Source organism: Papio anubis, chromosome 9 (genome assembly GCF_008728515.1).
Source record: "Papio anubis isolate 15944 chromosome 9, Panubis1.0, whole genome shotgun sequence".
In the NCBI taxonomy this organism is placed as follows: domain Eukaryota; kingdom Metazoa; phylum Chordata; class Mammalia; order Primates; family Cercopithecidae; genus Papio; species Papio anubis.
Window position 1 is genome coordinate 5,430,463 of NC_044984.1, and position 144,179 is coordinate 5,574,641.

Sequence of the window (144,179 nt, forward strand, 5' to 3'; positions counted from 1 at the left end):
GAGAATCCTTGTTTTCGATTCCACAGAGTATGATACAAATTCTGAGAATTTAACTTACTTTTTTTCCAATTGGATCACTATCTGAGACAATTCTGCCACCTCAAAAGCCACAAAGAGGGTGTGGTTCACACCCATTAGATGACCCATTAGGGATGAGGGTCATGTCGGGATATTCCTTTATTTTGTTGTGTCTGTAAACGTTCTCTTGCCTTCATCCAACTGAATATGCTCTGGGTCTCAATGAGGCAGCTCCCCACCGGAAGGTTCTGGTCACTCTCATTGGCCTTAGGAGAAGGGATGGGAAGCAGAGATCATTTTCCAACAGTCATCATTCCAGACCAATGATTGTACACCCAGGATAGTTTGCAGAAAGCTATTAAACTGATCATCATTCAGCCATTTTCTAACCATCTATTAGCCCCTGGCCTTGCTACCTGCTCCTCTAGGCACCTTCTGAAGAGGTGAGGCATCCCATGCACAGTTCCTCTTTTCTCTTCTCTCCAACTTGCTGCGGCTCTCTCCCTTTAAAGCCTTTTCCCTTTGGTGTCTCATCTCCCTTTTCTCGCCTAGGATGTGCCATCTTCCCAGTGGTGAACCCCCATCCTTTAAGGCTTCTTATGCCTGAAACATCCACTTAAAATCCCAATGACTTTGTCTAATTCCTCCACTTCTGTTGCTTCAGTAAAAAGGAGGAACACGTTCTAATCTCAGTGCTGACTAACTCAAAAGGGTGAGATGGCTGAGGTGGGGATGGAGTTCTGGACTCCATCCATAGTATGGGGGGCAGAGGAAGAAAAATTGGGCCAAAGCAGGCTTTACTCTGGACTGTGTCCATTTTTCTCCAGAAATAATCTGAAACCAGCACATTATATTTTCATGAGAATTAATATCATTCTGAAGACCTTTGTCTGGTCTTCATGAGAAATTTGTATTCCTTTTATTTAATTTCAACTCTTGCAAGATAATAATCATCATCTTATTATGTTAAAGGAGTATTTGCCCCTTCCCTGTCCTGTGCTTTATTCCACAGTTGCATCACATTTGCTGGCAGGCAATGGTGCCTTGCCTAAATCAATTTTATTGAACACTTCATGGTCCTTCCCCAGTTGGGGTAGGGGAAGGGGGGCATTCCCTCAACTATTCACATGTAAAACATGCTCTGAGCTCCAGGGAGCTGATGGATTTTAAACCTATAATGCATCCATCAGCATTGTTAGTGAGCACCCAGATAATGGTCAGGTTGCCCACAGGTGCACTGTGCTGTGAGTACGGATGGGACAGGCTTTCCCGTCATCATCACCAAGACTCAACCCCTGAGTCTCAGAGGGGATGGAGGAGAGTGCAGAGGCTTGCTGCCATGCTACATTTCATGAAGAATGTGTTTTCCAACCGTCACCATTTCGGGCCAATGATTGTACACCCAAGATAGCTTGTGGGAAGCTATTAAACTGATCATCATTCAGTCATTTTCTAAGCATCTATTAAGACTTATCATGTGCCAGAAGGCATGAAAGTGCCTTCATGGGCAGTGCAGGCAGGGTGAGGCACTGGGAAGCCTTCCTGTCACAGAGGGATATGTTTCAAAGTAGGAGCAAACTTTATTTCCTCGAAGTTATCAAGAGCCTCAGCACTGACGGTTCAGTTACGTTTATCTTTCCTTGGCTCTTTGTCCTAAGACACCTTGTTGGATGCTTTCTGGGCTTTAGACTGTGAAGAGGCAGCCAGGCTGGAATGATGAGAGCACTGGCTCTCATCATTTGGATCAGGGCTGTGGCCCTGGCCCTGCCACTAGCATGTGACTCTTAGGCCACATCTCTTTACCTTTCTGGACCTCTGCTGTAACCAAGGTGCTTACATTCCTTCAATACATATCAAGCATCAAACCCAAGGACCAAATAATTCCACTCCCAAGACTTTATTCTATGGCAGATTTTTCTCAACCTCATCGTTACTGATTGACATTTTGAACCAGACAGTTCTCTGTTGTGGGAGAGGTCTTGTGCCTTGTAGAATGCTTAAAAGCATCCCTGGCCTCTACCTATTAGATGCCAATAGTAACATCTCCTCCAAACTTATGACAATCAAATTCCCCAGACATTGCCAAATGTACCCTGCAGGACTACATCATCCACAGTGGAGAACCATTCTCCTAGGATATCAAAGGAAAGATGGTTGTATCTGCAATTAGGGCTGTGGCAGCATTGCATGAAAACAATTTGCATTACTAGTAGGAAAAGAGTTAATAGAATTATGATACCTTCATTTGATGGCATATCCTAGAGTCATTAAAGATAAAAATAAGAAATTACATATGAAAGAAATTACATATGAACAAAATTCATATATTAAGTTTTATATATATATATATGCAGAACATTACAACAGTGCAGCTGTGTAAAAATACTCTATGTTATAAAATCTGAGGATTGCAAAGAACCTTAAAGATTAACTTACCAAACAACCTATTTTCTGATCCCCAGGTCCCTTAGGAGAGGTCTTCACTAAGGGGACATATACCTCCTGCCTAAACCCCTCTGTATTCATTGCCTGTGGCTGCCACAAGAAATCACCACCAATTTGACAGTTTAAAACAACATAATTGTTTTTCCTCCCATAATTCTGGAGGCTAGAATTCTTCAGAAGCCATGCTCCCTCTGAAGGCTCTAAGGGAGAATTCTTCCTGGACACCTTCTAGGGGCTCCTGGAATTCCTTGGCTTATGGCATCACACCAGTTTCTTCCTCTGTTTTCACATGGCTTCCTTTTCTGTTTCTGTGTCTCACATATTCCTCTCCTCATTCTTATAAGGTCATCAGTCATTGGATTTAGGGCCCTCCTTAAATCAGGATTATGTCATCTCCATATCCTGAACTTAACCACATCTGCAAACACCGTGTTTCCAAATAAGGTCACATTCACAGGTACAAGGGAGTTAGGATGTGGACATACCTTTTGGATAAGGGAGTCTCAGTTCAATCCACAACATCAATTTGATTAACAAAGTTCCGGAGGCTACATCTTCTAATCTTGGGCAGCCTTGAAGCAGAATGGTCTTCACATTGCATAGACATCCTTCCATATGCATAATTATTAGACATCTGAAGAAATGTCAGTAATTGGAGCGGTCGGGGAGAGAGAGTGAAATAGTTTGTTTTTATTTAGATATATATTTTTCCAGCTTAAAGTAAAAACCTGCTTTATCTTTCCTCACAGGATTAAGTCACACAGTTCATGTGAAAGAGCTTTGTAAATTTTGGACCGCAAACCCAGCATAGGGAATCTCATTGATGATGGCATTTTCATTTTGCAGATGTGTATCTGTTTGGTGTATGATATCTGAGAAGCCTCTCTTTAAGCCCATGCTTGGAGCATCTGTAAAGGAGGATCATCAAAATATATGTTTTTTGGAAGATAAGATTTGCTATTTAAAAAATATTATTGAATAATATTTTCTACTTTTAAAAAAGTCATCATAAAAATCAAAATTGGTGAATTTACTTTTAACTATAATAATAATAATTATTATTAATTATTATTAGAATGAAGACTTTCCAGCAAGCATCTTTCCATGTTTTCATCAAACCCTTTTCACTGCTTAAGGCTTCAAAGAGCCCTCCCCCAGTCAGTGAGATGCAATGATCAAAGCTATCTGTTCTTAAGAACAAATCAATCAAGAGTCACCCCAATTTCCCATCACACAGGGACCAATAACTTTTTTCCTCTCCATTAATTCTTCTTTCCTTTTCTTTTATTTGTCTTTATCTGCCTTTCCCCCAGTTCTATTCCCTCATCAATTTCTTTTTCACTTTCTTTCTCCTATTCTCCCTTCCCCTCCTCTTCTCCCCATTCCCCTTCTCTGCTCCAATTTCTGTCCTGCTCTTCTCCCACTTCCCAGAAAACAGGTGTCAGACATCTGAGTCAAGCACAGAAAAGCAGCTCCTCAAAGTTATAACAGGTAGGGCTGGTTCAACATCTCACTTGGAACCTTCAGGGCCTCGGAAATACTCCCAGATCCCTCTCATGACACATAAAGCACATTCATGCTAATGCGTCCCTCCTTCTCCACCCCTCAGACCCACCCAGTGACTACTTCCTAGGGGTCTCGGGGTGCCTCCTCCCTTGTGACTATATGGAGGGCAGCACTGGAACCTTGGCTTCAGGGCCTGTGTGGGTGGTTCACTTATGGAAGACATCAGCCACCCTGAGAGAGAACTGGTGAGCCCTGAAGGTGGCTGGCAAGGCCAAGCTTCAGGCCTCACTAGCTCAGCATTCACAACTGTTGCATCAGCCAGCCAGGGACACCTGGAATAAGAGAGAGTTGCCCCGTTCACTCTCTTAAGGCCGGTAACCAAAGTTTTCTTATTGGCCAAGGTTATTCTTCTTCTTCCCTTGCAAACATGTGACTGTGGACATTTGCTAAAGGTCTTTTAAGTTAAAGATCTCTTACCACTGGGTGCAGGGTCAAAATGTGGATAACAGGAAATTGGTCTTGGCAGTCCGGAGAAAAGATGCTATGACTCTTTTAGATAGTCTGGGACCAGGAGCTGTTTCAGATGTTAAGGAAATCACCAACCTCCCTCATCTGCACTTCCCCAACACACACACCACTGGAACCTCTGGACCACCAGCTGAAAGTCGAGTTCCAATATTACTGTGAACCTCTGGAAGTCTAGCTCCACACCCCTGGAACCTCTGAATCACCAATTAGAAGTCCAATTCCAATATTACTGTGAATCCACAGGATAACTCTTCAGATGTGGGATCTCATTTCCCCATTATAGAGGACAAGCATCATCCCTTCTATCTCCTTCCCTTGAAAATAAGCCCATGAGAAGACAGCAAGGTACAAGAAGCCAATAGAATCATGGATGGTGGAGTACTAGAGGATGCCTTGGCCACACAGCATAAGAACTCTGTGAGTGACAGGAGGGAGCATGGCTCAGAGCCTCCGGTTTCCATGTAATTTTCACCAAGCTCTCTATAGCTGAATGGTGGCCCCTATAAGATACGTAAACTCAGTCTCTGTGAATGTGACTTTACTTGCCAAAAGAGTCTTTATAGACACATTAAGGTTAAGGATTTGAGTGTGAGACCATCCTGGATTAGGATGGGCCTCAATTCCATTGGCAGGTGTCCTTACGAGAGAAGAAAGGGGCAGGGTCACAGGGTATGGTCATGTGAAGACAGGGGCAGAGACTGGTGTTATGCTGACACAAATCAAGGCGTTCCCGAAGCCACCAGAAGTTGGAAAAAGCAGAAGGAGGAAACCTTGATTTCAAACTTCTGGCTTCTAGAATTGTAAGAGAATACATTTCAGTCATTTTGAACCACTGAGTTTGTGGTCATTCATTATAGAAGCCATGGTACACTAACACACTCATTAAGAAAATATGACCTATTGGCACACAATTTCTCTATTACTAAAACATTCCAACTGTTGTCACAGAAAAACACACGTTTTGGAATCAGAGAGACCTGGTTTTGAATCTCACCTCTACCACCTTTCAACAGAATGTCCTTGGGCAAGCTGTATAGCCTCATGACTCTTCTTGCTTAAAGAAAAGAGAGTGTAAGACCATCCTTCACAGTGTGTTCTGGAGTGCAGATGTGGTAAGGCCCAGAGTCTGGTTTACGGCAGACTTTGATGAAACGCTGGTATACAGCAGGCACTGAAGAAATGCTGGCTTTCTTCACCCTCCCTCTCAACTTCCTCTTCTCTTCCCCCTGCACAAAATGCTCTGCTGGTTCTTCCTGGAGATCTATAAAATCACATCCAAACTTCAGAGCAAACATGGAAGACCCTTCACATTTTGCCCACCACTCACCCATTTTCCTTTTGAATCAAATTTCCATCAATTATCCTCTAAAAACCTGTACTTTAGATACTTCGTTATCCCAGAACCAGCCTTCTACATACTTGATCTCAAGTCTTTAGCCCTGCGCCTCACCCATGCCCATTCGACCCCACCCTCCACCCACCTCGAGAATCCTTCCTGCATCACGTCTGTTTCTGTTAGGGGAACTGAGCCGTCCAGATTCAGCCACAGAGCACCAGGATAAAATGATCTGTTTTCAGGGTCCTTGATCCCACTCACTCCTTCTTACGCCTCCCCTTCCTATCCCCTGACTTGCTTTTCCCCCGTATGAACTAGCTCCCAACACCCTCCCTCTCCACTCCCACAGCTTATTCACACTGTGGTATAAAACAATGGCAACAGCCTAAAATACTGCCTTCCACAGGGGACTCAAAATCCTAAACCTAAATAATGAATTGAATGCATCATCAAATATGGAAACACAGGGCCTTTCCAATGGCACCCAGCCACCCTGCCATCCAGGTGTGTCTGCTGTTAGGCAGGTGAGGCAGCCCTCCCCGCCACAACCAATCAGCCCCACTGTTGCTGCCTGTCTCATTGGCTTGACTCTGAGATTTGAGCACCACTGGGTCTTGTCTCCCTGACTCCTGGTCTCCTTCTCCACCCAGCCTTCTTCCTCTTGCTTCTTCCTGCTACTTCATGTTCTAATTGCTCTCAGGGGTGGGGGGGCCGGGGGTCATCCATCTTGCTCACTGGGTATTCAATTAGAGCCGACTCAGCTCCCATCTTCTTCCCGCCTCCCTCCCTCCCTCCCCCAGACGTCGCCCTTCAGGAAGCAATATATAACACCCTCCTTCTAAGGCAGCCTGCTGGCCACCCGCCATTTCCAACCTGAGTTCCCATTAACTACGCCAAGGCAAATGAATAAATAAATCTCTAAGGAGGGAAAGAAAGAGGAAGAAGTGCCGGTTCAGAGCTAATGAAGGTCACCTCCCAGCCAGGCCTCCCATTCCCCATTCTACAAATTGGAGCCCAGGACTGAGGAGGCAGCTTCCTCCTCAGACAAGAATCCTGCACGTGTCAGTTTTTCTGTGCATGTGTGTCCTGGGTCAGTTCCAGGAACACAGCATATTATCACAGCTTTGCTGTTAACTGCTTAGCTTAATTTGGTCTGCACACATAATGACAGCTTAGGAGCAGAAAGGTACCGTGGTTCCTGTTGAGACAGACAATGCCTACTCAGATGACCGTATTGCGCCATATTGGTGGGGCACCCAATCAGTGGTCACTGTGGGCTTGATAGATCCGGCAGTATTACCATCACGTCAGGGATGGGAGAACTGTCTCACCCAAGATCTGAGGTGATGGTGGAGCTCGATCTACTCATTCCTATTTGAATTTTCATTTCTTGACAATATTTCCCAGGAAAGGGGACATACACCTCTGGGAATGTTTGGCTTTGTGCCAGGAGGTGCATGAAACCATAGTTTACATGAGATACTTCTTCTTGGAGGGTCAATTTTACTTGCTTTTAAGTAATTTGAGATAATTTCATATTAACAATGATAGTATTATTAAGTTAGATTCATATATGACATAATATAATTATATACATACATATATTATGAAATAGAAGAAATGCTCATGTTAGCTTTCATGATTAAGCAGATGACATCAAAGTAATCTCTAGCTTGTTTTCTCTTTAACAGTTGTCCCCAGGGGCACACTATAACTCTCCCCTGATTTAGCGACGTCTCTTAATAGGTGCAGTTTGAGACGCTCTGTCCACAGCATCCCTGGGTTGATATGGGGAACTGACTCTAACACCCAAGGATCAGCCACCTCATGTAGGATTTGCCACTGAGCCCTTGCAACATGCGAGTAGAATGTTCACCCAGAGCAGGCCCAGCCTAAATCTATTGTCTCTTAGCCACTGTACTTGTTGAAATCTTCACTAAGCCCCTTGCTTAACACCTTGGTTCATTACTTTATTTTTTTATTAATTTGTTTTTAATTTTTGGAGGACAGAGTTTCGCTCTGTCACCCAGGCTGGAGTGCAGTGGCACGATCTTGGCTCACTGCAACCTCGGCCTCCCAGGTTCAAGCCATTCTCCTGCCTCAGCCTCCCAAGTAGCTGGAATTACAGGCATGCACAACCAAACCCAGCTAAATGTTGCATTTTTAGTAGAGATGGGGTTTCACCATGTTGGCCAGGCTGGTCTCAAACTCCTAACCTCAAGTGATCTGCCTGCCTTGGCCTCCCAAAGTGCTGGGATTACAGGCATGAGCCACTGCACCCGGCCCAATCCATCACTTTAAACTGGTCCTTTTCCCTACTTCAAGCCACCATCATTTCTTCTTGAACTATTGCCAACAGATCCCTAACTTTTATTTTCTTTTCATCTCCGCATTTCCCCTATCTCCTCTCCATGCACTGACGAGAGAGATCCTACTAAAATATAAATGAATGGTTTCACGCCTGAAAATGTCCCATTGCTCTGAGATAAAAATGAAACTCTTTCATACTGCCTCCGAGGCCCTAGGCGACCTGTGCCATGCCTTCCAAACCATCCTCAGCTCCTCCTGGCTTCCTCTACCCATTAAGCTCCAGCTAGTCTGCTCTCTTTATGATGCCTTGAACATGCCAAGTCCCTCCTGCCCCAAGGCCTTTGCAGAGGCTGTGCCCTCTACGTGGAGACCCCCTTCCATACTCTTTTCATGCCTCTTTTTCATATTTTATAGCACAGCTAAGATGTTACTTCTTTTATAAAATATTTTTAACATCATTTTAATAGCACTATTTTCAACTCACTGAGAAGAAATACAATCTGTACTAGTTATGACCTCTAAATTATATACAAATTTTAATAAAGGCACATTTAAAAATATTTAGTGTACAAAAATAACTCAAAAACAGTTGTTGTGAAACTTTGCTCCCTGGAGCCCTACTTCTTCTGAAAAGTCTTCCCAGATCACTTGATTTAAAAGAAGTGCCTTTTTCAGTTGTTTTCTGAGATGGATTTTTCCATATAGCAATTACCATAACCTGTAGTTGTGGGATTATTATTAGTATTAGCAGCAGTAGTTGTTGTTAGATATTTAATGTCCAACTTCCTCAGTAGTTTATAAGCTCCTGGAGGACAAAGAACACGTCTCTTCTGCTCAGCACTGAATACACAATGATTAGCCTAGGACCTGCCACCTAGAAGGTGCCAAATATTGTTTTGCTTTATGAATGAATGAGCAAATGAATGAATTGTCTATAAATGCCACTTTGGATCGCATGGGTTTAGTCAGTGGGACAGCAATTCTAATTCCTTTTCTATATTAAGTCTATTTAACCGTGGAAGAACAGCAGTCAATGGATATTTTCTTTGGGTTTTTTTGGTTACCCAAGCCATCCTGTTAAACAGGAATTATTAGTTTTAAATTCAGATTTTAAAATTAAGATGAAAATTAAGACTGTGGGCTTTGGAGTTCACTAGATTGGAATACCAGTCCTGATTCTGTCACTTACTAGCTGTGTGAGCCAAGCCTCAGTTTTCCTATGCATAAAGCAGGACTAATAATAGTACGCCAGTTACAGGGTTATTTTGAGCATTAAATAAAACGGTATTCATAAACTACTTAGCACAGCATTTGGCCTTCAGTATGTGGTCAATGAAGATACACTACTCTTATTTTTCTTATTAGGCTCAGAGCAGGACCTGTTTTTTCAACCATTGTGCTAGAGACGGCTAACTGCTCCCTAGGATTCACATTCTTTCTTTCTTTTAGTTGTATCATCAACACCACTATCCCACCACCCCCTCTCAGCACACACACAAAATTAACTAGACACATTCCCACATAGTTACAGACTATATTTCTCAGGATTTTGCACATAGACATAACCCACCACTCGAAGTTCTTGCCAGTGGAATGTAAGAACAAGAGAGGTGCAGTTTCCATGTCACTTGGATTTTGCAGACAGACATGGCCTATGACTCAAAGTCCCTGCCAGTGGAATGTAAGAACAAGACCAAGTTTCTGTCATGCAGAGGAGGACAACACCTGAGGGAACGAGGGAGACACAACATGAAAGAAACCTGGGCCCCTGTACGACCTCAAGGAGCAAAGCTGCCCTGTTCTTCTGAGTTGCTCGCCTCTGAACTGCTATAAAGTAGAGAAAACACTTTATCTTATACAAAAGACTATATTTCAGGTTGTCTTGTTATTGTGAACGCTGCAATTTATATGGCCTCTTCTTGAGAGTCTTAGGAAAAAAACTGATTGCATCAGTATTAGAATCACAATTCTGTAACTCGAACTCTCTCACACACTATGGCGCTAAGGAATGTGACGTGAAAAGTAGTGGTTGTTCTCTGTGATGTCAGCTTTGGAAACTGAAGATACGCATCCACCTTAATACTTCACCCTAAACCCATCAGTCAGACACCGGTCCCCACTCTATTGCAGTAACTACGAGACTTTGGCCAAGTCACTCTAATTTCTGAGTCTCTGTTTCCACATCTTTAAGAATGGGTCATGTATTACCCTGCCAACCTTACAGACTTATGAGTATCATGTAAAGGAACAGTAAACTGGAATGTGCCATGCACTGAGGAATGCTGCTGATGCTTTTCACCTCATTCCTTGGCTCCAGTCCTCAGCAACTCTGAGGGAGTCTACTCACCATGTGTCCCAGCTGGACTGGAGTGGCCCTTCTGGTTAAAGGAATAGGCCGATGTTTGTCTCTCAGTAAAGGAGATCATCTGTGCTTTGCACACTTGCCTTTCTTCTAGTTATTTAAGATTTTTCTGTTAAAGATACGACCCTGGAGCATACCTTGCTGTGAGCTTGTGAAGTGGCTCCTAGAACATTTTTTCCAGCTAAGGCAGAAGATGTTTCCTTGGGAGGACACCAGAACAGGAGACATAAAGTCAGAGAAAAAACAGTTCCTAGACCAGGAACCCAGCCCCAGCCCTGACACTGAGTCTCTCTACTCCCATGGACCAGGCACTTGCTCTCTCTAAACCTGTAATCTAGAAAGTTTGTTTTCTAGCTCTAAATATCTGTGATTCTAGGTACTGTGAAAAAAAAAATGAGGAAGTAAGGGTAAAGCAAATGGAGTGGAACTCTAATAGATGGGAATTCATTCATTCACTTACTCATTTATTCCTTCATTCTTCCTTTGTATCTTTTAGCAAGATGTCATGGAGCCCCTACTCAATGAGAGGCACGGACTGCTCACTCTCCCAGACACAGGAGTGAGGAAAAAGGATCACTATTTGCTAGCACCAAGTAAAGCCCACAGTTGTCCCCTGTGCAGTTAATTCAGGCCAGTGCAGGTAGCCAGATGACAGACTGAGAGCTGGATTCCCAGGTTCATTCACTCATCCCTATCTTTCAATGTGACCCTGAAGCAACAGTGGCTAAAATAGCATAATAAATAAATAAAATAAGAGTAATAGGAAAAATCACACCTGTTTAAAAATAAATGATGAATACAAACCTCATGCCATATTGGATTCCAAAGACCACAGAACTGCCATGTCAAAACCAAAAAGGCAGCAACATGTACAGGACAGAGCTTGAGCTCGAAATCTGGGTTGTTGCCCATGATCCGTCACCAACTACAACATCGGTGTAGCTCTGATCAAGGCACCTTCCGTCTCCGAGTCTTAGTTTCCTGTTCTTTAAAGTCTGGTCTGAGCTTAAACTGGATTTTCTCCAAGGCCTCTTCCAGGTCTGATGTTACATGATCGGGCCCTGATATTATTCCATAAGGTAGTATTCCCTTCTAAAAACAGCAAAACACAAATTCTCCAAAGCCAAATGCAACACCTTTGTTTCCTTTGCAAGGCTGATTAAATTATTGAAAACCAAACAGGCTTTCACCGGAGAGCCTGGGAAATTGCCGGATCTTTGGGGAAGATTACTGTGGTTAGTGCACAGTTGTCCTTGGCTAGGATGTGCAGGCCTTCAGAGTTTTCTTTGAGTTTTGATTAAGCATGAAATAGAGAAGCTCAAGCTGTGTAGACAACAGGCCTGAGTCTTTCCTTAACCCACAATGCTTCTCAAGGAGGACTCTTTTATCACTTGCTATAAGGGAGGTATATTTATTCTTTGACTCATTTTTTGTATCTCCATTCCATTCTTTGTGGTTGCATAAAGCATGCACATCTATTTACAACCCTTCAAGGTGAGTGCAATTATCCCCATTTTATAGATGAGGAAAACAGGACTAACAGACATGAGCTAACTGGCCCAAACTAGAAAATTGAAATCCAGGTCTTACTGATTCAAAAGTCTGAGCTTTTCCACAAAATCAATGGTTCCTGAGTAATCCATTCTAAAACGAATGCTTGAGACACATATGAATTTGGAGGAAGCTTAGGAATCCTTGTATTAGCCACACAAAAGAATAGCAGGACTTCCTGGGCCCATGGAGGAAGGTGACAAAAAATAAAGATGGAATCTAATGTCCGTGCTACATCACATATGACATGCTCTTCTGACCAAGCAACTTAAAATTGGGAGCCTAATTTTTAGTCTTGCTTCTCCAGCCCATTATTTCTGAAAATAACACATTTTTACTTTTCTATATTTCATAGGGTATGGCAGAGTCTCCTTGAGAAAAACAAAGCAAAGATGCTTTGCAAGTAAGTATATGTTGAATGAATGAATTACCACAAGTTGTTCCTTCTGTATTCATTAATTAATGTTGCTTCATTCATCAGCTTCATTGTCCAATTTACTTTAGCAAACCGGCTGCCATTAACTCCAGAGAGCTTATGAAGGGTTGAGATAATTAGTCTCAGTACCCTTAAGGAGAAGTGGAGGTACAGTCTTGCTCTCTTGAAGAATTGCACACTAAGAAACCATAAAGCAGAATCTAAATGAGTTATTGACTGAATATGAAATGATCAGATTGATGCATACTTAAATGTTGCAACTGCATAGATCTAGAAGAGAATGTGTTTTCCAAAGTAGATGGGATGTTCCTTTTGCCATGCTAAAGATGTAGGTCTAATCAGTCTTCTCTCTGACTCTTAGCAAGCTAGAAATTCTGCAGCAGGCTGCTTACCGCCCAATGTGCCCAGCATAGCCAGCTTAAAATACAGGAAACGCCTGTGGTATATTCTAAGAGGGCCCCTTTCCCTTAAAATAATCTCTTCCCCATTAGCCTCTGGCAATACTTGGCATGCTGCCATTCATTTCTTGTGCTGATATTTTTTTTTTTTTTTCTGGAATAGGAGCAATTGACAAGACAAGAACTGAGAGGGGGCAGTTCTGATACAACTGACAAAGAATTAGCTGTGCAGTGCATGAGACCCTGCATAAAGACAAATGTAAGTGAAGACACCCTGTCAGACAAGTGAAAGTTTGGCAGCCCATTGAGCCTGGTGTGCTATCAAGGAAAGAGTAAAGATTGGAGAATTACATGTGTGCACACATGCATGTATGTGCACAGGGAAGGAAGCTATTTGAGAGAAGTTCCCCAGCCAGGCTGCCCAACAGAGCTTGTAGGAAGGCCAGTTAGTGTTACCATCTTCCCTCTGGTTTACTCTACCTCTATATTTCCTCTTCCCCCAACCCTTTGTAGAATTTAATGAAAGCATATTAAATAGATCTCAGAATGACCAAGCAAGCTAGCAAATCAACCTTCCAAAGCAGGCAGCCTCAAATGATAGCTGGGCTGCCAGTGCTTAAACAGAACTGAAGTCAAGAGGCCTTGATTTCATTCTGACTCTGCCAGTATTGGAGAATGGCCTTAATTCCTCTCCAGTTCTATCATTCAGTGTTTGACCCTCTAAGTTCCCTGGGAGCATCACAATTCACTGTTTTCCCGTGTGTCTTAAAGTTGTAGACTGAACCGGGTTGGCAGGCTCTTCAGCCACAGTCAACCAAGGATGTGTACAGAGAGCTAGTCAAGGAGTATGTGTGTGCATGTGCATGTATGAACGGGGTGGGGGTAGGGAAGAGAAGCTTAATCTCCATCTTTCATTCATATACTACACAAACATTTGTAGAACACCTACTGGGCATCAGATACTAAGCTAGACAGTGATACCTTAAAACAAAACTCCGTGAATATATTTTAAAAATACTCCGGAGTATAAATTAGAGGAGCTCACAAGAGTATGCACATGAAAATGGGATAAGGATGTAGGTGAAGGAACATTACAACAAGTAGTATGAAATGGGGAAGTTAACCCCAGAAGACAATCTGAAAATGTTGAGGTTTGAGGAGAAAGAGAGGGAAAAGGTCACCCTGGGCATAATTTGGCTCCAAGATAAATTTTCCCTCTAGTAGAAATTGGCCAAGGAAAAAGCAGCAGAGTCCTCACTCTTCCCCTAAAAATTGGCTGGGATCTTTACCCAAAGCACTATTATGCATTTGAACATTCTATGACTATATTTATATGGGAAAGAGAGAAAACAATTCACAGCCACCATCCGCCCCCCAACCCAGTTCTTTTTCTTGCTGCTCTCCATTTGTCTTTGTTGCTGGCATGTTATTTCACTAGAGAAGAATGTCCTATTTTAAGGGACAGAAGACAGTATGTGGGGTGGAGGTTATACTAATAAATTTGACATGAAATGAAAGGAGACCACCTCTAACTTCTTCATGATAAAGGAAAACCAAGCCCAAACTCCTGAAACTTGCTGTCATCTCAACGTGATAGGGAGAACTTCAGGAGAGAAGAGAGATCTTCAGAGGGTAGCTGAGCATGTGCCAGGTTGGTGGGGATGTACAGCAATGCCTTGAACCCCCTACGATTTTATTAGTGCCTGACCCTCTCGGGAATTTCCTAGATCTCCTCTATGGCTAGATGCCTCCTTTTACTCAGAATGTGGTACCTACATCCAGCTCCCCTTGGATGATGCCAGTCCCAGACACCCTGTGTCATTGGATACACATTTATTGATTATCTTCTGTTCCAAGAAACTCCAAGTGCTAAGAACTTAAAGATGCATAAAATTTTCCCTCCTGCAAGAGTATTCATTTGCTAGGGTAGCCGTAACAACACACCGTAGACCGTGTGACTTAGACAGTAGAAATTTATTTCTCACAACTCTGCAGGAGAGAAACCGAAGTACACGGTGTCAGCAGGTTTCGTCTCTTCTGAGCCTCTCTCCTTGGCTTGCAGATGGCTTCCTTCTCACTGTGTCCTCATGTGGCCTTTTTTCCCCATGTGCACACGTCCCTCGTGAGTTCAAATTTCCTCTTCTTATGAAGACACTAGTTAGACTGGATTAAGGACCATTCTAAGGGCTCATTTTAATTTAGTCACCTCTTTAAAGGCACTTTCTCCAAATGCAGTCACTTTCTGAACTACTATGGGTTAGGACTTCAACATATAAATTTGGGGAAGACACTATTCAGCCCAGAACAGCAAGTCACCTCCCTTTACTGATGATAAAACAGGTGTCTTAATACAACACGCATGAAAAAAAAAAAAGCCTCAATTTGTGTAAAGGTCCAACAAACTGTATCACAGTTGAAGCACTTTTGGTCACACTAGGTACTTCCTACAAGTCTGATGACATGACCTTCTCTCGGGTGTATGTGGAAACCTCTACAATTTCAGGTTCTGTAGAGGTTTAACATGCAAAGAGAATTCTAGGCAGAGGGAACAGATGAAGCAAAAGCACAGGCATGGGAAGATCTTAGTGAAAACTTTGTGTGTGTAAGGTGTTGTCTTATGGGGGAGGGTTAGGAGAGGAGAGAAAAGGTAGGTTGGACCCAGAGGCTAAAAGGCTGGACACACGTGCTAAGGATCTGGATTTCATCCTACAGGCCTCCAGTGGCAAGTGGACCTTATTTTAAAGGCATATGATTGTAGGTGGCTGTGTGAAGAATGGACCAGAGAAGGCAGAGCCTCAGCCAGGGATTCCACTTAGGAAATGACTGCAGAGGTTTGGGCCCTTGTGGAACAGTGAGGAAGCCACAGGGTCGGGGGTAGAGGTTGCCCTCATTGCAAAGGCATGGGGCATCGCAAAAAGACTCCCAACGCCCTTTTAATCACTCAGAACAGACAAATGCCAGTCAAGTCAGACTCAAGGGAAGGCCATTGGCCAGAGCTTTTTAGTAAATGCTGGCACAATGCCATTGGTTTCCCTTGTACTTGAACTGAGACCACACTGAGGGAAAAAAGGAATGAAATCAGAAACTCCTGGAAGATACGTGGGGAATCTTGGTCACCATGTCAGCTGTTGGATAATTTAATTAATTCTTAGAAAAGTGAGCTATAGCTTCTCTTTCTCATTACAGTATTCTTGAAAGAAAAACATGTGCCTTCTGCTAACTGTCTGGCAATTCTGAATGTCAAGGCCAAGTCCTGAAAATGGGTGCTGGGGACTGCTTAAGAGGTGAGTCAAGGTGGGTCTCATCCACTGGATCAGAGGGGGCTTCTTCACTACTGGATGCAAATCCTGTCTTCTACAGATGCCAGAGCAGAGATTGTGCCTATTTCAAGAGGGCCCACTTGACTTGATTTCTTTTTCTTAGAACTTTTTGTTCCCTCACTCAGCATTTGTCAAGCACCTCGTATGTGTCAAGCTGATGATAGGCATTGATGCTACAAAGGTGGTTGTCACCCGGTCCAGCAAAATCTCTTGCTGTCTGGTAGGGACCAGGCAAATATAAATGGATAAGTTAAAGTACTGTCTAATAGATACCTCATTGGAACGATGAACCAAGGACTCCAGAGAAAGAGCCACACCTGACTGCCTGTTGTCCTCTGACAGAGGGTATCATGTTGTATGCAGTGTGATCATCTACTGAGACCATAGGACCAATTATATGGCTCATTGACCTGCACGGGTACCTGGGACTTCAGCTCACACATTTAGGATAACCAAGCATCCAAAAGGTATGAAAACACAGAACTGACAGCCAATCCATTAAACCACTCAAACATCTATTAACTAGCAATTGTGTAAAATTTTCTGAATTTGAGCACTGTAGGGGTATAGAAGGGCACATGAAGATCAACAACGGGAGAGGAAAGAGAAGAGTAAGAGAGTTAGCATCTGTTGACCGTCAGGCATCACGTTAAGTATTTCATATATACTATTTAATTCTGAAAGGGTCTTTTGTGCAAGTTAAGAAGCTGAGGTGACATGAGTTGCTCAAGTTCACACAGACAGCATGGAGTGAGCCATTGCAACGCAAAACCCATGTCCAATTCCTCACTCCTTGCTACTCTAGCAAGAGTTCTGGGGGTAAGTTTTGTAAGGAGAGAAAGAGAAGAGGGAAAAGCCCTGACAGCAAGTGAAGCAAAAGCCTGGATATCTGAGTGGGAGGAGACACCCATCGCAGAGCCCACTCATCCTGATTTTCCCAGAGGCGCTGGAGCAGAGCATGCCCCCACTGCACCTAAGCACATGGAAAGGTGTCCGTAGACTGCTGTATTTATATTTTTACTGGGCCAGCATTGAGGAATTCCACAGACACGTATGTTGTGTTCATACGTGGGCTATCACTTTTTAGGTGGATATACATGTTAGGATTATCAAAATAAGCATCCCTTTGAAAGAATGATTTGAATTTGCACCTTTTTGTCATCATGAAAATTCTCAGTTAATGGATGTCAGAAAGTCAGTCACTATTCTGTGTAAAGCATGATGACATTTTGGATCTTGGTACCAAATCAAGAAACTCATTTTGGAATAGCATATATAGGCCAAAAGACTACAGAAATCTTATGGTTTCCTCTGGCTAATCTTTATCAAGTTCATACAAAGTGCCAAGACACTATGGGAAGAACTTTGTACATGATTTTACTTCAGCTTCACAGCAAACTCTAAAAGTAGGTAACATGGATCATCCTGATTTTACAGACAAGAAAATCAAAGATCAGAAAGATTAAGTGACTAGATCAAGGCCAGCTGTTTCTATGCACTTTAGCATATTAGCTCATTTAATACTCACAACACCTTTATGAGGTAGGTACTATTATTGTCAGCATGCTTTGCATTTTACAGACAAGGAAACAGAAACAAAGAGAAGCCCAAGAGCACCCAGCTGGTAAGACCTTGAGCTACTCTTTGTCGCTGTGCTGGATTTGACCTGTAGAGCCCAGCTCTTAACTACCAGCCTCTCTCATCTCTTTGATAAGCTACAATTCTCCCCTCCTTGATGCTACCTTACAGAAAGAGATGACTTCCCTGCAGAATCCAGCTTCATCCTGTGAGTGTAAAAAGACCCTTGAGTATGTCCCCTGGGTAATAAAGCAGCTTGCATCCACAGCTTTTTTTCAGCTGCTGCTAAAATGCTTTTAAAGGAACTACTCAATAAATTGGGCTAATTTCAGTAGTGTTTATTTATCATTCTAATGGGCTGGTGCTCTGGGTATAATTATGTACAAGATAAACTGTCCAGTGGAGAGAAAAGGAAACTCCTTGCACTCAGAGGCGAGACAGGAAGATGAAACTCTGCCCTGAGACTCATGGGGACCCTTTCATTCATGGGTTATGAGAGACTGCAGGCTTTAAGGACCTCTGCCAATTCCATCTCTCTCTACCTCCAACACATCTGACCAGCGCAGTTCCCCGGGATTCACTTTCTCCACATAGAATCCGGAGTTCTTCCAGTGCGGTCTCAGGTTGCACTTGCTTCTGCACAGAAGCCTCTCCGTCTTTGCCTCTGTCTGCATTCCACTGAACCTCTGCTCACTCCTGTAGAACTGCTCACTCTTAAGCCACATCGCTGCATTCTTAGTCTGGCCTCATGGTCTTTTCAATCTAAACACAAGACTTGAAGTTTTTGTCTTTTTCTTTCATTTTTAATTTGATATTGCTAACTTTTACCCAGCTTTACAAATCTCCAACTCCTTCTGAATGTCATTTCCATCATTCACTATATGAACAAACATTTCCAAGAAGGGAGTAATCTGCAAGTCTGGAAAGCATGAACGCTTGTCTTCTTCCAAGTCATTGATGAAAAGTGTGGAACGTGGATACAGCTCTCTGTAGATTTCCCTTGTGACCTGACTACAGGTTGACTTCAACCCATTGAGACAGTCAAATTCCCTATTGGCCAGTCCAGCTTCTGTGACATGTTTTCAGTGAATGCTGCCTAGACCCTAGAGACCGTTACTTTCCAGTCTAAAAATTCAGAATCACTAATTCAATGATCTGTTCTAAAATATAGACATAAATTAGTAGTATTTGTATCTTTTTCTCTTTATAAATAGCCTCAGCATATTTAATATTTTATAGATACTAGATATTCTAATATTTAAATGTTTTATAATATTCTAGAATATTAAATAACATTTAATATTACATTCTAGAATATTCCGTGTAATCCATAGTATCCCAAAGTCATCTTTCTGTCCTGTTTTGAAAACTAAAACATTTGACCGTATCCAATATTTGATCCATTTTTTTTCATGATATTTCAAAAGTTATAAACAATTGTCTAAGATCATAAATGATAATTCACTTAGTGGTTTAGTAGAGCCAGAAGGTTTGAATTTAGAAAGTGCATCCTATTCTCTTGACTCTGCCTATTCTCCCATGAAGGCCACAAGTAGAAAATTTGGAATCTATTTATTGCACCATAGACACACCCGTGAAAACCCCCCTCCTTATCTGTTTGTCAAGAGATCAGAAAGTTCTAGTTATTCACTTAAGGTCACAAGGCAAAGAACAGGAAAGATGTCTCCTGAGGTCAGCTGGCAATATTATGTAGTAACAGCATGTCTCCAATACACTCTTCATCTCAGAACCTGAAGCCGACTGGCAAATTAAAAAGGACTGTAAGATTTGAGAACCTGAAGGAATTTGGAGATTATCTAGTATAGCACCCTCATCTTGCTGATAAAAAAATGAATCTCACACGAGGAAAGTGGCTTAATGAGTATTAACTGCTGTATCCGTGATGGAGACAAGTTTAAAACCTCTGTTTTCTGACCCCTAGTCCTGGGCTCTTTCCATTTTACTGGGTTACTTTTCTAAACCCTGAGTGGCATATCAGACGAAACAGTTATCAGTGGTGCAATGGATTGGGGCTAAACAGTAACACAATTTTGAACAATTTTATTCAAGAGCACTATTTAAGTAAGGAGCCAGAAATAGAAGAAAACACAATTCTCATAGATACTGCTTAGAATGGTCCCTATACCCTCCTACCTGACATTCCCTTCACCCATCCTAGTTCATCAACATAGTGATAACTGCAATTCGTGAAACACTCATTTTACGGCAGGTGCTGTTTCTAAGTACTTTAACATACTAATTCATTCAATATTCACAAAACCTTATGAAACAGGTGCTAGTATTATCATCATCATATTTATTTTATAGATGTGGAAACTGAGTCACAGAAAAATTCAGTAATTCCTCTAAATCTGCGTAGCTGCTAAAGGGATTTGAATCCAACAGGTATCACTCCAGAATTTGTGTTCTTCACTGTTAGGCAAAACTCTCTCCTGCTCACATACGGCTCTTGGGGCACATCGTCCAGACAGGCATCTCTTAATCAGGATAACCACCTCTTTTCAACAACCCGTGCCTTCGTTTCCTGCCCTAGTCAATCTGATAAACTGATATATGTCAATGAGCACAAATGAGCTACCCGTATGAGTTGATATCTTTTTAACAGGGGACTTCTGGAGACAATGCCTTTGCATGAACTTAATTCAACAAACATTTTTCAACTACAGGCTCCATAAAGGATATATTAAAGACGTCCTCAAGAAAGTCAACTTTGCCCTTCCCATCACATGATGATGTCATCTGCCTGGTGTGTGGTGAATAATTACACTGTTGTTGAGACACACAATACACCCTGAGATCACCTCTTCCCTCCTAATCCTTCTGCTGAAGCAATTAAATATTAAGACATTGCAGAGCTCACAGTTTTGTGGTGCCTACACTGTAGGTACACTACCAAGGGCCTCACAACTTTTATCCTATTTAATCATCACAGCAATTTATTTTACAGATGAGGAAACATCGGCTCAGAGAAGCAATTACCTGCTATTAAAGATCTTGCCCAAGTTCTCCAGCTGGAAACTGGCTTAAAAATGTTGAGATTCTAAACAAGTTTGTTTGGTTCTACAACCCTTGTTTTCCCTTTTTTTTTTTCCTCTTTCTTTTTTTAAATCATCCTATGTTCTCTCACATCTATTAGCCCATTTCCTTTTTTTTTTTTCCTCTTTTTTTTTTTTTTATCATCCTATGTTCTCTCACATCTATTAGACTGTTTCAGGATAGAGGTCATCCAAGAGGGAGTGTGAGAGGTATTTTGTGGGAGCAGGATGGGGGTACATGCTGAAGTCACCAAGCATTATTGGAAGTCAACTGGAATGAAGGCTAGACTTAGAGATGGGAGACATGTAACATCATGTGATACTTCCCCTGCTTGTGAAGTTAGAGGGTTTGGACAAGATGCTTTCTAAACTGTGATATGGCCCTAAGGCAACAACATGTGAGGAGTAGGAGATAACTAGAGTCAGGAAAGGCTCTCTTTGTCCCCAGCCTAACTGGACACCAAAAAGATGCAGAAGAAAACATGGGCTATGTAGAACATAAGTTGCTAGAAGTTCAATATTTCCCAAACTTTTATGTCTTTTGCAAACCACATAGTGATTTTCCCAAATATGCATATCTCTGGGAAAATAGGCATCTTTCTGGACTACGCAGAACATAACTTGCTAGAAGTTCAATATTTCCCAAACTTTTATGTCTTTTGCAAACCACATAGTGATTTTCCCAGATATACATATCGCTGGTTTTACTTAATTAAAGGAACATTTTCTTTTTATTAACAAATTATTGAAGTATAATAGTCATGCAAAGAAGTGCCCCAATCATAAATATATAACTTGGTAGAGTTTCAAAAAGTAAACATTCCTATGTAACTATCACGCAGATCAAGAAATGAATACCAATACCCCAGAAGTCCTTATTCTACCTCCCTCTAAACACCTCTTTTCTCCTCTTCAAAGGTAATCACTGTCATAACTTCAAAAACCACAGACTAGTTTGGCTTCTTATAGAAATTTATTAAAAATGAAATTTTATATGTGTATATCTTAGCATGCATATATATACACACATACATATATGTATACATATTTCTGTTTTTAATATGTGTATATATATGTGTGCATATGTACAGGTATATATATGTGTATGTGTACATACACACACATATGTACACACACATATACATACATATGTATATATGTATTAGAGATAGGGTCTCACTATGTGGTGCAGGCTGGAGTGCAGTGGCTACCGTGATCATAGTGCACCCTGGCCTCAAAAGATCGACCTACCTCAGCTTCCTGAGTAGCTAGGACTACAGGCATGTGCCACCACACCTGGCTTTTTGAAGTTAGATATTATGTAATCTTTTATGCCTGGCTTTTTGTTTCAACACATTGGTAGTCAGATTTATCTAAGTTTGTTGCATGTAGCAGTAATTCATTAACTTTCATTTGCTGTAGAATATTCCATTGTATGAATACACTATAATTTATTTATTCATTCTACAGTTGAAAGTAGTTAGACTGTTTCTAAAATATTGCTACTACAAACAGTTTTTGCATTTTTTTGTGTGGAAGTATAACATATTTCTGTTGAGTATATATTTTGGAAGGGATTGCTGTGTCTAAGATAAGTGTATGTTCAGCTTTAATAAATACTGACAAAATAGTTTTCTAAAATGCAATGCCAATTTATATTCACACCAGTAGTGCATGACAGTTCCAGTTGCTCCACATCTTTACCAACACTTGCTATTGTCAGTCCTTTTATTTTTAGCCATTCTGATTTGGGTGCAAGAGTATTGCATTGCAGTTTCAATTTGAATTCCCATTTTGACTACTGAGGTAGAGCACCTTTATATTTAGATAATTCTATGTAGTGAAGTGCTGGTTCAAGTATTTTCCCACCTCCCCCCCCCCTTTTTTTTTTTTTTTTTTGGCTGGGTCATCTTACTTTTTTCTAATTTATTTGTGGTAATTATTTACATGCTCTGGACAGAAGCCCTTGGTTTATAACATATATTGCAAACAGCTTCTCTCACTTTGGGAATTACTCTTTCACTTACTTAAGGGTAGGTACTTTTATATAAACATTTTTAAGTTAATACAGTCCAGTTTGTCAATCTTTTTTATGACTAGTGCTTTCCTTTTATCTTAAGAAATATTTTCCTATCTCAGGGTCATAAGTAAATTTTCCCAATATGTTATATATGCTTTATTATTTTACCTCTTACATTTGGGTTTACCATTCACCTGTAGTTAGTTTCTGTATATAGGGTGAGGTAGGAGCAAGATTCATATTTTTCATGTGGGATATATACTTTACTGAATCCAATTTAGTTTAAAAATGTATCCTTTCCCCTTTCTCTGCAGAGTCATAAGTGCCCACATACTATGCATTTGCTCTGGATTCCTTACACTGGTCCATTAGTCTATTAGCCAATTCTTGTGTGAATGCCACGGTCTCAACCAGTGTAGCTTCACATTGATTCAGAATATCAGGTAGTCTAAGTCACATAACTTTGCTGTTTTACAAGATCAACTTGGCTTAACTTGGTGGTTTTCAGAATAAATTTAAGAATATAAATTTTAGAATCAGCTTATCAATTTCATACCTCAATGCACACACACATACAAAAATCTTCCTGTGATTTTGTTTGGCATTATAATGAATGAATAAATCGGTTTGGGAAGAACTGACATATTTAAGACATTGAATCTTCCAATTTATGAACATGTTGTATCTCTTATTTATTTGATTTCTTTAAATAATACTTTGTACTCTTTCAGGTAGAGGTGCTGTACTTCCTTTATTAAAATTATTCTTAGATACAAAATGTTTTTATTCTGTTGAAATGGCATGTTTTTATTTGTATTTTTCTAATCATTTGCTGCTAATAAATAAAATTGATTTTTGTGTGATTACTTTGTATGCAGTGATCTTACTAAATTTACTCTCTAACTACATTATCAGGAGATTCTTTCGACAGCTTTATATCCATTAATAGTGGCCAGTTTATTTCTTCCTTTTCAACCAATTTATCATATAGGTTGGTGCAAAAGTAATTGCAGTTTTTGCCATTATTTTTAATTACTTTTGCACCAACCTAATATTTCATTTATTTTGCCTTTTCATCCTGACTAGTATCTCTAGGTCAGCAGATGTCCTTGTCTTGTTACTGTTCTCAAGACAAAAGCTCCCAATACTTCATCTTTAAGTAAGATGTTTGCTGTAGGTTTGTAGGTGTTGTGTGTGTGGGGGGGGGTGGGGGGGTTGTGTGTGTGTGTGTGTGTGTGTGTGTGTGTGGATACACTTTATCAGACTTGGGAGATTTTTTTCTGTTTTTAATTTGATAAGTATGCAAGTTTTATCATAAATGAGAATTCAATTTCATCAAATAATTTTTCTGCATCTATTAAGATGATCATATGCTTGCTTTCTTTTGTGCTCTTCATGTGCTGAATTAAACTGATTTTTTCAACATTCAATCAATCTTTCATTACTGGAATAAACACAAATTGAACATTATTTTATTCTTTCTTGTATCTTGGATTTTGCCTACTAATAATTAAAAATTTTGCAACTACATTTATAAGAGAGACTGGTATGTAATTTTCTCTTCTTGTAGTATATTTTATAGGTTTTAGCCTCATAAATAATTTGGAATGTATTCCCTCATTTTATTCCCTAATAGACTGTGTGCAAGGCTGATGTTATTTCTTCATTAAATACTTATAAGAATTCATTGGGGAAGTTATCTGGGCTAGGGAATTTATTTCAAGAGGATTTTAATTACAGACCCAATTTCTTTAAAAGCAATTTATGTCATTTTTAAGAATTAGTGGTTGTTTTCTAGGAATTTGTACACTTTATATACATTTTTAAATATAATGATATAATTTCGTTCCCAGTATCCTTTTATATATCTTTATTTAAAGTCTTTAGAATATGTGATTCCCCTTTTTTATTCCTGATATGGTTAATTTGTGCCTTCTATATTTTTATTGATTAGCTTTGCCAAGATCAATTACATTTAATATCAATTATATTAGTCATTTATAAAGACATTTGAAAAATGTTAAAATTTGTGAATTCCTCTATGCTAAGTTTGTTTTCTCTTTCTGCTCTTCTGTGCAGTGTTTTCTTACTTTCGTTTTCTTTGCATTTAATAAGTTCTTTATTTGCTAACTTTTTGTGTGTGATGAGGAGAACAGAATCTGACTCTATTGCCCAGACTGGAATGCTACGATGTGATCATCGCTCACTGCAACCTTGAACTCCTGAGTCCAAGCAATCCTCCCACCTCGGCCTCCCAAAGTGCTTGGATTACACTGTACCTGGTTAATTTGCTAACTTCTTGAGATGGTATTTAGTTAAATAATTTTTAGCTTTTATTTTTTTCTAATATATACATTCAAGGACATACAGTTTTCTTTAATCATGGCTTTAGTTGTATGTCACAAGTTTTTTTATATCATATTTCATTATCATCTGGTTTGAAGTGTTATTTACCTTGTAATTCTTTAACTTACGCATCATGTAGAAGGGTATTGCTTAATATCCAAACATTTAGGAATCTGATTTCTTAGCTTAGCTCAACTGTAGTCAAATTAAATATTTTGTATGATTTTAAACTGTAGAAAAGTTTTGATGCCTGCCTTATGAACCAGTGCACGATCTGTTCTATTAATTGTCACTTGTGCACTTGAAAATTATTGTTAGGTTCTATATTAGTCAGCTTGAGCTGCCATAACAAAGTACCATAGACTGGGTGGCTTAAGCAACAGAAGTATATTTTCTCACAGTTCTGGAGACTCAAAGTCTCAGATCAGGGTGCCAGCATGGTCAGGTTTTGGTGAGAGAGTTCTTGTTTGCTCACGTAGCCGAGAGAGAGAGCGACAGTGAGAGAGCAAGAGAGACAGACAGCTACAGTGAGAGAGCGAGCGAGCGAGAGAGAGAGAGAGAGAGAGAGAGAGGGAGAGAGAGGAGTGCAAGGTCTCTGTTGTCTCTTCCTACAAGGGCACTAATCCCATTTCAAGGCCCCCCCCCCCCCATCAGGTCATCTAAATATAATGTCTCCATCAGTCCACTTTTTGCTGCTAGAACAAAATATCACAGACTTGGTAATTTATGTAGACAAAAAGTTAATTTGGTTTATGATTCTGGAAGCTGGGAAATCTAAGAGCAGGCACCAGTATCTGGTGAGGATCATTTCATGGCAGAAGGGCAACACCTAGTAACCAAGCCCAACTTATCTTTTCATCAGAAACCCATTCCTGTGATAACTACTCCCCTCCCAGGATAACAACATTAATCCATCCCTGAGGGAGGAGCTCTCAGGACCTAATCACCTTTTAACGGATCCACCTCCCAATACTATTACAATGGCAATTAAATTTCAGCATGAGTTTTGGTGAGAAAATTCAAACCATAGCACCTAATTAACTCCCAAAGGCCTCATCTCCAAACACCATCACACTGGGTGTTAGGGGTTCAACATATGAATTTAAGGGCACCTCAGGTTAGTCCACAGAAGTTGCAGTATTTTAAATACTGGTCATCAATAAGTTCAACTTCATTTTTCATGTTGTACAAATATTTTATAATGTTATTAATTTTTTTCTACTTGATCTATTAGTTACAGAGAAGTGTATATTAAAATCCCCAACTGTGATTTAGAATTTGTCTATTCTTGAATGTGTGTCTATTATATCATATATGTAAAATATGTGCACGTTACTAGGTAGATGCATATTTAGATTTTGAGTGTATTGAAACTCATTGTTATTAAATAGTCTTCATTTCTTCATTTCTAGTAATGAGACTTGTCTATTGATTTTATCTGTTATTAGGATAGTTGTACCACCTTTTTAAATTTATGTTTTAATGGTATGCGTTTAACAAACCTCTTACCTTCAACCTTTCTTTATGTAATTACCATGTAGTGGCTTTTTTAATAATCTGGTTTGTATGCTTTAATTGAGTTATTTGATTACTTTATTTCTTTATATTTATTTATTAATATATAAATAACAAATATATTTGGGTTTAATTCTCTACTACTTTACTATTGGCTGTACCATGTTCCCTTCTCACTCTTTTCTGGCCTTATGTGGAATTAACTAATATTTTCTCATCTCCCACATTAGCATCTTAAAAAACATTCTTTTACCATTCATTTTGTGATTATCATAGAGACTACAACATGCTACTTTGAATTTTTTAAGTCTACTATACATTAGTATTTTTATTACTTCCCAAAGAATGAAAGGTCCTTAGACTTCTTTACCTATTTACAAATTACTGCCTTTTGTGCTATTTCTGTCATTAATTCTATAATATATTTTGTGATTTTGTAAAGTTAATATTCATGTATATTTGCCACATATTTAACCTTTACGTTGCTTTCTGTTCCTTTCTTTCCCATTTCCATACTTTTATATTAAATCATTTTTCTTATGCAGGAATAACTCTTTGTAATATTCCTTTAGTGCACATCTTCCAATAAAAGTTACCTCAAATTTTATTTTATTTTATTTTTTTTTTTTTTGAGACAGAGTCTCGCGCTGTGTCACCCAGGCTGGAGTGCAGTGGCGCGATCTCGGCTCACTGCAAGCTCCGCCTCCCGGGTTCACGCCATTCTCCTGCCTCAGCCTCCGAGTAGCTGGGACTACAGGCGCCCGCCACCACGCCCGGCTAGTTTTTTGTATTTTTAGTAGAGACGGGGTTTCACCATGTTAGCCAGGATGGTCTCGATCTCCTGACCTCATGATCCACCCGCCTCGGCCTCCCAAAGTGCTGGGATTACAGGCTTGAGCCACCGCGCCCGGCCACCTCAAATTTTAATGATCTGGAAATAACTTTACTTCAGACATTTTTAAAGGACATTTTACTGGATAAAGAAATTGAAATTGACAGTTATTTTCTTTTGCACTTTGATATTCTCTTGTCTTTTGACTTCCACAATTTCGGTTAAAAAGTCATTAGTCTTGTTGCAATTGAAAGTAATGTGTCTTTTTTACTCTGGCACTTTTTTTGTTTTTGTCTTTATTTTCAGCAGATTTATTGTGATTCAACAGATTTAGTGTGTTTTCTTCCTATTTATCCTGTTTCAGGCATGCTGAGCTTCTTAAATATGTGGGTTAGTATCTTTCATCAATTTTCAAAAATTCTTCACATTATCTCTTCACTGATTGCTACTCATTATTCTCTCCCTTTTTTCCTGGAATGCTAATTATATATGTAATATAACTTTTTAGGTATCATATATCTCACATTCTTTTATGCATTTTCCATTATTTTTTCACTCCACATTTCTGCCTAGACATTTTCTACTAATCTATCTTCTGGCCTACTAATCTCTTCAGTTGCATTTAATCTGAATTCTTAAGTTTGTTGTAGGTTTTTAGTTCTAACATTTACTTTTGACTCTTTTAAGTATACTGTTAGTCTTTCATGAAATTATTCCTTTTGTTACGTATATATTGAACATAGTAATTAGTTATTTAAAAATCTGTGTCTAATAACTTCAATATATGGATATTCTCGGGTTTTATTTCTATTGTCTGATTTTTTTCATTTGTTTCTGAATCATTTGGACATATTTCCTCATAATTTATTATTGAATGATGGAGATACTGTATGGAGCATTGTACAAATAACTTGAAGCATGGTGTACTCTTTCTTCATTTTTCCTTTGCTTCTGTCAGTTAGTCTAAGAAAAAATCATCTTAAACCTATTGATTGAGCTGATTGAAAAATGGGTTTTTTTAATGCAAAAGTGATTCTATTTTTGGTTCTCTCTTACTCCTAAGAAGTTGTAGGGAGACCCCCTGAAACTATTGCTATGGAATAAAAGATGAAATGCTCCTGATTATGGTAAATACGAAGTTGCATGCAGGATTATGTAAAGACAATGCCAGGTTGGACTGCCAGAATGAGCCAACAGTGTGTGATGTGCTTCCCCCTGCAGAGAGCTTGTGAACAGATGTGCAGTCAGGGAGGTTTCACATCACCAAGATTCCTATCCCAGAAAAGTAGATGTTCATAGCTCTGAGAATGGAATGCGACCCTTGTGAAGAGCCTATAAAAGGACGCATGATGGGGGGGTGCTGTCCATATGGATAAGATAGGGCTATAAATGTCCTCATCTTGCCGTGGCTCTTCTAGGCCTCTTTAGGGTTAAGGCATACTCCCTTCTGAGAAATTCTGGTCTAACCGGTTGTCTAACTTCACATCCCATTTCTATGAATTGTTTGTGACCAGCTTTTGCTGCAACTGTTACTGCTGATTAATATCTTGCTAATCATAGGTTATGGAAAGACTGTGTTCCTGTTTTAAGGCTCTGTTAGAAATTACTGATGCACACACTATATTGTAAATTCTTACCTCTGTATACTGTACTTCTGCATACAGATGTTATGTTAAAGAACTACTTCATCCCCATGTGACCATCTCACCTCATAATCAAATAACCCTAAATCCCTCACTAACCTACCCCTACCCTCACTAAACTTAATAATAAATGCTGGCATATCCAGGGCATTGTTGGCACCATGGACCAGAAGGCGGTGATCCCCCCGGACCCAGCTTTCACTATCTCATGTGTGTCTATTACTTCTCGACCTGCTGATCCACCTGGGAGCAAAGAGAGAGCCCCGTTGCATTGTGGGCTGCTGGCCAGATCCTGCAATAAGAAGTAGCCATTTGATTGTTTGCAACCAAACAATCCAAATCAAAAGCCCTTCTTCCTCAGTGAATCTTGAGATCCAATTTTTTGTGTCTGAAGCCTGGAAAGATAACTAAAAGTTCATCTCCATTTTTTATCCTCTCAGCTTCCACTTAAAAATCAACATATGCCTGAAAAGGAACATGGAGCTGAATATCAGTCTCATTCCTCTGTACTTCCCTTTTCTCTGGGATCTTATTCTCGCTTATTTATGCTGCCATGGATGAATTAGTTCAAAAGTATGTTTTCCTTTTTACTCACCATTTTATTATGGGAACTTTCAGATATAAAAAATAGGTTAAAGTGTGTTACAGTGAACAGCCTTATACCCACAGATCAGATTCTATAATTTAAATTTCATCCTGATTGACTTATTATATGTCTCTCCCTGTATCTATCCGTGTGTCCATCTGTCAATTAATCTTATTTTTGATGAATTTCAAAATACATTAAGGACATGAGGACATTCCCCTTTAAATCTTTCAGCCTGCATTTCATTAACTAGTGTTTTATATTATTTTATAAATATTTTTCATTAGACACAAAATTTACATAAACTATTTGCATAAATCTTAAATGAACATAGACTGACAAGGGTATACACTGTATAATCCAAGCCTCTATCATTCCAGAAAGTCCCCTAGTGCTTCTTTCCCATCGTTCCTCACTGCTGCCCCATCCCCACAGAGGCAACTGTTATTATAATTTTTTGTACAATAGGTTAGTTTTGCTTGTTGTAAAACTTCACAAAATGGAATCATATAAAACGTATAATTTTTTGTAAGCCTTCTTTAACTCAATGTAACATTTCTGAAGTTCATCCATAGTACTCTGTGTATCCATAGTTTATTCCAATTTCATTCTAAGTAATATTCTGTTATACAAATACACGACAGCTTGTTTACTCATTCTCCTTTGAGGGATACCTGAGATATTTGTATCCTTTGCCCTGTTTCTGATCTTAGGGACAATGAATTCAACATTTCACTAGTAAATATTATGTCAGTTTTATGGATACTTTTTATCAGATTGCACCTTTTATCAGATTGTGGAAGTTCCCTTTGCATTCTACTTTGCTGTGTGTGTGTGTGTGTGTGTGTGTGTTTATCATGAATAGGTACTGAATATTATCAAATGCTTTTCCTGAATCTATTGAAAAGATCCTATGATTTTTCACGCTTATCCTATCAATAGGGTGAACTACATTGATTGATTTTCAATGTTAACTGACTGCATTGCTGGGATAAACCCAACTTGGTCTGTCTATCTTTCTATCTATCTATCTATCTATCTATCTATCTATCTATCTATTCTATTCATGATATTCATGAATATTTTGTGATACGGTTCGGTTGTGTCCCCTCCCAAATCTCATCTTGAATTGTAGCTTCCATAATCCCCATGTGTGGTGGGAGGCACCCAGTGGGAGGTAATCGAATCATGGAGGTGGGATTTTCTCATGCTGTTCCCCTGAAAGTGAATAAGTCTCATGAGATCTGATGGTTTTATAAGTGGGAGTTCCCCTGCACATACTCTCATGCCTGTTGCCATGTAAGATGTGACTATGCTCCTCATATGACTTCCACCATGATTGTGAGGCCTCCCCAGCCATGTGGAACTGTGAGTCAATTAAACCCCTTTCCTTTATAAATTACCCAGTCAGTCTCAGGTGTGTCTTTATTAGTATTGTGAGAACAGACAAATATAGAGTTTCAGCATTTGTTTATAAAAGATGTTGGTCTGCAACTTGATTTTTTATTTATTTTTAAGGAGAGTAATGTCTTTGTCTCTTTGTCAGGTTTTGGTATTAGGATTATACTCGCCACATATAACAACATGGGAGTTGTTTCAAGACTAATGCTGTTACTTCCTTAAATTTTTGGCAGAATGCAACAGTGAAAACATCTTTTTCTACTGTTTAATTGATGGGAAAGTTTTTGATGATAAATTAATTTTTGCTAATAGATAAAGGCTATTCAGATTTTCTACTTGATCATGCATAAGTGTTAGTAAGTTGTATTTTTCAAATTATGTTTCCATTTCACCATAATTTGTCAAATTTATTGCCTGAAATTTTTCATGAAAGTCCCATTTTCCTTTTAATCTCTGTAGGATCTGAGGTTTTAGATCTTCTATTGCTAAGTTTTTTCTCTTTCATATTTGTAGACCAGTCTAGCTGGGAGACTATCAATCTTGTTGATCCATCTAAGGAATAAATTTTAGTTCTTATTTTCTATTTCATTGATTTCTTATCTTTGTTATTTCTTTGCTCTACTTACTTTTGGTTTGCTCTATTTTTTTCTACTTATAAGCATTGAAAGCTAAAACTTTTCCTCTAAGCACTGCTTCAGCTGGATCATATAGATTTTTCTTTTCTTTTTTATGGAGACAGGATCTCACTACATGGCCCAGGATGGTCTTGAACTCTGACCTCAAGCAGTCATCCCACCTCAATCTCTCAAAGTTCTAGGATTACAGGCATGAGCTACCATGCTTTATCTGAATCCCATAGATTTAGATATATTGTATTTTCATTATCATAAAGGTCAGGATACTTTCTAATTTCCTATGTGAATTCTTCTTTCACCTATGTAATGCCTAAATGTGTTGTTTAATTTTCAATTATGTTGGGATTTCCAGATCTCTTGTTGTCATTGATATATAATTTAACTCCATTGTAGTCAGAGAATATACTCTGTGTGGTTTCATTTGTTCAATGTACTGGGGCTTGTTTTGTGGCCCAGCATATGGTCTGTCTTGGTAAATATAAATCAGGGGTCCTTGATAATAAAGTGTATGCCACATTTTATTACTATTCTACAAATAGTAATTAAGTCAAAGTGGTAAATAGTGTTGTCTTTATCTTAACTGATATTCTGATTATTTTTTCTACTAACTTCCTAAAGAGAGCTATTAAAATGTCAAATTTTATTGTAAATTGTCTATTTCTCCTTCTACATCTGTAAGTTTTTGTTCTCTCATGTGGTACTAGCTGTAGTCTTCCCTCAAACTAAAAAATATTTTTAAAACAACAAAATCATCTCTATACCCCTCCCGGTTTTGAAAAGTCAACTCCCCTCCAGAATCTGCCTGCATTTGTTCACTTTCGGTCCCCAATATATAGTTTTTGTCTGAAAGAGAATTGGTCTAGAAGAGCTCATTCAGCTGTACTATAGAGGAACCTTCACATGATTTTTTAAAATATTGTTTCCAGGCTGAGCATGATGACTCACGCCTGTAATCCCAGCACTTTGGGAGGCTGAGGGGCATATTACTTGAGCTCAGGAGTTAAAGGTAAGCCTGAAAAACATGGAAATACAAAAAAAAAAAAAATAGCTGGATGTGGTGGCACACACCTGGGGTCCCAGCTACTTGGGAGGCTGAGGTGGAAGGATCACTTGAGCCCAGGAGGTTGAGGCTACAGAGAGCCGTGATCGCACCACTGCACTCCAGCCGGGGTGACACAGGGAGATCCTGTCTCAAAAGAAATATTTTCCAGCTTTTTAAGGAGTTTCTGATGGAAGAATTGATATATTACAAATTGGCCTGTATAACCATAAGTAAGAATCCCTAATAAATGTATTTTAAAGGAATTTTTGTATTTCCATAAATAGATTTGATAAAGTAAAACAAATTAAATGCAACTAGTAAAATGTAAAATGTTTATCCATGTACCACCAAAAATAATTTTCCATGTCAGTGGCAAATTATATATGGGAAAGTACCTACTTGCTAAAGTGACCAGATCACTGATATGTGCGATCTCATGTTTGGAAGGAATCTTGACTACCACCTATCCAAATCTGAAACCCCTACACAACAATGTTTCAGAGTGGTCTCATGCCTAAGCTCATCCAGTGACAGAGAACAACTCCTCAGCTGTGGAGGCAACGGATTCTATTTTTGGAAATTCTGTATGTCAGAACCATCAACTCTGTCTTGACTTGAAATCTGCACCCCTGTAAATTCTACCCATCAATCCTAGCTTTACTCCTCGGAATCTTGCAGATTAGTCACACTTTCCATTTACTTCATGACCCTATAGATACCAGGATCTTTACTACTCCTATTTATTGGATGTTCCTAGGCTCCTGGGATCCACAATGCTAATGCTAGATATGGGTGTCTGTTGTTCATGAAAAAGTAATTAGCAGGTAGATGCAAGAGCTAAGAATTTATCCTAGGACTTACTGATAGCTTCATCACAGGAAAAATAAAATTAAAAGTTCTAGGGAACAGGCGCGGTGACTCACGCCTATAATCCCAGCACTTTGGGAGGCCGAGGCAGCCAGATCACTTGAGGCCAGGAGTTTGAGACTAGCCTGGCCAACATGGCAAAACCTCATCTCTACAAAAAAAAAAAAAAAAAGATACAAAAAATTAGTCAGGCATGGTGGTGCATACCTGTAATCCCAGCTACTCGGGAGCCTAAGGCACGAGAATATCTTTAACCTAGGAGGTGGAGGTTGTAGTGAGCCAGGATCACGCCACTGCACTCCAATGTGGACCACAGAGTGAGACGAATCCGTCTCAAAAAAAAAAAAAAAAAAAAAAAAGTTATATCAAAGAAGCATTTCCTCAGCAAAATAGATCCTTTCATTATCTTTAATACAAAGCAAAGAAGATAAAAAAAGCAAGAAAGATATGGAGAAAAAAGATTTCCTCAGTTGGGAACCTTATAAGGTCATCTATAATAACATTATTGAAAAGAGCGTTCATCTATTTAATCCTGTTTCTTCAGAAAAGACCAACCTTATGCCATCAAAAATAAGAAAGTAGTAATCACACTTTTAAAGCTGTTTTTAACCTCACCTGTGCATAAAATTCTTTTCTGGCTCTTACTAAAACCTTGTCTTCTGCATGTTAATGTTCCCTTGTGTGACCAGTAGTTCACAACAGGAACAAAATAAAGGAAATATTAAAATACACTGAAATAAGAAAGAGAGGAAAGAAGAAATGGAAGGGAGGAATTGGAGGGAAATGAAACGCTTCCAGAAGGAAAGCAGATGTGCCTATTTCTCAGGGGCCGTATGAACAGAGTAGACAAACAGCAGCATCCTGGGAATCGGGCACGTGGGTTCCACACCCTCACTGATGACTGATTATCTGTGTGGTCTCTAGCAGGTGTGTTCATTTTCCTGGGTTGTAATTACTTCCTCTGTAAAATGAGGGGCTTGACTAGGGGAATCTGAGTTACCTCCCAATGAATGCATATCGTTCATTCATTGCATCTACCTGGCACCTAGTCTGTTTTCCAACTTGAGATATGAGATACGGACCAGAGTTCACAATGGGCGTCTCCTACGAGTTGTGATTTCATTTTCAACTTAACCACAGACTCCCTGCTAACCATGGGCAAAATACATTGTTTTTAGTTCATTAATTTCTTATTTCTAGAAGGTTATCTCCAACTTTCTTGTGCACTTCTTATCTCCAGCTTTCTTGTGCACTTCTTTTATTTGCTTTATTTTTAAGGTATCCATACAGTCAGTTAGGGGAGATGACTAACTTATAGGTGGAAAGATAATAGTTGTCATCATTTGTAAAGTTATTCTCTCTACTCACTCCAATGGAACTAATTTCTAGCTTTTGGACTCATTGTTGAAAACTTCTGATGAAAATTATTTTATGTCGTGGGAAAAGGACCAGTGGAATTTCCTCATCTTTGTTTGGGGGCAAAGAGGTAGATATGCTGAAGTAGTAAAATGCAAATCCGATGCCCATGGATACTATCTTGACAGCAGCTCCAGATTTTAAAACTCATTCAAAGGCAGGTTTTGAACGCTGGGTTGCCTTTGGAGTCTGAGCTCTAAGTGACATTTAAGTCTATGTCTGTGCAAATGGAAGAGACATTTGCATGAGTAGACATTTGTGCCTGGATGGGATTCAAATGAAACATAGGTAACAGAACATCAATTGCCCATAATGTTCTAATCCAACATCCTCTAGCTTCTGAGCAGGCATTTACAGAGTTAATACTTACTGAAGACTCGAGGCTCAACTTTTTTCCTGTATATTTTGATATTGCAAACCCTGGTAGTTTTAATTAGTGGCCTTTTAATCTCTGGAACAAAGCCAATGGCCTGTTCCCTTGGACAAATTTCTTAACAACCTGGCACTGAGTGGCTTTGTCTGCTTGTGGGAGCTCTTGTACCCAAGGCTGTCATAAAGAGTTACATAGGTTATGTCTGCATGAAGGAACCAGCTGAAGAGATGGGCGGGCGCTGAAATCAGTTCTTCTTCCATGTGCCAAGTAAGTGTCCTGGCGTGAGCTACATTCACCTAGAAAGGTGTGCATACCTAGCGCACACAAAGGCCTATGGTTTCACCTGATCCTATCCTACTTTGTCTCCATTTCCTTCCTTGTCTCATGCCCTAGGACAACCTGGGGTCCAGGAGGGCTGGCTCTGTGGATATTGCAACCTTCCTACTGCAGGTCTTGACACTGGACTAAGGGACAAGAGACCTGCCTCATGTCTGAGATCCTCTGTGTAATCTTAGGCAAGTTGCTTATCTCCTCCTATGACTCAGTTTCTTCATAGGTATAAAGAGAAAAATGTCACTCTATCAAGGTTAGATGGTGCAGAGGGACAGACAGCTGGGGTTCAAACCTCTGTTTGCCCCTCATTCACTACCTATGTATCCTTGACCAAGTTATATAAACTCTTTATACCTCAATTTTCTCAATCTGCAAAGTGGAGCTAATCACAGTACCTACCTATATATCATGAGTCCTTACAAAACAGCCTACAAAGTAGGTGCCATTATTATTTCCACTTGACATATTTAATAAATTGAAGCCTAGGAGAAGACACGTAACTTGCCTAAGATCACACAGAGGAGCTCAGACATGAACCAGGTTTCTGTCTCTTAGTCTAGTGCTAAAACCAGAGCATGTGTGCATGTGTGCATGCTTGTATAGATACAGATATAGATATGTATGCTGGCATGCATAATACAGATATAGATATATCCATATGTACGTGTGTGTGCTGGTTTATGTGTATATATATGTATACGTATCTGTATGCACACACATATGTGTTTGCATGTGTGTGTATATATACCTTTACATATACATATACACACATGCACACAGTGCTTAAAACAGTGCCTGGCCTATAATGCTAAGATTATTAAGTACCCAGTGCTCAGTAAGTACTCAATAAATGTTACCTATTGCTATTATTTGTAGAGAAAGTTTCTACCTGCTAACATTTCCTCTTGTGCTGGGAGGTTGTGGTTTGAACAGACGAGAGCCCAGCATGGGCACCCTTGGCTTCTTGAGCATTATTTGCATTCTGAACTGGGACCTGACGACAGCCTGGTCTCAGGGTGGGGACAGGAGCAGAACTGTCAGCGCATTGACTGGTAAATATAGCAAATCATCCGATGGGTCGGCTGCATGGGGTGTGTCTGTCTGTATATGTTTGTGTGTGTTGGAGATAATAGTGGTATGTAAGCTTATTTTAACTGGAACTCATATTTTCTAGCCCCTCCAAGAACTAATACCTCTTTTTAATGTTTCATGGGAACACTGGACAGAGGGTCTTTAAAGTAAAAAACTCAGCGGCTAATTCTCTTTCTTCAGTTTTTCTGAACGCGGCTGAGTAGAGAGAGGAATATTTTCAAGGAAACATGGAGCTTAGGATGAACCTTCTTTGCCCCGCACCCCACCTCACCCGCTTTGTACCTATCAGCGGAAGGTGAAGGCTGGTCTTGGGGGCAGGAAGATGAATGAAGTGACATTTGCAGGATCCCTGGCCTCGGATTCTGAGGGCAGGTGTGTAGGAGGTGAGTCCTCAAGGGGCATTTCATCACGTGTTGCTCTTAGGCATGGCTAGCCTGGATGGGTCTCAATTAGGAGTAAGGAGACCTAGGTTCCCATCCTGCCTCATCTCAAATCCCTGGAAAGGCTGCACCTTCAGTTGCCAGGCATTTACTTCCCAGACATTCCCTGCCCCTTACTACCAGTAAAAGTGGTACATGGAGGGTGTGGCCAGAACGCTTTTCTAATCCCTAGTGCCACTCCAAGTCCCCTAACAGAGTTAAAGCCTAAAATGACTTCAAACCCAATGGAAGACATTGTGTGATGGAAACAGTTCTAGTTTTCCAGTTGACTTTCTAGTCATGAACTTGAGTCCTGTGTCCTTTCTCCAGCAGGTCAGAGAAAGCGCAAAAGGCAGGCTTTCCTCTCTGTTGACTGCCCAGTGCTGATGGGTAGGAGCTCGTCAGCCACGGGACTCACAGGCAAACCTGCCACACTTGGAATATAGGGGTCACCTGGCTGCGTCTTGTAACCAGTTGGAGACTTCACTCCCAGATATCACTCTGGGACTACTGAAAAGAGAAGAAATCAGATAATACAAAATTTCTAACTGTATTCACATTAGTGTGCTATTTGTTTTCTTACGTATATTCACAGTAATGAAAGAAAATGAGGTTAAGTACCTTTACGTATGGTAAAAACCAAGGAACTGAAAAGTTGGTTTACTTCCCTGAGCTCACAAAACAGTGACAAGACTCTAGATCTCCTTTCCCCATCTCCCTGTCTCTAACCCAGGGAAAATTCTTTGGATTGCATTGCATGTCAGAATTTTTCTGTTCTGACAGTGTAAATTTCAGCCTTAAGCTCCACCTACAACTTGCCATTTTTGTCCAAAGCATCCAAGATGTTCTTTTGCATCCAGACCCTCCCCCAAATAAAGAAAACCACAGTGAAAATGCCACTGAGTTGAGGGATTGCAAACCAAGCCTCAATTCCCATAATTCCATTCTCAGGCCCGAGCCTTCTGCTAAGGCTAATAGATTCATTCCAAAGTTTTAAGAGTCCACAGTGATCAAAAGCATCTGTATATTCTGAAACATGCAAATCAACCCTGTTTTTCACTTTCATCTCAACATTTGGTGGAGGGCACAAGAGTCAGCTGGTTGGTGAGTGGACATAGCTTAGTAGATGAATGGAAGGGTCGAAGCTCTCTCAAGATTTGTAGAACTGGATCTGAAATATGAAATGCCAGCATATGTGATGACAGGGATAGCCCATCGAGTGTTTTATCATCCAAAGATGGAATTAATGGCTATGTCATATCTATGTCAGACCAAGGTAATAAAACTTTATGGGTTCCTCCCCGTGAAATATTTTGTTTATGTCACATGGGTCTCATTGAATTTTTTTTCTCTTTTCTTCACTTCCCCTCCCCACCCTTTTCCCTGCCCTCTTTGTCTCCTGAGACCTATTCCCTTTGGAAATGCATTAGTTACCTAGGAAACCTTAATGTCATTTTTTTATGAGTGGAGTTTGGTGCAGCATAAAGTTAATTTATAGGGTGGTTAGGAATTCATGTCATGACTGATGAAATAGGAGACTGTATTATGATTTCTATATCCACCTGTGTGGTAGGAATACATACCTTCCCTCTATCATTACGGGTAATTTCTTGAAACATAATTATGAATATGTATGCCATGTCACAAAATGAGTTGATTCACCGTTGTTCATTGCAATTCATTATATTGTTCAATGTAAGCCCTAGAACATAATTAGCAATAACAACAAACCAATAATATACCAGGCAATCTGTTAAGAGTTGAAGGATATGGTAGAATTTCCTTTTAAATGATGAAGTGGTTCTGGGTGAAAGGCAGATAATGAATAAGACAAGATTTTGAAATCCTTCAATGCTGCCTTTAGTGCACATTGAGGTCCACGTTAGGAAGCTATATAAATTCTGAATATGTCCACTACTTCATTCTGCTAATTTATTGCTGTATTTGTCCAAAGGGGAAAATATACATCCATAAAATTACATTAATGAAATGTGTATGTGTGGCACACAAATAATAATACACAGGCCATTCCAGAGCCAAGCTTCTTTTAAAGACAGTTCATTCCCCCAGTGCTGCGACAGTGTTTTCAGTGTAAGGACTAGCAGATTGGGATTGGCACTCACATTGTGCCAGGCACTGTGTTGAGTGTTTTATATGAATTAGTTCCTTTGGTCCTCATATTACTTCTGTGAGATTGGTGTTGTTTTCACCAATTCCAGATGGGTTCTGAGAAGTTAAGAAACCTGTCCAAAATCACATGTACTGAGTGGAGAAGGCAGAGGGCAACCTGCTTTTCTCAGGCACCAAAATCTATTCTGGCAGTAAATTCTAGGTCATGGTCTGTTACTATGTTTTTGTTTTTGTTATTTGTTGTTCTGAGTTTCCTCAGTTATTAAATGCAGAGTGGGGACATAGGGCTGATAGAAGTTGACCTCTGATGTCTGTATTCTGTGTAGAGAGATCAATGCTGGTCCTTGGAGCAAAGCTGTGCTTTCTTAAGACAATAGAAATTTGGGGGAAGACCTAGGCTTGTTGAATAAACATAAACAAGCCACTCAGTTTCTGTGGACAACTGCATGCAACTTGAAAGAAAAGAATAACGTCTCACAGATGACTCCAGGGCATCTGAGGGGAATTGCTATGTGGATTGACAGCCTGTAGCTGTTGGTTAATAATGCTGTTGCCAGTATTTAGTGATGGGTGGGCAGCCAGGAATCTTTCAAGCGCTGAGGCACAAAGGTAGCATGAAGCTGCCTTTCCTGAACCTTAAGCTCCCAGTCCCTGTGCAAACACCTTTGCATTCACTTTAATTGTTTGAAAAACGAAGACTTCCAGACTCCATCAGCTCTAGCAGCTGTCTGGGTGGATGGGGGTGGAGATGGAGGGGGTAGGGCAAGACCTCCCCACAGCGCCCTCCAGCAGCAGAAGATGCAACTTGCAAATACTTTAGGATCAGTGAAAAGTGTGGCGTTTATTTCAGTAACCTCAAAAGAGAGAAAAAGAAAAGCAATGGAAGAGGACAAACATTCAAGTCTAGCTGTGTGATCATGGAGTTAAAAAAAAAAAAAAAAAAAAAAAAAAACAAGCTTGTTTTTGACACGGAAAGGGTCCTTGGAGGCCATTCGGTCCAATTCTCTCATTTCCTGGGTCAACATGTCACAATGAATTAACCACCTACTGCCACTGCACAAGACCCCCTCCCTCACCACATGCTGAGTCCCCACCACCAGCACTCAGTCCACTGAGCTCAAACATAGAGGAGATAAGTGCTGTTTTTCACAAGGTAAAGGCAAAATTCAATCCCACATTCCCGTTTTGTTTCTGTTCAGTGTTCCAACCACAGAGTGGTGCTATTGCAAAAGATAAGGGGAACCAGAAGGCACGCTCTGGAAATTTGCTTTAGGAGAGAGTTTTAAAGGGGGTTTTCAAAAACAAGATCTGGTTCCTGTTCTCAGAAATCACTTTCAGGAGTCAGGGCCTTACTCTCAGATGCAGCAGGGAGAAAAAGAAAGTTCAGCAACCTAAAAATATAGTCGACAGATGGACAGCCAAAGTCACGGCCACTAAGTCAACTTGGAGAGGGGCAATTACCTAGTGAATCCTAAAAGATCTCATCCTGGATGCTTCCTTAACCAGGGCTATCTCCAGGGCACAAGCTCGCAGCCAGCTTACTTTCCAGTCCTGATCTTTGCTTTTGCTATCCATACCACTACGGTCTTTCTGTAGAAAAGAAAAATCTCTATTTAGAAACACGGATTTACTTAGAAGTCACAATATTCTACAGTTTAAAAATGGCTCTACATTGTATATAATAATCTTTTTATTCTGTCTTCTTAAAAACACACCTTTCTAATTCTTTTTTTCTGCCCAGCCTCTTCATTCAGCACCGTGCCACTCTCTTGGAAGCCACAACAGAGACCTGGGGGGGGTCAGTCCCTAGTCTGAGAAGGAAGAAATCTTTAGCTCTGAAGCCTAAAGAAAAACAGTAAAGGAAAAGGCAGTTGGAGGTGCTCAAGGGAGATTGTCTGAAAAAGGTCTTCTGCTCAGAAAAGAGCTAAGGCTCTCCCTTTGGGAAACCAGTCCTTCTGAGCAAAAGTGCATGTTTCACCCTCTGCTCCGGTCTGGGTCTCTCCCTCTTCCTCTCTCCTTCCCTCAGTCCCTCCTCCCCTCTCTCCACAAAGGCACAGCACATATTTGGCAAGATTAAGGTGTCACCTCTCATATTACAAGGCCTGATGATTGCAAGCAAAGACAGACCCACCAGCTCAGGACAAAACCCCCTGGAGCTGGAAACAATACAAACTCTTCCTGGGATCCCCGAAAGTCCTGGCAAAGTGAGGCGGCCAACCAGTGCAAGGCATCTGCAGAACAAATCCAAGTCCTAAACGCACTGCTTGCTGCCTTTTCTTCTTCTTCGTTTCTTCTGATTTTTCAAGTTTGTTTGCCCCCCTTCCCCTCGTCCCTCCAGACTGCCAGGGACCCGGGAGCTGCCTGCAGATCAGCCCGCACATGTATTTAACCCCTTCTCTGCTGCAGCAGGAGCCAACCACCTCTTTCCTTGTAATCTTCAGGTTCCCGGAGGACCTGGAGCTTGAGGAAAGAACTCTGCCAGTGGATCTGAAACTGGGGCCTGAATCCCTCCTTTGACCACGGCGAGAAGCTGGAGGAGGGGGGCAAGTGCGGGAAGTGGGGGAGGGCAGGGAGGCGGGCCAGATGAGAGGGAGAAAAGCAGAACCCGACAGAGCACGCCCAATCCAAACCTTCATGGTGCTGTGTGGCGGGGTGGAGGGAACGACTCGGCAGCCTCTTCTGGCCCTGAGGAAGACGTCGATATTTTGGCAAGAGGGGAGCCACTGAAGGACGACCCTACCCTTGCGAGGGACCGCAGAAGGTGACGCCTCTGGGCCTCGGTGGGCGCTTCTGGCCGTTTTCGATGTGGCAACCCCCATCAGCCAGGATAATGATGAGGCAGGTACAATCTATCTAGTACGCAGCCCCCAGACTCCCCCTCCCTTCCCACCTCCCCCTCCAAGCCCCCAGCTACTCTCTGCGGCAGGTTGGTCCTGAACTGGTGGGTGCAGTTCCGGGGTTCAACCAAATTCTCAGACAATTCTAAGGTATTTGGATTTTTTGAACCTGGGCCCTAACCGAAACATAGAACGGCTTGCTTATTAGACACCTCGAACGACAGGGCAGGGATGGAAACGGGATACTCGCTTCCCTCCCCAGTCGCTCGTGAGTCAAGAGGTCCTGGAAGGAGATGATGAGAGGAGCGGCTGAAGTGGCAGAGGGAGGAAGGGATGAGGGGCTTGGAGCGGAGGTCCACCACTCAAGGACTCGGGAAGGGGACAAGAGGGCAAACCTCTGCTCCCGGACTCTCCATTTCTCGTTGATCCCTAGGTGGTATTTTCCCCCCTTCTCTCGATGGCAAATGGGCGAAATCAAGATGACTTAACTTGGTAAATTTAGAGAGAACGGCTCGGAGCAAGTGGGGTCTAACGGGCAGCTAAAATTATCTCCAAATAAGAGATTTTGCCCCCCTCCCCCTATCCTTTCCTCGAATGAATCCACCGGTGGGGAAGTGAGCGTCATTACTTTCGGGGCGCCACGAAGACGCTTGCTTGTCGCTCGCCTTTCCTGCTTCTCGCGCTGTCCCCGCGTGCAGACTGGTGGGTGCTGGGCGAGTGATGAGCTGCAGGGCCCCATCCTAGTTTGGAAGGAAGGGGTTTAGAAGTTGGAGGATGGGTGAAACGGGAGGCTGCGATCCATCTCCCTCTCCCTTCCACACTCAAGCTCCCGCAAACGCGCGCGTGCACAGCCCCTCCCTAGTCCCTGGGACCACCCGCCCCCACGCCCCTCTACCTTGACCTCCCTTGACCGCCGGCACAGCGTCCTGGGTGCGGGTGCCCGGGAGCGGCGAGTTCGCCGGGGAGCGATTGTCCTTGGGCGTGTTCGTGTTGTGGGGTGGGGGGAGGAGTGGCGGGTGGGCTTGGTAGGGGTGGGGAGAGATCTGGAGCTGGAAGGGTCTAAGGTTTGGAGGAGGAGTTTACGCCTCAGACCTGATCCGCCTGAGGAAAGGGGCAGGAAAAGGCCCTAATGCCTGGTCAAGAAAATCTTAAAAGAAAAGAGATGAACAAGAAAAATTTCAAGAAAAAGAACAACTAAAAAAGGCTGAAGACACTAACATGTAACCTGTTACGATACATTTAATGTTTCGTTTTTTCCTGGATCTCTAAAAGGGAACTCAAGGGTGGGGGTTACCGAAGACTACTACTAATTTGGAAGTTTTTGTTGCTGTTGTTGTTTTGTTTCGTTTTGTTTTTCAAGAGGGGCTAGGAGAAATGACTCCTTCCCCGCTGCGGGTCCCGAAGCGAGGTCCGAGGGGCTCTGGGGCGCGGGCGTGCGCGGCGCGGCGCGGGCCGGGCGGGGGAGGGCGGCGCGGCGCGGAAGGGGTTAAGGCGCTGAGCGCGGAGCCATCTGGCCGGGTTGGCTGGTTATAACCGCGCAGATTATGTTCACGGGACTCAGAGTTGAAGCTCCTCTCCCTACCGAACAGCTCCGCGCACCGCCCCGCGACACAGCCCGGCGCAACTACTTTCTTCTCTCTCCTTTCTTTCTTCCTCTCCTTTTTCCCCTGCTGGGTAGTGGCTGCGGCGGGGTGGGGGAGACTTTGAATGACCGAGCTCGCGTCCACCTTTCTCTTCATGTCGACGTCCCTGGAAACGGCCACACGGATGCCATGGTTACTTTTGCCACGGTAAGGGGAGGCGGCGGGCACGTTGGGTGGGCAGGTTTGGGGATGGGGGTCCACGTGGGGAGGGATTTTCCAGTGAACCGGCGCGGGGGGCCCCAACTCCGCATCCCGCCCCACCCCCATTGCGCCGCGCTCACTCACTTTCCCGGGCTTGTGCCTTCCCCGAAGTTTGCGCTGGGATCTGCTTAGGCGGGCGCAACCGCAACCCCGCCGCTACACACACACACACACACACACACACACACACACGGACACCCTTCTCCACCTCCTCCCCTCTTGTCCCTCGGCTGCCCAAGAAGCTTCCCTCAATCTGGGAAAGTGATCAGGTTTAAGGGACCTGGATTGGAAAGGGTGGGGGCAGGCGAGGGGAAATGGGGACGACGAAAGAGCAGGAAAGGGATTCAACAGAATCAACCACCCACCACCTCCAACCGACCCGTCTGCTCCTCCGGGAAAGCTCCTAGCGCATCCTATAACAAAAGAGGGTGGCAGACAGAACCCCGGGCGGGGAGGTGCTGCCGCAGCTCCCCTGCACACGCCCTGCACCCTGCCGGCCACTGAGCCTGATTCTGAGCTTGCCCCAGCGCCACTCCGGCCGGGGCGTGGGCTGGGGGAGGGGACGCGCAGCTCAGGACCCGGAACGTCGCGTTCCAGTTCTGGGAGTTGAGACTCACCGCCCCGCGCCGCGTACCTGCGTTGGAGTCCCCCGAAAGGTTTTTTTCAGAAAAGACCTCGTGCCCCGGGCTCCTCTTGGCCAGCGCCCACCCGGTGACCACCCCACCCTGGGCCTTTGCGCAGATGCTGGAGCTCCGTACGCAGCCCGCACATCTGGGACCCCGCCGGGCAGCGGCGGGCACCCGGGCCCGGTCATCGCTGGGGATCTCCTCGCGGTATGGTCCAGCCTGTTCTCGGACTTTGAAGCGGTGGCGTGGGAGGCTGGGAGATCTGGGCACCCGCGCAGCCAGCCAGGTCGAAGTTTGAAGGTCCTACGACGGACCGAACCGCCCCATTACCCCAGAGTTTTACTCAGTGGTGGATGCTCCTGATGAAATTTGGGACGCTTGGGAGTTGAAGGGTAGGGAAAGGAGGGGCGAGGGCCGAGGGCATGGGGTGGGGGAGCAGGATTCTGCTTGTTGCTCTCCGCGGGAGTGGGTGCGCGTCCAGGAGGCGCTGCTTCTTTGCGGGAGTTTGGCTGCTGCGTTCGTTCGTCGTCTGCGCTTCAGATGCATAGCAGTGAGACCCCTGCGTCGAACGGTGTCGGGGCTGTGGACTAGAAAGGATCCCTTTTGCTGGAATCGAGGCTCGGGTGGGATTCCCGGTGGGGGAAACACCACAAATATCGTCTGGCCTCGGCCTCTGGCGGCGGGCGGCAGGTTCTGAGTCCGAATGGAGGCTGCTCCCGGGAGCGCCGGGCTCAGAGCTGGAGAGCTCGGGAGACTGTGCGCCTGTGGACTTGTTTATGTGTGTGAAGAGGTGGGGGCGGGGGCCTGCTGAGAGGGGAGGGGAGCCTGCCAGGGGGTGGGTGTTTCTCCTGGAGCCTGATGTTAGTAACTCAGCTGATTCTGGAGTGTACTGAGCGACCTGCTTTTTAAATAAAGAGATGCCCGCTCCTACCCCGCAAAACCGCGAGCGAGGAAAACATGGAAGCGCTCTGTCCTGAACGTCAGGATGGGAGAAAGTTGTAACACAGAGGAGACTTTTCCAGCGGTCCTGTTTTCACAACGCTCAAGTTCTCCAGCAGACTCAGCCTGCCTCCCGCCTGCCCTCAATTCCTTTCTGACATGTCACACAAAGAAAGCTGAGAGGTAGCATGTAGAGGATAAAATGCAACCGCCTCTGCCTTGGGCGCAAACACACAGACTTGGGTATCGCGTTAGGAGTTAAGGGGGTTGGAAAATAATGCTCCTGTAAATGGTGTTGAAGGGAGGTAGAAAGTCTGGGGTATTTCCCCTAGGGAGAGTGTGTGGGATTTTGTGTTGGTGAGGACTGGAGTGTAGCTGGACTTAGAGGGTTTGGTCGTGTGTGAATGGGATCTGCTTATCTGTGGAATGAGATTGTGACCATTGAGTGCGTGGTCAGGGAGGGATGGGGATGTTTTTTCAGAGAGAGAAAGAGAGAGAGTGTGTGTGTGTGTAGGGGGAGGTGGCAAAAGAGCTGAAGTCCCATCCCTCTCTGGTGCCTGGGAGGTGTGTGCTTCTGGGGAGTCTGTTGGATGGGCATCTGTGTGCTTAGCGGGAGACCAGAGCTTGCAGGAACATAGGTGTAGCTAATGCGAAATCTGTGCCTATGAAGGGTGTCAGAGCAGGAGGAGAGGTGCAGCCTGTTGAAGACAGATGGCTTGTGCATGCCTGCGCAAACACATGGAGTGGGTGTGGTGTAGGAGGGCGGCTGTGTGTGTGAGCGAAAGGTGGATGCATGTGGAAGGTTGGGCGCCTGAGGATTACCAAAGGGATGTGTGTGGGGGGTGGGGGAAGATTATCTGGGGAGCACGGAGTGTGAACTTTATGAGAGTGCGCTGGGAAATTTGGCTGGAGTGGCATTGGGGCATGTAGGGGGTAGAAAAGTGTGAGCTCAGATCCTCTTTATGGAGAGACAAAGCATTTGAAGGAAAGGACACCGGGTTGGGGTTGGTGTTTGCCTCCCCCCTCCTTCCTCCCCAGAGAGGAGAGAATTGGAGGAGGCTTAGAATGAGGGATGTACATTTAAGGGGAAAAGTCCTTGTGCACTGGCACTGGGTGGGAACAGGAAGAGATGTATGCGTAAGACTGAAGTAAGTAGAGGAATACACTATTCGTGCCTAGTGTCAGGGGTGCATGTTGTATAATGTTTTGTAATGAGTTTCTTATGTAATAGAGGAATTCACTATCACCAGTTCATATTGATAATCAATTAAAGCTAATGGAGTGCCTACTGGATGCTCAGCCCATTGCTGGGTACTGGAGCATGGCACACTGCCCTGGAAAAATTCCTTCTCCAGGCTCAGCTAACTGATGCAATTTTGCCAGAAATAGACAGAGCTCGATGCTTGTTGAGGTTTCTTCAAGGTCTATAATTCGGTTTCTAGAGATGTTTATGGATCTTGGGAGCCAAAGGGAAGCTGACTTGAAATACATCTCTGGTTTTGTAAAAAGTGGGGCATAAAGATAGGGATGATGTAGACTTTTGTGTATTGGGAAGGGAGCTGGATGGTGGTGTTTCTTGTGTGGAGTGTGGGTTGGGAACTGGAGGGTGTTGCACTTCAGGTCAGAATGCAGGTCCAGATCCCTTTGAAGATTGAGTTTCTAAGAGTACACAGAGCCTTCTTCATAGCTGGAATGAGACTTGTTATGTGGAGCTGGAGAATGGTGAAGTCATGATCAGGGAAGAGATGGACTGGGGACGTTTGTCATCTTTGGTGTTTTCTGGACTATGAGTGTAAAGCTAATCTGAGTGTGTGTTTGAGGGGTGGTGTGTGTGCACGTGTGTGCATATGCACTTTGGCCTGGAGTAATGTAACTGGGAGAAAACTAGCCAGGTGGATAGGAGGGGTGGATATTCTGGCTCTGGTGAAGGGGGTGCCAGTATGTGTTTTTACAGGAATTCTGTGTGTCTGAGGAAGGATAAAAATGGTCTTGGATACTCAGATGTGCATCTCTAGCGAAAAAAGGTGTACACAAAAGAAGGGCCATAGACTTTGGGGAATGAGAGAAAGGTGTAGTTGATCGAGTCCATACCCTGAGATGACTAGTGAGGCAACTGGATAGGAACAGAGTGAAGGCTGTGCTTTCGTGATGCACATGTCTATCTGTCTGGACCAGATGATGGGGAGCCCCATTTGACTAGGTTCTGACCATGGTTGGGCGTATGTTTGGGAGGACTTTATTTGACTCATGACATTTTTGAATTCATGAAGTTACAGCTGTGCCATTTTAAGGGTCTACCTTAGTTTTTAGGGGGAAACTCATCTGTATAAGAGATAGTTTAGTAGGGCTTGACTATTGGTCAGAAGATGGGGGACAGATATTTCTGAGGGCAGGGTGGTGAAGTGGAAGACTTTGGATTGGGAATGCCTTAGTTCTAGTTCAGTTCTATCATTTGGGAAAAGTGTGACTTTGGGGACCTTTTTAATCTCTTTAACTCTGTTTCTCTTTTTGTAAAGTGGCAATATAATGATTCAAGGAGGAGGAAAGTTCATTCTTCTTTTCTCCCATCAAAACTTGGTGTGTTTAGTTGTATACAGCTGTACAAAGATGAAATGTAATTAAATACCGGTGCTAGCATGTACGTAGGTCATTGCGAAAATAGGATCTGGACCTCTTTCTCTTCACAGTGCAACTTAATCAGTAGTCATGATGCTCATCGCATCTCTACTGCTCACTCGCTGTGTAAATAAAACTTTTTATAACTGCCTCAGTTTACTCATCCAGAAGCTGGAGGCAACCAAGCCTAGATTATAGATGATGGAAATCTTTAAGATCTTTGAGCTATTCGGAGGAAAGGTAGTCTAAGAATCAATGTTATTAATGATCAGAGACTGACATTTCTTTATTTTTAACATCAGCTATGCAGACCACAGCACCAAAACAAATGTGACTTGGAGAACAGCAAAAATAATAATTGTCCTTGACATAGGCACCATTTGAATAAAAGAGGAGCAAAGTCCAGCCTGCCTGGTAAGAGGAAAGCCTGGGCTTTGGGTCTTTGCAATTCTTTGTGCCCAGTGCAGCAAGTTGGTTACAGCCGCTTTCCCCAGAGATGAAGATGGAGGCGCAGGGGGGCACGGAAACCCACTGAAACCTCCAATTCCTCCCAGAAGTTAGCACATGCTGTCAACTCCTGGCTCAGAGTCAGGCTCCCATCCTTGAGTTCAGTGGCCATAAATAGGAGCTAAGCTATTTCCAAGAGACACTAAACTAATTCTGTTGCTTTTCTTGGCGAGATTGGGCCAATTAAGTTGATTGGAAGAGGTCACTGCTGATGGGTCTCACATTCCCCAGGCGGGACAGGCCAGCAAAGTTTAATTACATAACATTTCCCATCTCTGCAGCTCTACTCCCAGATGTATCAGATGTTCAGGCCTCTCCTCTTCCCCTACATTCAGGATGCCTGATGGAGCAGGCGGCTTCTGCTGCAAGCTTCTCCAACCTTTTCCCAAGCAGTTACAGCACTCCCACCCCAGCTGGAGGGAATGTAAATCTGTGCATTGCCTGGAAGCCAGAGAGGACATGGGGGCTGACACAGAAGATCTTCAAAACCCACCACCCTGCCTCAAGCCTCAGCCGCTGCTATTTTACTCTTTAACAAGGCAGGCAGTTTCTGGCATTGGGGATGTTGAACTAATGACCGTTGCTAGGGTTTTAGATTTAGTTTTATTTAAAATTGAGTTTGTTGGAAAAGGGCCAAATCTTCTACTGGAGACAAGCCTAAGCCCTGTGTGTTGCTGCTGATAAAGTCTGTGGATGTACTTTGTGCATGGACAGGTGTGTGTGGAGTAAGAGGAGACCACGGGATGTGCATGCGTGCGTGCTGGGGGACACATGAGCACAGGAACTGCCCTGGGTAGACAGGGAGCATTTGTAGAGCTTATGTTATGGGTGGCAGGTATCTGGATGCTTGGCTCAGATTGGATTGTCATTGGATTGCTTCTTACAGGTGGGCCAACCTGAGAAAAAAGTTGGGGACACCTTCTTTCAGATCTTTTTTATATGGGCATGTTGAACTTTGAAGTATGAGGCCATTGTAGATATTACCTCATTCTTGCCTGGATGGATTTCTAACAAGACTGAGGCTGGACAAAAAAAAAAAAAAAAGTCATTCAGAGGACTCATTTTAGAACCTGTGAGTACACATGTAGATGGCCTCAGAGTGTTAAAGTATTTTTGTTGTTGTTGTTAATAGTTTTCCATAACTCAGTCTTTTATTTTACCTACAAATACCGAGAGGCTAGAGGTTGCACACCCCCCCACATGGTCAGAATGCATTTGCTCTTCATGTCCCCATCTGTGCCGTAGTCCTTCTCAAATAGTATTAATTGGGAACCACTGAGGGCTTGCTGCGGCTCTGGGTGTCCTCACAGGACAAACCTATGACTGACTATGGTCTCATTGAAACAGAACAGATTTTGACATGAAATTTGGTGTGGTCTGTTGTGATTGCTCACTCTTTAGTAACATCTCCAGAGAAGATATTTGTTGAGCCCCATTTTTTTTGTGTGTGTGGGTTTGTTCAGTCAGATATTTTTGGAAGATTTAAGGTTCTCAAACATTCAAGGCCGGAGATGTTGGAGGAAACAGTAGCTTATAATCTCAAGAGCCCAGGCCAGGGTAACCTTCAGTAGCTTGAGGCAGCAGGTAGCTGCCTGACTTGGAGGTGGAGGACCAGGTTCAATGACTGGGCTCTGTTACTAATTACCTGCTGTTGTGTGACCCTGGACATTCTCTCTAGGACATGACTTTGCCATCTGTAAACGAAGGGCTTGAATTAGAAGATATCCCCGTCCCATTCCAGCTCTGTCACTGTAGGATTCCACAGTAGCCACATCCTCCTACCTAATCAGTGCTAATTACCTCACTTGGAGTGCACCCTGGCACGCCCTTAATGAGCTCCTGTTTTTATCTTTGGGGAATGGCTGAGTCAAAGGCAGAAAGGCATGCAAAGAATTTGCCAGAGTGTTTCCTTTTGGCCAAGAATGCTCCTGACGTTGGCTTAGCCTACACAGGGTGTCCAGAGCTGAAAGGGGTGGGATTTGGCCTTCTGATAGGTCTGGTGCTAATCATTCAGCTTCCACGTGAATGTCTTTCAGTGGCAATGTCTCTGACTAAGGTAAGCATCCATCTTTAAGATGATGGATGATGATGATGATGACAGTTAATATTTGAGTACTTACTGGGTGCCAGGCATTATTACAGCCATTACATGGCATTACCTCAGTACTCAAAATAATCTCAATTACAAATGGGGCTACTGAGGTTATGTGAGGTTAAGGGGTATGCTGATGTTCTTGGCTTTCTAGCCTGAAGCCTGTGGCATCACAAGCCCATCACCTGCCGGTCAGATTCTGTTTTTTAATGTTCTGTGATGTCATCCAGATGGGAGCTGGGTCCATCTTCTTCTGCAAAGATGGTCACCCCATAGGGTAACCTGCTCCCCGCCCCCGGAAGCTTCCTTTTCATGTGCAAGACAAATGTTTAAGTTTTTTAGACACCTGCTGGCAAGCATGTGTCAGATCTGTCTCAGCTTCCATTGGCCCTCCCCCTTTACTTCTTGTCCTGTTGACAAGGGAATCTGCCCTTACAGAACACGGGTATTGATTTAAGCCACAATTGCCTCCTTGTAAATTCTATAAAATTGGAGCTGGACATCTGGTTTTGATCCACACGCCCATGAGAGGTGGTAGGCCCCAGCATGCTTGAGTCCTGGAATTGCACAGAATCAAAGTGAAAAAGAATATGAATGGAGAGCATGAGGTCTCTTTAGAATTTGGAAGACAACTTTCTTTGATAGGCTAGGGAACTCCCACCACTTAGACTGGGGCCAAAGTAGTGAAGGTAGGTTTCTTGCTGGGAGGTTGGGGGGCAGGGGTCGCTGCTAAAGATTGAGGTTCCCTGGCTGTGTTTGATGCAGAGCAGAGCAGCTGTAGAGACCTCCAGCCGAGGATTTGCCACTGCGTGTCATTCTCTGGGCAGTACCGGAAGGTAGAGAAGCCAAACACGTTCTTGGGGTGGATGCTGCACTTTTTGAAGGTTGTGACTAAAAGCTCATTCCTTCTTCCTCCACTGATTTCCCCACCATCACTACCATGTATACGTCATCAAGACAGTTAAGAAGAGGTGACTTTGTTCTGTTGCTTAAAGATATTTGCATGTACAAATAAGTGTTGAACACTAACCTAATGCCTGTTAAACCCTAGGTACTCAAAAATTATGTATTTACTTTGCTTGAAATAGCTTTTCATGTGTAGAGTGATAATTATTTCCTTTATATGGAGTATATAGCCTTTTAAAGACTGAGAGCCAGGTTCTTGCAATTTACTTCCCTCTTCCCTCTGGTTCTAGATCTAAGACCCCAGCATTTAAAAATATCCTTCTCTGGCTCTAAGGGATCCCTTAGGGAGTTTGTTTCATGTTCTCAGTCTGAGATTAGCTCCATCTCATGTCTAGAGGACCTGCTTCTAATGGTTCATAAGGTACTTCCTTATGAACTGGGTTCAAGAGGAAGATGCAGCCCTAGAAATCACCTGCTTTCCCAATAGGTGTGTCCCATGGTGTGGAGAAGCCCAGTCCTCCTAACACCCACCTGGCTACCTTAAATAGCTTGCCACATTCTCCCTGCAGAGAGCCCAGACTAGCTGTGTGACTTTAAGCAAATCACTTTCCCTCCATGGGCCTCTCTTTTCCCGGAGAAGGGAGGAGTTGGACTCACTAGAGGGTCACAAGGACACTACCAGTGTGACAGATCACATCTTCCACGATTCTGCTGCTCCCTCGGCCTCATACTGTGGCCCATGCCTGTGATTTTCAGGTATCTCTGCTGGCCCGGAGGACTTACGTAGAGAGATTTGGAGGGGGTGGAGGAGGAAATTAAGTTATGTGATGCCAGATAAGTCATTGAACATATGGATGAGTTCATGTTTATGAAGCACTGAAGAAACAAGCTTGCCAGATTTGTGGCGGATCTTGGATTGGAAGTTGGGAGTATGGGAGAGGTTTATGTGGGATTAAAATTGTCTGTGGGTAGCTGAATTCAATAAGCTAAATCAGAGAGATCCCAAACTCTGAGCAGAGAGATCAGACCCCACCTCTAACTCCAACAGAGACTAACTACATTTTTGGGAAGTCCCCGAACCACACTAGGTCTCACTTCCTCATCTATGAAGAGCTACTGGCTTTGATTATCTCTAAGGTCTTTCTTGACTTATCATTAATTAAATTGTGAGAACTGGGGGCTAGTAGAAAAATCTGGACAAATGCATGGATGGAGAAGGGGATACCTCAAATGGCCTAAATATAGAGGGAAGTGTTCTGTGCGAGTGATAGGCCTATTCTTGAATTGGAGATAGCACTGGAGGATATATTCTGTACGTGTATTGTGTGTCAAATACTTACCCCTCCATCATCACCAATGATATTGAAATCATCCTTCACATATTTGCTTAACCTGAGAAGCCTCCCTGCATTTCCCTGGAGAGCCCGGGGCTCCCTTCCCAGCCTCCCGATGTTATACCACTTAGCAGCCTGTGTTTAATTTGCATTCCTAGAATATGAACTTCACAGAGAAAGGTATCTGTTGTTTTCATTTTTGTGTCCCCCAACACCTTGAATAGTGACAGCCACAGGAATGTGTTGAGTGAACGAATGTGTGACCGATCATTGTGAGCTCCGAATGTGCAGTAGCGATGTGACATGCCAGGAACTGGGCTCAGAGAGGTAGTGTACCTTGCCAGGGCTTCAAAACAGTGTTACCTTTTTGGCCTGTCCCAAGGCTAAGGTCATGAATGCTCAGTGCTTGCTGGCCAGAAAAGGCTGTTCTTACTCCCTTTTAGAGGCCCTTCTTCCCCATGTCTTAGCCTGCATAGTTCTCCTGCAAATTGGGACTCTTGGTCATGGGGAATTGGGTGTCATTCCACATGCATTAGGGTAATTCCTCCTTAGACACTCGGAAAGCAGCTCAAAACACATGTTTACAGATTAGTCATTAAGCATCCTGTTGGTGGTCATGTGCTAGATGTTGGGGAAGATGCAGAGATTAATGTAGTGCTGCTGGCCTTGGGGTCTGGAAACTGGTGAAGGAGGCAGACAGGTTATGATCATAGTGCTCCAGGGAGAGCAAGGGAAGCAAGGAAGATGGAGTGCAGGGTTCCCACTTCAGGTGTTGTTTTTCAGTACGAACCATGATTGAGAATCCTCTTGGCTCAGGAGCAAGCTGGAGGGTCCAGGAATGGTCTCCACGTCCGCATGACAGTGGTTTTCTTGTCGCTGAATTCTCAGGGCTAGGGTGATGGATACTCAGAGACCATTGTGACGTGAGCCCTTGGTTCTTGTGGGGAGAGTCGGGGGAACATGCATGTTGTACAGGTGTTGGGGCTTGCGGGGGGCGTAGGTGTGCGTGCTCATGGGAGTACTTCTCAGAAGTATCCCTGCTCATGGCATGGTGGGGGTGAGTCCACCTCAGGCCCCTAAGCTGTACTTCTACCTCCTGCTTAATTACACAGAGTATGTTGTCTCTGTGACCACTTCTGACACAGGAACAGACTGCCATCTACTGTCCACTTCTGTCCTCTGAGTCCCTCCTGCTCAAGGAGGCATTTATTTTTTTCTCATCCTGTTTTTAATAGGTCTAGACACCAGGAGAAACAGACATGGAGTCCTATTTCGTAATTTTTTTTAGAATTTAGAAGGAAGCCTTTAAAAAACATAACACGTCTGTGAGGTGGTTTTCTTATCTGTTTACAAAGGGGCCACTCTGCTGCCACTGAGTCTTCCTAGCCGCTGTGTGAGGTGCCATGTGGGATACCAAGAGACACAAAGCAAGGTCTTACCTTCAACAGCCTTGCAGTCTACTTGGGAATACAGGGTAGATTTGCAGAGAAGCAGACTACAGGATGTGGCAGTAGGTATTTGGTAAGTGGCATCTGGGTGGTAGGGACTACAGAGGTTTTGGGGGTTTGGAGGAAGGAGGAACCCTTGTAGGCTGGGGGATTTGGGAAAGACCAATATGGGTCTCCTTTTAGCAACCCCAGTGTTTGGAAAGAGTCTTCTAAGAGCTGCGTGATGTTTTGGGACAGGCTGTGAACTGGAAACTCAGGAACCTGGAGGGCCTGAGGTCTAGTCCAGCTCCTGTCAGTCCTGCCCTGTGACCCAGGGGCTTGGGTTCCCCATCCGCAAAGCAAGGCTGTTGGTCTTCTTGTCATGTAAGGGCCCTCACATCCCCAACCCTGCATCATGTCCCACTCTTGCATGCAGTGGGAGGTGCTTTCCTGGTTTTCAGCTTGTCAAGAGCAATAGAGTCCATTGGATCCCGTGTGGGAAGGATACCTGGATGCAGGGCCCTTTGGTGATGACCCCACACACAGTGGGAGAGGGAGAATTTCCACAGGGGAGTTTTGGGTGCTGTTAAAATACAAAGGGGGGAAATCTTCTATGCAGCCTCTGCATGCTACTCCTCTCCAGAGCTTTCCTGGACTTTCTTTCCAAAAATATATGTGCATGGCGCTTTGAGTCCAAGATAGCTCCCCCAAAAGAAATTGTTTTAGTATTCCAGCATTGTTCATAGCTCAAATCTAAGATTCCTTCACATGAGAATTCATTCCATGATTGTTTTTATGGAGGTTTTCTTTGAGTGTTTGAGACTTTTGGTGGCTGTGGATTAAAATGCAGAAAACTCATGTAACTCATTCTCCATAACTCTATAATTCATTCACTCCTTGTCTCTTTTTCTCTGTCTGTCTTAGCATTTAAACCACCAGCAAGGAAACCTCCAGGGTGTTTATTGCGTATTCTTGCCTTTTGATGTGTGTGTGTGCATGAGAGAGAGAGAAAAAAAAAAGAGAGGGAGAGAGGAGAGGCGAGAGAGAGAGAGTACAAGAGAGAAAGATATTTTAGACTGTGGTCTATTAGCAAGTCTAGGAAATCAAGTTGAATTTGGATTGGGTTACAGGTTGAGAGACCTCAGCTCGTCACTGTAATCCTCTGACATTTCCCTTTTACTTGTTGGCTCTTGTGTGAATCAAGAATACATCTTCCCATTCCCCCTTCCATGTTTACATCTCCTTTTGGGGCAGCTATATAAAGTTACTATCTGTCTGCAGCAAGTCTCCTTAGTTCTTTTGGGGACAGCTCGACAGAGGCACAGTCAAGGATAGAGCTATTAGAGACGGTCAGCTTTTGGACAAAGAGAAAAAAGTATGTTGGGGAATTGGAGAAAGGTTCCAATTGTCGATCATGTGTTTTCTTGTGGTATACTGACGTCTGTGACTATTGTCCACAGAAAGAGAGCGTGAGCAGGGGCTGGGACAGAGACAAAAGGGAGATTCTCCCCAAACCAACCAATGTGTAGACAGAGCAGGAGTCCCCAGCAATAGACATGGAGCCAAACAAGCCTGGGAAGTAACTGGGAAACTTCCTGGTGACCTGAGATGTGTTTTGTCATCACTGGTGAAAGGAGGAGGAGATGGGAGTAGAGGAGAGTTATAGGTAGAGTAAGTGCCATGGGAGGAGACCCCAAGGTGAGGGAAAGCAGAGACTTAAAGAACTGAAAGAAGCCCAGGGAGGGGATGAACAGAGAGCATCTCACATATCCCACATTGGATAATGTTGACCGTATGGTGGAGAGGTGAGTGGGAGCCAACCAGGAGGTTACTTTTTTTTCCCAGAGGCATGGGAGCTATGGAAGACTCTGAGAGCACAATTAAGCTTTTGTTTTTAAAAAGATCCCTCCGGCTGCAATGTGGCTCTTAATAAAGAGTTGTTCAGTGAAGGAAGGAATAGCTGATGGTTGGATCGATGGAAGAATTAATGAATGGGCAAATGAGTGAATGAGATGCAGAGGGAACACAGCAAGCCTGATTTGATCTCTGGTTACTTTGACCAGTACTGGCTCCAGGGGCGATTATCTCAGCCTGGGAGGCCAGAGAGAAACGCATTGATTGGAATGGCTCTGGCTGTGAGGACGCATGGATTAAAATATCTGATATTTTAGGGTGGTTGATAGTGGGGAGGACTTCTGAAACTTTTTCCTTCTTCTATGCATTTCCATCCTAATTTGATTTCATTCAGGAGCAAAAACGAAGATGGCTTTTGAAATTATATCCCAGAAAATTTGAAACTATGGCAATGACGCGCTCCAAAGAGGGAGACCTTTTCATAGGCTCATCATGGAACGGGGATGATAAGGTTTCTTGGGCATACAGAGGGGTCCCAGATTTCTGGACATCAGATTCACCCATACATGATTCCTGTGGATTAAATGACGTGTGTGTGTGTGTGTGTGTGTGTGTTTAAAGTTTCAAAGTCTCCTGAAAATTACCAAGTGCCATTGAACATTTTTTTGTCGGTGGTGGATATCTAGATAATTTCTTTCAAGGTCACATTGTTTAGCATGTATAAGGAAAGTGTGTGTGGCAGAGACCCAGATGGACACCCAGCATGCCATCCAGTTGACTAGGGGGGTTGGGAACACTCCTTGGTAAAGCCAAAGGGAGCCAAAGAGGACCTCTAGTGTCTTTGCTCTCCCATGTCCTGACTATTCCAATTTCACCTTGCATTTTGAGATCTTTTAACTTTTGCTAACAGTGATTGCTCAGGATGTCATCCAGACCAGTTACATTTGAATGTCTAGGGTTGGGATAGAAGCTCACGAGGTGAATGCAATGTGCAGCCATGTTGAGAACCACTAGCTGACACTGTTAACCTACTCTGCCCTCCTCCTTGCCTTTTGACAGCTTTGCCACGATATCTGTCCCATCCTCACCTGAGTGTGCTGAGAACTACTCACTTAGTTAAGGAAGTTCTGCTAAGGATGTTCAGCTAATTTGGGCTAAGGCCTCCTATCCCCTACAAATCCAGCATTTGCCTCAGAAATTGGAGGCTAGGAGGACAAGACAGGTTCATAGCAGATTCTGAAGCGCTCATCATCTCTCATCTGCTGAAGCGGGTATTGAGGATGCAGCGTGGGGGAACAGCGGGGAGAAAGACCAGCATCCACAGGGCAGTAACAAGATGCAGACACCTATTTATATGTGTCATCCTAGTTCCCCCTGCAGCTCCCAGGACCAGATATTCTACCAGGCAGATATACCAGGCTTGCAGGCACCTATTTACATGTGTCATCTCCATAGTTCCCCCAACAACTCCCAGAGGCAGATATTCTACCAGGCTTGAGGGCACAGTTTGCATAATGCATTCATAATGCAAAGTGGTTTGTGACCTTGGAATGATCAGACTTCCTACACTGGTTCTCCCTGAAAATTTGCATATCAGCCAGATACCCTCCTCCAGGGTTAGCTATGATCAGGGCTGCTGATTTCTGCTACTGATGGCTCAATGGGAAGGAAAGCACCTATCTCCTCTCTCTGTTCTGTGGGATTCAGCAGTCTTGGGCTGGTCCTTCCAGGAGGCCTAACCTGAGGACATGCTTTAACCAACAGGCCTTTATATTAAGAAAATAGTAGTTCTCTTCCTTGCCATTTCCCTGTTAGGAAGCCATGGCTTGCAGGACAGCCAGGGGGTAGAGGTTCAGAGAAGGAGGCTAAAAAAAACAAGACCTGAAAACGTTAAGTTTCCAACCATATATTCCCAAATTGTAGAGTGGACCATATGGAATCATTGCAATCCCTGGGTTTCTCATTTACAGCTTTTGCAAAAGATATTACTATGTATGCTGTCAGGCTTGCTGGAGCCGGATGTCTAGCACCCATTGCTAAGTGCATGCTTCGGTAAGAGCTTTGAACTTGGGATTCTCCAGACTGCTGAGTGACCTACATGTAGTTTAGCAGCATAACGCTTGGAATGAGCCACGCCGACCTGATGTGAGGACCGAATGGTAGCCGGAGAGAGCAGGCCAGGTAGTGGGACAACCATGGTCTGCAGAGGTGGGCAGGGGAGTGGACACAGGCTTCTTCTGCACCAGATACTACTCCATGAACTGTACATCACGGAGACAAGCCCTGCCGAGAGCAGTAGAAGCAGAAAAACACAGGCCTATCTCTGTGTCTATCATGTAAGTAAGTCCCTGTTGGCTATGTGTACCTGCCACCGTCGCCCCATTCTACCCCAAATATACAGCATCACTTTCAGCTGTGGCTTTTGTTTTTTGATTAAGGGACAATAATATTTCTAGGAAGGAGAAGAGCGATGAACAGAAGCATTTATGTGTGAACACTGGGCAATTTATTGTTTTTCAAAGTCGAATCTAGAACGTGTTCGCAAGAGACCGTGAATTGAGTAAAAAGTTTACTATCGTATTAAGGACTGTTAGGTACAACGACTGAAAGAGGAGTTAAGAGTGATCCTTCAATAATTCCCCTGTGGGATTATGCACAATTAAGGAAAAATGTTCTTCAGGCTATTTCTGCCTTAGAGCTAAGCATCATTACAGTGAAATAGAGAGAGAAGTAATCTTTAAGCAGGAGGAACCAAGTTCTAGTTCTATTTCTGTCAATCACTGCAGGCACAACCTCTCAAAGCCTTAGTTTCCTCTTTTGTAAAGTGGGATAATAAACCCTACCTACTTAACACAATTAATGTGGGATTTCAGATGAGATGATGCATAGGATTGTGCTTGGCAAGCTGTAAATTACAAATATATGTTACGGTTTCAACTGGTACATTCCTAAGCAAATAGCACATTGCTCTGTTTGGAAGATGGCTCTTCTCCAAGTCAGGCTGGGATAATGTTCCCTGACAAGACACTGCCTTACCTAGGTGTTCCCCAAACATTGTTCCTGGGAACCTTGAGGAAGCACCATAAGAAATGGAATAAATGTTACAGCGAGGGCTTGAAAAAGTAACATTGTATCAGTCTTCCTATTTCTGATAATGTCATCTTGGGAGAAGAGACTCAGGGTAGCTTAGTGAGGGACATGGGAAGGCACTGGGCTGTAAAAATGGTGTCCAGGAAACCTGGGTTTATTTCAGTGTGAGTTGCCCACACTTCTGCCAACCCAGTCCCCTACTTCACGCCCAGCTGCTCTTGAGCTCTCTGCACACACTTGCATTTGTATCAGTGAAACAGAGCTCCTCCTCTTACATGAGAATGGATCTGATTGCAAATCTAATAGATTCCCCTACCACAATGTCCCTTGCCTTTTTTGTTTACTTCATTTATGAAAATACCTTGACACATCCATATTCCCATTTTTGTAGATACGGTGCTTTAAGTCTTTGAGATTATTAAACACTCACGCTCCTTTCTGATTGCTCTTTTCACCTCTTCTTTGGGCGTGGGCTTTTCAGTTGGTGGAATCTGCTGTTTTCTTTTCATGGTGCTGGCTCTCCTGAGTGGAGTGGTTGCTAATACTTATGGCCAGTTTATTTTCTGTGACCGATTCCCCGACGTGCTGCCTCAGATGTGGCTTCTGTGCTTGGTTTTAGCTTTTTATATGGGCTCTCATGTCCTGAATGTTTACTTTCTTTCAGGGATTTCTCACAGCTTCTAGCTAATGAAAGTCCCCCTTCTTACTGTCAAACCTAGACAGCTATCGTTTTATTTTAAATGTACTTTTTGTTACATTGTTTTGGGAGTAGGGTGGAAGGACTTGCTAATGGACGAATGGTGGAAAGTGAGAGAAAGAAAGATATAATGGAAGAAGGGGCAGTCAAAGCCCCAGAAGGAAGCTATCCCATTGTTCTTGGATTCCTAAGCCGACCCAAAAGAGCTGACTGACTTTACAGTTTCTGAGAGAACTGTGTGTGCTGTTGCTAGAAGCACAAGAGAAAGAAAAATAGTCAGAATGTTCAGTATGCTTCATTTATCTAATGTGAAAAATGAACTCTGCCCAGTGATTTAATGGGCATAAACTCTGTTTCTAAAAAAGCCACTCGTTCGGCAACGCACTTCTGAGTTCTTGATATGGTAAGGTATTGTGTTCTGTGCTGGAGAGGAATACAAAAATGCATGGTTCCTCACCTCCAAGAACTTATAGTGCCTGTAAGGAAATAAGACAGTCCCTGCTGAGTAACACTCAAGAAGGAAATGGAGTGTAGCAGACAGAGGGTACCAGCAGTTCCTAAGACTTCTGATGGGTGACTGAGGAGAGCCCTGGATCAAGTAAGCAATTTGAAGGGATAGGGGTAGCACAGACAGCACAGGGGTGGAAACAAGCGTGGAGTGTCCGGAGCTTGACCAGTATGCCTGGAAGGGAGGGAGTGTACGCAGAGCATTTACTCTCCCGGCTTTTCTCGGTTTTTTTTCTGCTTTCAGTTTGTTCTTTGAACTTTTTGGAAACTTCCCCTGTTCTTCATTTAACACTGTGCTTCATCTCTTGGGGTTCTACGTTTAGCTCACTGCGGCTGTGCTTAAAATTACAGAAAGAAGGTGTAAGGCCCTGGAGAGGGATTGAAGAGAAGGAAAATGATTTAAAAATAAACAAGAAGGTAGTGTGGAGATCCAGCCTTCCCAAACTATTTCTCTGAATTTAGCATTTGGTATGGGTTTAGCTATTTTGTTGCCATCCCAGTCTCAGCAAAGAAACGACTTACCTGGAGTATGGGCTTCAGAGAAAACCCTAACATTCCTGACTCCCGAGTTTATAGAGCTCTGCCAAACTCGGCCTTGCGGGAGGAAGAAAAGCGCTAACAAGCCATCCTCTTTGGTGTCAAGTGCAGACAAATCACTTAGCCCCTCTGAGGGCCGCCAACAGTAAGCTACTGGTTTGTGAAACCCCAGGATAATCCATCTGATTTCAGTCCTGCATTTAGTCACTTAGAACATTCTTGCACATGCATTTGCTGGCTCGTGTACATACAAATATACACATATCTCTCTTTGTGCCCTTTCTTAGCCTCTGATGATTTCTTCTTCTCCAGGAGGCAGGAATCCGAGGCTTATAAACCATGACTTCTGGAAAGTTTTTCCTTCTGCTTAACCAGGGTATCATTTTTTTTTCTGCCTTCCCCTGGAGAATCATTGGCCACTGGCCTAGTGGTTGGGGCAAGGATCAGAGGTACCTTGCATTCTGGGGTTTGTCCCTAAAGGCTCGGTGGGACTCTGCATTGGAGTCTGTAGTCTGGCTCCACTCCAGTACCTTCACTGATCTCTTGACTCCCAGATGGTCCAAACTGTGTGGATTTGGAAGAGCAACAGACAGCCCTTCCTCTGGGCCTCTCCAGGAACACAGTTCGGTGTCTAGACAACCTTAGAGAAACATGGCAGAGGAAATCATGGTGGAGCAGCATGGAAGCAGGTGAAACCCAGACTTAGTACCTTGTTAAATTCCATCCTGGAGCGGAGATACCAGAGGAGCAAATATTACCTTTATTAAATGATAGAAATGGTTGTGGATTTCTCTGACTTCTTGTAGGGTTGGATAAACCCCAAAGTGAAGAGAATTTTTGCTCTTTGTTTTAGCCATTAGGAAACTCAAGACCTTGCTACAGTGCTATTGGTTTACATTTTCCCCATCACATTGCCTCTGCAACTTCTGAATGGTGGCAGCCATTTCTTAACATTTCCCTGCAGTGCCACTCAGACAACAAGAATAGATTTGGCCCTTTTCATCTCAAAATAATGGGCATGATTAATAATTATTGAACTGGGAACCATGCTCAGCCCTCTGTATGTGATCTCAGGAATCCTCACAGTACTCGGTGAAATAGCAATTTTATTATTCCATTTTTGCAGACGAAGCAACTGAAACTTCCACATATTTTCTACTTTGCACCTAAGATCATCTGAGAAACCATGTTGTACTTGTTTTCCTAATGTATGATCTGTTCTTTCTATTCTAATGTAGATTCTGTGAGGACAGGGCTTTTTGTATCCTTGCTTCATTGCTGTATCTCTAGCACCTGGACTACTACAGGGCACCTGGTGGTTACTTAGTAAAGGTGTTTCAAATGACTGAGTAACTCATCCAAGGTTAAATGTCTAGGAAGTGGTGGCACCAAGCTTAGGATGACTTTTCTGATTCCAGAGTCCAGATAGTCCTAACCACTATCCCACACTACCTTCTTGTTTATTTTTAAATCATTTTCCTTCTCTTCAATCCCTCTCCGGTGCCTTACACCTTCTTTCTGTAATTTTAAGCACAGCCACAGTGAGCTACCTCAAGTTTCTCATCTGTAAAATGGGGATAATATAATGTAACTACCTTATGGGATCGTACCCCTCTGCATGGTAGCCTCATCCTACTCTGCCTCCTAACCATGGCCTTTAAATCAGCAGGTAGAGTTACTATATTTAGTTCTTTTAATCTAATCTGAAACACAAAGCATTTGCTTCCTTAATTCAAGATTTTTTGCTTTCCCTAGATTAAACTTAAAGCCAAAGAAGTACCACAGAACGGATTGAGGCTGCCAGAAGTACCATTCTCTTGCACCCAATAAGTGGGAAGTGGCACAATAACAGCTAAGGCTTTGGGGGTCCTTCCAAAAGTAGTTGTGACATCCAGCATTCTTTCTGATTATGAAGTAAATACCTGTTCTAACGCATGTTCCACATAGAGAGTTAAGAAAATGGGGAAAGAATAAAGAGCAAAACAATGACCAGAAATACCATCAATACCCTTTGACATTCTTTCTCTGTGTGTGTGTATGTTTGTGTGTCTTTGTTTCTGTGTCTTTATATATGTATTTCCTTTTTTTTTTTTTTTTTACTTTAATTTAATTTTTGGAGACAAGGTCTTACTTTGTCTTCTATACTTGGGTGCGGTGGCACGGCAATCATGGCTCACTGCAACCGCCAACTCCTGGGCTCAAGCGATCCTCCTACCTCAGCCTCCTGTATAGTTAGGACTATAGGCATGCATCACCATTCCTGGCTAATTTTTCAATTTTGTAAAGACGGCTCTCACTATGTTACTCAGGATGGTCTCAAACTCCTGGCCTGAAGCAGTCCTATCACCTTGGCCCCCCAAAGTGCTGGGATTGCAGGCGTGAGCTACCATGCCCAGCTCCCATTTATAAATAAGGGGTTCACCATACTATACAAACACTTTTTACCTGGCATTTTCCAGTCATTATTGCTTGCATTGTGCATATCTCCCCATGTCTTTTTTTTTTTTTTTTTTTTTTTGACGGAGTCTCACTCTGTTGCCAGGCTGGAATGCAGTGGCACAATCTCAGCTCACTGCAACCTCCGCCTCCCGGGTTCAAGTGATTCTCCTGCTTCAGCCTCCCAGGTAGCTGGAACTACAGGCGCCCGCCACAATGCCCAGCTAATTTTTGTATTTTTAGCAGAGACGAGGTTTCACCATGTTGGCCCAGGATGGTCTCAATCTCTTGACCTTGTGATCCACCCTCCTCGGCTTCCCAAAATGCTGGGATTACAGGCGTGAGCCACCACGCCCGGCCCTCTCCATGTCTTTAATTATTCTTGCATAAGATGATTTTTCACTGCATAATATTCCATCATGTATCACTCTTTAACCATTTTGCTCTGTGGCACATTTTCATTTTGGTCACACTTTTTATACTACAGTTACCATCCTTTTACATACATTTGAATACATATATCTGGCTATTCTCTCATAATAGACTTCCAGAAGTTACCTTTCCAAGCTTGAAGATGTTAACATTTTAAAGAAAGGTGGTTCTTCTTGAAAGCCCTGACAGCTCTAAGCGGGGAGCCGGGGCTGATGGTTACCACAGGATAGCAGAAGGGCACGCTGGCTGGCCCGTGTGTGCCCACGCATCCCCCCACCCGGGGCAGCCTTGGGAAGAGCACCCAGGATTATGAGAAAGACCTCGCCTTTGCTCCATTAGCTGATCCGCTAAGCATATGTGCTTTCTTGGTCTAATTTTCAGATTGGTCTTCTCCTATTTTCTCTCCCTACTCCCCACCCGACCTTACAGCTAAGCACACATGGAAAGAATCGTAAGGCACGAGCCAGGCTGGCTTGGTTGTGAATCCCAGCTCCATCACTTACTGGCCAGGGGACTGAGTAAGATCCTTTATACATCCGTCATCCTCAAGCTTCTCATCTGTAAAATGGGGATAATAATGTAACTGCCTTCTGGGATTGTATGAGGATTATATGACTGAACACATGTAGAATGCTTAGAACAATGCTTGGCATATGAAGCATTTGATACGTGGTGTATTAAATTAATTTGGAAAAGAATAAATTAATAACAATGATGAATATTTTCGATACCTGTTTTCCTATTGTTTTGACTCCCAAAGCCAGTTGCAAGCATATTTAGCACTGTGGTGTATGTGTGACTTTCTGCAAAGACTTTTTTCCAGTCCCTGATACCAGCTTTCTCTTTACCTTCAGTGTTTCCTACCCTCCTGCCTTCGCTTCCCTAAGAACATTGCTATTTTACAGAGCGTAGGCCCTCCTCTGGCTTCCAGATCTGCCCACATGTGCACGTTTCTCTTTACCGTCCCTGTTGGACTCTCTCTCCTGATAAAGTACAATAAACTGATAAAGTTTATTTGCTCCAGTTGGGGAGAACTGGAACCTGGTCGGCAGCTTTTCCAGTTGGCTTTAGCTGTGTGCTGCGTTGTAAAACTGTTCTCTCTGTTGCTTAGAAATCTCTTTGATCCATGTTTAGCTGTATTTGTTCTTCCAACAGATGTTTTGGGTAGCGAGAGGATTTTCTTCTCACATTTGCCTACTCTCATGCCCCTTCATGCTTCCCACTTGTTCGGGATCTTTTCGCCAGCTGACCACAGACGGGGGCCATCTGTCGTGAAGGTCTCCCTGGCCCAGCAGACCAGGAATGGCCCAGCAACCAAGACTTGCTGAAGGGCTTAGTGAGGGGGAGGAGAGAGGAAGATGTTGGAGCACTGTGTAGGGTACAGTTAGAGTTTCCTAGACACATTCCAGGAGCTCTTTTGATCCAAGGTATACATGATTTGGCTTGTTCCTGTGGCACGTCAACAGAAACGCAAACTTCCATTGTCTCCTGTAGACAACAGAGTGAGGCCCTGGGGCATGGCAGTAGCCTGAGACTACCCGTGAGAGTTGGGAAGTGTATGAGTCTCGTGGAGCTGCCATAACAAAGCACCACAAACTGAGTGGCTTAGCACAACAGGAATGTATTGTCTCACAGTTCTGGAGGCCAGAAATCCAAGACCAAGGTTGAGGTCAGGGCCATGTTTCATCTGAAGGCCCAGGGAAGCAGCTGCCCCACGCCTTCTCCTAGCCTCTGGTAGCCTCTGGCATTTACTGGCTTGTAGATGCATCTGTCAAATCCTGTGTCTTCATATGGCTTTCTCCTTTGTCTCACACTGTCTTCCCTCTGTGCATGTCTGTGTTCAGATGTCCCTTTTTATAAGGACGGCAGCCCAATTGGATTAAGGTCTACCCTAATGATCTCATTGTAACTTAGTTACCTCTGTAAAGACCTTACTTCCAAATCAGGTCACGTTCTGAAGTACTGGGGGTTAGGACTCCAGCATGTCTTGGTGGTAGACACAATTCAACCCCTGATGGGAAGGAAAGATGTTGGGCACCTGTAACTCCTCCAAACACCCACAGAGTGCAGGGTGAGCTGTGTGCTAACACACAGTCAGTTCTCTTTGCGGTGAGGAGGCCTAGGGGCAGGGCCGCAATGTGGGTTCTCTGTCCACGCCAGCAACAATAACAACCAGGGAGGAAAGCATCTCATTTTCCTTGGCTCAATTCGGCTTTTTATGTTTTTAGCACCTTGCTCTTCCAACAATTTGGGAGTCTCTGGGAGCTGTGCAGGGAAAGCAAGGAGGACAGTGGCGGGGAAAAGGGGGAGTAGACAGAGGGTCTTGGAAAGCAGAGGGGCCAGGAAGGTATAGTGAGCAGAGTGGCGCATTGGTGGGGAGGTGCAGAAGGCTGCTTGGCAGCCAGGAGTTCTCGCCCTGGCCCTGCCACGAGGCTGCATGTCTGTGGCCTAGGCATTTAACTTCTCCGGGTCTCAGTTTCTCTGTAGGCAAGTGGGAGGTAGATGGGCGCTCTCTATGATCCCTTCCTGGCCAGAACAGCATTCTCAGCTGGAGCTTAACGTGTGGAGCAAATGGGAGCACGGGGCTCTGGCCTCCTGTAGCGAGCACAGCACCTCTTCCTGTGGAAACATCTTCCAGTGGGGCTGCCCTGCCCACAGGGTCATGCGGCACACATCTGCTGCCTGCCTGCACTCCTGAAACAGCCTCCACTTCTCCCCTCCCAGCTTCTGTCTCTCTGCACATGCAAGCGTGCTACTCCTTTTCTTGATCCCCAGTAGTATTCTTTGACGGCATACATCTGTCTTCAATCGTTGTCAGCTCTGGGAGGCCAAGCATAACCCATGACTGCCTGGGTTAGGTGTTGTGAGCTGTCCAGGAGGCAGGAGGATGATGCATGCAAGTCAGGGCTTGGGGCAGAAGGGCCTGGGCCTGGTCTCCCCTTGGACTCCAGGAGTCCTGTCCTAACAGAGCCCACAGTCCCCTATCCACCTGGCCTCAGTAACCCCTCCCCAACACACACACACACAGCCCCTGTGATTGAAGGGACCCCAATTCCTGTTCGTGTCCTCCAGGATAGCCCACCTGCACCCTCGACAGTGAGAGACCAAGGTCTATTCCCTGTTTAGATGGGTGCTGGGGACAATGGAAAGGAGGTGTGGCTCAGAGAAGTTCATGTCTTGCTCAGGACACACAGCAGTTGATCGGGAACATGCTGCTGACTCCAAGATGCTGCCTTGCAAGGAGCTGGCTCTATCCTTCTTTTGGCTGAAGTGCCTTTCCTGGATGGTGAGGGATACGCAGGCAGAAGTGTCAGGAGTGAGGGTCAATGGTTAGAATCAGGCAGTCCACAGAGTCTGAGAAAGCAAGACATTCTCTGGCAGGCTGGGGGTCACGCTCACCCACCCCAGCCCAGATAACCCTCACAGCTGTGTGGGCCACTAGAGAAAAAGGAGGGCATCTTTGGGGCAGGAGAGTCAAGTGTTTGCTTGTCTGTGACTTCTTCCTCCAAGCATGTTGGGACCGGACCTCCAGTCAATGGTGGGCTGTCAGTCATCAGCTGGGGTTGAGCTTTCCTTAGCAGGAACACTGGTCACTTGGGCTGGGTTGGTTCTTAGTGGTACAGGATGCACTGCAAGCTTTAAATGCCAGCATCATCCCCTTCCAGTCACCATGGCAACCAGAAACACCTTGACACATTTCCAAATGCCCTTTAGTAGGGCAGTGACAGCTCTTTTGAGAATCACATAGAATCTCATTGATTGATGAGTGAAGAACAAATGAATGGTAGCCTGCTTTTGTGATTTTTGCAGTGGCCTGTAGCTTCCTTTACTCACCCCAGAAATCAGTGGGACCCTGGGAGCCGTGTACCTCTCAGACCCAGGGGAAATCCATCCAAGAGTGTTGAATCCATCCCCACTTGTGGGACTGATGGCACCTAACCACCTCAGGCAGGGTGGACCTGGCTCCTCAGAGAGCTCTTGGGACAGAGGGGAGAAAGGGTCTACATTCTGTTTGCAGCCCTGATTGTGAGCTCTGGGGGCCCACTTCTACCCCCACCCCCAGACCCTGGAGCCGGCACTCAGGATCGGAGCTCTGTGGATTGTCTGGCTCTGGGAGGGGAGGTTTGTGTAAGATTCCCTCCCACAGCTCAGCACAGATGGGGTGACGAGGACCAGATTCTGTTTCTGGGCTCTGATATTTGCCAAGACTTTTACCAGGCTTCCTGGAATAGACAGGGAAGCAGAGCAAGCTCCCGTAGGTCAAGTGATTTGGGCCCGCGTTGACCCAGAGTCCCTAAATGACTGCTGTGTAGCTACCATGAGTGTGCTGAGTGGCCCGCAGGGGCAGGTATGAGAGAGGTGCCGAGGGAGGCAGGGGGCCTGCAGAGCGGCCTCCCGTCTCAGCCGTCTGTCCACAGGTCCACAGACTCACAGAGCAAACACGGTCTGTGCCTGGGTTTGCTCACCAGCAAGAGGAAGAACACAACATCTCGCTCCTTTTGCTGCACAGGATAAAATGAGAACAAAGAGGAAACAGGAAGTGTTTTGCATTCCAGAAAGAACAGCAACTGTATAAAGTCATGTATATTAGGATTTGAGATATGCATGGTCAGAAGTTAGAAACTAACCGAATCTTGTCATTGCTAGGAAGTTTCGGGGTTCTGTGACTGGTGGCCACTGATGTTCCTCTGTTCCTCCATTCCAGCTCCTACCTTGACTCTCTCCTCCTCTTCACACCTAACTTCTTTAGTGAAGGCTCCGTTTCCTCATTTCCTGTTCAGTGCTTAAACCCCCTGCAGTCTGGCTTCCACCATCGCCTTATCACAGACCCTTCTCTGGCTTTGTCTTGCCTGGTGCTTCCATGATGTCTTCTTTCTTGAAACTCTTTCCTTCGTAGGATACCATGACATCCTGGTTTTTGTCCTACCTCTCTGGCTGTTTCTGCATACTTTCCTTAGCTGACTTTTGCTCCTTTATCTGACCTGGGCTCTCCTCTCTCTGTACACTCTCCGTAGCCAATTCCAAGCATCCCAGGTCTCTTATATCTTATATTTCAAATGCACAATTACTTTGTGTTAAATGCTACAGACCCATATATCCAGCTTCCCTATAGATATGCAAATGTCTTTGTAGGCTCATAAAACTCAGTGTATGCCAAGCTGAACAGGGGCTCCTTTTGTGCCCCAAATTGTCTCAACTCCAGTCAATCTTCTCCATTGTTTTTCACCTTAATAAATGGTACCACCTGCGACTCTAGTGTGTGGTCCAGTCACCTCAGCTTGTCTCTCTGTCATCCGCAGGATCGGGCAGCCTCCAAGTCCTCATCATTCTAACCTTCATAATGCCTCTGGAGTTTGTCCAGATCTCCTCATCACCACTGCTGCTATGCTAATCAAAGCCACCATCATCTCTTGCCATCCTCCACACTTTGCAAAGCTAATTGGGTCATTTTTCTACTTGAAATCTTATAATGGCTCTCCAGTGCCTCTGAGTCCTTGTTTTTTCAACTGTTCACACTCTCCCCACCTCTGTCTCACTCATACCCCATGCACCAGCCATCTTGGGTTTTGCTGGTTTTGTTTCCCAGAATGCACAATGCACCTTCTGGCCTCTGAGTCACAGCACCTGGGAATTTGCTTCCACTACTGCAGCTCTCCTCTTCCCTGCCACCACACCTTTCTTGCCTGACTGTTAGTACCCAACAGTGACCACTTGAGCATGACCGCCTCTGGGAGGCTGTCCCTAGTCCTCTGTCGTATTCTGGGGCTCCCTGTCACACACCCCCATTGCATGCTGCAGCATCCCCAGCACCCAGCATTCCTTATTGTAGCTCCTGATTCAACACCTTTCTCAAGAGACTCTGGACTTCTTGAAGGCAGGAACAATTCCGACTTGTTCCTAGTAGCATTCCGAACCACACGTGACAGTGTCTGGCTTATAATAAGCAGCCAATAAAGAGTTGATGAATGAATGAATGACTGAAAACAAAAGGTGTTTGCCTAGCAGAAATCTGGAATGAGATCAAAGATCAGAACAGGGATTAAGGAAAAAACTTCCTTGGGGTGGCCCTATGAATTCCCGGAACAGGTGACTAACCCTCATTCACTTTGGCAAATGTTTATCCCATGCCACACAACCAGGCAAAAACTTGAATGAGGTTTAATCCCTTCCCACATGGAGCTTATTCCTTCTTTGAAAGTCCTTTAAACAAGCTCTGAAATGATTTTGGCAGGTAGACAAACTGGTCCTCATTTCTGTGTGACCAGTAAGTAGGGAAAGCGAGCACACATAACACACACCACACACACACACACACGCACACACACATTGACAGATAACCTTGCTCACTCACAGGGGCATGCCTAAACCCTTCTTCTGTTTTATATGATGGTAACTCACTCTTTAGTTTAGACTCTTGACGTGCCATGGAAAATCCCACTCGCCTTAGAACTGGGGGCCGGGCAGGTTTGACTATACCGACGAAGCCTGGAGCTTACCCTTTGCTGATTGACTTTCCTTTCTGTCTCCGTTCTTCCCCTGTGAGTGCTGCAGTTGTATTCTCCTTCCTCCCAAAGATAATGCCTGGTTTGGCTCACTAAAACCTGTTCTTTCTGTACTGAGAGCTCATCTTCTCTTCCTCTTCTGGATTCTCAAATGAGATGACGTCAGAGGATGGAGGCCAACCACACCCTTCCTCCTTGACACCGATAAAGTTTCTTGGAAACCCCTATACCGAGAGGCAGCCAATTCTTACCCATGGAAGAGTGTCTGAGAAGAGGGCTTGGGAAGCTCAAGGCTCAGTGTCTGTCCCCAGGTCCCCCAGTTAAAGACACATCTGTCCTTCAGTCTCAAAGATGTTGCCAGTGCTCCCCTGCTAGGGTGATACACTGCACTGCCTCCTTCCTTTCACACCCCAGCAAGAAGCTATTTCCCGGGGGTCTTATAAGCAGATTTCATCTTCTCTTGTGCTGTTTTCTTATTTCAGTTATCTTCAGGGAGGAACATGCATATTGGATCATTGCCTGGCTGTGAAATTTCATTTCCATTTCTTTACACCTGCAGTTGCAATATGAGAGAGAAAAGACCAGAGCTTAGCGGATGTCCTAGACGCAGGTTATCAAGGTGCTGTGGCTGTTGTTTCCCAGAAAGGGCCTTGGTCCCAGAGCAGATTTTATTAGCAGGACCTTTGAGGGGCTGCGTTGCTTTAGCTGTTTTCTCTTTGGGGTCTCTGGCCTCCAGTTCTTTCTTCTCTAGCATGTGAGATCTGTGCTCTTAGTTCATGCCTTTAAGTCTGACATTGAACAAATATCTGATTTGCCGTTCCAGATGCTCATCCTGATTTGCAAATTGTCCTAAAGGGCCAGATTGTCCTCTGGCCTTTTCACTTTTCTTGGTCCCACCTCAGCACCCTCCCACTGGGGTTTCACAGAGGCAGAACTAGTCTCTTTTCAATTTTTAAAATTAATAGTCTTTAATTATTTAGAACAGTTTTACGTTCGTGGAAAAATTAACCAGCCATTACAGTGTTACCATATAACTCCTCTTCCTCACCCCCAAGTTTTCTCCATCATTAGCATGTTGCATTAGTGCAGTACATTTGTTGCAATTAATGAGCAAATATTAGCCCATCATTATTAACTCAAGTTTGTAGTTTACATTAAGGTTTATTCTTTGTGTTATACAGTTTTATGGGTTATGACAAATGCATAATGTTATGTATCCACCATTATAGCGTACCGAAGAGTTTCACTGCCCTAAAACTCTCCTGTGCTCCATCTGCCCATCCCTCCTCTCTCCTCTGCCACCAACCTCTGGCATCCACCAATCTTTTGACTGTCTAGAGTTTCATCTTTTCCAAAATATCATAGTAGTTGGAATAATGCAGTGTGCAGTCTTTTCAGACTGGCTCCTTTTACTTAGCAATATGCATTTTAAGTTTCTTCCATGGAAACTTTGCTTTCATCCTTTTATCACCACAAGGTCAGTCATCCAAGGAATTTCTCCATCTCTGTCTGTTCCTTTCTAGTTCTGTGTGTGCCTCTGCTTGGCATAGAATAGGTACCCATTTAATGAACATTCCCTTTCACCACCTGGGACACCTTCCCAGGGATTAAAAAAACAAAACCAGCTATGTCAATAGCAGAGCCCCCATCCCAGATTTAACCTCATTCTCTCCTCTTTCCACAATAAACTGGATCAGAACCAGCAGCTCTGTAAGACTGCATTTCTTTGCCTTAATACCAGGCCCCAGAGAGCATTTGATTCCTTGGCAGAGAGGTGTAGGCTTAATTAATTTTTCTCCTTTTTTCTTTGAACATCTTGGAACACACACACATATTCGCATTTATGCACAATTGGGTGTATGAGAATTTTAATGGCAGGTGGTGTTAGCAGTTCTTTTCCTCCTGATACAGACCAGGGTTTTTCCATCTGGGCCTTTTAGCAAGGCCTATGAATATTGACTTTCTAACCACTTGGATTTGGGTGGAGTGTGCAGAGTGGGACTGGGGGGAAAGGTTCAAGGGAGAACTATACTTATGTATAAATCACATGTGAAGGGGGTTTTGAAGTCATTATTGCTTCAGGATGTGCGAACCGTAATTATTTTTTAAGGTCTTGATTTGCCCAATGAGCATTTCCCAGGGTTGCTGCTCCAAGCATGACGTCTGTGCTGTCAGGAGGTGCAGCATAGTCTGATACGAGTTTAATCGCTTTAAAGGAGGCCCTGGGTAGGATCTGGTCTCTAGGTTCTCAGCTGTGGTCAATCCTCCATGCAGCAAAACATCCAGATGACTTAGATGATTAAGACAGCAGACTTAAAGTGAGGAAGAGATTTTTTTCCCTATTCTTTCCTCTTATTATTAGTTTTTAAATAGTTGACTACATGGGCTGTTGGTCATTCCCCATGTTCTTTGTGCTCTCCTCAGCTCTCTGCTCAAAACAGGCTGCACTGGCCTGCCTAAGCCCTGAAAGTGACTTCTCTGCTGCCTGCTTTCTGCCTTTTGATACCCAAGCCAGTCCCCGTCTCCTCACCACCCTCCCGCCATGTCCTCATACACCTGCCTCTCCTTGATTTCATTCCTCGTGCTCCATCAGCAACAGCCCTCTGTCAGTAATGACTGTCCCGGGGAAGCGTATTCAAGGGTCATATAAAACATGCCCTCTCTGTGTGTTGACAAGATTTTCTATCCCCAAAGGAGCTCTCTGGATAATGAGGAAGGTTGAACTGGGACAGCCTACAGGAAGAAGCCCTTAGAAGGGAAACCTGTGGCCATAAACCATGCTGATCCAAGACTCTTATTTTGAAATAGCTATTTAAAAAGAAATGTGAAGAACTCATAAGACTTGGAAAAGAAAACTAGAGAATGTTGAAAATGTCCAAAGGTTATGTGTATGTTATGTATGGGGAAATTTTAAAAGAATGTGGTAGAAAACTGGATTTGTGGTAAAATGTTGTCACAGGATAGCCTGTTCTTTCGTTGAATTATGTCTTAGTGCAGGGATGACAAATAAATACAGCACCTGTGCTGCCATTCTCACATCTTTGCCTACAGTAGACATCACTAATCAATTACAACATTCTTTTCCACCCTCATGCCTTTTCCCACAGCAGACATCACTAATCAATCACAGCACTCTCTCCCATTGAATTTAGAAGGTTTTTTAATCCTCAACATAGGTCTCTAAGTAGCTATATACCAATTAATTTGATTTAGAACTTGGATTGTAACCAATTTGCCATCTCTAGTTTAATGGGAAGAACATTAGGATTAGAGTCAGAATACCTGAATTCAAGTTACTGACCTACTACTTAATAATTAATTTTAATAATTCTCTAACCTCAGCTTCCTTCTCTATAATAAGAAATAATGCTTACCACAGAGGCTCAAGGTAAGGATTAAATAAGATAATATATAACATGTAAGATAATTTCTGTGATGGTTCCTAGAATAGTACCTGGTGCATTGTAAGCACCCAGCAAGTGATAGCCAAGTATGAATTTACAGTGGCATGGATCCATCATGGCACACCCCAGGTATGGAACAATAGATAGGATTTCATTCACCTTTGCTGCTTTTAACATCCTCAGTGAAGGCAGATGGAGAACAGCTGGACCCTCTAATTCTACCTGACTTTAATTTCACATTCTTAAGATGCTTATTAAATCTCTCTTTCCTGAACTAGTATAATGCTCCCTTGTTACCCTGAAAGGACAGAGTTAACACCCATGTATTATGACATGATGGATATTCTTTATGTGCACACTGCATGCATAGCCATGTGCCAAGGCCAGGCCTGCCTTAGCTCTTTGGCTCTTCAGAGCAGCTTCACTGTGACTGAAGAGGTCTTGGTAGAGCTTTTCAGAATGTTTCTCACTGATGGAGATGACAGAAAGCTAGGATGATTTGCAGGCAGGAGGACATGCTTCTTTGGAAGAGGTTTCACCATAGATTACCTCAATCCAGGGTTGGAAGACTGGAAAGTGGTCTGCAGAGTATCTCATGGGATGCCTTCTTCAAGACAATATTAGACTAGCATTGGATTCTGCCTCCAGACTACTAAAGGGTTATTTTCAGAGTAGCAACACCAGAGCACATGTTTTGAGCAAATCAAATCCTTAAAATAATGAATTCATACATCCTGAGATATCAGTGACTTCAAAATGCCTTTCTCAAAATATACATATAGTTCCTGCTGAATCAACTATCTTTTTTTCTGTTCAACTGTATAATCTCTGCCCTCACACAGCTTAGAAACTGTCATGAGAGGTAAACAAATACACAAAGGACAAGGTAAAATAGAAGACTACAAAAGAGATCATGAAAATATCCTGGGAGTTCAAAGGTGGCAGATAACAAAAGGCTTCATGGAGGAGGTAGCCTTTGTGGCATTTGAGATCCGTCTTGCAACAGGGTTATAGGTGGATAGGCAGAGATGGTTGGGGGTGGGTGGTAGGAGGGACGGACAGAAGGAACCACAAGAATGAGGATATGGAGACAAAGAGCACTGAAGGGTGCGAATCATTAAGGATGGATTTATGTAAAGGATGTGGCCTAAGAAGGACTCTTCTTTAAGGAAATTAGGTTTTAGAGGCAAAAGTCTGGTGCTTCCCGGTACTAAAATGACCCCAGTATGGTGTCTGCAGAATGCTTAGATAACTGCATAGATGGCTCGGCCATCTTTCCATTCGACCACACTACTGAGATACCCACTTGTTGAGTGACCTTAGACAAGCAACTGCCTCTCTCTGGGCCTCAGTTTTCATATCTATGAAATTAGGAGGTTGAATTATGACTTTGCATAATAATGAAAAGGAAATAAAAATAAATCACTTATTTATTTTTACTTCTTTATCATGCCTCTTTGAAATGGGAGTGGGAATAAAGTCGTATTTGTTTCCACATGAAAATAAAAGCCAGGGGGCCAATTCTGGACTTGGCTTGAGCTGTGCTTTGTCTGTTTTTCTGCAGTGGCCCAGTACCCTTTACACTGGTGTAACTAACTCCATCGAAAGGGATGCAGATAGACAGCACGACTGTCCCTTCCTATCCGAGAGGCCCGAATAGATTCTACATTGCAGGACCACCAACTTGGAATTTCAGCTCAGTTCAGCAAACACTTTTGACTGGCTCCTGTGCTAGGCATTGTGCTGGGCTTATGTGGGGTGGAGATGCCTGCCAATCTAAGGCTAACAGGTAGACAGGGAAGTGGTTTCCAGACCTGATGCTTCTCAGAGTCACCGTGGAAGAATTTTTTAGAATGCAGACAGCCCCCAACTTAACAACGGTTGGACTTTCAATTTTTCAACTTTATAATGGTGCCAAAGTGATGTGCATTCAGTATGCTTCTCAACTTACAATGAGGTTATGTGAAATAAACCCATCATTAACTGAAGATACTGTCGATCAAAAATGTACGTTTGACTTACAGTATTTTCAACTTAGGAGAGGTCATAGGTTGAGGAGTATCTGTGCAGATTCCTGAGCCCCATCCCTTGATGGTGATGATCCAGTGAGCCTGGCTGGGGCCTGGGAATCTGCATACTAACTGCTGAAGGTGAGTGTGGTGCAGGGCCAAGCTTCAGAACCTTTGATCTAGAAAAGATTCTCAGTTATCACTGCTCAGAGTGACCATGTTCTCTCTTACTTGCACTTACATGAATTCATATGAATTTGGTATTGCATGAGTAAATTATGATTATATGAATTTATTGAGTATCCTATGTGCTTGATATAGGTGTTTACATCCCAGAGTTGGGGGGTAGAGATGAAGAATATAAGCCAGACTATGTTAAGATCTTCACTTCTGAGCACCCGAACAACTGGCAGCCTCCTTAGGAAGGCAAGTCATTCACATGTGAAGTGACATCATGGTCATCTTCTTCATTTTTCTCTTCGGCATTCATTTAAGACTCACATTTTATCACTAGAGACTGAAAAGAGTCACCTAAGACAGGCAGGTCAGGTGTTGTTATCTCTTTATTTCCAGATGTGGAGACTGAGGCTCAGAGAGGTGAATCCGTATGTTCAAGCTCACATCTCCTGTCCTCAGTCCAGGGCTTCTCCCCACTTCATGGGAGAAGCATCCTCCTCCCCAGAACAGTAGGCTCTGGAGCTGGGAGAGGCCATTGTGGGCTGGGTTGTAGGGGACAGCTTCAGGGATAGCCAGATTCAAGGCAGTAGAGAACTTTGGCTATAGGCTGTTGCCAAAAATAGGGCAGCTGACACAGCTTTGATCTGGAATGATTCCTGCTGCTGAGAATGAGGTTTTTTATATCTGGATTCTCAGGTAGTAACACCATGACAACGTGTGTTTGTGTTGTTTCATCTGCACAGCATTCACATGTAGCAGAGAGAAGGTAGTTTATTCCCCACAAGTTTACCAGTGGGAAATTGAGGTCAAAGGTAGGACTTTCCTAAATGAAGAGAACTACTATTTATTGGATGCCTCCCATCTGCCAAGCAGTGTGCACGGCAGGCCTATATCATGAAATGCCTCATTTATTCCTCATAACTGTAGCCTGATTTTACATTTGGCAAACCCGAGGCGCACTCAGACTACTGATGGCCACGCAAGGCTTTGAGCTTGTCTGATTTCCAGGCCCCCATCCCCACCACACTGTGCTGTCCAGCTCACCTGGTGGAACTGGATCCTCTGAGTCCCAGGCCAGGGATCCTACTGTGCTCCTCCATCAAGGAAACCATAGCAGTAACAGCTCCACAAAGGACTTGGTATCTATCTTACTGCAGCATCCATGCTGTCTAATGGAACCATGCGCCAGAAGTAGCTACCCAAGAAACATTTCCACCAGAAATTTCTCTTTCTAGCTCCCCAAGAAACATTTCCACCAGAAATTTCTCTTTCTAGCTCCCCATCGAGCCTCAGAGAGCTGATAGGAATTGCTCAAGACCACCCAACTTATAAGTGGTAGAGCTGGGACTAAAAGGCAGGTCCCTCAACTTTCAGCCTCCCTCGTGCCCATGTGTCTCAGCATCTCTGAAGAATATCCAGACCAAGATGGCCAGAAGAGGAACCTGGAAGGGATGTGTGGGTGTCATGCAGCCCATGGCACAGTCTTCAAGCTGAGCTGCCTCCAGCTTGTCATCTCACCAGAGCTTTACATCCAGCCTTGGGAGAGGCCAGCTCCGTGACCTCTCAGTGTCATTGAGGAACTTCTTCCTAAATGGCTAACCCAAGTCTGTCTGCTGCATCCTCCGGTGAGATGCACTGTGGTGAGAGCAGCTATTGGCATTCTGCTTCCGTGCTGTTTCCAGAGGTAAACTGAGTATAAATGGAACTACAGCCTGTCCCATTTTGTACAGTTGAGTTCTAAAACCAGCCTGCAAGGATAATGCTATAAGAATGTCCTGCCAACCCCAAGGGTGTCTTTTACAACAAGTTCTTGTTCCCTCATAATTCTTCTGACAAATTCTTCTTTTGATCCAGACTTTCCTAGCCATCATTTCATTCCAGAAGTGGCATGTGTGTGCAAACACTCATGCTTGAGGGGGGACAAGTAAAGGGGATAAGAGGGGAAATGGGAACTCGAAATCTGCTCAAATGTGGTAAAGAAATATATCCAGAAAGTACTGCCTACTCACCAAAATACTATTTGCTTTTTTTATTCTTTCCTGAGTAGAATTTCCTGTTCAAACTTGAAAATGAAAATTCCTCCACTTCAAAATGAACAGGCAAGAAATGCTGTAGGCTGTGTTTCCCGGGGGGGACTGACAGCCATCTGCCCTGAGACTGACTGTCGAACCTGAACTCTATGTACTTGTTAGTGTTGTTTATGGGAGGGGTGAAGGAAGGAAGGAAGCAACAGGGACCTGCTAACCCCATGAATTCTCCTTCGTACCCTTAAAAAGTCAAGTGCTTGGCCAGGTGCGGTGGCTCACGCCTGTAATCCCAGCACTTTGGGAGGCCGAGGCGGGTGGATCACAAGGTCAGGAGTTCAAGACCAGCCTGGCCAAGATGGTGAAACCCCATCTCTACTAAAAATACAAAAATTAGCCGGGTGTAGTGGCGGGCGCCTGTAATCCCAGCTACTCAGAAGGCTGAGGCACAGAATTGCTTGCACCCAGGAGGCGGAGGTTGCAGTGAGCCAAGATCACGCCACTGCACTCCAGCCTGGGTGACGAAGGGAGACTCCATCTCAAAAAAAAAAAAAAAAAGTCGGGGGCTTGCCAAGTTCACTTTTTGCGGCAATGGCAGGGAAATTTTAAGAGCTGGTTTTTGTGATCTTTATCAGACCTCTTCCTCTGTCCTGCCCACAGGTCAGTGATGGGAATGATAACATTGCATTAAAAGAGAAGTGATTCCCCAGATGTGGACATCTTAGTGCCTGGGAGGCAGACGTCTTTAGAGTGCTGGGGGTTCCTCCCAATAGCTAACTTACCTGTTCTTAGGACATATTCCCTTGAGTATCTTCTATTATTTTGTTGATTAATTGAGGGTTACGAAGTTGTTACAAAAGCAGCAGAAATTTTGAAAGGAAGATAAAACAGGTAGAAACTGTTATTTAATTGGGGGCACAAAAGCCAGTTCCAGCTTGAGTATTAACCAGCTGTGTGGCCTGGGCAGCTCCCCTGCACTTTTGGGACCACGGTTTCTTCAGCTATAAAGTGAAAGTTGAGGGTTCCTCTGAGTGCTAAAATCTTGCTTCTCTGTGATTATTGTTTTTAAAGTGCCACTGTCATTTCAAAACACATACATGGGGATCCCCCAGGTGAATGTGGCCTTGTGCTGTATCTGAGAGGTTTAGTCATGTCACTCGGAAAGGCTGTGCTTCCTACAGCTGCCAGTGGCTTTGGCTAGCTCACGAGGGTGGGATTCTGAATGTGCTGGTTTCTTCTCCAAGGGATTGGCCAAATGCCAGATGTTTCCATCTCCCTCCCCTCACCCCTGCTCACATGGCTGTGTCTAAAGAGATTCTTTTGATGCATCCTGTTAGACCTGTCCATTAATCTTTCAAACCTACACATGATGAACGTCCATCCTTGAATTCCGACAAAGATGAGGTATGTTTCACTGTCCAATTTCCAAATCGGAATGAATGTATTTCCCAGCACTGCAGCATAGCGACAACACACCAGCCCTCCTCAGCTGCCTGTCCTGTTCTCCTCCCTCCTTCCCTTTGTCCCATCAGCATCTCCCCTGGATTTATCCTGCTGTACTCCTTGGACACCCTTGAAAGTGGAGAGAGAATAGTTCTCATTCCCTTTCCCCAAACTCTGTCCTGAAGCACCACTCCCCACCTCCCTACCACGCCTGCCCCTCCACCCCCCACATTTTCCCTCTGATGAGATTTCCTCTCTGAGGGAATATTTTGGTCCTGTTCTCTGTTCCCAAACAAATTCCCCAGGTCCTTTAAATCTGGTTTCAATCAACATAATCACAGTCTGTTCGATGATATCAACTCTGCCTTGATTTGGTTGTGAGATTCATGCTGCGTCCTCCACCTCCTCAGGCTGTTTTATATATACACAGTTAAGTGCACATATATATGTATATATATTACATAGGATGTATGTATTTGATGTATTGAGAGAGAGAGACATTTTCTACCGTGCCTGTAATTACTTTTTATCTTCCTCCAAATCAGTATCTTAATGCATATCACCTAAACTGGATTCGTTTTGAGAACACTAGGGCCTTTTTTTTTACTTTTCAAGAACAGCTATCTAATTCTGGGCCAAAAACTAGTTATCAAGTGAGGGCAGGTAATGGAGTTGTATCCAATGAGGGGACATTTGCTTCTCCATTTGATACACTCCTCACCAGTACCATGGCGTTTTCTCTTCAGTCTTCATGCCTATGCTGTTACGAGTCCTTTCTTGTATTTGAAAGAAAAGATATGAGGCAGCCCAGGAAAGCTCTGATGGAGGCTATAAAGACAACATAAATGTAAACTAAAAAATGGTAGCTTAGAGCTTAATGGTAGCATTTCAGGATGCTCACCACGTGCTGAATTCTACCAGCCTGACGCCGATGCTGCCCGGGTTATGCTGGGATATAGTGACACAGTACACTGTGCTGGGGAATAGGGAAGATCTCCTCCGATCAGGTGGGTCATCAACACTCATCACTCAGAGGGGAGGGGGGATACCACCTAGAACAGAGAAAGCAGCTGGGCATGGTGGTTCACACCTGTAGTCCCAGCACCTTGGGAGCCTGAGGCGGGTGGATTGCTTTAGTCCAGGAGTAAGAGACCGGCCTGGGCAACATGGCAAAACCCCATCTCCATTAAAAATAGAAACATTAGCCTGGCGTGGGGTTGCACACCTATGGTCCCAGCTACTCAGGAGGCTGAGGTGGGAGGATCGCTTGAGCCTAGGGGGTCGAGGCTGCAGTGAGCCATGACTGTGCCATTGAACTCCTGCCTAGGAGACAGAGTGAGATCCTGTCTCAAAAAAAAAAAAAAAAAAAAAAAGACGGAGAAGTTGCTGAATCCATCTTATAAATCTATAACAGAAAATTATGGCAAGTTGTGGCTTTTAATTGCCAGAGCTGGGCACTTAAGAGAGAAAAGTCTTTTTGTGAATTCCAAAAATTTAATTGTATTCATTGAACACTGAAGTCAGGAGGAGTCAGACCATAATGACATGAGAGCCATTTTCCCAAACAGCAGACTAGAAGGGGAGGGCTTGGAATGGGTGGCGGCAGAGCTTAGACACATGGTGGGAGGGGAGAGAAGTGGGGGCAGAAAGGTGGCCTGTGTAGAGTCCCATGAGAAAGACTGACCTGCACTGGCAGGCATCTTTAGGGACCCAGGTCACCATGTGGGGCCGGTGGACAGTCTCCAGGGCACAGTGATTGTCACAGTACACAGCCTCATGGGGAAAACTGCACAGCTTCACTTAAATATAGGTGACATATGGACGTAAGAATTCATGATTAATCTAGAACTAACCCTGACCAGTAAGGCCAAATGTAGAAAAAATGTAGGAACCCTGACCAAACCTTCCTCGAAGGTCACAGATCTTACGGAATGCGTCTCTCTTTCACATTTCAAAATAATAACAATTTTTGAACTATGTATTTTTTAACAAGTAATTTTTTATTTTGGGATAATTTTAGACTCATGGCATCCACTGTGTTTTTAATTACCCACATGTTTGATTCAGTAAGGTTCCCCGTATTGAAACAAAAAAAAGGGGAGAGGGCTGGGCGCGGTGGCTCAAGCCTGTAATCCCAGCACTTTGGGAGGCCGAGACGGGCTGATCACGAGGTCAGGAGATCGAGACCATCCTGACTAACACGGTGAAACCTCGTCTCTACTAAAAAAAAAAAATACAAAAAACTAGCCGGGCGAGGTGGCGGGCGCCTGTAGTCCCTTTGACACTGTTACTTGTTCCTAAACTCGTTTTAAGAGAGACTTCTGGGGTAGAGGTTTGAATGAGAAGAAGTTGTACAGCTGGGATTCTTCCCTTTCTCTGCTATGAGGACAGGAGTTCTCACTCATCTCCGCCAAGAGCAGGAAGCTGGATGAACTGCCACAAGCAGCAAGTGCCTAGTACATCCACGCTTTGCAGCAGGAAAACACCCCCTCACCCTGAAGTTTGATTCCTGAATCCTGTGTCGCAGTCTGAATGCTGAGGCAGAAGTGGGGACATCCGTGTTCCTGGGGCATTCCGCTTGCAGTCCTGGCTGTAGCCATCCATGTAGTTCCTGTTGCTAAGTCTCTCCTGCCACCTCTTCTTCTCATGGCTGCAGGGCAGGGGGCCATGCCCTCCTCCTTATTTCCTGTCCCTGGGTGAATGTGCCCCCTGCCTTCTCCCAGGTCTCTGCTGTGGCGGCTGGAGAAGGGGACTGCCTGTGGCTTCACGTGGGATTCAGCACTGTCTTTCCTTCCCCTCTGCTCGGCCTGCCGGTACTTGTCCAGCAGAGCAGTAAGACCAGAAGACAGAGCATTCCCCTTACCTATGAAGTCAAATGCATGTGTGGAACATGCCACCCAGCCTGCAGGCTCTCTACAATAAAATACGGCTCATAAGACAAACGTGTAGCCCAGATGATTTCTGATAAAGTCTATTATTTTGAAATCCATATGTATGTCTCTCAGCCACTGATACCCGCAGAAGCTGCACATGTTGTCAACACCTGCTTTGAACTCCTTTCCTTCCCACCCTTCCTTTTGGCAATGCAAGTTTCCATTCATTTTCTGCATTACTGGTCTCCTCTCTTCTCCCCTACTACTAGATCTTACAATAAACATTTGAAATCGTTTATTTGTCCACAGTGTGATTTCTGTTGAGAAACATGGGGCTCACCGACTTTTGGGTCTCTTCTAGCACTAGAAATTCCTCCGGTTTTTATAGACTATTTCATGGGCTATTAATGTGGAACAGACGGCCTTTAGAAACAGCAATCCACAGGGGCCCAGAGACCTGGATTCATATTTCTCCTAGCGTCAACTAGTGGGTGACCTTAGAAATGTCACTTTCCTTGTCAGGCCTCAGTTCCCTTATCTGTCACACAGAAGCACTGCGTGAGTTTGGGAAACCAATACTATGTCGAAATGTACAAAATAATATTAAAGCACAGATATTCTATTCCCTCCAAGAATACATCAAGCAAAGGAACTGACATTGCAAGAAGATTTTGAGGAGATGGCTGGATGCACTGGAGCGGGGTTTGCTGAGGGGAGCCAGGCCCTTACCTGGAGCTTCTCAGAAGAGGCAGCTTCAGTGCTGGCTGTTGATTGCATGCATCTCTTTCTGTGTCTGTGCGTTCAGGGGCCCTTCTTTGGAGATAAGGAAAGGGTTCTGGATGGAGAGCCGTGAAGAACAGTGAGAACCTGACATGAAGAGGTTTGTGTAGAGGGGAAGACTTCTGGACAGTGGCTTGACTTTGCTCACTGGGCATTTATTTCTGGATCTCTGTAGAATTCAGGGACAGCTCTCCCCATGCATAGCTGTCTCCCAAGAGACAGAGCTCTTCCTAGCAGAAAGTAGAAAGTGGGCTTCAGGCATCCTGGAAGTTGTCTTTCTTGGTGGGTAATAAAAAGGCTTGGAGAGAGAGGAGAATCAAATCTCCCACGTGTGCATCTTGCCTGCGAGTCTCATGCAGAGATGTCTTATGTTCAACATAGAAAGCAGGCCTGGCAGCTCCAAGACCTTCCTCTGCACACCATCCATTTTCACATGGTTTCATTTTGATAATTATGTGTTCTGAGGTCCTGGTCAAGAAAGCATCACCTGGCAAGAAGTGTATTTGGCCAATGGTAAGGTTACCATCTCTATGTAATTAGGCTGCATAAAGCTTTGTTTGTAAATTTATTAATGGGAATAATTTGACATTTCTACACACTGACATTACCCTCATGGAATGGATAAGAATCTCAAGGCTTGTTGGATGAAAGAAGGGCAGTGGTTGGTGTGACGGGGAAGGAAAGTATAAGCAGGCAGCTAGTGCACCTGAGCATTTGGGAAACAGAACAGAAATCATAGAATGGCAGGCCTAATTCTAGCTCTGTCACCTACTGGCTGTTTGTTTTTGGACAAATTATTTACCCTTCCTGAGATTCAGTTTTCTTACATTTAAAATAAAGAAGATATTTGTCCTCATATTGAAATGAATTGGGTTACTATCATGGATCAACTTGAAAATACACCGAACCGTATAAATGTCAGGAGTTACATGACATTCGGGACCTCCACTGCCACCCTCACTTTCTCCCTCCAGTGGTCACTCACTCTCTGTTCCTCTTCCTGGGTCAGAGCTTCTGTTACTCCAGCCTGGGCCTGCCTCAAGCCGGGAGACGAGGAGGGTTTTCAAGGCTGACTTGACTGCCACTACTGGTCTCTCTTCTCATTTGCACCTGTCTTCTCCCCACTGGGCTCAGTGTTCCTGGGAGGGTGATACTGAGAGAGAAAGCTGTGGCAGAGGGAAGTGGCAGGGTTAGAGACCACAGGTTCGCAGGAGTTAGCCTCAGAGTTAGCCTTTTGGCATTGTTCTAGGGAACCAGTGATCACAGATATCTATGTTGACACCTGCATTAATTTATCCCCAGAGCCATTATTCAGTGAATTTCCTAAGGGGAAAAACATTCTCCAGCATTCTCTTTCTTTGGGCCAGGAGAGCACTTTCTCTGAGTTTTACTTGCAAGCTAGATATATTCTTGAAAGGCTCCAGCAGCAGAGTTCCTGTCTTGTTTAGTTCAAAAACAGCTCCTGGCCCGTCTCTAAATGGTCTTGCTAAAAACATCTCCTCCCCATCCAGACCTGAACTTAAGCTTCAGACTGCTGTCCTCTCTTTCTGCCACTGTGAGAGACCTATGCCTCTTTTCTCATTGACTTTTGCCTGCCCAGCCCTCCCCAGATCCTTGTGCATCTCCTAGGAAGTGCATTCTTTCCACTCCACACACATAATTGTGCAACTTGTGCTGGGACCCCATTAGGCACTGGAGCTGCGGATAGCAATGAAATGTGGGCCCTGCCCTCAGGAACTTCAAATCCACTAGTTACCTAGGGCCACACTGAGTTTCCTGACGTGGTAGGAAGCCCTCCCAGGGCCTTGTCCGTGCTTAGACGCTGTCTTCACAGAGGTGGTTAAGGGGCATTTTGGCCCTGCCCTAGTTTTTACAAGTCCCTGGGTGTTAACTCCTACTTTCTTTTATTTGCAGGTTCTCCAGTCTTACGCATTCTCTCTTATTCCTAAAAATTTCCAATCTAATGCTGATCCTGTGTTAGAACTGTAGGGCCAGGAAGCCCTGCTGGGGGAATCACGGTCTAGTAGGTGGTGCGTGAGAGAGAGGAGACTCTGGTCCAGAGCGGCTTCTGAATTCTGAGCAAGTCCTTTCCCATCCTAGTGCAGCTATCCTTCCCCATGTCCTGCTGAGCTGCCTTCCTTCTTGTCGCTCCTTCCCAAAGAGAGGCAACCATGCCTTTCTGGGCAGTGGGCAAGGGCTGCTGGAATTGAGATTTTTATTTTTCTCTTTGGCACCTGAATCCTTCCTTTGCAGTTGCTGACATGCAGTTTTGTGTGAGATCACCCATGTCATCCATCATCTTCAGGACACCCAGAAACTCCTGCTCCTACCTCTCTCACCCTGGCATACGCATCTTCAGTCCCCTTCTGGTTCACCCTAGTTGGTCTATTGCTCTTGGCCGTGGATAAATATCTTTAAAGGGTACAGGTATCCATGTGGAACGCCTTCGGAGAAGAGTGAGCATGGAATTTATTATCCAAAGTGGGACACTTGAGAGTGAAAGGGCGAGCTGACAATAATGATTCCAGGACAAAAGCATATTTCAGGCTTCTTAAGAGCTTCATCCCTTTGATGCAGTGGCTTTGTTTCTAGGAATCCTTTATGGAGTACCTACCATGAGCCAGGCACCATTGCAGGTGCTAAGGATATCAAAACACATCAAAAGAGAGCGTACAGTTAAGTGGAGCAGACAGGCAAGAAAAAGGATGCTTGTAAAAGAATGCGGTAAGTGCTGAGAAGTCTTTCTCAGAGACCTGATGTATGAACAGGGTCAGACAGTTACATAGTAGTTAGCCAGGGAAGGAGAGGGAGAAATTGCCTTCGTGGCACAGGGAGTTGTCAGGGGAGCCCTGGCAGAGGTGAGAGTGTACATGGTGTGTTTGGAAAACCCAGGTCCCTCACTGAGGCTGCTGTGCACAGGGAGAGGAGGGCTGGCCAGAGATGAGGCTGGCAAGAGAGGCGCCCAGGAACCAGACAATGCGGGGCAGACGACACTGAGGAATTTTAGCTTGATCTTGGAGGTTATAGAGAAGAACAGAAATTTCTCCAGCTGAGGAATGACCCAATTCCATTCCAGTGCGGGGAAGAAATGATAGGGAAGGCTGGGAGAGGGCAAAATAGGGTCTCAGAAACCATTTAAGAGTCTATTGAAGTCATCCAGGCAAGAGAGGTAGCATGGGCTATAGAGAAAAGGAGGGTGGCTTTTGAAAAATAGGAGGAGGCAGAGTCAACTGGAATTATTAAAGATCAATTCGATGTGAGGGGCAGGGAAGAAAGGAAGAAAGAGGACTCAAACATGATTTCTGGTGCTGCCTTTTCCCAAGAGAGAAAATCCAAGAGGCCAGAGGAGGAGCAGGGTTTGGGGGAGGATGGTGACTTCAGCTTTGGATATAGCACCCTTGAGATTCCTCTGCAGTTCGGGTGGAGATGTCTAGTAGGCCATGGATGTCCCATGGGTGTCTATGGGTTTGGAGTGTAGGACGGAGGTCTGTGCCTGGAGATGTGAGTGTAGACGTATCCACACATCAGCAGGGTGGATGAGATTGTACAATCATATCCTCAGATGAGAAGGGATAGCAGAATGTCAGAGAAGAATATGGGAAGAATGCAAGGGAAGTGCTGGTGGTGGTAGTAGGAAGACCAGGAGAGGTGCCGTCTGGAGGAGGGATCGGAGTGTCCAGTGATTCAGAGAGCACGAGGGAGGAGGGGCTGTGGCACACCTGCCTGACTTTGAAATGAGGAATGGTATTCTAGGTGGGGCTGTTTCTTTAGGGACCTGGTGCAGGTGGTGATGCTGGACATAGGGAATGCTGCTCTCTGGAAGACAGCATGTGGCTGGGATCAGATAATTACAAAATTAAAGGAGAACTATTTTATTTTATTTCTCTCATACTGGCAACATCTGAACACTATCTACAGAGGAAGGAAAACCTTTAAGGAGGGGTAGGTTGAAAATATGTCTGGGCCAGGCGCGGTGGCTCACACCTGTAATCTCAGCACCTTGGGAGGTTTCGGCGGGAGGATCGCTCGAGCCCAGGAGTTTGAGACCAGCCTGTGCAACATGGCAAAACCCCATCTCTACAAAAAATATAAAAAATTAACTGGGTTTGTGGTGCGTTCCTGGGGCCCCAGCTACTTGGAAGGCTGAGGTGGGAGGCATCACCTGAGCCCAGGAGGTCAGGGCTGCAGTGAGCTGTGATTATGCCCCTGCACTCTAGACTGAGTGACAGAATGAGACTCTGCCTCATAAAAAAAAAAGAAAAGAAAGAGAAAGAGAGAAAGAAAGAAAGAAAAGGAAAAAAGATAAGAAAAGAAAAACAAAATAAAATAAAAGAAAGAGAAAATACATCTGGGATGGAGGCCCTGATGGAAGAAGGCTTCTGAGGAAATGGGCGTGGGGCCCAGAGTGTTAGTACAGGGCCTGCTAGAGAGCGGGTATGATAGGGTCGGCCCTGCCACTCAGAGAAAATTTTGGTTATACTCACAGCAATCGCACTTCCTGGTTGACCCAGGGCAGTCCTACCGTGCAAAATTATTGCTTACACCCCTTTTCACTTTCGAAAGTTTAGGTGATAAAGTATCTGGTCACCTTAAGAGAATACATCTAAGGAGATTTGCAGGTGGAGTCAGACAGCTGAGGGAGCTCCTACCTGAAGGACTCTGTGCAGCAGGAGGCAGGATTCTCTGTATGATGTTCCAAGAGGCTTGAGGAGATGGGAGCTGCTGTGAGGGGAGGGAAGACCTAAAATGAGAAAAAGAGCCAATTGTTGATCTACAGTAAGGGCTGAGCAGACAGCCCTTGAGAACATCAATTTGCTGGGCACCAAATAGTTCATAGGCCACGTTTCCCCGTCTTTAGCAGCCTGCGTGTCTGCTGGGAGAATAGATGTATAAACTGATCTGAGGTTGGGGCTGCACAGGGCAGATGTGGCCAGAGCGTAAGGAAGTGGCTGGAGTGGTGGACCATGAGAATAGCACACCCATAGTAAGCTTTGCACATGGAGCTACTTATTGCAGCATCGTTTATGGGAGCAGAGGATTCAACATAGTAAATGTCCAACAAGGGGGTGTCATCCAGTAAATTATGGCAAAGGAATGTGATGGAATATTATGTGGCCATCAGGATTTTGTTTAGGTAGAATTGTAATACAAGGGGAGAAAGCCTAGATTGTAACAGTAAGTGAAATAAGAAAGTTCCAGAATGATGTATATTAAACCATCTTGACTATAATGCATAGAAATTTTTGATGTATTTTTAAAAGGTTGGGCACAAATATTCCATAATGATACCTGTGGGAGCCGATAGACGATATATTTTTGTATTTTTAAATTTTTCTTCAACAAGTTCATCATATTACTTTTATAATAAGGAAAAATCATCTCTCTAGGAAAAATTATTTAAGGAAAAAATAAACATAAAAAAGGGTGTATGTAATCACGGTTTAATTGGGCCTTCTCAGAAAACCACTGTGGAGAGTTTTTATTCTCTAGTTTCCCCGGGGCGGGGAATATGAGCAGCATGGCCCTAGTGTTTGAAAACATGGGTTTTAGAATCAGACATGCCTGGGTTTGAATCCCAGCTCCAGCTCTGCTAAGCTGAGCTATAGTATTGCCATGGTGTGATCTCAAGCAGGCTACCCTTATTTACGAAATAGAATAATACACATCCCCAGTCTCTTCTTTATAATTCTAAAACCCAAAAAAAGCCGGGCGCGGTGGCTCAAGCCTGTAATCCCAGCACTTTGGGAGGCTGAGACGGGCGGATCACAAGGTCAGGAGATCGAGACCATCCTGGCTAACACGGTGAAACCCCGTCTCTACTAAAAAATACAAAAAAAAACTAGCCGGGCGAGGTGGCGGGCGCCTGTGGTCCCAGCTACTCCGGAGGCTGAGGCAGGAGAATGGCGTAAACCTGGGAGGCGGAGCTTGCAGTGAGCTGAGATCCGGCCACTGCACTCCAGCCTGGGCCACAGAGCCAGACTCAGTCTCAAAAAAAAAATAAAATAAAATAAAACCCAAAAAGCCCTGAAAACCCAGAGTCATTTCTTAAAGTGACAGCAAATTCATTTGGCTGTAAAGCCTAACCTGAATTGAGCTGGTCTTGGTTTCACTTCGGTGAATATAATTTTGCAGTGGAAATATTACCAGGTTTCATCATTGGATGTTCGCTCAGATCTTACAGAGGGTGTGAGGTGATATGCAGGGTTCAGGTAAGTTGTGAACTGCAGGATCTGCCTCACAGGGTTATGGTAGAATGAAGTCGGGTTGTGATTGCAGGGTCCTCAGCACAGTTCTTGCCGGAGAGTAAGTACTGACAGAGGTAGTTATCATCACTATTGATGCTATAATTATTCGTGAGCCTTCAGGAGTGTGTGATTTCTGCTTGCCTCTCTTCCCTCCATTTCTTTCTTTCTTAGGATGCTTGAGAAGACGGAAGTATCACATATAATGAGAATTTAGGATGCTGTTGTTTAGGACACGGGAGGGCAAAAATGGGAACTTCCAGCAGAGACATTCTCCGGCTTCTTATTCCACATTTCTCGCTTTCTGGGGCATTAGCTGTAGGACATACTGCACATTAACAGGACACGCAAATACTGGAAGAGCGAATGGAAGAGTAAGCCTTACTCCCTTGGTGACTGCTTTAGTCTCAAAGCACATGTGTTCATCATAAAATGGGAATCTATTTACACCATAGTTGCTATACATTTAAAGGTTTACTGTGCTTTAAGCTAAAACTAGCCTTCTATCAGATGTGTTTTTAATTGAAAAGTGGCTATTTACTGCTTTCCATAGGAATCCACAATAAGATCTTTTCATTGCAAACCCTCCTAGTATCTTTCAAATGCAATTCAATTCACAAAAATTGATTTGCCTTCCACGATTTTCAGAAGCCTAAATAGAGGCAAACTGAGGCCCACCTGCAAGACTACAGTTATTACTTCCTCCTTGTGCTTGGAAGCGTCCGTGCGTTGTAAATTCTGTTCGTGTGGCATCCCCCAACTGCATTATTAACATCACCAGGAGGAATTAAAATGTATCATGTTGTAGGATCAAAAGTTTCACATTCTGAACCATTGCCAGCATAAAAAGAATGTCCAGACCCTTCCGTCTGACTACAGTCGGCAGGGATCCCCGCCCCAGCAGCCATGTGACTCACTTCCATTGTGGTGAGGGTCACTCGTGGCTTACACAGGCCTGTGGCCCGACAGGCCTCCCTGTGGGGCAGCATTTAGCCTTTTCAACACCAGCTTAGGATCACAGACCCTCAGGTCTTGAAGGAACTTTTTGGAGTTTCCTCTATTAAACCCGGTTTGAATGTGGCCGTTTAGACTGCACGTCTAGAAACATTACAGCATTGTTAGTAGCAAATTGAAATAAATCTCCAAATAAACGACTCTAACATTTTGCAGAGGAGCTCGTCTGTTGCCTCTTAGGAGGGCTCTAATCTCTTTCTATTTCAGCTCATCAGGTCCTCGTTGTCCCCTACTGTATATGCCCAGCACAATGTCAGGGCACATTTCTGCAGAATGGATTCCAATGGATCCTCCGTGTTAATCCATTCCTTTGTGCCAATTGCAGGGTTCCTTGCCAAGCCCATCAGAACACTCGGAGCTTCTGAAGTCAGAGACCTCAATTACATTCCTTCAGTTGTCCCATGAGCCCTCGTGCGTCATCCAAACTCATCATCAAATATATTTTCCTTCGTTATTGTCATTTTCTTAATACCAGTCTTGTTGAAAGAGGATTGTTTTAGATACAATTTTGCCTCACTTGTTTCATCTCCAGAACACAATCCATCTATAGGCTAAATAGAGCCAAGATTTGCCGGAGAGAGGAGATAGCGGGTGAGGCTGGTGAAGCTTCCCTCTGGTTAGAATTAGAAAGAAGTGGATGCAGAACTTGGGCCAGTAATGGATCCGTCCGTCTCCCTAGTCAAGAGGACATTGTTGCAGCCAGAGGTGGTTCCACTTTGGAAACGATCTATGTTGTGTAAACCGGTGCATCACAGATACTGTTAGAGTATCTAACAGATGCTGATCAAGCGTGGTCTGCATTTTGTAGATATGAGGGCTCTCCCTTAGGTTTATAGCCGGATGAAGGAACTCCACTTACTTGGTGATCACAGGCATGTGGCCCACCCTGCTGGGCTCTAGGACTTGGAAAATAGAGAAGGCTATCCGTTAGGAAGACTGTGGGATCAGGAGTCGGGAAGCAGAGATTCTGCTTGTAGTTTTACATCTAGCAGTAACAACTTTGAGCCCAACCCTCACCTACTCTATGCCCTGGATTTCCTGGCTTTAACATAGCAAAATCCTCTCTTTATAGTTTTCCTAACTCCATCTCTCCCCAAAAAGCTGGAGATGTAAGTTTTAAATTTCAGTCCTTGGCACAGATTAGGTGTTCAATCTCTCATCCTTCCGTCCTTCAAGATAGCTGATGGCTCAGCCATGTATGTCCTGGACAGGGCTCTCTGTGTCTGTTTTGAAAGCCTTGATGCTCTCAGGCTGGTCTCTAGGCCTCACGTTTTCCCACTTGTTCCTAACTCCAGTGTTAGGCTGTGGGCTTGCCTCACTACCTGTTTCAAGGCGGCCTCTGTTTGATCCCCAGAGCATTCCTGGGAGTCTGAGGCCTTTAAGGACTCCTGTGCTCTCAAGGAAGAAGAACTGTAGCAGCTCTCAGGCTTCCTTGATCTATTCAAAGTCATCTTCATCGCTTCCTGTGCAGCCCCTCCAGAGCTGTTGAACGCCACCTTTTTCCTCTTTCGGGAAACCCACAAAACCTTGCATGGGGTTGTGCTCTGTGTGGTTTTCCAGCATCAAATTCAGTCATCAAAAGATGCATCAGGAGGGTGGAGGGGGTGGCGCCTGGGGCGAGGGTCAAGCAAGGAAGGCTAGAATGTCTGTTTGCATTTGCATTCGCAAAGGGAGCATTGGAAGTTAGGGTGGAAAAAAAATCCCACCGGCCTTTATTTACCACAGTGGGTAGCCTCGGCAGGAGGGGGAGCTGGGTGGGAAAGGAAGACAATAGAACGCTGTGTTGCCTTGCTGTAAAAGCTTGCTCTAAGCAAATAATGTGGCAAGCTCAGTCAGAGCCCTGCTCAATTAGCCCCAGTGCTTAAAGGAGGGTCTCCCTGCAGCTGTTGGCGGCGGGCGGGCTGGAGCAAAGGCAGGAGCACTCTGGGGCACTCGGGAGGCGAACCTGCAGGAATATTGCATGGGAGTTGACCAGGGAGGGAGACCAAAGGACCCTCCAACCTGATCCCAGTCCCTGCTTCTTGAACAGAGGGCTACAGAGGAGGTTGGTGGGGTCACTCTGGGGAGAGGCAATGTGGGGAGACCACGGAGGAGGTGACCAGAAAAGTGAGTGCAAACGTTTCATGCCAAGAGTGACCGACATATGGAACGTGTTATCCGGAAGGGTTACAGGCTGGAGGAGCTCCTAGAGATTTTCAGGGGGTGGGGTGGGGGAGGGGGAAGCCTTCAGAAACTCAAGGAGGTTTCTAAACAAAAGGAATTTGAGAAGGGTTGGAGAAATAATGAGAAATGCAAACTTGACCCAGAGTTTCTCCTTCCATCTCAGGGCTTCTCCCCTGCCTGTCCTCATATGTTTCCAGTTCATGGGGACCCAGGAAGGCCACTGGAGCCCTGTGCCTGACTCCACGTGCATCACACTGGGGGTGTGGGCGGTGGGTAAGGAGGACCCACAGCGCCAACTCGCTCCTCTGTGTTGAAAGGGACGCAGAGAGCGAGAGCCCTGCCTGGCTTTAGACCCCTGTGGACGACAGCAGGCTGCTAACACCGGGATGGTCTCCGGATGATTTACTCCGGTTCCTGCCCTTGCTAGAGAAGCAATTTGATGCCGGGCTGGGACTGAAAAACAGACTTGTCCAGGGACTCACAGTGGCCAAAGGGGAGGCTGGGAGTAGATGCAGGCTCTTGATCCCTTCAGCTTTTTGGCGTCTCCCCTTCTCAGCATCCCTCGCCCAGCACACCACGCACACATGTACATACACATGCAGACACACACACCAAACAGAGGCACACAGAATAACACCACACCCACATGCACACATGCACAGACATACACGCAGCACAGACACACACAGGAATAACACCTCACACATGCACATACAAACAGAATAACACTGCACACATGCACACACACACAGAATAACACCACACATGCACACTCACCACACACAACACCACACACACATGCACATCCACACACCTCACACACACACACACACAGAATAGCACCACACACACAGGCACACACATACGCACACCACACACGCAGAATAACACCGGAAACATGCACACACACGGACATACACACACCATACACAGAATAACACCACACACGCAAATACACCACACACACACACAGAATAACACGACACACATGCACACATGCACACAGACATAAATCACACACACAATAACATAACGCCCATGCACACACAGTCACACCACACAGATACCCAGAATACCAGACACACATGCACACACACAGAGCCACTCACAGAATACACATATGCACACACACATGCATACACGCACCACACAGAATAACACCGCACACACATACAGACACAGACATACACACACATACACACACCACAGACACACAGATATACTCACAGAATACACACATGCACACACACGTATTGACATACACCACACAGGCAGAATAACACCACACACACACCACACACACAGAATAACACCACACACATATGCACACGATACACTGAGACACACACCTGGACATATACACCGATGCATACAGACACACACATGCATACTACACACATGCACACACAAGCACATACATACACAGGACATCACACATGCATACATATACACAACACACAGACACACCCACAGGCTTACACAGACACCACACACAATATATAGATATGCACACAACACACACACACAGAGACAAACACACAGACACACTCACAGGCATACACAGACACCACACACAACATACAGATATGCACACAACACACACGCAGAGACAGACACACTTCACAGGCATACATGCACGCATACACATGCTACACACAGACACATCTGCAGTCATACACAGATACTACGCACATAGAGACATACGACACACACACACAGACACGCATAGACGTGTATATGTGTGCCTGCATGTGCGCACGCGCGCACACACACACACACACACACACTGCTTGACTTGTTTCCCACAAGACGGGTACTGGCTTGTTGCTTGTAGCCCTCCTGTCCCAGCCTGTGTTGGCCGGGGTGCCAGGCACTGCCACCCCTCTTGGGACGAGGCACAGGTGGCCTGTGTGATCACGGTCTGTTCTGAGCACCTCTTCCTGAGCTGGGAAGTGCTCTGTGACACTGAGTGCCCGTGCCTTCGTCTTTCCCGTGGTGCTGGGACTTGGCCACCTGCTGCATCTACAGCACCCGCATGTTGACTTCCCTGGCAGTAGAAAGAAATGTAGGTTAGTGCAGGGAGGTCACTGGCTTTGGGGATGGTGGCAGGGTGGAGTGATCGCTAATGTGAATGGAAGTGCACATGTCCTCTGGACCCGCAGCAATGCCGGCTTCAGAGGGGCCTTCTCTGCCACCTTTCCACTTTTCCCCAACCAGGTAGAAGAGCCACCGCCCACAGTCTTGGACTCAGCTGAAACCCCCTGTTCAATAAGAGACCCCCCTTTTCACTGTATCTCTCTCTTCCTCCCAACTCACTGTCTCTCTCTCTGTCTCCTTCACTCCCTGTCTCTGTCCTCTCTTCTCTGTCTCTCTGCCTCCCTCTCTGTCTGTTTCTCACTCTGTATCGCCTTTTTTTCTCAATCTCTGTATCTATCTCTCCTCCTTTCTCTTTATCTCTCTGTCTCTCCCTCTGTCTTTCTCTCTGTGTGTTTTTATTTTTCGGTCTCCCTGCATCTCTGTTTCTATCTCCCTCTCTCTTGGCTCTGTATCTTTGTCTCCCTCTCTCCCTATCTCTGTTTCTCTGCCTCAGTCTCTCTCTGTCTTTATGTCTCTTTTGTTTATCTCTCTCAGTCTCTATATCTCTGTCTCTTTCTCTTTTTATCCTTTCTGTGTCTCTGTCTTTGTTCTCTGTCCCTCCATCTCTGTCTCCTTCTCCCTCAGTCTCTGTCTCTTTCTTTCTCTGTCTCAGCCTCTCTCCGTCTCTGTATCGCTGTATCTGTCTCTCTCTCTCCCAGTCTCTCTCTGTGTCTGCCTATGACTCTCTCTGTCTCTACCTGTCTCTCTCTAGCACTCACTCACCTACTTACCTGAAGTCTCCATGAGCAGTGGGTGGCTTCGCCTCTCTGCTTCGCCACTTTGCAGTCAGACCCACGGGGCTTGCAGACCCTCTGCTGGCGCACACCTTCAGGAGACCAGCAGTGCCAGGGCACTTCCATGTTCTTCAGGGTTCCAGCCCCAAGTAGTTGGCAAACCCAGTAATCATCCTAGAGATCCACTGTATATTCCTCACCCAGGTATTGAATCAGGCCCTTTTGAGCGAATTTAATGGAATGACCTTGGTGCCATTACAAGATGACACCTTGTAGTCTCTTATTGATGGGCATTTAGGTTGATTCTATGTCTTCGCTATTGTGAGTAGTGCTGCAGTGAACATATGTGTGCATCTGTGTCTTTATGAGAGAATGATTTATCGTCCTTTGGGTATATACCCAGTAATGAGATTGCTGGGTCGAATGGTATTTCTGTTTTTGGGTCTTTGAAGAATCGCTTAGGTCTTCGAGGAATCGCATTTGCCTTTTCAAACATCATGGAGAACACAGGTCTTGAGGATGTGCAGGAACAGGGAGACCAAGGAATGAAAAAGCCATCAGGTTGGAGGTGAAGTCACCCAGAGTGATGGCAGGTTTATGGACAGAAAGGAAAATGCTCTGATTCCTGGTGTCCATAAGGAAGGTGGACGCCAATAGATGGTGTCACACAGACACTTGTGAAAGGAAGAAGGGAAAGAGTCTGCCTCCGTGGGCTGCCTCCATGGGCTGAGTAGGGCTGCTGGGGCCTCAGGCCTCTCACACATAGTGTCAGACATGCTGTGTTGGACAGGCTCACCTGGGACCCCTGTGCCTCTCCCAGGAAGCCCTATTGATAGGTGTGGGCAGGCTTCCCTCCATGTGTCCTTAAATACACTGACTACTCTGTGTGTGGATGTGGATGAGCAGCGTAGGGCTGGTCATTTGGAGGGCTGGGCTTGGTTCCGGCTCTTGTACTGATGGATTGATTGATTGATTGATTGGCTTTTGGGCAAGTCACTTTCCCCCCATAGCCTTTCCATTGTACCACAATCCTAATAGAGTTGGATGCCAGTTGCTGGCACCTTGGCTTCACAGGGACACAGAGAAACAAAGAGGACCAGAAAATTCGGCTGATAGTAATAATTTCTTCCCTATTTGGTCTGGAGAAGAAATGACTCAGGGCTGGTACAGGATAATAGAAGCATAGGGTATGTCAACTAGAAAGAACCTTTGAAACACTTTAGTTCAGGAATTCTAAACCTAAAATCTGTGGGACACTAGGATGATTTTTACGGACTCTTTGAAATTGAAATTGTTTGCAATTGTTTGCAATATTATTTATTTATGGGCACATGTGTGGTGTTTTAGCAGAAGGATTCCTTAACATTGATTACGTTGTAAAAGGGCCAGTGATCATAGAACAATTAACACCCCAGCATCATGTTATATGATTCATAACTGAGGGGTCTCTGCGGACGGTATTTGGAAAGGTGTGAGTCCTTTTTTTCAGTTGTCACCATGACTGGGGTCACGACTGATATTTAGTAGGTGTGGGCGTGAGTTGCATGCATGGGGGATAAAACTGAACAATAAAAAAACTGTCCTGTTCAAAATCCAAGTAGCACCCCTGTGAGGAAACACTGCTCAGGAACTGAGCCCCCAAGATGCACAGTGATTCTCCCTTAGCCACAAAGCTCATTCGTGGCAGAGTTGGTTTTTATTAACAGATCAAAACAGGGGATGTGCCAAGAGCCTACATTATTTTGTTTCTCATCATCAGCTACAAATATGCTGCAATCTGTGAAAACAAAAGAATCAGAAATCTGTCCCACCTTCAACGCTCCAGCCGTTTTTTTAAAATGAATCTTTGGGTTCCTGGTTGTTTTTTACCATCGACTAAGAGAAGAGGAAAGGAATACTTTACATTTGGAGAAAGTAAACCATAAAAAACTGATTCCACTAGCCCCAGATCACATACATATGCTGTTCAGTTACTGTGAATCGGTGAGGCAAGCCTTAGACTGGAAATTTCCCCTTTATGTTTCAGAGGATCTGTCTTGAATGTCTCTTACTCTACAAAGAAAGAAACATTAATATACCAGCATGCTGCTTGCTACCTAGTTCACTGCAATGAAGTGGCGGGTGCCTTAGACGTTGGAGTGAATTGAGAGATCTTCTGCAATATCAGCTAAGAGTTAGGCCTGTGGGATCACAGAGACAGGGGTCTGTTCCCGGGCTCTGTCTCTCAATTGATGTCTCACCTTGAGAAAAAGTACTTAATCCTTCTGAGCCTCAGTTTCCTCGGCTGAAAAGTGGGGATAATAATCGTATCCACAAGGATTAATTGAGATCATCCCTGTGAAGTGTTCCGCACAGTCTAGCATATGGTGAGGCTCAATAAATGTGAGCTGTTCTTACAAGCGATTATTATGACTTGCATCTGTGATTAAAGACAGCCTGGGGTTCAGAGTGTTTGTGCCAAAATTGCTTTCAGAGGACAAGCTCTGGGTTGGTTTTTCAGTCTTGCCCAGCTGCCCAGAAAGAGTCACTGGAGTGTTTTGGGTTGGAGTCATTGTGTTTGTTAAGTGTCTATCACACACTCCAGTTTTGATGGAAGATTGGTTTTCTTCCTGTGTGCACATCCCCGCATCACTACATGAGTGGGTAAGAAGAGACTCAGAAAAGCACCAGACACATGTTTCTTCTGCCTCAGTTCCCTAGTCTGTAAAAGTACTCAGAAGCATGATGACGGTCACAGGGAACAGAGGGGAGAGACACCTGGAGAAGCAAAAGACAGTCCCAGCTGTCACAGTCTTCGGACACCATGGTTTTCCGGACAAGGGATCCAGACCAGACCAGCAATCAATACAGCTGCAGACCACCAGTCAATACTCCTCATCCTTGTGAAAGGCAGTTGGCTGTGTGGCAGCAGGGAGACATGAGGGGCCATATTTGACACAGGCCTGATGGCCAAGTCTAGAGGAGTCAGCCTGCCATCTGACCACACTTTCTGCAGCCAAGTCCTCTGGGGGCCAAACCAGTATGGTTTGAGTTTATCGCGGACTTGCTGCTATGGTTGATGCACACAAAAAAGTTTTGGCCATTGCCAAGCCAGCTGTGGTCTTGGTTTGGAAGAGTAAGAATTGAATGGAAGGGATGCTTTGGGATTTCCCTTGGCCTCCAACCCTCAAGAGGAAGCCAACTTATTTCTTCTGCCATTTGGAGACTCATGCTTGTCTGAGTGGATAAGATAAATACTTTCATCATTGTCATCATTATTATTAATTATAATTATTGAAAATCAATTACTCAGCAGCCCCTACCTTGTAATGGTATCATTTACTGTTGTATAGCATTTTGCAGACAACGTGTACGCTTGACCATAAACTCAACTTGAACATAATCATAAATTTAAAACAAAAACGTTGACGTGGGCAGCTATTCTCTGAGGCCAAAGTTATTATTTAATGCCAGCTGCACTTTCAGCTGTCTATGTGGCTGAAGCAACTTCCCCTTGTGTGTTTTCACACTTACAGATTGGAGTAATCCAGACACAGAAAATGATACCAAAATTGAAATGTTTCTGAACATTAAATGATTCCATAATTTGAAAATAGTTTCAAATTTTTCAAAATTCAAAACTTTGAAAATAGTTCAACTAGAGTCCATCCTCACCTCAGGTAGTTATATGGTGGGTGTGTGTGTGTGTGTGTGTGTGTGTGTGTGTGTGTGTGTAGGCCCATCAACCCATGCATGCACACCTGTATGCACAGTGGTGGATGAGTGTGAATTACCAAAACAAAGATGACTAAATGCAGGATAACACCATGATGGCTAGTAGCCAGATTGACTCAGATTTTCTCTGAAGATCCTTCTTAGTCCACCCTCCATGACATGGGAGTTTGTGATATGCAAAGGATAAAGTAAACCTGAGTTTCCTGGGGCTCGTGTCGGCATACCAAGCTCCTTTAAGATCTCTCTTTGCCAAGACGGGGCTAAGCCAGAGGCTTCCTTGGCCTGGGGAATAACTGTCGTACCTTCCTCCCTGGAGCGGCTGGTGCACACTGTTTTGACGTGTGCCATGCCTTCCATCTTTCACAGCCCGGGGCCAGAGGAGGCTATGCTTTAAACAATGTGAAATTCCTCTCCTGACAGCTGTGCAAAGGAAACTCACAGCTTCCTACCTCCATCTCGGTCCACTTGGCTTTCTTTTGGGATATAGGTTCCTTGTCTGTTCAGGGGTCCCTGTTCCTCACTTTCCGGCCTTCAAAAGGACCAGTTTCCTTACTTCCTTTCTTAGGGAGGCGAGTCAACCTTCTGAGGTTCTCTGTTTTATTTTATTTTATCCTAGAGTATGCCTTCACTGTTGACTGTGTGTCTTGTCTCATTTCTGCTGAGAAGCCAGCATCTCCTGAAAACTGAGGGCCTTGTCCTATTTCAGATCTTGGGCCGAGGATTGACCATGTGTGTTAGTCAGTTTCAGAGCCCTGAGTTTTAAGTACTAAGTTTTAAGGAGAGGAACAACAGTAGAATTAGGTATCTTAAAGAACAGGATAGGAATCCACATCTGCCCCTTCTCTCACCTGGTTTGACACTACATAGATGCAGACCTGTTCAGAGTTCAGAGATTGTCTCATGAGGCCTCACCAATTACCAACAGAGAGAGTAGCTGTTTCTCCTCTAGCTCCCTGATTGCTTCTGGTTTTCCGTGACTTTAGAGCATGCGCGTCAGCAGGTTTTGGGGACCATCTCTGGCCTGCTTTGTGATCTTGGCTCTGTTCCTCAATTTATGTCTTTTTTGTGCTCCATAAGACAGGGAGTTTCATGGTTGCCACTACCTGAGAGGTGCTGAAGTGAATGAGGTGGAGGACGCAGAGCTAGCAGGGAAGAAGGTGCCGTGGAAACCCACACAGCTTTATTCATGTGAGCTCATTTCTCATTTACTCCTTGTAGCAATTCCAAGTCGCTCCCCCCCCTTCATCCCCTTCCAAGAATTTCCCTCCCTTGTTGGTTTTGGATCCACCGTGCCCCCGGTGAGTTAACCTACATGTTTTAGTTTGAATCTAATCATGCTATTTCCAGGTTGCCAACCCCCACGGGTGCTTCAGCCTAATTGGCCTGTCCTCACTGGTGTCTGCAGCACCTTCCCTTTGAGCGTCATCTGTGCATTTTAATTAATCTGCCACTTTTTCCTCCCTCCTGCTTCCGGATCATTAATAAAGAGATTAACCAAAACCAGACCAATCCCCAGTGGAGGCTCCACCAGGCTTTCTCTCTCCCAGCTCCCAGCTTTGCCATGGGTCAGAACATCTTCGTGTGGCCCCATTGACTAATTTTGAGGCCTCAAGACCTATGTTCAGAACAAAGCCAGTGTGAATTAATTTTGCAATTAAGATTTGGGGAACAAGCATAGCTAGTCTTTTATATATGGCCTTAGTTTAATATTTCCACCACATTCCTTTCCCTTTTGTCATGCTACTTTAAATCTATCACTTTCCCACCTCTCTGCCTTTCCAGTCCCTGAACAAGACATTAGGGTTATCTGGCAGGATGTCTCCTGAGCCCGTAGCATTAGTCAGAGACCATGTCGTAGCCGAAGAAATTCTCCAGAGTCAGACCCTTCTGGACACAGCTGGCCAGCGTCCTCTTTGACCCCAGCCAGAGAATGAATTTGCCTCCAGAGGATATGGTTATACCAGAAATAATGAAATCTCTTGAATTTGCATATTAAAAATTTGGCAAATTAAACACTGCTTTCACCTCTGCTCTCATTTCTCCTCTCTGAGGAAAGCTAAAACAGAGCCTTTCTGCTTTCTTTGTAAGTCGCCCAGATTTTCCGTGCTGGTCTCAAACCCTGGATGTGAGATGGTGCACTCCGTGTTCTGTCCACTACAACACAGGGCCTCTGCAGGCACAGGTGACCTGCAGATGGGCTGCACTGAAGACCGTCAGGCCCAGGAGGGAATTGGATTGTGTTTACTTTTGTGCGGGTGCTTTCGTAGGGAATATGGGGAGGAGGACATAGGAGTGATGGCCTCAAATCTCTGCAAACTCTGCTTAGAGCTGAGGCTTCTTGGGGAAGGGCACAGCCTGCTGACAGCAGCCGTCCTGGCTCCAGGCTTGGAGCTTGGGCTTCCTCTGGAAGTAAACTCTCTAGAATGTTTGAGAGCAGGGATGGACGGAGAGGCAGCAGAGTGTCATCATTAATAACATGAGCTCTAGAGCCAGAAGGTGCAAATCCTGGCTCTGCTGCTTGTTAGCTAGTTGTGGAACCCCTCTTTGCCTTGGTTTCCTCATCCAAAATGAGAAATATGATAGCACCTACATCAGGATGGTGGTTACCAGGATTTAAGATTTCTATAAGCCAGTACCTGGCACTTTGCATTTTTATTCTGGATGATCTCACCCCTAAGCAGTCTAAAAATTTACTCCACACATGGGCAGCAAGAGGGGTCTTTAGGTACACGGTCGGGAGGTGCTCTTGTATAAGGAAGCTGGTCCTGAGAGGTGAATCGGAACCTGAAGGCTGCAGCCCCGTCTCTGCATGTGACAGGGCAGACGCAGGTTGCTGGGGCCCCAGATTCTGTGCCATTCTCTACCCCAGCTTCCTTTTCCATGTCAGCTGCTTCTTGAATACCCGCAAACCCTCTGTGGATGCTGTTAACGGAGCCAAAAAGGAGGAATCAGAAATTGCTCTCTTTTGAGTATTTTGAGGGATGGTGAAACCTTGTAGGAATGTTGCTCCAGGGACTGAGAAAACACCATATGTGGGAAAGCGTTTCTAAGTGAGGAAAATCGCACATGCACGTCGGTCAGCATCTTGGAAAACTCTGAGCAGGGGAAATGGGCACCGGGGAGAGTGTAGAAAGGGGGTTTACTGAGGTCTTTAACAGGTCTTTTTCTAATTATAGCCAAGAAGAGCCTGGGGACCATGGCCGACTTCAGAGCCAGGGCCTGTATTTTCTTTGGGAAAAGATGGCAGAGTTGATTGGCTTCCAAAACCAGGCTTGGCAAAAGCCCATGCAGGCTCTCCAGCCAGTAAGCGCTGCCTTGGGTAGGTCTATATCGTAGCTGGTGTTCATTCAGTAAATTGACATCGAAACTCCGCAGCGTGTCCAGCCCTGTGCTGGGCGTCAAGGATGTGTGGATGGAAAGGACACGGTCCCTGTCGTCCAAGAGGAGACACACCAACAATAATAGCACAATATGACAATTGCTTAAATGAAGTTCTCTGCAGATGACAGTGACCCCTAGAGAAAGAGCATAGACATCCCCCTAAATAGAAGAACTCACTGCTGTGCCTTGCCTGGGTGGAGCTAGCACTGCCTTCCTGTTTCCATTCCCCACTCCAGAGAACTGGCCCACTGGGGGACTCCCACCCCAGACATGGAGTGAAAAATGAAGGTACTCGTGGCCAAAAAGTGACCAGAGATCAGAATGCATCTCTTCTTGCCCCCAGCGTATTCAGAAATGCCACCTCTCCCTTGCCCATGTTTGCTTTCATCATTTGTCTGTTCTCTGGGCTTCCAGTTCATAATATTCCTTTCTTCTCCCACAACCAGTGTAAGTGGTCTGAGATCCAAGCACTCGGGCACTGTGGCATCTGGGGGAAAGCCTTGTTGGGACCGTGTTGGTACAGATTGCTGTGAGCCAGATGTAGAGAAGGGAGCTCTCCAGACGCTGGGTCCCTCGCCCGTGTGCATCAAGGGCAGAGGTGCACCATCTCCCGTGGCCACAGGCCATTCAGGTTCATGTTCTCTAACATTTCTAGTGTGCTTACTCTGTCCCTGATACTATGCTAGGTGCTTCCATGTGGATTTCATTGTTTACCCTTCACAATAACTTTGATGGTGCACAAGCCATGTGACTTTTGTTGAACCTACGAACCAAATGCCCCTGTCACTCTCTGCCATTGTTTAGCAGTCCTTAGACAGCTCACTTCGCCACCAGTGTAGGTCTCTGTTCCCTTATCTGTATAAATGAGGGGATTGTCTAGGGTCCTTCCCAGCTGCAAACCTCTGTGTTTTGGGGAGTTCTGTGGCAACATTCTTGGACTTGCTCTCTACGAAAAAAGCTAAAAGTAGATTCTTGAAATGGAGTCCACAGGAAGTCTTCAGGGCTTTAAGACAGGCTTCTAAAGAGTTTAGAAACACCAACCTGCAGATGACTTACTCCCACTACTTGTTACAAAGTATCATGGCAAGTAAGAATGAAATGGTCAGCCACTGGGAGAGCAGGCTGGGGTTGCAAGGAGGTGGCAGGTGCTGCTGTTGGGATCTTGGGGGAGCATTGTAGAAAAGTCAGCTTTGGAACCAGGCACTGAAAAATGGGTGAAATTTCAACAGGAGAGGCAGTGCACGTGGGTCGTGATTCAAGTAGCAGTGAGTAGTGAATGGGGTTGGAGCAAGGGGCCCGTGAGCTCAATGATCACATGGAAAAGGGAGGTGAGGGCCGGAGTGCAGAGAACCCCCTCTCACTTTCCTGTGGGTTTCTCCTCTTCTTTAAACTGCATTTAGGTTTTCCTCATCTATAAGATGAAGGAATAAGACTAGATGTCCTCTTTATATGGCTTGTCTACTTCTAATAAACTTTGGTTCCCTATTCCAGCCACCACCCATAAAGACTCTTACTTTTTCCTCCTCAATCCATCAGCATCAGCCAGCATTCTCCCTCTCAGCTCACCCTGGTCATTACCTCACTAATCTGTACCTTGACTCTTATTCTACCCGGGACCTCCCCTCACTAACCATACTTGATTTATTTCCTTAAGAGCAGATACCCTGTGTATTCTTAGCTTACAGTGGCTGAGCTTTTGGGAGGTTTAATAAATTGTTTTTCAATAGACTGTCAGTCCTAAATGATTTTATTGCAGCTGTATTGTTCTTTTTGGGGGGAGTAGGGAAGGTAATCCTAGTTGTATGCCATATTCTTTGTATTGTTCAAGTTGCATTTTGTTGGGCCTGTAATATTGAAGAAAATGTCACTTGTATGCAGAGTAGGAGGGAGATTTCTTACACTGTAGAGGAACCGTTTTCCTAGGATAGTACAATTCCTGAGAGTCGTTTTCCTCTAAGGGTGAGCAGTAAAGCTAGAATCCCTCTCTTGGCTTTGACCTTGAAGGGGTCAGCTGTTCCCAAGACTAGTTCCCATGGAAAGAAGATGGTCTCCTTATCACAGTGACAAGAGGAGGCAGTATGAGCAGAGTGCGTCACTGTTGCTGACCTCTAGGGACAAGCGAGCCAGCCGTATTTCAGACAAGCTGGGAAGAGGCTCTCTGTGGGTCCTGGGAGCGAGGGAGCACTGGCGGGCTCAGACATAGGTGTTGGTTAGCAGGACTGCTCTTCTGTTTCTTGTGTTGGCTTTGTTTATTTCCTCTCTATTTTCCCCCTGGACTTAGTGAAGTCTTTCCAAAAATACCAAAGGTGAACCAGGGGAAGAGTTTTCATTTTCCATGTTTAGACAGAACTTTAAATAGGAAATTATGTACACCCTGGGAGGCGGTGAGGTGGTGGTGATGGTAATTAAGGGGTGATTATCTCAAGGAGGTGGAGGAATCGGGGGATCACTAGCTCAGCTGCCCCTCTCCACCTGGAGCATCTCCTTCCAGTGCTAACCCTCGGAAGATCTGGGCTTTCTTTGCTCTAGTGAGGGAGAGACCAGCAATGAAGGTATCTTGAGATCAGCACTGTAATTCCACCAGGACTCCTCAGGAGCCCGGTGTTAACCTTCTACTATGGCAACAGAATGAGGGCGCCGATGGGTTGAAATGCCGTTTAAACAAGGAAATAGTAGAATTAGAAGGAGCATAACCACTAACAGGAACATTTTGTAGCAGAAATGTTAAAAATCTGAAGGAGGAAAGTGAATCAACAATAACTCTTCTGTTCTGGGCAAGTCCAGCCCATTTATGTGAGGTGGTTATTCTGCATCTCTGTCTTCTGCAAGTCGCGCTGTGGCAGGGCTCTGTTTTGCAGAGAGGGTCCCTGGGGATGGAGCAAATCGGTTGGTGATGTGTGTCTGTCAGAAAGCTCGGCAGAGCACCCTGGAATGCAGGCCCTCTCGCAGAGTGGGTAGTGACCCTACATGTTCATTTCCAAGGGCAGGAGAACAGACCGCTCCGGCTGCGACCTGGCCAGGAATGACCCCACATCTGACACTGCAGTATGGGGGGCCACTGAACCAGTCCTCAGCCTCAGTGTGTTCCCGGGGCTGCAGCTAGGGAGCAGTCGAACTCTTTCTTGAGACAATTACAAGGCCACCACTGCTACTGCTGAAGGGAAGTTACTCCATGCTTACAATTCTCAGGTTTGAAGTTTTCATGCTTTGCCAGACTAGAGTGAATCATGCATCTTTGCAGGCTCAAGGGATGTTTAAAGAAGCGGTAGGACATCATCCACCCACAAGTCGAGGCTGCAGGATAAAGCAGACATCCAATGTAAATACAACCCGTGCAAAAAGCAGAGTCAGCAGACCTGGAGTGCATTCTGCAGTATTTCCTGGGGGTGGGGGAAAGAAATTGCCTCTTCAGAATGTCCAGAGGGGAGTTGCGTTGCTTACCTGGGGGGCGGGATCCTCTCTCGGGCCCCACAGGGATACTCAGCCTTAGGTAGCTGGTGCCAGAATAACATAGACTCAGCTGCCACGGCCTGCTCTTAACACCTGTGTTTCCCTTTCAGATCTTACAGGTGAACAAGGTGATGTCCATCTTGTTTTATGTGATATTTCTCGCTTATCTCCGTGGCATCCAAGGTAACAACATGGATCAAAGGAGTTTGCCAGAAGACTCGCTCAATTCCCTGATTATTAAGCTGATCCAGGCAGATATTTTGAAAAACAAGCTCTCCAAGCAGATGGTGGACGTTAAGGAAAATTACCAGAGCACCCTGCCGAAAGCAGAGGCCCCCCGAGAGCCGGAGCGGGGAGAGCCCGCCAAGTCAGAATTCCAGCCAGTGATTGCAATGGATACCGAACTGCTGCGGCAACAGAGACGCTACAACTCACCGCGGGTCCTGCTGAGCGACAGCACCCCCTTGGAGCCCCCACCCTTGTACCTCATGGAGGATTACGTGGGCAACCCCGTGGTGGCGAACAGAACATCACGGCGGAAACGGTACGCGGAGCATAAGAGTCACCGAGGGGAGTACTCGGTATGTGACAGTGAGAGTCTGTGGGTGACCGACAAGTCATCGGCCATCGACATTCGGGGACACCAGGTCACGGTGCTGGGGGAGATCAAAACGGGCAACTCTCCCGTCAAACAATATTTTTATGAAACGCGATGTAAGGAAGCCAGGCCAGTCAAAAACGGTTGCAGGGGCATTGATGATAAACACTGGAACTCTCAGTGCAAAACGTCCCAAACCTACGTCCGAGCACTGACTTCAGAAAACAATAAACTCGTGGGCTGGCGGTGGATACGGATAGACACGTCCTGTGTGTGTGCCTTGTCGAGAAAAATCGGAAGAACATGAATTGGCATCTCTCCCCATATATAAATTATTACTTTAAATTATATGATATGCATGTAGCATATAAATGTTTATATTGTTTTTATATATTATAAGTTGACCTTTATTTATTAAACTTCAGCAACCCTACAGTATATAAGCTTTTTTCTCAATAAAATCAGTGTGCTTGCCTTCCCTCAGGCCTCTCCCATCTGTTAAAACTTGTTTTGTGATCTGGCTCTCAGGAGTCACTCTGTAAAATCTGTGTACACCAGTATTTTGCATTCAGTATTGTCAAGGCCATGACTGTCGTTTTAGTAAACTTGTTAAAATCAGATGATGTCAGAGTTGTGTATAAACACAGTTATATCCCTCTTCTGGTACATTTAATGTTGGGTTAATGAATTAAAAGAACTGTTATGGCCTCCACTGAAAATGATACCGTGTAGCTCTGGCCAGCAAGCTCTCTATCAGATTCTGTGCTATTTGTTTGGAAAATTAGAATTATGATTTGCTCCAATGTTGTGGTCCTGGAACAATAACAATGACCCTGGCAATTTTAGTTTTGGAAGTTCCTTTGCAACACAATTTGTTGTTTTGGGGTTTGGGGTTGTTCAAGGGTTTAATTTTTTTTTTTTTTTTTTTTTTGGCTTTGGTTTTTGTTTTGCTTTTTGCAAGTGGTTTCGTCTTTAGGCACAAAGAATTTTTTTAACTATTTGTAACAGAAGAGTTGCATGACTACCCAGAAGCAAACTGAACTGGATCGTGAATAATCTAGGCATAGAGGATAAATTTACTTATGACTGACTTTCAGCCTGTGACCACCCCTCCTCCTCTGGCAGCCCCTTCTAGAGCTGTGGGCAGAGTTGGAAAGTGCTAGAGCTTTGGAGTCGGACCTGGGTTCAAGTTCCAGCTCCTCCCCTGTGAGCCTCAGTGTGTTCCAGGGGCTGCAGCTAGGGAGCAGTCGAACTCTTTCTTGAGACAATTACAAGGCCACCACTGCTTTGTAAGGTTTTAGAGATTCTCTGAGCCTGTGCTTCCTAGGGTCAGAGTCAAGACAAGGGTCCTTGCCTATGTCCAAGGAATCCTGAAGAGTCAGGTTATAATCCCTGAAACTTTCTAGCATGGGGCAGGCGTTCAAGAATGTTAGTCCCTCACCCATTCCCTTCCATCCCCCTGAGATGTAAAACGTCCAAATGGAAGGGACCTTCTTGGTGCCTTCTGAGTCCCAACAGGAGCCCATGACAGCCAAGGGGTCACCGTGGGGATGGCGTCACCTGACATGCGCAGGCAGGACTGAGGGGACACCAGGGATGTCCGTCGAGGAGTTTGTTGACGCCCATTTCCCATTGGGAAGCAGCTCGTCCTCTTGGGGCTGGAATATAAGGACGCTCATCTCCCATCTTGGCAGAGGTACAAGGTGTCTGCTAATCCAGTACTGCCCTGAAGCCCCGCCCTCTGCCCAACCTGGATTGCCCTGCATTCATTAGGGACCACGTGTGCTCTTACCTCAAGCAGCCTACGCACTGACATCTCCTTAACGCACGCCTGTATAGAATGTGTCCTTTATGGGACATGAACTTTTGAATTAGACTCAGCAAATAGCAGTGGCCTTAGGAACATCATGACACTGCACTTGATCCTGGATGCCTAAAATATGAGGGAAGGAAATAAAGAATTGACCACGTGCCCATCATGGGCCAGGCATGTTCAAACCCTGCCACCATTAATTGTCACAAATCCTTTGAGGGAGCCAGTATCATCTCCAGTTTACAGGCAAGGAAACTGAGGCTGGTGGGTTCAACTTGCCCATGGTCATTTAGTAAGTAAGTGGCAGAGTGAAGATTGTAATCTACGTGGCAATGATGGCACAGTCTTGACTCCTCGTCACTAGTCTCCCCTCTCCTACATAGCAGCATCACATTTCAGAGTGGGTATTATAGTCCTAGAGATATGAAAAACACAGCCCTCTGTGTGGGAAACTTTTGTCCTGTTGTTTCACTGAGCCTTCATCAAGAACACAATAAACCAGCTGATAGGACAAGGAGAGTCTTATGACTAGCCCAAGCCTAGTTATCAGGAGCTTGTCATTTCAAAGTGACCCTTTCCCTGGACTTCTAGTAAGCCCTCCACCCCTAAAACAGCAGGCTGAGGGATACTGCAGCTGAGGCATGTCTGTAAAGCTTGAGTCTCAATTTTTTAGCCAGCACTGCGGGAGCAAGACAGGAACGTAAAGAAGCAGTTTTATGGCCCTGGGTAACAGTGGATTGTAGAAAGTTGGAGAAACCTGTTGAGGAGTTGCAGCAAATGCTACCTCACCTGCGTATCGTATGGCCTTTCTATCCTCAGGCCTACGGTTGAGGTGCCCTTAAGGTCCTCTTCTGGAACTTCTGAGTGGTAGAGGGTGGTCTGGTTGATTAAGGAGACGGTCTTCAGTGACAGGACCCCAGAGCCCAGCCTTGCCAGGCACTGACCCTAAAGAGTAGAGCTGAGTCCTGAGCTCGGCCTGGAATGCAAGGAGTTTGCTGGCTTGTCCAGAGCAAGTCTGGAGCAGCATGCTTCTGGGCAGGTGCAGCTCTGAGGAGAAGAGACTTGGGGATGAGACAGAAATATTCCCAAAAGGAACTCTGGGCTGCAGGCCATCTGATGGCTCAGCTTCACCCATTCGGAAGGCCAGGGCAATGCGGCATTACCCAGTTCCATGTCAGTGACTTTATTCAGATGCTGCCAGAGTCAACGTGTTAGCTTTGGGCCCAGGGCAGAGCCTTCTCGAGGTGGATAGGAGGCCTATTTGTATCCAAGGTACACATTTGCCATTGGGGTTAGTTGAAGATTAAACCCATCTCTGAGATAGGAGAGGCTTGGAAGGCTAGTATCTGGCTCCTGGAAAACTCCACTCTCTCCTTATCTTCCCTTATTGCTTAGTTTCTTACAGGGCCTTCATTAAGCAGAGGTGTATTGCAGTGTGAAGAACTTGAGTGCACAGGAGAAAATGGGTTGTGGGTCAGTTTTATTGCCAATAGCTGCATGGCCTTGAATAACTCCCTTGTCCTAACTGGGGCTTTCAGCACCATGAGATTCTATTGCAGAGAGGGGCAGAGTCCAGATGGATAATCTTCACTTCCTTAATGAATGCTATGGTAAGAAGCTCTGTTGCCTGTTGATGGGACTCCTTTCAGCCACATGTGAGTCTCCAAAATTCTCTCCCCTCTTACAGACTGTGACCTTGAGCTTATTACCTAATCTCTCTGAGCCTTTGCCTACTTGTCTGTAAAGTGGGAATAGTGCCTACTTCGTAAGACTGTTGGTCAATCTAAGAAAATCATCCATTTCCTGGCACATAAGAAGCCTCCTTCGGTGTTGATTGTCATGACGACGACGAGCTTTTGCAGGGTTTGCAGGACCCCTCATTCTGGAATTTTGGCGGGACTTTCCAAGCTCCGTAGTGGAGGATTAGTCATACTTAACATGTATTAATCATAGACCTTATGGGAGGTGGACCTTAGGGTGACATTTACGCATTTCCTTTATACAGGTCTCGTCAACCAAACCACTGGCCCAGTCTTACTGACAAGGCCTTTAATCCTCAGTTGACAAACCAGGGAAGGTATTTCTAACCCTTCCAAGCAGCAAAACGTAATTTTTTGCGAGAAGTTCCTCCGACGTGCTTCTCTGATGTGCACACGTGTGAGTGTGAGTGTGCATGTATGTTTTGCTTCCCCCTTGCAAATTACAGCACGGCTTTGCTCTTGTGTTTCTGTCTCTCAATTTCTGTCTCTCTCTTGTATTCAACAATGCTTCCTATAGGCTGGTGTTGGTGTGGATTTGGTATTTCTGAGGACTTTTCTGTGGCTGTTCCCTTTCCTGTGTTGTGTGTGAGCACATGTGTGTTTATATGTGCTTTATAGTTCATTTAGTCAATGTAAAAATCCTCCACTGAGGCTTGGAGAAGCCATCTGCATTTATTTGATCGCTTTTGAACACGTGTTCAGGAATGAAGGCTGTGTAGTCAGTTTATTGCTACCTGGAGATTTGTCTGGCTTCACTAGGAAGACGCACCTCCTGCCCAGGCTTCAAACTCTGAAGGACCTGGCAAAGCAAATGCCAGGTCCTCGGTGAAGCCCGGCTTTTCCTCGCTAAGCTCCTGCCCTGCTCAGCTGCACCATAGGCTCTGCCTCAGTGAGGGTGCTCTGAAGCCTGGGGAGCGGCCAACTGTCCACACAAATACTCCACTCTCCACAACCCTGGCCCCAGGGCCTCGCACATGCTCTGTTCCACAACTAGGAACAGCCGCAGTCACTGAAGATGGATTCAGCCGGAACCTTCTCCAGCCTAACCTTCTTTCTCAAAAACCCCACCCCCAAATCTAAGGAGACCCCCTGCTCACGTTACAGTGGGCGACTGGGCTTCTCAAAAAGCACACCTGTTTCACAGCAAGCTGAGATGCAGACACCTCTGTGCTGACACAGGCCCCTGGGTTTCTGTTCGGTTCGGGTGGAGACTGGCCCAGCTCGAATGGGCAGAGCCGCAGAGCAGGTTAGAAGCCCTCCGAGGGACTATGGGCTTGTTTCCTACAATCCTCGGCCTGTGTTTGGTTGCAGGGTACGGCAGGCCAATGAAACAAGCACAGATGTGCCTGTTGTAGGGGCCAGGGATAGGAGGAGCAAGGAAATGTGGAGAAGGGGAAAACTCCAAGGATGTCAAAAGTCTTTTCTCCTAGGAACCGGCTACCACCAGTGAGTCGGGCTGGGTTGAATTGTTGCAGAGTTCAGTAATGACACTGCCAGGTAAATTATAGAAGTCTCTGTGACAAGAAAATGTGAACGTTTATTGGGAAATTGTGAAACACAGCCTAATGAGTTTGATGATTTTCACATGAGACATATGAATGGGTGGGCATGCGTGTGTGTGTGTGCGCGTGTGTGCGTGTGCGTGTGTGCGTGTGTGTGTGCGTGTGCGTGTGTGCATGTGCGTGCGTGCGCGTGTGTGTGTGCGTCTGTGCATGCGTGTGCGTGCGTGTGTGCGTGTGCGCGTGCGTGTGTGCGTGTGCGTGCGTGCGTGCGTGTGCGCATGGCTGCTTTGATATTCTGACCACGGAGGCATTGCATTTTTTTAAGGAAAGGTAATGCCTGCAAAAGAATGCTCCTGAACACAAGGTTAACCTCTAGGAGATTGCACCGGTGGCCAGCTGGGGAGCATATGGAAAGTGAACATTCTTGGGACTTGAAAACAGGCTGATGGGCTGGAGGATTTATAGACAAAAAAGGCATCCAGCGGACTCCAAGCAGCCAAAACAGCAGTTGGGTTTGTGGGCTCTCTGACTTGGTGGAAAAGCATTCGAAGCTGGTGCTGGGATTAGGGGTGGAGATGAGATCAGACCAAGGAATAAATAATAATAAACATTCTTAGTGGTGGCTGCTTACTCCACGTTAGGCCCTGTGTACACATCTCCATGGGTACGCAGTGACAAGCTTCGCAGATTCAACCCTTTTGTGCAGTTGAGGACTTTTGACTGAAGACTTTGGCCTGAAGTTGTACAGCTGGTAAGAGGAAATGCACAGATAGGAACCCAGGAAGTCTACATGGCTTGGAAGCACATGCTCTTAACTATGTGAGTAAGACAGCAGTGGAGAGGACACTAAGTGCTTCAGAGGGCCTTGACAGCTGAATTGCAGTAGGGTGGAGGGAGTGAGGAGGGTGACATGCACTTGGCACACAGGAAGAGAGAACAGGATCAATGCCACAGTGATACCAACAATTGTTCTACCTGAGGGAGATGCCAGACTCGTGGGTAGCTGGCTTACTGCAGCAGACATTTTCTTTTTTTTGAGACGGAGTCTCGCTCTGTCGCCCGGGCTGGAGTGCAGTGGCACGATCTCGGCTCACTGCAAGCTCCATCTCCCAGGTTCACGCCATTCTCCTGCCTCAGCCTCCTGAGTAGCTGGGACTACAGGCGCCCACCACCACACCCGGCTAATTTTTTTTGCATTTTTAGTAGAGATGGGTTTCACCGTGTTCGCCAGGATGATCTCGATCTCCTGACCTCGTGATGCGCCCACCTCGGACTCCCAAAGTGCTGGGATTACAGGCGTGAGCCATGGTGCCCGGCCTGCAGCAGACATTTTCAGCAGGTTAGGGAGGAGGAGTGGGTCTCTTACCCCAAACCCTTCATTCCCCACCTAACAACTGAAGAATCACTGTGCTAGGGGGAGGGTGGTTGTGCTTCTGCCTAAAATATAAGGATCAGCACATCTGGAATATCCCTTTGGGGCTTTTGCAAATAGATAGAAGACAGAAATTTCAAATTTGGACAAGATCTTTGATTGAGATCCAGTAATCTAACCTTCCTTACAAGGCAGAGATCTCTTTTTATTCATTGATACTTTTTAAAGAAAATTGTCAAGTCCTTACTAGGCCCCAGACTTTCTTCTCAACTCTATGGGCTCTACACCTGAGGAGTCATCCCTCCTGGAGGAGCAATGAGTAGAAAAGACGAGACCTTAAGAACCTTCAGATATAGCTGCTTAGATAATTCCCACTGTCTCTTGATAAGCACTTCCTCACCAGGCAGCTGGCTCTAATTTGAAACAGCTCTTACCATATAATAGAAAGCCCCTTCCAATGTTAAAGCCAAATCTACAGACAAAACAGCTATAACTAGGTTGTCAACCAAAGCTCAACTAACTAAATGCTCGCCTGAGGCAGTCAAGGAAAGCCTCCGTGAGGAGGTGACCTCTTAGCTGGCTATTCATGGATGAGTAGGAATTTGGTAGGGAAAGATGGAGAGAATATTTCTAGACAGGAACAGCCTGGGGGGAAAGTGCAGAATGGGGAAAGGGCCTAATGTATGCAGAGAAAAGTGAAAGGTTTGGGGTAATGAGGACTTTAGGACTGTGGAACAGGGGACATTGAGACCAAGTTATTCAAGGCTGAGGGGAACAGCTATGAAGCTGGATTTGATTGTTTGGGAACTCCTGAATTGAGCTTGCATGAGAATCACCTGGAGGGCTTGTTCAAACTGATTGCTGGGCCCCATCACCTGAGTTTCTGATTCATTAGGTCTGGGGTGGGGCCAGAGAATTTGCATTTCTAACAAGTTCCCAGGGATACTGCAACTGCTACACACTTGGAGAATCACTGATTTATTCATCAATGAGGAGTCAACAAGGGCTTTTTTCTGCATTTTGTAAGAAGATATTTTGGTGGCAGTATAACTGATGGATGGACTGGGGACAGACTAATCAGATTGATCACAAGTGAAGGCCTAGACTAAAGAGAAGACAATAGGAGTAGGGAGCTATATCGAATTAGAAAAGCATTTTTGAGATGCAGTCAACAAGATTGGGTAAGCAAGTAGATGTGGAAGGCAAAAGAGGAAGGCATTAGGAAGATGACTCTGGCACTTCTCGAAGCATGATGGTTCTAAATCAAATGCATGAAGATAGCAAGACAGTGGATTGGAAGACGAGAAGTGTAGGCACTGGGCGCGAGGCTCTCAGAGGACATCAAAATAATGGTATCCAATAGACAGCGGGTTATTAAGATAGAAGTATGCTTGAAATTATGAAAAAAACTCTCTTATTCATTTGGAAATAATCCAGCACAGATGAGTCTCTCCATGTACAAATGGTTCTAGTCTAAGCTCAGTGGAAGCCCAAATCATAAACCCATCAGCGAATCAGGGTGTGGGAAACTGGACTCCCATTAGGAATCTATGGTTCTGGCCTCCCTTTCAGAAGGGTTATGTGCTCACTCACTTGATCACTTTGGAAGCTGCGGGAAAAAAATGCTTGGAAATTGCTGAGGAGAAATAAATGACCACTCTGAGGCTCACGCAATCTGCATCTCCAGAGAAGTGTCACCGCATGGCTGTAGGCCTTAGCAGCCAGCTTCAGACACCACCCTCAGAGACTTTTCAGGTTATCTTTTAAAGGAAAAAGCCAGCTATTGGGAAGCTGAGATCGAAAGATTCTTGTCAAAAAAAGAACTTATCGTGGTTGTATTTTCTGGGCTAGAACTTTTCTCAGTTGTTAATTTGACTCCTTGAAAGCCTCTTGGTCTGTTAGGAAAAAAGATTTCTCTTTCTTAAGAAAATCCTGGAAGTAGGCAAACACCTTTCTGCCGCGGAGCTTTCGGGCAGGGGTTGCCTCTGCCTTCAATGCTCTTCTTTCCTGCTAGGCTCTGTTTGTCTGATTCCCACCTGCTCAGCCTTCCTTTTCCTCAGGGGATCTTTCCTGAGGCCTCCTCCTGCGTTACTTATGATCGGCCCTTCCTCACAATTTATATGATCCTATCACATAACACAACTGAAATTACAGCTGTGGGATTATTTGTGTCATTCTTGTTTGCTCTGTTGCCCCATTGGGCTGTCATCTACATGAGTCACTAAGTCATGCTGATTTTCGTCAGAACTTTATCCCAAATGCTGAGCACGATACCTATGCCATCAGTAGGCACTCAATAATGTTTGTTGTACAAAGAGTGAATGAATCCCCTTGATAAACGGGGATTACCACAGGAAGAAGGACTTGGGTCAAGCCCCAGGGAGAATGGATTAGCGAGGAGGGACGTTGGTTGCTGTTTACTTATTTAGACATCCACGGAGAGTCAGGGCAGGCAAGAGGCTCAGTAGTAAAGAATCATAACGTCTGTTCTAGTCCAAAGATTGGCGGCTCCATTATTCCATTGGCAAAACGCTGGGGAAAGGACTCAAACTGAAAGAAAACTTTTAAGTGGAGTTATGGAAAACAAAATACAAGGTCATGAACCAGGGCTATGCTTATACTTCTTAAATTAAGAACATCATGTCTTGATTGAGCTGTCATTCATCCACTCAGCCATGCATTCGTTCAACCAATTTGTATCGAAACCTACTATGCACCAGCCCTCTTCTCAGGTATTGATTAGTACGATGACAAACATGGGCAGACGAGGCTCATGCCTTAAGGGAGCTTACCTTGTAGAAGGTATGACAGGAAAAAAAAAAAAAGAAGAAGAAAGAAACAAGCAAATGTGTAGATAAAATGATTTAGGTGGTGGTAACTGCCTAGAAGAAATACAATATGGTAAAAGGGTAGAGCATGAGTAAGCGGGGCTGGGGGAGGGCAGGGCTGGTGTTGCATGTTGTATATTTTCATGATTAAAATGCTTGCTCCTGTGAAATTCGAGGCATGAAATTTCAGTATGCCTAAGGGAAGTCAAACACATTTTCATAAACTCTGAGCAATTAATGGCTGTAATTAAAGCAGAGGATCTTCAGCCAAAACTCAAAAGCCAAGTTTCAGCAAGAGTGCACACATAGCCCAATCCACAAATCATTTCTCTGGTCTTCAGCACTAGGTAACACGTTTTTATCGGAGACCTTAGACATTACGCCACATTCTCCCCGTAACAGAGGCGGGCATTATGCAGAGTATTGCTTCTGTCTCTCCGGGGGCTTTTCACCCTGTCAAACCTGTTTCACTCCAGAGGAACGAGATGCAGTCACTCTGTCCTGCTGTCAGGGGTGGGCCCTCTGGTTCCCCTCCAGATGCTGAAAGGCCTGGGGACTGGGGGTGGGGCAGGGAGCAGGTGATGGGCAGGGCCACTCCCTCTGAATTCCAGTGCCTCTGGCTCTTGCTGGCAGCTCCCCAACAAGGAGAGGTGGGGAGCTTTGCCCAACCCAGGGCTGGGTTTCTGCCTCTGGCACCCCAAGGGAACTTTCTTGTCATCTCAGGCCTGCATCAAGAAAACTACTCTTGGGACTTTTCTTGGGACTATAATTGAGTCATTTGTACTCTACAACCCTCCATCAGTTTTTCTGCTTTAAAAGAGGATATAAAAACATTTCTAATTTGACAAAATGTATCCTGGGAGCTCACCCCGGCTACCTGAAAAATGAGTGGCAAGGATGAGAGCTTTGCAATTGTACAGAAGCAGAGTCAAGTACAGAATCTGTACAATCAAGTATAGACTGTACAGAAGGGGCTCCAAGAATCCCCCCGAAAGCCCACTAGAGCCACCTCCAAACCCAACCTACTAAGCCAGCTTGACTTCAGAGAGGTTAGGTAACCCAGCCAGGGCCACACAGCTTATATGTGGGGCAGAGCTTCTGTCCTGCAGTCCAGAACTCCCTCCGTTACGCCACACGGCCATAAGAGACACCCTCGACATGAAACTGCAGGAATGAGTGACGGGAGGTGTTTAGACACCTCCCCTGGGCCAGCAGAAGAGCTTCTGTAAGTGCCCTGCAGACCTCCCCCGGCATCTGCTCTGCCAGCACGTGCCTCTACATTCCCAGGGACTTCTCAGAAACCTGGATTTGTGCACATGGAAGGTTTAATTCATGGCTCTCAGACCCTCAACCTCTGGAGGAGGTTGCATTCACATATTATTAATCCATGGAGGAAACATATTGTGATGTTTGTGACGCAGTGGCCAAAGTTAGGCAGACCTGGGTTTGAACCCCGATCCCACCACTGATAATCATGTGACCTGGTGCAAGTTCCCTGGTTTCGTTCCTTCTCAAGTTCACTATGAAATGGGGATAATAATACCTACCTCCAGGGGTGACAGTTACATTGTCTATAGCCTGAACAAGTAACCTAGATACCAGCAGAGCATGGTAGGCTGTAGCAGGTCCTGGGGTGCCTCCTTTGGGCCTTCAGTGAGAGCTGGATCATAAGGAATTCCTGAGGTCTCCAGGGGAAGGGCCAGGGCAGCCAGGTAGTAGATCACTTAAGGGTTTTGGACAGCCATGATCGCTAACTGGCCCACCTTCCAGCCTGACATCTGGCCTGCCTACCGCACAGGGAGGTTGTCAGGATGGAGGACAAGCTAAATCTGGAACTTTTCTTAAATGCTTGCAAAAATACCCTCTGCCCCAAAAGCATGGCACCAACTGGATGGGAAAGGAGGTCGCAAAGCAGAGGACTATTGATTTCTATGGGGTTCCTTTGCAACATCAACCTTGCGTCCTCCTGGGGCTCTGGCAGACAGTGGCCTCAGCAGGGCTCAGGCCTGCCCTTACCCCTGAGTAAGGCACTGCCCCCTGCCCTCATCCTTTCAGTTCAGCTTCACATGGACCCAGTCTGTGCCAGCCCCTGGTGAAGACTGGGTGAGTTGATTGCCACTGAACTCTTTAATTTGCTGACTGCCCACAGACCCCATCAGCCACTGCAGGATAGCAAGAGCTGGGAGAAATGTCATGTAGACAAGCAGGAGCCTGGTGTCCAGCAAGTGCCGTGGATGTGAATCCTAGAACCCTGGTCTCACTGCATGACCTCACGGGAGTCAAGCATCTCTGGGCCACATCCATTGCCTTCTTCCTGGGCACCAGCTGTGTGTCAGACCTTCCTACCCTTCCCTTTGGGCATACAGATTGCAGCCCAGTCTCCTGCAGAGAGAGACACAAACAGTTATAATACAATGTGATTGATGTTTTCATTCCTTTCATGAAGGCCTGCTATTAGGGCACAGATAAAGGGTTCTTTGCCTCACCTAAGTGGGGCAGGGGATGGGAAATCTCCCTGGAGCTGATGATGCCTGTAAGGAAACAAGAGAAGGATAGTCCAGATACTGCAAAGTACAAGGGAGCTGACAAATATGTTTATATTGTTGGAACTTAAAGAGTGAAGAGAGCAAGTGTCGGCACACAGAGGCCCATGTGCTGTGCTAGAGAGCTTGGACTTAGTCCTGCAAAAGAGAGGAAGCCTGGGCCATGCAGGAGTGACACAGGGGAGTGGCCTTTCATAGACAGGTCACCATAGGTCCCAGTGGCTCATCTGTCAAGAAGGGCTGTGAGCTTCTCTCTCCACCCTCTGGTGTGCTGCGTTATCTACACTTGCTGCTTGTTTGTGGCCACACCAACCCAGGTCTGCCTGAAGACAAGGGAGAAGATGTGGCAGCTCCAGTGCAGCCCTCAGGCTCCTCTGTGACATCTCCTCTGGAGAATGGACATGCTCAAAGTCAGATGGAAGGGAACGACCTGGACAGGCATGCTGCTGTGTTGAAAGGCAGGTTTGGGGAAGGTGGGGCAGCTTCATCACTCCTCCCCCTCATCTGGGTGGGACTCATCGCTCAGAACCACCCTGTGCATTCACTCACCCCCTTGCCCTGGTGGAAGGACCAGCTCCATCCCTGCCCTTTCTGTTCTCTTGCAGCTGGAAATCCAGATGCTGGATCTTGGTCCCAGGATAATTGAGCTGTCCACATTGCTTCCTCTCCCTCTTATCCTGTCACGCTTCCTCCTGAACTTTTGACACAAGCCCTGCTTCGTGTCAGTGTGACTGTCAACCCCCATGAAGTCAGCATCCTCGGGGTGGGTCTTGCGGCCTTGCTCAGCCTCCAAGCCCCACAGGCCCTGTTCCAGGCCAGCAACCATAACTGGCAGCAACACTGCAATTCCTGAAGTGGCTGGGAAGACAGAACAGGGCCGCTGGCCTTAGGAGCACAAGGTTCCTTGCTGCCCGCTGTGTGCCTTTGTGTTGCACGCCTGGTGGGACCAGAAGTGGGATCTCACCTATCCTTCAGGAGGCCCCCGGCATAGCTGGCTTTCCTCTCTCCAGACCTGGCTTTCTAAAGGAGCTGAATGAGAACATTCCCACACAGGGATTTTCATCAAAGACCACTTTCATCAGGCCCCACCCCTTAAGCTTTCAGGAGTTCCCCGCTGTCTACACACAGTCCAGGCTTCCTGGCTGGGCATTTGGGGTCATTGACAAAGTAGCCCCAGCCTCTTCTCTGGCTGTTTCTCCCTCACTGATACTGAGAACGGCCCCACTGCCTTCCTCCGTATTTCTCATCCCTGACCTGCACATCCCCGCTTCCAAGCCTCCACGTGGGCTGCTCCCCATCCTCATGCCTCCAGAGATCCTTTCCTGACCACCATCTTTAACCCACATAACTGCTTCTCCTTACTGTGACTCAAAAGTGATGCACACCTATCAAATCCCGAGTCTTGAATGTATGACTTTCCTCCCTTGACAGATGAGGATGCTGGACTCCAGGGAGAGTCAGCAACCTGCCTGAAGGCACAGCTGGGAAACAGGAGAGCTGGCATTCAAATCCACGCGCTCCAGCTTCAGCGTTCTACGCTCTCCATGAAGAGCGTGTTTCCTTTCCCTCAGCAGAGGGAGAGAGCGCTAGATGACACGTGAGCCGTGCTCCCTGACTCTTGCCCGCGTGTCTCGCCACATACTGTTCCTCTTCCTGGTGGCCCTCCCTTTCTCTGAAGGAAAAGGCTTCTCTGGCTAACTTGGGCTATAACCGTAAGTTGAATCAATTCCCCTCCTCAGGAACAGCTATATAATTTGCAGGGCCCAAAATGCAAATGCAGGTGGGGTCATTCATAAATGATGGAGACTTTCAACATGGTGGCAGCAAACATTAAACCCCAAGCTCAGGGTTCTTCTACACACAGCACCCAGCAGGACCGCCCAGGTCCCACACCCATGAAGTGGTCTCGCCCCTTCGCGGGGCTTCCCCGCCTGCACTCACCATCCCTGGCTTTCCTTGTGAAGTCCCCGGGTCAGTAATGCCTGGCACACAGTAGGCCCTCAATAATGTGTGTTGAATTGGAAAGATTTCTTGTCTTGTAGACAAGAGATTATAAACTTCAGAATAGGTGATTTTAAGAACGAAAGAGATGCCCATGTATCTAGGTCTAAATTTTCTGGTGCTTGAAACAAGCAAACAAAAACTGTGGACTCCTCTTTTTAAAAAAATACTAGATTAGGTATCCTGATGGGCTGAAACTGTGTTTCTCCAAAATGAGAATGTTGGAGCCCTCCCCGCAAAATGAGTATGTTGGAGCCCTCCCCCCACCACTCAGAATGTGACTGCATTTGGAGGTAGGGTCTTTAAAGAGGTCATTAGAACGAGATTGTAAGAGTGGGCCCTAATCCAATAGGATTTGTGTCTTTATAAGAAAAAGAAGGTTAGGATAGAGACAAACACAGAGAGGCGAACATGTGGTGACACAGGGAGAAGACAGCCGTCTGCAAGCCAAGGCGAGAAGCCTAGAACAGAGCCTTCCCTCAGATCCCTTAGAAACCAGCTCTGCCAACACCTTGATCTCAGACTTCAGCCTGCAGAACTGTGAGACAATAAATTCTTGTTGTTTAAGCTCCAAGTCCGTAGGGCTTTGTTAAGGCAGCCCCAGCAAACTAGTACAAATACCTAGAGATAAAATAAATCACAACCAATTATAAACCTCAAAAGCTGATAGATACCACTGAAAAATCTGGAAATATGGAGGAATAACGTGATATTCATAGCTGCATTAACTACCTGGCATACCTCTATCACACTTTACTTCCCACATTTTTGGCTGAATAATCTTCATATGTGACAAAAGTTTTACAATATTCTTTTCCATAGAGAGAAGAGAAAGGTAATTTAACTTCTCTTGTAACATGGTTGATCAGATTTTTTTCCTATATGGAAAAGTCTGAAGTTCACAACTTATCAGCAGTAACATCATGTACATTTTCAGAATTGGTACCAAATTTGGGAAAATGTCTATCAAGTTTCTTTCATAGATGGGCTGATAAATGTCAGGACATTTTCATTATCTGTTAATGCAGTGATTAATCTTAAATGCTCTTTGAATTGCTAACACTCATTAACCAGTCGGTCACCAATGTCTGCCCCATAGTTATGCTATCCTGGTCAATGTTCTGATTTTACGTTGAGTCAGCAAAAAAAGGAAAATCTTTTTTCCAACGTGAGCGTATAATTCATTCCTTTTCTTTAATTGGGTTATATTACAATCCAAGAGCCTACTTACAACTTCCATTGGAAATGTATCATAATGATTGGAAATGTATGTCTTCCTCTTAATGAATTAATATTTTTAGTATGATCTAAGATTTTTTGTTACAATTTGTTTCTTCATATGAGGATAATTTTAACCTTACTTCCACAGAACTGTTTAAATCGTACAATAAACCACATAAACACCTTGCTAGGATGCCTTGCAGTCTTTGGAAGGGCAGGGGCAAGTGAAGAAACCTGAAGCTGAAGCTCCATTAGCTTTGTGGCAAGTCAACCCTGGTCAAGGTTGGAGGTGGGGCTCAGAAGAACTGAACCAACAGATACTTCCAGCGGTACACACTCATCCCAGCCAGCGACACCCACTCTTCAGACCCATGGTCCCAGGCTGCAGCAAAGTTCTGAGAATGAGGTGAGAATAAGGTGAAATTATGCGCATTTTCTAGGTTTGTATGTAGAGAAAGAGAGAAACAACTTCCTCGACCCAAGGTGAAGCTGTCTGTGGGCAACCAGCCCTCTGGTTCACCAAAACAAGATTTTCTCTGATTTTGCGTGTAAGGCGTTTTTGTTTGTCTTTTTACCACTTTGGCCCTAAAGGGTTTATTTTCTGTTATCCACTCCCCACAGAACCTCTGCATTCTGGGACGGAATGCAGGGTGATGGAATCCTTAGAGGTGGTGAGAAGAATCCCACTGAGCCCCCCAGCATGGCCTGGGGCCTTCATGGGCTTGACAGTGGTTAAGAGTGTGGGCACCAGAACCAAACAGCTGGGCTCTGACACTGACTCCCTCCTACCCTAGTCCCGGGACAAACTCACCCCTCTGTTTCTTCCCATTCTTCACCAGTAAAACAGAGGAAAAGTGATGGGCAGCACGTGGGAGTTGTGGGAATTGAGTCGTTGCAGCTCAGGTGCTTGCACAGGGTCTAGCACTTCATAACTGTTCACTACAGGAAAGTGAACGTGTTTATTAAGGGTTTGATGCACGGAACTGGAGGAAACTTCGAGGGGGCAAGGGCCCTGTCCTTACGCCAGGAACTCCCCCACTCCTTTCTTCTCCAGGCCTCACTGGGAGCTGTACCCTCTGCTCCTCTGGCCTGGGAAACAGTCAGACGTCTTGTCTCCTGTTTGCCATCAGAGAGGGTTTCCTCTGGCTCCAGCTCCCTCCTGGCAGTGTATGAGGCAGCTTTACCTGCCTCAAAGGTCAGCTAGCAAACACCTAGAGAGTTCTAGACAGACCCTGGCCACAATTCCTAGGCTTTCCCTGCTAAATCTGGCAAAATCTGCCCTCGGGCGTGCCAAATGTCAATCACAGGAAGGACGGGTCACACTGCTTCTTCTGAGAAGCTTCTCTAGATTTCACTGCCCTGCCTTGAACTCTGCCCGTGCCCTGTGTCTCCTCTAACCCTGGGTTCAGCTGTTCCCTACTAACCATGGCTAGTGTGTTTCTCGAACTGTGAGCCAAAAGCAAACGTTCAAAAGCACAGCCAGAGATTTATATGGCATAGGGGTGTGTTTTCCCAGAGATCTAAAAAAAGATTGTAAAATCGTAATTATACCCACATTCGATGCATAATTTTTGCAATATACTAACCATATTTTGAACATATTCATTCATTTACTTCTGCTACAATTCAACATGTGTTCACTCAACAGGTATTTGCTGAGCACCTCCTAGTACCGGACACCATTCCAGGTATTCAGAATATATCCCTCATGGAGCGTGCAATCTAATAATAGAAGGAGATGGATAATGAAAAGTTCACATCATAGATGTTAGATGGTGATAAGTGCTATGGGGAGGAAAAAAAGGGAGAAAAGAGCAGAGCCAAAGAGAGAAGATCCAGAATGCAGGTGGAGGGTGGAGTGCAGGTTGCAATTTCAAACAGGAGGATCAGGGAAAGCCTCACTGATACACTAAGATGTGAGCGATGACTTGGAAAGGAGGTAAAGGAGTGAGCCGCGTGGAAATCAAGGAAAGGGCATTCTGGGTACAGGGCCCTAAGGCGCGAACGTGCCTGGCATGCATTTGAACACAATCAGCTTAATTCTGGTGAGCATCTGACTGTGGCTTCTTTGGTCTTCCTTGGGTGTGCCTAAGGACTCCTATCTTTGTCTCATTTATATTAAGTTCATGAGATCTGTGCTTTCTACTCCAGCTTTCCACTCATCTTTATAAAACTGTAAGGACAAAATTAAATGAAATGTGCAAAATAACTGCACAAACTCTGTGCTGGAGACGCCGGGTGCCTGGTGACGTGACGCGGAACCGTTGACTGGCACACTGCGCCCCCACGTGGAAGCTTGCAAGGTTTGGCCCCCTAGGCATGGAAGTTCCTATCTGGCCCCTGGAAAGCAGTCCAGGGGTATCAGGCTTACTGCCCAAATGTACACGCTGTGCAAAAGAGAAACTTAGGAAGTCGAGGACCTCGTGGGGTGTTAGAGAAGAGCCCGAGGGCAGGGGTGGGGGTGCAGTGCTGATGGGGATGTGGGCCACACCCGCTTGCTTTCCTCCCTGGGCCAGTGAGGATGTTCCTATCCTGGAACAAGAGAGCAGACAGTTCACCCAGGCAGCTGTGTGCATGGGGGGATGGGGGTGGGTTCTGGGAGGGTGCTGTGCTGCATGGCCCTCGACACAGATGTGCACTCGCATGCCCTCGGCAAAGGTGCTCGGCGCACTGGATGTGCTTTTGTTTTTCCTCCAGGACTGTGTTCTGGGCAAGGACCTCCTGAGGCACCCATGCTGCAGTTCCCAGAGGCTTAAGACGGCTGCGGGACATGTGGGCGTCTGGGCTGGTGAGCCTGGGAATTGGGGAGGGGGCGTCTGCGAAGGGAAGCCAGCCCACCCCAGTCATAAATGCCATACTCTTAGGGACACGCAGGAGTATTTTATTGTTTCATTGAAAACTGAGCCCCCAGTGCAGCTGTTCTGTCCATGAATTCCAGGGGGCAGGGACGGTGCGGGCAGGAGAATGAGGGGAGGCCAGAGGGAAGTGGGGACAGGGCCCGCTTGTCAAGTCTATGAGATCTTGTTACTGGGGTTTGGGGGAAATTGGATGCGGTTCCAGGGTTCAAATCTTTCTTGCCCCACACACCAGGGCGCTGGCTCCACTTCAGGCCATCGAGACGAAAGGGCCCGCATGTTTATTCCCCTGTCAGCCCAGCAAATGGGTTCTGAGCCAACTCTGACAGTCTGTTTTCAAATAGGAAGAAGCATTTTTAAAAAACTCTTTGTTTGGAGAGCAAAACCTGCTATGTGTTAGAGGTGACAAGCAAGGCTGTGCTGTAGACAGGATCCCTCCCGGGTTGGCTCAGGGAGGCTCTTGTGCTAGCTGCTGCGTCTGCCTAGAAGGCACCTCCTCAGATTACACCTGGCCATCGCCTCCCTGTCTTTCCACTTGCAACTTGAAGGGTCGCCTCTCCAAGGATGCCTTCTCTGACCACCCAGCGTGTGGTTACCCGGGTACTCCGTCACTGTCCTGCTGTAACCCCTTCCTGGCGGTCCTCTTCGCCTGATATTTTTGTGCTCGCTGATGGATGCGCTCTGCTCATGCAAATGCCAAGTCCCTTGAAAGCAGAGTCTGTGTCTGTCCTTTTGGCTGCTGCACTGTTACCTGCACAGAGAAGAGTGCCCAACCGAGAGTGTGCATTCAATACTTATATTTTATTAGTTGGAATAAATGAATGATGTTTACGACCCGGCTTGTGCATTTTCTTTAAGGAAGAGATGGAGAAAACATAGCATGATGGAGCAGAAGGGAGATTGAGGAGCAGGATCTAGACCAGCAAAGAAAAAGAATCCCAATTTTTCTTCCCTCAAGGACAACCTGCCCATAGACAAGCGCCTTGAGACCAAAGCCCATGATGGCTGCTGCCAGGCAGCTTGGAGGCACTGGAATGGCCTCCCAACGTCCCGGACCTCGGTTTTTGATACCTTTGTAAATCGTATCCCTAATCTGTCTGCTCCTGAGATCCCTCTCTCGTTTTTAAAATGTTTTCCTAAAACCTAATGAGTTTGACTTGCTCCTTTGCCTTTGGAAAGGGTTGCCATTTTACATTTTAAAAGTCAAAAAAAAAAAAAATTTCTTATCCCTCTGGATTCTCCTGGAGCCAAGAGTAGCTATGTGGCCTTGAGCAAGTCACGTCCCTTCTCTGGGGCTCAGTTTTCTGTAAAGGGAGGGGGGAGGGGATGGGGCTGGCGCCCATCCCCCTCCCACTCCGAAAGGAGGCGGTGCTCTTTTGCCCCCCCCCCCCCCCCCCCCAGTGACACCCACGAAGGAACTGCCTTCCCCTCCAATGGGACAGCCTGTGGCCAAGCGTTCCTGGGAAGGGCAGGAAGAAGGGGGCCTCCTTCTTAGTACCCAGGCCCTTGTCTGCTTGTCCCCTTTTCATCCTTCCCCTGGAATATGCCACAACAATGCGTCATGAGGACCTTAGATATCAAGCGTGGAAACACAGTGCTGTTCCCCAGAGTAAACAGACTACACAAATGGCCCAGGTCTCCACTGCTGCGTGCTAGTCCTTTGCCTTTGGAGTTCACACTCCTCTCAGCAAGAGCTGGAGCTTATCCCCTGACTCCTGAAATCTGGATTGACTTTATGACTGCTTTAGCCAAAAGAATGCACTAAAAGTATCAAGGTGTCGGTGTGGAGCCCGGGTCTCAAGATGCCTTGCCCAACCCTTCTCCCTTTCCTGCAGCCCTGTGGCTGCCGCAAAGGAACACCGAGGCTAGCTGTGGGAGGATGAGACACGTGGAGCAGTGCCAGCCAGCCCAGCCAATGCCATTCTAGATTTACAACAGCCAACTGAGCCAACTGAGCCCCAGACATGTGAATGAGTCCCAGCCAATCCAGCCAAGGTCAGCAGGCCTGGCTCAGATTAACAGAAGCGTGTGGCTGACCCACAGACTCCTGAGTCACGATCACTGGTTGTTTCGGGATGGTTTGTTACACAGCAATGGTTAATTGACAATACACCCTGGATCTACCCCCACGATATCCCACATCTCCCTTAGTTTGCCCTCTTGAACATCCTTGCATGTGATCTGCCCTTTCTGCCTCTGTACTAACTAGTTTATTTTTATTTTTATTATTTTTATTTTTTTTTGAGACAAAGTCTGGCTCTGTCGCCCAGGCTGGAGGGCAGTGGCGCGATCTCGGCTCACTGCAAGCTCTGCCTCCCAGGTTCACGCCATTCTCCTGCCTCAGCCTCCCGAGTAGCTGGGACTACAGGTGCCCGCCACCACGCCCGGTTAATTTTTTGTATTTTTAGTAGAGACGGGGTTTCACCGTGTTCACCAGCATGGTCTCGATCTCCTGACCTTGTGATCCACCCGCCTTGGCCTCCCAAAGTGCTGGGATTACAGGCGTGAGCCACTGCGCCCGGCGTTTATTTCTTAAAAATACAACTTCCCTCCTGTAAGTTCAGCCCTATGTATAGAAGCATGCAGGCAATCGCTTACAGCAGAGAATTTTATTTTTCAGGGTCTCTTTAAAACTGGGTACCATAAAGTGTGAGCTACTTGGGCCAGCCATGGTATCTGAAACCACGGCCCAAAGACTTGATCTTTTGAATTACGTCACACATGGTGCACATCACATAGAGGAGCACACATCCTACCTCCTGTCTCAGTGGCATGATAGGTGAAGTGGAAATCAGGTGCAGAAATGACCTTTCTAGGGCTGGGAAGGAGCCTTTGTAGGAGTGCAGACCTGACAGAATGCTCCAGGAGCGGCCTCCATGAGGTCACCGGAACTAAGCAGGGATTGGAAGCAGAGCCCCAGTCATGCCCACACTCATAGTTTTGCTAAGGATTGACCCTGTTTTCTTGTGCAAGTGCTTTATTTTTCTCTAATAAAACATTTATTAGAAGTCTATTGTAAATCAAGCAGGCACCAGCTAAGCCCAGGAGATGACAAAGATAAATAATGAGTCCCTGCCCTGAAGGAACTTACTAGTTCATAATCCTAAAGGTGCAAAATACTGCTACAAGTATATGCCAATAAATCATTAGATTCGAATTTAGTTATTTCTTCTAAAAGTCAGGAAGTAAAACCAGATTACTCAGTGATCAACAATTAGAACAATCAATTAGGGTGATACTTATATTACTTGCATATTTATAGTTCTTCAAGTTTTATTCAAATTGCATTTCTCTTTACAAATGTGATTTCCAGTCTTGTCCCCAACCGCATCCTTCCTGTCTTGCCCACCTCTATACATGATACACCTTCATTCACCTAGTTCTATACATATCTTATCCATGGCACATCCTGTAGCATCACCCCCACAACATATACAGAATCCTGCCAATTCGCACCACCTCCACCTCCGCCATCCCAGTGCAAGCTTCTCACCTATTCTTTTGCAAAAAAAAAACCAAACAAACAAATTGATAACTGGTCTTTTTGCTTCCATCCTTCTCTCCCACCTTCTATTCTAACCAGCAGGCAGAAAGATCCTGTTCAAACATAAGTCAGATTAGGTTAATCCCTAGCTCACAACCCTCTGCTATCTTCCTATCACATTTAACATAAAATCAAAGGCCCCAGATGACTTGGCCCTGACCACCTCTCTAACCCTGCTCTAGTCACACGGGCAGTATTGCTTTTCTTTATATTCACCAGACATTCCTACCTTAGTGCCTTTGCGCTGGTGCCTGTTACCCTCCTGACCCAGACCTTTTCATGGACCATTGTTTATGGCATTCTAAGCTTTGGTCATGTTTCACCTCTTTAAAAAGAACTTGCCTGACCACCAGAGCTAAAATAGCCACCATCACCACTACCCCACAACATCCTTCACTTTGTATCCCTTTGCCCTGCTCTAGTTTTCTTCATAGCGCTTACCATTGCTCTGTATTATACCATGTATTTGTTTATTTACTTACCTGTTGCCATGATGAGATCCCTAAAGGCAGGGGCCTTGGCTGTCTGGTGTGCTACCATATGTTAAGTATTTGAACAGTACCTTGCTTTTGTCATCTGGTAATAAATGTTTGTGGAATGAATCCCTAAGTGTTCACATTCATTCTGCTGATATTTGTAAATATCTTATTTTGTAAAATAGCTAAGTGAATGGGCAAGTCTATCATAGAGCTCAAAGAACACCACTCTTGGAATTCAGGAAATGAACATCGAATCTCATTGCTTCTCTAAGAAAAATAAAACAATTTGGACTCCCCACTTCCCTTCTCTGAGTATTTGTTTTTCCTTCTTCAAAATAAGTAAAACCATCCCTCTCCCCTCCCAACCTGAAAGGTAGGTACTATAGTTACTTCCATTTTACCAAGGAGAAAACTGAGGCCCAGAAAAGGCCAAGCCAGTCTTTGCTGTCTCAGGAAGGGGGTTTAGAAGATCAATTCTGCCCAAGAATTGAGGCCAGAGAAAATCACTCTGTGGATAAGTTTTGATGCAAAATCCCAGCAGGCTGTGTTCTCACTTCTTATAACAGAGGAAAGCGCTCCTCTGCTCAGCCAGGCCCCGTCCCCTGGAAGGGCAGGGTGGGACATGCTCCTGTCTGTTCTGTGAACAGTCTCTGTGCATGTGGGTTTACTAGAAGAACTTTCAGCCTCCAGGAGCTCCAAGGCCTGCACTTCCCAGAGCCTTCTCGTCAGGCGCAAATAAACAGTTGTTAATGTCTTCCTGGGCTTATGTGCTTGAGGTCATCACAACCAGGATCTCTGAAATTGGCACAGGCCGGGGTGCAGACACCCAAGGCCTCCAGGCTGACAGCTGCATGGAGTCATTTTCAATAAGAGAATGACTTGGAAAAGAAAAAAAAATCCAGCATCAAAGCTTATCCTGAAGCCTGCCTGCCTAAGGCTTGAGGACTCCCAGGTGGAGCCAGGACCCTGTCACTCTTCTGCTTGCAAGGAAAACAGCCAACACTATGCCCAACCGGGAAGGGGGCGGGGGCGGCTTGTCGAATCCTGCCCCTGGTGCAGGCTCTGCTTCTAGGGACAGGAGAAGAAAGCACAGGTGCCTTGGTAGGCCGGCTCACTTGGAGGGAGGCTCACTTTCTGCAAGCCCTGGTTCTCCCCAGGGAGGTCACAGCCCAGAGGAGTGAGCGAGAAATTTAGAATTACACAGAATTGAAAGTGAGCACTAGCCTTGCTACATGCTGGCAGTATGACCTCAAGGCACAGACATAGCGATGTGCAGTGCCTTAGGACCAGAAGCAACAGGCACCATTACCCAGGGCTTGGACTAGGATGAAACAAAGGAGGCGCGTGCTGTGGGTATACAATTTAAGGAAACTTCAAAAAACTCAGCAATCAGATAAATCGTATTTTAAGGCAATATTTTTTTAAGTTAAAATTTATGTTAAAAAAATCCATGATGAAGAAAATATCAAAATTTTAAATAAAAACAGGCTCCAACAATGCCGTGCCAAGCCATATTGGAGCCTGAGGCAAAAGGAAAAAACTGTGCTTCCCTATATATGTGTATTTGTGCATTTTTAATGGTTACTATTTTCCCAGAACATTAAATGAGTTTTAAAAATATTGAGAAGAAAGTGTCTAAAACTCACAACATTATTTTAAATTTAAATATCTTATTTATATCAAAACCAGAATGTATTATAATTTTACTTTCCTGGCTTAAAATGGAAGCAAACTCATCAATACTATTTTCGAAACCTACTGACTTACTTATGCCGTTTTCAGTTGAAAGAACTGCTATGTTTAACAACTTCGACTGACCCAGTGACTACCTTAAATAATTGATAATTAACTTCAGCTCACTAAAACTGATTTCCCCGGATAGCACTGTAACTAGTATTGTTTAAAAAAAGAATTCTCAAGGCCATGTCCAAGTTTAGATACGACTACACTAAGCAAAATTCCTGAATCTGTTTTACAGATTCAAATCTAATACTGATTGTAATGTAAATTATTGATACTATGTGTTAGTTAAAACTATTTCAGATGACATTTCAATAGGACTTAAATTGTCAGAATATTTAAGAATCAGTGACTGATTTTTGTAAATAAGATCTATTCATGAAAACCTTTCTGCAGTTTTCTAACTTTTCTACACTTAAAAATTCAAAATCTGAAGATACTTTATTGAATTGTTGCATGTCCATTTCAAATGTGAACTTAAGACATTTAAAATTTTGATTTCTATTTGATCTGAGCTGGTTTTGTTTTAATTGATACTCTTAGCCATGAATCATCTATTTCCAATTTCCTTACTTTTTAAAAATTTGTTTTCAAATTTAAGAAGCATGTTTATATCTCATGCTAAAGTTTTACTTTCATCCAGCATGTCAAGTTATTTGTTCTCATTTGTTGTAACACAAAACTCTCACTTGTAAAAAGCTGATCAAAGTAGATTTTGAAAGTATTGTTGATGAATTTGCTTCCATTAAAGTGAGGAAAATAAAATTATAACACACACGGTTTGAGATAAAATGAAATATCTAAGCTTAAAATAATGCTGTGAGTTCTGAGACATCTACTTCTCAGATTTTCAATGTTTTTTCAACTAGTTTTGGGGGGAAAAAAACAACCATTATACAGACATGTAGGCAGGGGTGCTCAGTTTTCCCGTAACCTCAGGCTCCAATATGGAGCCTTGCTGCCTTGCTGCAAACCGCCATTCCCACCAGGGGCAGAGGGTGTTTCCCGGAATTACAGACACAGCAGGCAGTGTGGAGGGGGCTCACTGGCAGGAGCTGAGACCTCTGCAGGGAGGGAAAGAGCTGGGGGAGCATCCCGACCTCGCTCTCCTCCCTCCCTCACATCTCCTGCTGGCATTCTGCATGGGCTGGACCAAAGGCACGCCAGCGGGCACTGGGGTCTGTTGGTGTGCTCCAAATGGGTCAGCCGGCAGCAAGGAGCAGGTGGAGAAGAGTGGAGAGTAGATCTGGAACAGCAAACGGAAATTCTACAGGACGCTCTTGGTCTTTGTGGATTGACTCAAAAACAGAAGATGATAATAACTACCTTGCCAAGGTTTCCTCAGAGGGAAATAGGGCAATCTATGTAAACTGCCTCAAATAGTTTGTCATCTCCTAAACCAGGGCTTATCTTACAGCTGAACAGGAGTAAGCAACCGCTGCTGGTGGTAGAGGGAGAGTGAGGGGGAAGGTGGGATGGGACACCTGATGTGGTATCCCTTGCTCCTCAATCAGCCTGAGGCCACCGGAGCAGGACTGACCCAAGCAGGACCAGCTCTGCCTTCAGTGAAACAGAGTGGTGGGATGGAAGGCACTTTCATTTCCTGAGTGAGCCTCAGTTTCCTAAGAGTCTGATAGTGATCGAACGATGCCTATCTTGCAGGATTTTGAGGGTTAAGAGAGATAATATATGTTAAAGTATTTTGTAAACTATGAAACATGTCAATGTTGTCCTTGCGGGAGGGGGAGGGCTGGTGCCCATTTCATCCTCAAAACGGAAAACCACATAAAAGCTGGGGGGACGGCCGGGCACGGTGGCTCACGCCTGTAATCCCAGCACTTTGGGAGGCCAAGGTGGGTGGATCATGAGGTCAGGAGATCAAGACCATTGTGGCTAACACGGTGAAAACCCATCTCTACTAAAAATACAAAAAATTATCCGGGCGTGGTGGCAGGCGCCTGTAGTCCCAGCTACTCAGGAGGCTGAGGCAGGAGAATGCGTGAGCCAGGGAGGCAGAGCTTGCAGTGAGGCGAGGGTCGTGCCACCTGCCCACCTCCAGCCCTAGGCTGACAGAGGCCGAGACGCTCCGTCTCAAAAAAAAAAAAAAAAAAAGAGCCGTGGGGACATACTGTCTTCTTTACTGTGAAATCAGAGGCAGAAAATATTTTCCTTACTTTAGGAGGCCGTGTGTATTGCCCTTGTTTCGGCAGACTATGAAGTGCGCAGACGTAAGGAATTAAGAGATTCTAACACCTACGCTACCCCTGTTTCCCTGAGATGCTTTAAATCTGGGCGTTCCTTTTGTCTCTCAACTTCTCCGGATTAGAAACGTGGACTGTGATATTCAGTAGAGTGCTTTGTGCCTTGCAGAAGATAAAGAGAGTCATCTTGACAGCTTAAGACTTTGTCGGCCTGAGTGAGCTGGCACAAGAGGAACATGCATTCCACGGTGGAGTTCAGAACTACAGAAGAACGCAGACACATGTAGAAAGTTTCAAACATTGGAACGGAACACGGAATTATTTTCCATGGCCTGTTCTACTGGAGGCAAAATTAGCTGGAAAGATCGCATACTTGGACCCCATTCGCGGAGCCCAGCACTGACCCCCTGGGCGGAATCAGAGGAAAGATGAAACTGCATGGCCACCCACCGTTTACAGACGAAAGACGGGACTCACAATTGCTACATGATCTCAGAGCCCAGCCCTGGTGGCCACAAGCACACCTGTGCACAGGAATAATCGGACAAGCTGAGGGCAGATGCTTTGCAGGGCAACAAACGTGGGATCACGGGGCAGGAGGGGAGCCAGGTGACCTCTCTGTGGGTTCACCGGATCCTGTTGTGTTTGACCCCGGCCCTGATCAGTCACCGCTCCCCATGGCCTTCCTGCCTCACCTGGATGGTGAGAGGATCAGATGAGCAAAGAGGTTTCACAGTCTGGGTGCCCGGAAGAATGACCCGGGAGTCTTTTAAAAATTCAGTGTCCTAGACTTCTTATTCTGAAAATTCAGTCAGTAGACAAGGAGCACAACCCAGGAATCTGTATTTGTCACAATCAGCTGTAGTGATTTTGATGAGCCCAAGTGTTCTCTAGGGTCCTACCAGCCTGGCCCCGTGGCACCCTCTTGCTCCACGGGTGAAAGCTCTAGAGATAATAGAGAGATAAGAGGCTGGAATAGAATTTCAGTGGAAGGGTGGGGAGGGAGGCAGAGCTTCTCGGGCACAGGGCTGTGCAGCTGGGAGAGGTGCAATGACCGAAACTTTTTTTTAACCTATTCTGAGTCCTTGTTGGTTTTTATTACTAACATCATATGAGATTGTTACACTGTCTTGGCTGTGCCTGTGCATCAGATATTATGGTTTCTCACCAGTAAAATCCCGCCTTCATCGATCAAAACAGGTTGTAATCATATGGACGCTCAAAATATGTTTCTGCACCCTCTCAGTCTGCAGAGAATTCCACTGCGAACAATTTATAAGGTCCGTACGTTTGGCTCTAAGTTCTCCCTCAGACTGGCTGCTTCGTAGACAAGCAGGTGCCTCGGGGCTGTGTCTTCACGTGAGTAGTGGACTGTTTTCCATGGGGAGGCTGCAAGAGCTAGGGGGACAGGGTGACAATGCAGAAGATGGAACAAAGTAACAGCACAGTGGGAGCATGCAGAGGCCCAGGGGTAGCTCTGGGTGATAGGAGGACAACCTGGCCCCACTGGGCAATTCAGGAGGCTGCAGTCTTAAGGGGACTGATACTGCAGAGACTGGCCCTGCAGAGGTATCAGGAGGCCTGAGGCACACATCAGTTGGGCTCCGTCCTGAAGACAGGTTGGGGGACAGGGCTTCCAGGAAGCAGGCAGTGATAAGTGTCATTCCCCGAGCCCATGACTGGACACCAAGGTCTAGTCCCCCACATAAGAGATGCTGCACCCCAGGCTCTAGGTCTGGGCTTTCTGGAGAGGGAGGCCAGTGAGAGCAGCTCCCCTTAGCCAGTCCTACCTCATGAGATGACTGTGCTGCACTGTTTTATCTTTTTTTTTTTTTTTTTTTTTGAGATGGAGTCTCGCTCTGTCGCCCAGGCTGGAGTGCAGTGGCTGGATCTCAGCTCACTGCAAGCTCTGCCTCCCGGGTTCACGCCATTCTCCTGCCTCAGCCTCCCGAGTAGCTGGGACTACAGGCGCCCGCCACCACACCTGGCTAGTTTTTTGTATTTTTTAGTAGAGACAGGGTTTCACCGGGTTCGCCAGGATGGTCTCGATCTCCTGACCTAGCGATCCGCCCGTCTCGGCCTCCCAAAGTGCTGGGATTACAGGCTTGAGCCACCGCGCCCGGCCTGTTTTATCTTTTACAGCACTCTGAAGGACTGTATTCCCCATTGCATGGGGGAAGAAACTGAGGGTGAAGAGGCTTCAGGACAGAGTAGAGTGGTGCTGGTGTTGAAACCTGAGACAATGTGACCACAATGCTTGTGCCCTTTGCTGGGAGGCTACTCAGAATCCAGGAACGAGAGGTTTGGCAGAAACCAAGCCAGGGTGCGTCCCCCGAGGCAGGCTGGAGTTGCTGATGGGAGATGAGGACTCCATGGCAGGTGTGGGTCTCCTCAGCCTTCCAGGCCTTGCGTGGTGTTGGTTACACAAAGGTTGGGGGATTGAGGTAAGGTGCCAGAGCCAATACTGATTCTTGATCTCTCTCCAGTGGTATGTGTGCTGCATCACCAGGCTTGGTGGGAAGACCCGGGTGCAGGAAGTCCAGACAGTGGTGAGGCCAGCAGGGCAACACATATGTCCAACCTCCCCCAGTTACAGATGAGAAAATACCACCCAGGACCTGGCTGAGACCCCAGCCAGCATCAGTCCACATGAACCCAGTGTCTGCAGGGAAATTTTACAGTAAAAGCCTGTGCAGTCTGGTATGAACCAAGGACTAAGGAGGCTGCTGGAAAAGCCATCATTTTGCTGGGCTGTTGATGTTGGTGAGAGTTGATCCCAGTTTGAAAGGTGGAGAAGGCCATGCCTGGCAAAGAGACAGATGGGAGACCTCTCTGGTTGGGGCGAGAATGGCGTGTGGGATGGCTCAGGGGTGGAGGTTAGCCAGCCTGTGCTTGAGCGGGGCCAGCGAGGGTCACATCCCAGGCTGCCGCGTGTCGAGTGGGGTGGCCATGGGTCCATCCATGACTTCTCTGAGTCCCTAGTCCCCTACCTGTAAAAATGGAAGCAATAACCCAGACTTCTTAGGTCTTTTTTTTGAGACATGAGATGGACCACATGTGTAAGGCATCCAGCACAGTGCCTGACTTGTGCAGGGCTCCCAAAGCTGCGCTATAATGGGGTAATTGCTGATGGTGTTCAGATTCCAAGGTGAAAGGAGAAGAGACACAGGGATGCTGAGGGGGAGTTGAGGAGAGGTTGCCACACAGCCCAGGAGGACCATAAACAACATCACAGAGGAGGCACATGAGGGCTGCCTCACACTGAGCAGAGAGGGCAGAACGAGGGCATGCAGCTGGCTGGCAGAGGTGGCTTTCAAATCCCAGAGGAATGGGCTGACTGCGCTGCCCAGGCTGTGGTTGCTCCACACTGAGGACTTGGGATACCCACCTGCCTCAGCTTCTTGGATGAATTCCAGAATGCCAGGCAGCCAGACGTGAGGTCATGCATTTACCGTGGGGAGCCGTGCAGCTGGGTGAGGGGCGGGGGCTACCAGGCAGAGGCTCTGCCTGCCTCAATGTGCTCCAGAGGGGCTGGGTGGGCCCCAGAGTGTTCAGAGGGACTTGGTCAGAGGCCCTCAAGCAAAGCATGCCTTAGGTGTAGGGTCAGGGGAAAGGGCCCAGCCTCTCTGCCCTCCCATCTCCAGCCCTGTTTCCTTCTCACGGGACTGGGCCACGTGGCCCCTCCTAAATGAAGCTCGTGAGCTGGGTGAATGTTGGTGCAGACACTGCCGACCGGTTTGACATGCATGTGTGAGAACACAGCCTGCTCCAGCAGCCTTGCAGTCACCCACCCAGCACCTCAGGCAATGGAAACCACCCAAGGAAACGGCCTTGTGTGGGAAGGAGGGCACGCCACCAACCCTGGACACATCCTCCAGGGTGGAGAGGAGTGGCAGGACCACGGAGAGGCTGCCCCAGCAGATTGGGTTTTGAGACAAGGTAAATGGAGTCATGGTCGCAGAAGGGCTTCTAACCCAACCCTCTCACTTCACAAGTGGGGAAACTGTCCCGGAGAGGGCAAGTTAACAAACAGCATAAGGAGTTTGTGGTTGTGGAAGGTTGAGAAATGGCCCCTCAAAAGATATTCCCGTTCTAATACCTGGAACTTGTCAGTGTCACCTTACACGGGGGGAAAGCACGAGTGTTTGCCAATGTGAGCAAATGAAGAATCTTGCGATGGGAAGATTATGCTGGGGTATCCAGGTGGGCTATAAATACAGTCACAGGCATCGTTATAAGAAGAAGCTGGCCAGGCGCGGTGGCTCAAGCCTGTAATCCCAGCACTTTGGGAGGCCGAGGTGGGCAGATCACAAGGTCAGGAGATCGAGACCATCCTGGCTAACACAGTGAAATCTTGTCTCTACTAAAAAAAAAAAAACACAAAAAACTAGCCGGGCGTGGTGGCGGGTGCCTGTAGTCCCAGCTACTCGGGAGGCTGAGGCAGGAGAATGGCATAAACCCGGGAGGCGGAGCTTGCAGTGAGCTGAGATCCGGCCACTGCACTTCAGCCTGGGTGACAGAGCGAGACTTCGTCTCAATTAAAAAAAAAAAAAAAAAGAAGCCAAAGAGAGATCTGAAAACACACAGAGGAGGCCCCAGTGTGGAGACTAGTAGAGACAGACTTGAGAACATGGGCCTTGAACATCAGAGTTGATGTGGCCATAAGCCACCGGACCCTGGAAGAGGTGCAGAACAGATTCTCCCCTCCAGCCCCTGAGTGACACAGCTCGACGTTGGCCCAGGGAAACTGTTTTCAGACTTCTGGCCCCCAGAACCGTGAGAGAATAACTTACGTTGTTTTAAGCTACTAAGGTTCTAGTAATTTATTACAGCAGCCACAGGAAACTAACACATTGTTTTCCCTGGGCCCGGCCCGGCCTTGGAGCTGTCGTCCTATCAGTACCCTGAACCCATGAGAGGAAGGGATGGCGGCGGCAGAGAAGGCAGGGACTCCGTTTTCCATCACAAGCTCTCTCCACCAGCCTCACCGAGGGATAGTGATGGAGATGTACCATGTCCTCACTTCCGTTGTCTGAGGTGCTGGGTGTGATGTGGAGAAGCCACAAGAAACTCACAGCAAACATGGGCTCTTTCTCTCCTGCGTGTGCAGCGAGACAGCCAGGAAGCCCAGGATGCAGGCAGGGCCCTGAACCCCAGCTTCCTGCTGTTAACTGGGCCTTTCATGTTGTCTAAACACAGTTCAGGGTACTTACAGTGGATGTGGCTACTGTGTGGCACATAGTATTGACAGCATCCCGTTCAGCATCTCCCTATGGCTCCTGGGATTGATTAGGAAAGAGCCATTTGGGGAAGGCATTAAAACGGTTTGGTTTTCCTGCCTGCTGGCTGAAATTGTCCTGGAGAGTCCTGCTTCTGCTGACAGGGTAGGGTCTTGGGTCAGAGAACTGGCTAGGACTCAAGACAACAGGCAGAGTGTATCTCCATTCCCAGGAAAAAGGCAGAAGTCCGTCAGCCTCAGGATATCTGAAAGAATGGTGACATCAGTTCAGAAGACAGGAAATCAAACCTGCATCAGTGGCCCGCCAGCTGTGTGGCCTTGGACAAGGTGCTCAGCCTCCTGGAGGTGGGCACAGTGAGATGGAAAAGTGGATGTGAAAGGGCTTTTGTCAGCTGTGCAGGTCCAGACCGCCATGTGAGCGTGTGGGTTCTCCCCCGCAGCTTCTGCTCCACCCTGGTCAGGTCTGCCCATGGAGGGTGAGAGAGCTAGGACAGGAAGGTACTCAGGGCTGTCCCTCTCACGACTGACAAGTGGTGCCAATGTTATCCTAGGGCACACACACACATTTTCAAGGAATTAGGGGATGGGGGATGGCCTTGTCCCTTGAGAGCTATCAGTCTAGCAGGGGACACTAAACACATAGGCAGGAAATGACCTTACTAGAAAGCAACACACTGAAAAGTGCCAAGTGACACAGCTCAGACTGAACATGGAAATGCTTGAAGCCCACACAGCTGGAGTGCAGGAGCAGGCTAGACTGAGTCAGTGGACACTTGACATGCTCCTGAAGTCTGACCCTGTGAACATCAAGGCCCGGGCCCAGGCCTGTGTGAGCCAGGGCATGGGAGTCAGATGCGGTGTCTGGGAGAAGCCTCTCTTATCCAGCTTAGGGCAAAAAGCGGAAAGGGCATCTTTCTTCTAGTTACTAGGGTGAAAAGGAAAAGGGAAGTTCTGGGTTGGTGACACTGTGTTCCTCTGAGCAGGGGAGAGCCCAGCAGTAAAATACGACAGTCATTCTGCTGGGAGGACCTGGCTGAACTCAGCACTGGGTAGGTGGCGTAGAGTAGGGTAGGGCCTTGGCAAGGAGGAGTCATGCTCCCTTGGAGCACATCTCTGGTGGGGCAGAGCCCAGCATCAGCTCTGACCACTGCTGACAGAGGCCCACCCCCAGATGTGAGTCCTTGATCAATCCTGGGGTTCCGCCTTCTAGGGCTCATATAGTCAAGGGGAGCCCCAGCCTCACAGAAGCCACATCAACCAGGCAGAAACCACAGGACTGGGCCGGGCGCGGTGGCTCACGCCTGTAATCCCAGCACTTTGGGAGGCCAAGGCAGGCAGATCACGAGGTCAGAAGATCAAGACCATCCTGGCAAACACAGTGAAACCCTGTCTCTACTAAAAATACAAAAAAATTAGCCAGGCGTGGTGGCGGGCACCTGTAGTCCCAGCTTCTAGGGAGGCTGAGGCAGGAGAATAGCGTGAACCCGGGAGGCGGAGCTTGCAGTGAGCCGAGATCGCGCCACTGCACTCCAGCCTGGGCGACAGAGCGAGACTCCGTCTCAAAAAAAAAAAAAAAACCACAGGACTGGCCCATATGGCCAGGCAGTTTCAGAGCCATGGCCTGCTATTGTTGGGGACAGGGGCATGAACATTAAGGATAGAAGTCACAGTTAATCATACACCTCAGACTGCGGTAAACTGTGTTTGTGCATAAGGCTGTTACGGTTTTATTCTATTCACCTTTGTCTTCTTCACTCTTGGTCACCAGTTCTCTTACCCAGCCCTGATGTGTTTGGTATACATCTTTGAATGGGAACATACTTTTAAAAATACATTTTAAATGTTGTGTGTGTGTGACAGAGAGAGATCTACATAAATGACATTGTGCTATGGACTTACTGGGTTTTTCCCTTTTTTTAAAAAACTTAACATAATATTTTAAAGACCTGCTTGTGATGCCGTATGACCCTCTAAGTCTCGGTTTTGACTGCGGCCGCCTGGTGTTCCATGGTCCACCTGCCTCCTTTTGTCTTACCCACACCCGTGGGGATATGTACCTCATCTGCACCCAACTTTCTTGTTTGCATCCCCTGGTGACCAGGGTTTGGGTCCTCAGGTCAGAGCATCCTTAGTTGAGCTCGACTTTCCCAGGCTTGTGTCCAGGACACCTGCACCAGCCTATATTCTGCTAGCAGGGCACGAAGCTTTCTGTTTCCCTGGTCCTTACCAACTGCCAACAATCTGACAGATGTAAAGTTTGGGTTGTTGTGATAGTTACCAGTGTGGGTTTCAAGTCTTCACTCCATCACTTAGCAGCTATGTGAGACATAAAAGCAGATAAGCCACATCTATAAAATGTTTGTATCTATAAAATGGAAATATTAATCTACCATATGGGGTAGTTGTGAGGATCTAATAAATTAATGAAAAGTGTTCAGTAATTACTACTACTAGTAGTAGCACAGGTAGTACTTCCTATTGCTACTACTAACATTACCAGTCTTAATGAGGGTTACTGTCCCTTCATATATTTGTTAGCCATTGGGTTTTCTCTATTGTGAATTGTCTAGTCATACCTTTTTCCCATGATTCCATTGGGTTGCCAGGTTTTTGTTGCTGATTTGCAAGTGTTTGTTGAACATTCTAGACACTAATCCCTTGCTTATTTTTGGTTCTTGCAAACATCTCTCAATCTGTTACTGGTTTGTTAACTTTGACAGTGCTGACTTTTGTTGAACAAAAATTCTGATAATATTAAATCTGTCTTTTTTTTACTTCCTTGTGCTTTGTATTTTTGGAGTATTATCTAATAAATCTCTTTCCATGACAAAGTTATAAGTATATTTGTAACTTGTATATTTGTATATTTGTCTATTTCTGTTGTTAATATTATGATTTTACTTTTCATATATAGAGCATTAGTCTGTCAAAAGTTAACATTTAGTTTTGGTCAGGCAGGTATATAATTTAATTTTTCTCAATATATTTCTTTTTATCTTCCTGATTTTGTAGTGATTAATATATGTGAATTAATGTAAGGAATATATAATATGAATATAATTCGCTTTTTTATCACTCAGTTCTATCGCACCGGTTTCATTATCTATCACACTGATTTTGTTACTGCACTACTGTGGATTTGTAGAATTTTCATATTTTCCTATTGAGTAAGATGACCTGTCCTAATTGGTTTTTCTTTTACAACATTTAACTAGCTGTTTGGGGATCTACATTATTCGATACACATTTTGGAATAAATGTGTCATGTTCCTTAAAAAATCCGTATGAGATTTAAATTGAAATTGCAATGAATTTATAGAGAGTTGGCATCTTTACAATGTTAGGTTGTACATTCATGAGCAAAATACATTTCTTCATTTACTTTGTTTCTTACTTAATTGAATTTTCACATATCTACCTGAGGATCTTACACATCTTTTTTAAAAAGGCTAATCCTAGTTCTCATTGTTATTTTAGTTGTGTCTCACTTATTTCTATATAGTTCTAATTGGATTAGAAATATATATATATTTCTAATATATATAGATATAATATATAGATATATATAGATATAATACTATAAAATATATAGATATAAATATCTATATATTTCTAATTGGATTTTTGTGGAAATAATATAATCTACTGCTTTTTATTAATTGAGCTTCTAGCTATAAGAATTGGTGAACTCTCTTGTTAGTGCCAACAGTTTGACTGATGATTCTATTAGTTTCTTCTCTATGTGGTTGATTCTACCACCTGCCACTAGTGTAGTTTTTGTCTCTTCTCTTTCTATTGTTGTTTCTCATACTTTTTTTGTTGTTGTTTTATTGCATGGGCCAGTAATTTCACTACATGTTAAAGAATGGCAATGACAAGCATTCCTTATGCTGAGCCTCAGCTTAAACAAAGTGTGTCTGAAGTTTCTCACTTGGGAATGTTTATTGTAGAATTTTGGTATATATTCTTAATAAAGTAAAGAGATTTCTATTACCAGTTTTTGTGAGAACTATTACTATTTTTACTATTACTCTAAAAAGTTGTTGAAATTTATTTTATTCTTTTTCTGCATCTATCAAAAATAATCATATTATTTTATTCTCCTTTAGTCCATTAATTTTGTGAATTACTTTGAAAACATTTTTATATTGTCACTCTTTCCTGGAAATAACCACTTTAATTATGATATTAAAAAATGCAGAGTTGGATTCAGCTAACAAATACTTTTTGTGATAAGGAGTAATCATATATGCGTTCAAAAGTGAAATAAGTCATTTGAACTATGATTTGCTGACTTTGGAATCAGGGTTACAGTAGCCTCATAAAAAGTTGAGCAGCTTTCTCTCTTCTTTTTCCTGGAACAACTTGCATAAGATAGATTATTTATATATTGTTTGAAGTTTAATAGCACTCTCTTCTATAAAACTTTCTGAGTTTTGGGCTTTGTTGAAATGTGTGAATTTGGGGGAGCATTTACTATTTCAATTTTTAAAATAAATGGCTGGGCATGGTGGCTCATGTCTGTAATCCCAGCACTTTGGGAGGCCAAAGCCGGTGGATTGCTTGAGTCTGGGAGTTCCAGACCATCCTGGCAACATTGCAAAACCCCATCTCTGCAAAAATTATAAAAAGTTAGAGAGGCATGGTGGCATGCATCTGCAGTCCCAACTACTCGGGAGACTGAGGTTGGAGGATCACCTGAGCCCAGGAGGTTGAGGCTGCAGTGAACTGTAATAGTGCCACCGCACTGCAGCCTGTTGCAACAGAGTGAGACCCTGTCTCAATAATTATTTTTTAAATTATGACTTATTTATTTAACTTTTCTCCTGCCAGTTTTGCTTTACTTATCAGGATTTTATTAATCATACTTAAGTTTTGAAATGTTTTCTAGAATAATTTGTGATAGTTTTTTTATTTTTATTTTTTAAAACTGATGTGTCTTTGGGTTTTTTTTTTCCATTCATTTTATATTTTTTCATTTGTGTATTTTCTCCTTTTCTTAAAATCTGAATGCCTTGCCAGAGACTTCTCAGAAATATAAACTTTTTCATAAAACCAACTTTGGGTTTTGTTTTTCCACTTTTCTTAGTTCTTCATTTGGATGATTTCTGCCCTCATTTTAATTTTCTCAATCCTTCTTAGTTATTTGGGTTCACTCAACTTCTCTTCTTCTAACTTCTTAAGCTGAAAGCTTAGATCATTTGTTTTTGTTCTTTCTTACTTAGTGATAAATATACTTAAAGCTATAAATTTCTCTCAAAGAAATGATTTCGTTGCGTCCCACAAGTTTTGACATACGGTGCTTTCATTTTGTTCAGTTCCAAGTATTTCATATTTTCCCCTGTGATTTCCTCTTTAACCAAAGGATTATTCATTAGTATGCTTTTTAGTTTCCAGGCATATGGGATTTTCCTAAAGCTATCCTTTTGTTATCAACTTCTAATTTTATAGCATTATGGTCAGAGAGTATAGTCTACGAGGTGATGTTGACTCTTTGGAATTTATTGAGCTTCCTTTGTCACCCAAGTTCAGTGTTGACTTTTGTGAATGTTCCATGTTTTCTTTAAAAGAAAATGCATTCTATATTTATTAGGTGTGAAATATATGTGTATTAGTTCAAGCTTACTAATTGTGTAATTCAAACCTACCATTTCTTTTCTTTTTGTTGGTTTAATTGATTAGTTTCACAGCAGAATATGTTAAAATTACCAACTATAATAAATGATTTATCTGCTTATTCCTATAGTTATGGAATTAGTCCATTTTCATACTGCTATGAAGGAATGCCTGAGACTGGGTAACTTACAAAGAAAAAGAGGTTTAATGGACTCACAGTTCCACATGGCTGGGGAGGCCTCACAATCATTGCGGAAGGTGAAGGAGGTGCAAAGCACGTCTTACGTGATGGCAAGCAAGAGAATGTGTGCAGGGGAACTACCCGTTATAAAACTATCAGATCTTATGAGACTTATTCACTATCATGAAGGCAGCATGGGACAAACCCACTCCCATGATTCAATTACCTCCCACCCCGTCCCTCCCACAACACATGGGGATTATGGGAGCTACAATTCAAGATGAGATTTGGGTGGGGGCACAAGGAAATCATATCAGTTATGTCTCAGTTTTTAAATTTATATACCTCAAGGCTTTATTATTAGGTGCATATATGTTAGGGGCCATTGTGTTGTCTGTAGTACCAGATACTATTTTACTGATATATAGTAACTTTATTTGTTCCTTTTGATAATGTTTACCTCA

The 144,179-nt window shown here is 45.1% G+C and overlaps 1 protein-coding gene across 3 annotated transcripts; it reads left to right on the plus strand.

Moving 5' to 3' along the window:
* Window positions 1-43,820: 43,820 nt before the first annotated feature.
* NTF3 (neurotrophin 3) lies at window positions 43,821-107,438 on the plus strand. Of its 3 annotated transcripts, XM_009180021.2 has the most exons (4): window positions 44,045-44,121; window positions 100,469-100,579; window positions 102,568-102,710; window positions 106,333-107,438. In XM_009180021.2, the coding sequence occupies exon 4, from the start codon at window positions 106,354-106,356 to the stop codon at window positions 107,125-107,127; it is 774 nt and encodes a 257-aa protein (XP_009178285.1). In that variant the 5' UTR covers window positions 44,045-44,121; window positions 100,469-100,579; window positions 102,568-102,710; window positions 106,333-106,353; the 3' UTR covers window positions 107,128-107,438. The 3 variants fall into 3 exon arrangements, with proteins under 3 accessions (XP_017801082.2, XP_009178285.1, XP_009178286.1); XM_009180022.2 differs by lacking the exon at window positions 102,568-102,710; XM_017945593.2 differs by lacking the exons at window positions 100,469-100,579; window positions 102,568-102,710 and having other exon boundaries at window positions 43,821-44,121.
* The last annotated feature ends 36,741 nt before the right edge of the window (window positions 107,439-144,179 follow it).

What these genes read in the sequence shown, in the direction of transcription:
- NTF3 (XM_017945593.2), top strand. Translation starts at nt 43,876, where the DNA reads ATGTTCACGGGACTCAGAGTTGAAGCTCCTCTCCCTACCGAACAGCTC. An exon ending in CCATGGTTACTTTTGCCACG is followed by an intron (nt 44,122 to 106,332) that starts GTAAGGGGAGGC and finishes TTTCCCTTTCAG; the next exon opens with ATCTTACAGGTGAACAAGGT.